At 55.0% G+C, this 103,958-nt stretch overlaps 2 protein-coding genes across 2 annotated transcripts; both read left to right on the top strand.

Moving 5' to 3' along the window:
• The first annotated feature begins 11,589 nt into the window (after positions 1-11,589).
• LOC119110470 (co-chaperone protein daf-41) lies at positions 11,590-21,409 on the top strand. The gene is made up of 4 exons (XM_037234307.1): positions 11,590-11,749; positions 18,337-18,523; positions 19,656-19,847; positions 20,382-21,409. The coding sequence occupies exons 1-4, from the start codon at positions 11,721-11,723 to the stop codon at positions 20,502-20,504; spliced, it is 531 nt and encodes a 176-aa protein (XP_037090202.1). The 5' UTR covers positions 11,590-11,720; the 3' UTR covers positions 20,505-21,409.
• A 6,803-nt stretch (positions 21,410-28,212) lies between these two features.
• LOC119109761 (uncharacterized) lies at positions 28,213-102,515 on the top strand. The gene is made up of 17 exons (XM_037233512.1): positions 28,213-28,257; positions 38,071-38,123; positions 49,669-50,065; positions 50,615-50,853; positions 51,034-51,484; positions 51,656-51,742; positions 86,779-86,864; positions 90,155-90,298; positions 93,380-93,635; positions 93,877-93,965; positions 94,610-94,745; positions 97,865-98,029; positions 98,656-98,808; positions 99,220-99,372; positions 99,720-99,834; positions 100,888-101,115; positions 101,714-102,515. The coding sequence occupies exons 1-17, from the start codon at positions 28,213-28,215 to the stop codon at positions 101,818-101,820; spliced, it is 2,904 nt and encodes a 967-aa protein (XP_037089407.1). The 3' UTR covers positions 101,821-102,515.
• Positions 102,516-103,958: the final 1,443 nt, after the last annotated feature.

The following is a 103,958-nucleotide window of genomic DNA, read 5'->3' as shown; positions in this document are numbered from 1 at the left end:
TAGTCGTGTAATATACTTGGAAATAATTGTAATCGAACAATATTCCAGCAAATCACATGCTGCTTGATTGCTTGCAACATTGCACACTGCATTTCATTTCACGTTGAGTGGTCCAGTTCATGTGTTCAGTAAAAAGGTTTCACATGCTGAGCGGCCAAATGGATTGTGAACCATGGCGCTGTGTCTTGTTTGGCAACCATAGGTTTCAACTGCTATTGCTCTCATTTCTGGTTGTGTATCATGAATGAAATTATCCTCTGTAAAACATGTGGAATGCTTGCCATGCTAGCGAGTCAAATGAATACATTGAGTAGATATTTGTGGGACATATGCTTGCTTGTGTGTCTTTCAGAGCTCTTAGCATGGAGATCTGCTCTGAAGCAGTCCACCAAGTCATGGTATGCTGCACACAGAGCAAAAGTAGTGTGGACAATGCATGCATTTGTAGCAGGTGGATGCCATGTGCTGGGGCTTATATTGATGTGTGCAGACAAGTTAATGATGATGTGGGGCTAATAGAGACTATTAACTATCTGCTATGAAATTGCCTATGTTGTAGTTTGTATTTCCTCTGAATGATGTTCACAGTGAGATCATGCTTGTACTTTATCAAAAACCCTGCCCACTTTCCTTCCCTGGTTCCCATAAACATGTTCTGTTCTTTGTTTCCATAATCTCAGCATATGGTTATTGGACTATGTCCTATGGGAGGTAAGCAGTTTTTACCTGTGTATGCACCTCAGAAACTTAGGAAACCAGGATTACATCTATAAGCTAAATTAACCTTTTTGCACCTTTTCAACACAGCCTTTATTTTGAGCACAGATCTTCAAGTAGCAGAGGAGTGTATTAATCTCTTATTGCACAAAGTATGTGTTTTGGGGTTGTGATTCATTGTAGGACAATACTATGGTCACCTGAACACATTTGGCATGCTACAATGCTTGTCATGGAAGCTGCTGGTGAAATGGAAAGAACATTCAATTGTTTTGTTTTGAGCAGTTCATCCCTGGTACCCAGACATATATAACACATTTTTGTAAAATCTTTGCAAGTTTGTGATGCAGCCTCCATTGCTCCATGAGGAAGGTGGGTTTGATTCCCACCCCTGGCATTAATGATGCCAATGTTGCTTGGTATCTTGGTGCTGGTGAGAAAGGGCAGATTTCCAGGTGGCCCGCCTCATAGCATTGTAACCTAATGTCAGTTGTAGAGGGACATCAACGTGTTAGTTATAATGTGCTGCTCCCCAGATTAGAAACCTGAGGCTGCCTCATTTGTAACTGTATCAAGTAGTCAAGGAGTTGGATCCCAGAATACCATCCACTTGACTGGTCATCATGCAAGATAATGTGCACAAATGGCATCACCACTTCAGGTAGTCTTTGTCCATCTGTAACATTTGTGAGAGTGACGTCAGATGGATTAAGCTGCAGTGTTTGCTCATGTTGAACAACCAAATGAGGCTAAGCCACCAGTGAGTGGCAAGAACACCTGTGTTATTGCATTTGTAAGTCAATACATACACAGGTGTATGTCTGAAATCATATTTCAATATTAAAATTTTCCCCGCAGGGGTACCGGCTTCGGTCGGTGTAGGGGACTAGCGCCCCCTCGGGTCTCAGCTCCGGTTACGGGTGGACAGCGCAAGCTGTTCCCCTTACGGCGTAGCGGCCCTGCCGGTATGTGAGCTCCTGCTCCTTGTCCCGCCCGCTGCTTTCCCACCACCCGCTTTCCTGTATCCGGCCTTATCACCGCTCCTCATCCTCGTTTTATCGGGGTCGCCATGCCCCCTCGCCGCGTCCCCGGGTTGATCGGATCCTGGTAGCTGAGGGGCGCGTCGTGCGGGTTAGTCACGGCGCGTCCCAACACTCCACTTTGGCCAGGATATCCGGGAGCGTGGGGGGCCCGTGGGGCCCCACACGGGTCTAGCGGCCTGTCGCTCGCGTTGCAGTTGGGTGCTCCTTGCGGGTCTCCGCTTGGGGCGCCTGGCCGCGCGCAGCGGCTTAAGGGGTCAAGGGGCGGCGGCGCTGAACCACGATCAGGACGGGGAGGGGTCTCCCCGGTTACACCTGGCCGTGTGGGAGGCGTCGTTCACCCCGTATAGCACCGGGGTAGCCCTGGCGGCGACCACCTCCCGACGGAGTGTTGGACCGTCCCCCATTTGGGCTCCGAGGTGGGTGGGAGCCCCGGTGCCGAATGCTTACTAGAAATCACATGGCTTCTCAAAATTCAAGAAACACCCGACCCCGAAAGGAGGTTGGACAACGCTGAGGCCCGGGTGCGAGGGGGATTCGGACCCCCTTGCCCTCGGATTCTGATGATCTCCAGCGGAGATGTAAATCTTTCCACCCTGTCGCCGTTCCAACGACACAACGGCTGTGGCAAGTTTGGAGTTATCACGAGATGTGACAAGCTGAGGGATGGCAACATCGGGGTAGAGATCGCTAGTAGTATGGAGGCTAAGCGTGCATTGGAAGCAAAGGAGTTCATTTATAACATTCGTGATAAGAACGGGAAACATGACAAAACCGTGGCTTTGACAATAACACCATACAACTAAAAAAACTCATCTAGAGGCGTCGTAAATTGTTTTGACCTTCGTGATGTAAGTGAGAGCGAAATCGTCGAGGAGATTTCGAAGTTCGGCGCAGCCGCCGCGCGTAGAGTCCTGGTCAGGAGAGGAGGAGAACTTAATGCTACCAACAACATCATTCTCACTTTCAATCGTCCAGATTTACCATCGGACATCCGTGTGGGCTATGCCCGCGCGAAAGTCCGTCCTTTTGTTCGCAACCCAATGCGCTGTTTCCAATGTCAACGGTTCGGCCATACGAAACCCCATTGTCGCCATAATCCAGTGTGCAGCAAGTGTTCGTCCACCACCCACCTGAGTGACAACTGCACCGCTGACCAGCCTTATTGCGTCAACTGTGGTAAGGACCAAACACCACACACTGTGTTTGACCACACATGTCCAGCGTTCGTGAGAGAAAAGGAGGTACTTTTGCTAAAAACGTCCAAAAACATATTTCCGAGAGGCCAGAGCGAGCATGACGCGAGTCATCCTAATCTCTCGTATGCATCGAAAGTGAAAACTGCTTTGCCGCACAACAACGTCATCGAAGCAGATGACTGTCATTCAGTTCGTGGGACTCTTGAGATCGTTTGGTCTCACTCTTGTACCATCAGCGCGTACACCGGACTCCCAGTCAGCAGTCCGGACTCCCTTCTCGCCGGCCGACCAAATTGTGGCGGATGTTGGCGTCCGGGCTAAGCCCCCTGCTCCATCCCGGCGCTTGGCCGGTCGGCACCCTGCATGTTGCCGACTCCCCGGCTCCACGGTCTCCTGCCGGAGAGGAGGGCTGGACGGTGGTCCGGCATGGCCGTGGCCCGCGGGCTCCACCGGCCTCCGCATCGGTTTCCTCGCCACCCTCGTCCGCCTCCGCTTCGTGTGCTCCGCTGCCTTTATCACCTTCGACACCACTAGCGAACGCATGCAGGCTGGCGATATAAACGTTGGAGCGGCACGAGGCGGACAGGCACGCCTGGCCGAACAAGAACGGGCAAAGGCGGCGAACCGTATGCCTGGGGCGGGCAAGAAGTCCGTCCCCCGCAGCGGCGCTCCATCGCCCAGAAAACCAGTGGAGCCTCCCGCTGGTCCTCAAATGTGTGGCACGGCCCCATCCATGGGTCTTCCCCCTCCACCACCCAGGAGTGGGCACGCTGGCACAAAGCGCCCCCCAGCCGGTCCTCCGTCTTCATCCGACGGAGGAAGCCCAAGGATTCGGCCCAGAGTGGAGCACCGCCCTACGGAATTGAGCCGTAACTCTCAGACCGAGATTTCCGGTCCTGCAACAGGCGCAGCCCAGTTCTTTTGAACCGTTTCGTGTCTTAAATTGTAATTTTGACCCCTTTTTTAGTACGCCCCCTTGCAGGCGTATTGACTGTGATATTCTGCGCGCTGTGCTGGTGAGCTAGGTGTGTAATGGCCGCCCTCACTTCTTCGCTTTGTGAGAAGTATCTTACAGTGGAACTGCAGGGGCGTGAGAACTAGTCTACACAATCTCAGAGTCATTCTGAATCAGCACTGTCCGGCCATGGCCCGCTCGCAGGAGACCAAACTGGTACCTGGCTCTCATTTTAGTATCCCGAGCTACGCCGTAATGCGTCGAGATATGCCAGCTGATCCAACTGCACACGGCGGAGTTCTTTTGGCTGTCCACCACAGTGTCTCCGTCCAACGCGTTGTCTTACACTCGGACCTGCAAGCTGTTGCAGCTAAGGTGTTTTTCGGGCGTCGTGCAATAACCGTCCACTCGCTTTACTTACCTCCTGGTACTCCATTTCCGACGACAGAAATGAGATTTCTGGTGGCCGAGCTTCCCCCGCCTATTCTTTTGGTGAGTGACTTCAGTGCTCACCACACATCTTGGGGTTGCGCCCAGACCAACACTCGGGCTTTGCGATTTTTTTACATGATGAATCTGTCTTTTAAATACCGGGACCCGAACTCACATGACGCTACCGTCAGGTCAGACATCGGCGCTGGACCCGAGTTTCGCAAGCCCCCAACTGGCGGTACACCTGGCATGGTCTGTTGACAACGACTCTTGGTAGTGACCACTACCCCATCTGGTTGCGCTACCAGAACGGAGCAGCTCTCGGTTCCAGGCCACAACGGTGGAATCTTAGAAAGGCTAACTGGGATGAATTTCAGGCACGGGTGGAAACCAGGTTGGCTTCCGTTTCGGCGGATGTGCCCGCATCGATAGAGGAACTTACCTCCACAATCTTACGATCGGCAGAAGAAAGCGTACCACGTACATCCGGTGCCCCACGTCGGCCCCCTGTTCCGTGGTGGACGGATCAGTGTCGCGACGCTATACGTGCGCGTAAAAAAGCCCTGCGAGACTTCGATCAGCACAGCACTACGGACAACTTAATCGCTTTTCGACGAGCTCGGGCGGACGTACGTCGTACTATCGTATGTACCGACGTACTATCTTGGAAGCCAAGCGTACCGCTCAGCGTTTATATGTGGGCCAGCTAAATTGCCAAACGCCGGCTTCGGTGGTTCGGGCGCGGGTGAAGCGTTTAGCAGGCCAACACTCCTCAGTGCCGCACCCCGTGCTTCATAGGGATGGCCACGTACTGGACCCATCTAAGGTGGCGAACGATATGGCTCGTGCGTTCGCGAAGCGTTGTGGGCGGACAACTGCCGCTCCTGATTTCATACGCCATCGTGCTCTTTGCAAAGCAGCCCAGATAAACTTTCATACAGCCGAAGAGTTTTCATATAACGAACCTTTCACAATGTTTGAACTGATGGCTGCCATTAACTCTGCGCAGCGTGGCGGAAGGCCCGGATTCCATTCATAATGATATGCTCCGGCGACTTCCACCAACAGCAACACAAGCTATGTTGGTGGCATTCAACCATTTGTGGGAGACAGGAGAGTTCCCCACGTCTTGGCGGGAGTCGCTAATAGTTGCGTTGCTGAAGCCTGGTAAGAATGGGAAGCATCCATCGGACCACCGTCCAACTGCGCTGACCTCTATGTGCAAACTCGTGGAACGGATGGTTCAGACACGATTGGCTTGGTTTTTAGAAAGCAACGATATGTTCTCGAACGCGCAGTGTCGTTTCAGGAAAAACCGTAGCACCATTGATCATCTTTTAGCCTTGGACTCAACTGTGCGCGTTTCTTTTAGGGAAAGGCAACACGTAGGAGCGGTGTTCTTCGATATTGAAAGGGTTTACGACAACACCTGGCGATATGGCATCTTAAGAAACCTGTTCCAGTATGGCATACGCGGAGCTAGGGGTACTTTTCTTGCGAACTTTCTTGCTGACCGTTTCTTCTGCGTCCGTGTTGGTTCCGTATGCTCTAAAAGATACACCCAAGAGAACGGAATACCCAGGGCAGTGTTCTAAGCGTTGCGTTGTTTGCCGTCATGATAGATGATGTTGGGGACAGTCTTCCCGAGGCGATGGGCCGCTCGCTTTTTGTTGATGACCTCGCCATCTGGTGCAGCTCTGCCACGGCAGCGTCCATGTCGCGCCAGTTGCAGTTGGCTGTGGCTCGCTTAAAAAGATGGAGCATGCTCAACGGGTTACGGTTTTCGACCTCGAAGGCGGTCCCCGTCCACTTTCGTCGACGCCGGCACCAGTGTCCCGACATGGTACTTAAGCTTTTTGGACAGTCGATCCTCCGCAATACGGCGGCACGGTTTTTGAAATTACATTTTGATAAGCGTTTGACCTACAAGGAACATCTTATCATTCTGCGTGACAAGTGTTTTAAGACCCTGAACATGTCGAAATGCGTGGCACGAACATTCTACGGAGCAGATCGGAAAACTCTTATTGTTATGCCGTTCACTGATACGCTCCAAGCTGGACTCTGCGTGTTTTGTATATGATGGCGCCTCTGAGCCCGTAAAATGTACATTGAATGCGGTCCCGTATCACATGTTAAGTTCTGCACTTTATATACACCTGCCTGAATAGTCCCATACCGCGTGTAGGAAGTTTTTAGGTTGCCAAAAATTTCGTATCAAGATGTTATTATGGGTTCACGTATTCGCACATCAATGATGACGCGTTTCTGTCACAATTCAGCGGTTTTCATTTCTAATACATATTTTTTAGCCATTTACCGTTGTAGGAAATCATTTTGCTGTTATGGGCGCAAAATGACCACAGTAGTCGGCGCGCCCTAAAACTCCAATCAACAACAACAAACAACAATATTACATTTTTGATCTGTTTTAAGCTTGCTTTAGATGTGTCCAATTGTGCTGCACTAGCAATGATTTCGCCACGTTTGTAGCTCACCAAGGTCTGGTCCGCATGCATCAAGCAGGGACAACGTCATTTCAAAACTCAAGGGTCGTGCTGTTCTAGCGGTGATTTGCACATCTCACGTGAGGGTGAAGAACGGCGATCACTGGGGCATCTCAATGAAATTCAGCAGCAGGCGCTACAAGCATTTCACCCGCCGAGACCACCTACGCGTGCCACCAGCATTTCAAATGGAGTTGACGGGTAAAGCATCTGTGTGTTGATGTATTCTATGTCGTGTATATGCGTATGTCGGTGTGTGTGTGTGTGTGTGTGTGCGTGCGTGCGCACGCGCGTGTGCGCGTGCACGTGTGGTTGCACGCAATCCTCCGGCGCTCGTCAGCGGCCAATTACCAGAAGTAAGACTGATAGAGCGGACGGCATACCTAATGCATAGCATGAGTATACTTCAGTGATAGAGTGATATATGAGTGTTGAAGAAAATGTCACGTAATGCATGTCCTATGTATAATTACTGGAATCTCTGTTGTAAATCCGACCGACAAGATTGGACTCCAAGGTTTGCAAAACTGCCTCACGCGGTTGATGGCCATGGTTGAAACCCTATCTGGCACCGACATCAAGGAGTGGAAAGCTCATCTTGGTATCCTCGAGATGTCAAGGGTGCATTCCCCACAGCCCCGACCGCAGGGCTGAACCAATGACCGTCAGCCCAACTTCCCTGTTTTAAAAAGCTCGCGAAGAAAATGCAGACGGGGAAAATCCACGATCGCTGATGCAATGGAACAACAAAACGTTGGCCGGCTAGAAATGATGACGGACCTGCTAGAAGGCAGCCACCTACAATCATGAAAGTGGGTCACGGAACAATACTGCCCCGTAAGACAGTGTAACGATATGCTCAAAAGTATAAATCCTTGAAATGGCTTTAGCCTGATACTAGTGGGTTCCTCTTATGGCATGGCTCTAACTCAACCCAGGTGCTAAACGGACGCCAGCTTTTTCGGACGCTACGGTTAACACAGGACAACCATGGCGGGAATAGATTTTTTTTTCCAACGTATCGGCCACGTAAACAGGTTGGATCAGTGTTCAAAGGAGCCAAAACGTAAGCGTGACGTAATCTATTGGTGGCCATTGAGGTATTGACTGGGAGCAACGCGCAGACCTACCTATTCAAGGCAACTCCACACCCAGAGACTAAAATCACGTCCAGTGCATGTGTACATCTGTAATTGGTCTGGAAATACGAACACCCAGCCTCTGCGTTGTTCTATTCCAGCCATCTTGATACACATACGCTTGGAGGAGGTAATCCACGGAGGTGCCGTTATGGTAGTGGTTAACGCGTCTGCGTCAACCGCTGCGCGTCTGGGAAAACAGAGATACGGGTTTCGATTCCCCGCGGTGCCCGCCCTCCCACCCAGGGTGAGCGGCAGGCGGCGCCATGTAGCCTCAGCAGCTGAGTGCGTCGTAAAGCCTCAATTACATGACGGGTTCTGCGCGATGCGGACCCCAGCCGTCTGATCGCTGCGGATGATCTGAACGTTAGCTTGGTGGACGTCATTCTTTCCCCGTGCTTGAAGCTTGCGAGCACCAATTCGCTCTGCTCATTGCGCATCATTATGACCAGGGAGGCACACCTGAAGCTGGAATCGTTCAGTAAGACACAGCTGATACGAAAAGGCATAGGTATGGCATGCCACTTCACTTACGTCTGCGAGTTTTTGCCCCAGCCAGACCAGTATGACACTTGCAAGAGCACGTGTGTTAAGCTTGAACTTTACCCATGTTGAGCGAGGCCAACCCGCCGGAATGCCCCTGAACAAAAAGGTAGATGAGAATAAAAAGTCAAGAATGGGTGCTTCCTACCGGGCTACGTCAAACACTTTGGATGGCCATGTTGGGCTCTCACTGTTCAAGAGACGCAATTATTCGCGTATGGCATACCCATAGGACTAGCTGGTAAGGTCCAACCGTCTTCAGTCAATGTCACCGAATTGAAGCCCTCCGCCTGAGCCAGTTGCAATGATCCCATGTTTGCCGATAGCACGCAGTGCTTCATCACTGGGAATACGCGGTCTGCCAGAAAGTCTGTGAGGCACGAGTGATCGGGTGCGATGGGTGCAGCACATGGCTACATTACATTTGCGCTGATATCAAAGTCACACTATGTGAGTCCTCTCTCTCTCTCTCTCTCCCCCCCCCCCCCCTCTTTACCTCCCTCCCCCTCTATCCCCCTCGCTCAGGTTCTTCGACTCTTGCTCTCGTTCTCCATCCGTATCTTGATCTCGCTGCTGCGAATATGTGTGTATTGTGCACGCATATGCGTATGCGCGCATGGTTAGTGCTGTTTTGTCACAGCTTCCATGTATGTGCCGCAATTTACCAGCGTAACAAAAAGAACGCACAAATCGTGGACAATTGGCATTCCCTTTGCTAGTGTGCTAATCAACTGAATCAATTACCGACGCATTTTGCTAAAAATGTGAGGCGTCACCATCACAACAACGTTGATGCGCAATGATAGATGCCCTCGAGCATTTCAGAGCCAAATTTCGCTTTAACCAGAAGATGAAATGTTGTATACCACCACTGGCGTGTCCAGAGGAAAGTATGTAAGGTTTCGGGCCATAGAGTTGTTTTGTAACTTTGTCCTTTATACTATGAGTATAGTTAAGTATCCAACGCTAAACGGTGGTTTGTACTCTGTGCCTACTTCGTTCTCCTATCTAACACGATCAGGGCGAACCGGTATCTGGATGACTGAGCCTCGACTGCTACAAGCTCTTATGCGTGCTGGAGTGTTGGCCATCCATGCTTTTTGTCACACGAGGAAACATTGAGAAGGGATAGAATAATGAAAATGAAATGGCTCTTGTGTCCGTGAAAGTCATTTGCCATGAAAACCCAAAATTAATGTTATGTTACTATCCTTGCTCCATATGCCCGTATCTGGCTGCGTAACAGCTGCCCGTCGTTGACCTAGCCGCGATGTTCACCGCAGTACGGTGCGGGCCTGTCTTGCAGCGTTGTTAGCGAGGACGCAGTCTCGCGACCGAGCTGCCGCACGGCAGGCTGGCGTTGGGCCTGACTGGCAACGTGAACACATATGCTTATATTAGGTTAGTAAGTATTGGTAGGTGCCGGACCCGGATTACCAGCGTGACGGCTTGCCCGCGGAGCTGTTCAGTGTGTTTACTTTCCTTATGCTACAACGTCGATTGTATATTACATGAGTGACAATTGGCATCCACGGCGCCGGACACCGGCCTTGTGTGTGTTTGATAGGGCTGCCGCGTTGTCGACGTATATTTTGGTTTGGGCCGGCGTGATCGTCGTTGCGAAGCTCACGGCAGCCAGTTACGCGTAGTGAATAGGTAGGTAGCTAGTCAGTTTCTGAGACAATCGACCAGATGGGTTGGCGCAGTCTAGGGCATACGATGTTGCGCCTGAAACGATCCACTGCGTATGCTTCCTGAACCCGTCATGGTATAGCGAGTGGTCTATAAACCATGGCATCATGCACCATGGCCCGATTCGTTGTAGCCCAGTCACCTTTCAATATTTATCATAAGATCTGGAGTGGGAGTCCGACCCCTGATCTTATAAAGTTAACATATCCAGCCAATCTTTGGCGGAGGTTCAGCGACTTATAGGAGGATTTCATTATGGTACGAAGCGCACGTGATTGTTGGTCCGGGGGGACATGGATGACGCCGCTAGCGAAATTTGCGTGCAGACCTGAAGATTTTGTTGCTGTCGAGGGTGTCGGCACGCCTTTGAGATAGTTAATATTGATACCCCAGGACTGAAGCAAGGCCAGTATTGGTAGAAGCGATGCAGGCTCTTTAACCACGAACAGAAAATCATCTACGTACACCCTGGCTGTGACGGTCGGGTGACTGCGGGTGACTAATCGTGCGACTGCTTTCATAACCGATAGCTGATAGCTGATAGCAAGATTGCTATCCAAGGCGTCCTCTTTACAAACAGCAATTGCGATATTAGCACCATCTCAACAACCACCTTTGGCCAATGTATCATTGGAAATTCGGGGGCCCCTGGTCGTACACATACGGGTAAAATATATCTACGAACACTTGAGCGCGATAAGCCTGATTTTAAGGTTTATTACGATTACTTATATCCAACATCTATGGAGACAAAGATCCCTCTAAAATGCCTGGAACTCAGTCATTCTGGTCTCCTGGGCTCCTGTGTCGCAAATTAACGTCGTTGGACGACAATGCGAAAGCGCCGTTTTGCGTTTAGTTGCGTCGTTCACAAGTACTACACTCGAGCCATTAGATCCAGATACTCACTTAACTATGACGCTTCACACCATCAATTTTGCTTTTATATATATTATTGTGAGAGAAAATAGTATATGACGGCGCTTTGTCACAACTTTCAAGGTAACAGAGTTTTACTGCAGTACAATTCTTTTGCCGAACTGGCATAATATCCAGATCTTTAAGAATAGAGTTAGACTCTTTCGGAGAGGTTACGGCCCTTCCAAAGTCAAGATCGCCAAGGCAGGATGTATCGAAGCTGTTTCGTTATTGTTATTCCTCAGCAGCAAACACCATATTGTTGATCCTGGAATCTCCCAACTCTCAGCTTGGAACTGTCGCTGTTTCTTATCTCTACGTACTATACTCCGCAGATTTTAAAACAAATCGGTACTAAACACCATACCCCTCTTAGTATAAATTCGTACTAAATATTCTCGAGGACGCGCTCAACGCGCAGAGAACATTCTAGAGGGCATTACCGGCATTACATCCCGCCGCGTGGGATATCGCGGGGCAACGTTTGGTTCGCGCGGTGATCGTCGCCGGGCTGTAGAATATCCGCGTGACGAATTGGGGTTTTCGGCTGCACTGCGAAGCGTCACTGGCCGCGTGTTATGGTTACCGCGGAAATGGCAAGCACAGGGTGAGTAAGATTGTGTGCTTAAGCGAATGTAGTGGGAGAGCAAGGATGGGCCTGTTTGGCGGATAAGGTGATAGGTATAGACCAAATTGAAGTGGAACTTCATTTTAGTTATAACTTAATGGGTGTGAGTGTGCTGTTGTCACGATTCTCTGCTGATCATTACCTTGGTATTCGTCATAAGGTACATTCAAGAAATACTTTGCATTGTATTGGGTATCTTCTGTGACAGATCTACTAGTAGCTATGGTGGCAAAGTCTTGCAAGTAAAAGGAATGCTGTGCTGGATGTTTGCTTTTGACATTTACCATGTAGAAAAATATATGCTGCATTCAGCAATGTGATGTCAAGCCAAATTAGTTTGGATTTTCAAATTATTTCTGCTTGAAAAATTTGGAGAGTATTTTTGCCTTAAACTGCTTAGGATCAAAGCTTCTCAAAACCTTGGATGTTTTTGCACTGAAATTGGTCATGATTATTCCATATTATGGGTTATTAAATATACCCTGCATGCACCATCACCATTGCTGGGATGTCACTGCTGTGTTGGACATGTTCAGCATAACTGCTCATGGTGCTCACTGGATTGTCAAGCATGCATTTTTTACTCAGTTGATGACAAGAGGCAGGTGGCATCATGGGAAAAAGCAGCATATATGATCATGCCAGACATACATATCTGATCATGGTCCAATTAGGATCCAAGCCTGCTTGTTTGTCCTGATGCATGCCTAAGGTTTGCTTGAAAGTTCTTGCTGAAATATTCTAACTATATGGATACACAAGAAAGCTGTGATTTATGACTACTACTACTACTTTTCATCAACAAAAGGGAAAAAGTAACTTGTGTTGTCCAGCATAGACATGGGAAAGAAGGTAAATTATGTCACTGTCCCATGTGATGAAAAGTCCATGTAGTATCAAAAGCAAACTGACAGGTGGGATAGTGTTCTCAATGGACATCACACAATTCCCATAGCTCCCTGAGAGTGAGGCTGGAATACTCATTTTTACACAGCATATAATTGACTGCATTTCCCTTGCATTGGGCCTTTGGTTTCCTTTGTATTAGCTATGTTTTTTTGCCTGAGTTGGCAATCATAGAGCTAGATGGAAAATTTATCAAATGTAATCCATGTGGCTATTAAAGTAACAGGCTATACTAGTTGTTTGTAACTTGTGTTTTATATGTGGTTTTCTAGTGTGAGAAGTGTGTATTTGTAAGCTCTGGTGGATGCAATAGTGTTGTATAGCTGTGCACTGAGCCATCAACATAAAGTACCCATTGATTATTAATGGGATGCATAGTATGGTATCTATGTGAGATCCTGCCAGTATGGCCAGATTACTCTCTTGGTTTGCAATCACAGGGTACTTGCATCAGATAACCTTGGAAAGCTTTGGGCACATAATTTATTTGGTGGAAACAAGTCAACAAGTGATATGACAGTGGGGAATTACCTATCCTGGATGAAAATTCTTAGAATAGAGTTTACAGGACTTGAGGAGCTATGGAGACCAAACTATGTGTATGTTTAGCAAATATTCTCCTTAATACTTCATTGTGTCATTATACTTCCCACAACATTCATTAGGAGCCAATTGATGGCTGTTATATCTGGAAATTGTGCTCACAAATGCCAGATATAGACAACTCATCAATTATCTTTTTCTTGGTGAATAGAATGTGGCCAGTAGAATGGCAGCATCTTAATGATTATATGGCACCATGGATGCCATGATGACATTGAAAAAGTCTCCTATTATTAGTCTGGATGCCTCCACATGTGTGTGTAGCTCAGAAACTACAGGGGCTTAGGTGCTCAGAAGGACAAGGCTGGGACCTGTACTGAATAATCTTCAGAATGGTCATTTCAGTTCAAAACTCAGAAATGTGAATGCCCCCTGTAAGAAGCAAACATCTAGGATAAAAATGTGACCAACTTACCTCAACAAAGAGGTTATAATTTGAGCCTGAACCAAATGATGAAAGATATTTTGGCTACAGTAAGAACTAAGTTTTCACAGCAGATGCTGAAAATTTGCTACTTAAGGTCATATAAATTTCAGTGTGGAGTCAAAATGATCCAGAAAATAGATAAGCGAGTAGCATTAGCCTTATCTGGAAAAACCAGGAGAATGGAGATATAGTTGGTTGATTTTTTTGCCAACATGCCTTTCTCAAAACAATAGCAGAATATTACCTAAAGATAAGAAGTATAACTTTCTCAAAATGATAGCAACCAATCTTCTGCTATTGTTTTCAGAAAGGCATGTTGCCTGAAATATCAACCTAACTATATTTCCATTCTCCTGGTTTTTCTGAGGAATAAGGCTAATGCTACCATCTTATCTATGTGTCTAATGTTCCTCGCTAATGCACTGAGCAACTTATGTTATCCAGCGAATGTTTAGGAAGGGCTCAGCAAATTTTGAGGAAGGACCCAACAGCTGTTTGAGATGGTATCTGAGGCATCACTGGAACAGCTCCTCAAGTCTTCCCTTCTAAGTCACCTGAGACCTCCCACATGACAGCCTGTCAGACCCTGCCCGACGAATTGAGCCACCAAGATATTCTCCTTGGCTGTGGTCCCTTAGCTTTTTTCTGGAACAGGTTTGAACTATCTTGGTATGATGAAGCTTTTGTTATGCACATTACTGTATTGTTATTTAATTTTAACTGTGAGTTCTGAAGTCCTCATTTGTATGGCTCACAGCTACAGCCGTCTTGTTGAGCTAATGTCAAGTTCATTTGGGTTCAGGCATGGTTTCATTTCATGTTGAATATGCACTCGACGCCACTTGCTCCCACATAATGTAACTTGGAGCAGGTGTCCCCCCTAGGCCACGTCATGTTCACTGGTGGGCCATTCCAGGACAAAACAGCAAAAAATTCCGAATTTTGCACCCCCTCAATGTTTAAAAAAAGATGAAACTTCGTTAATGGGTAGTCTGAGGCTCTGAAGAGGACTGTACCAATATTATATCTCGCCAAACAACGGTCACTGAGTTGTAGCCTCGGGCAGTTTTTGAGAAGTCTTGCTGCAAACCCTTCTTTGATGGCCCATAACTTGCAGCGGAATGGCTTAAATCCCATAAACGTATGCATGAGTGAACTTGCAATGATGCGACAAAACTTGGGGCAATCTCGAAATGCTTGATTCTTGAGATTTCTTGTTTGTGATGTAGTGACCCTTTCTTACGTGAAATATCTTGGCTTTGGCACGGAAAGATATTTATTTATCTGGACGTCAAATACACTTCTATCCATAACCTTGCCATAAATATATCAATAATGACTTACCTATGAAGTGCTTTTTTGAGCCTCGCAAAAGTGTGTATAGGTGGCGCTTCGAACACTATCTCCGCATTGAATGAAGGTATCGATGTGCTGTCAGTGTCAGTCGATTGTTTACATTATTCTAAGCGATAAATGTAATAATAAGCAGTGTATGCTCCTCTCGATATCTCTGAACTGTGTGGAGAAAGGTATCGAGATGCGGTTAATGACAATTTATTGGATAAGTGATTCTGAGCAAGCATCTAGGCATGCTTAGATTCTAGTTCAAGATCAAGATCATTGGTAAGATCGTGTACACAGATTGAGTAGTTCTACCGAAGGGGAGCGCTTAGCGGCATTATCCTGCTGTGCTTTATGAATGTTTCTGACGCATCGGAAACAGTCAGTGCAAGGCCGGACTCATAAGATGACCGAGGATGGGGTCATCTCACTTAATGTGAAGCAGAAGCTGCTGTCACTGTTCCAGTTGCTGCACGCTCATGTCGGCACAAAATGAAAGTTGGTCACGAGGAATGTATTTCACACACCAGGATGCACCTCCCCTGGACTACAGCGCTGTTGACTGTTGCAACAATGCAACAATACAGTACAATATAGGTAACTGTTGTGTTTTACGATGCTCAAATCAAACATCGACATGTGCACAGTGCAGCGTGTTTCTAGAGACCAGTGACCGCCGACTTCCGTAGTGAGGGGATTCGGCGACAGAGCCCAGCCAAATGCCTGCAGTCGCTACATGCTCACTAGTAATTTTTACTTCCCTTCCGCCGTGGTCTGTAGACAACTCGCGAACGAGTGTAGTCTGAAGGATTCATGGGCGAGAGTCGGCGAAATTGCGTGTGCCTCTCACAGTAACGGTCCTGTCAGACCGACCACTCAGGGTCAATGGTAGCTTTCGTCATCGCTTCAGGTCAGCGTTGAGCGTCTGTTGCAGCTTCCTCTTCAGAGAGATGTTTGATGTTTGAGCTTTCTGACCCGTGCCGCCCGTTTTTGTCCCGGGTTCACCCTTTTGTAAATAGAAATCGGTGGTGTTGATGCTTTCATATGCAGATAAAACTAGGCACGTCTGCATATTTAGTGCACTTTGACAAAACTGCTCCTGCAGATACATTTGTAGAAGGTATTGACAAACCGTATTCCGCGGATAATCGAATTTTCTACTTTCGGTGCAGCAGTTAGCGCCGTCCTTTCACATTGGGTCAGATTTTCAAGTAATAATCAGCAACTAATAACTGCGCGGAGACGCGAAAACAAACACATACGAGGACATTTAAGGCGCAAAGGTCGAACGCTATATAAGATTAGCACTACATTTCTTGCCCCTTAAGGTTATGATGCGAGGCCGATGTTTACGATCACGTTAAACTCGCTACACGTTTATCATTTAGATAATAGGCATTTAGGCGTTGTCTCATAACATATCAAACCGCTTTGAAACCAGTTGCTGGAAAAAGACGACATTGAACGCTTGCTTTGGCCGGTGGCGACATCTAGAAACAGCGTCACTGACTCGGTGTCTTGCCGGCTGACACTAGCTTCCAAAGACGAGCCGACCCATCCAGTTGATTCGGCATCACCTTTGCTTGAATCGCTTGATTGAAGCATGACAGAAATTGAGCCGCTTCCTGTTAGTGCTGGCGGGCTGTTCGGGCCCTATGTTAGCATTATCCGACGATTTATGCGTATCACGTCATAAGCTGTAAGTCTTGGGTCATTATACTCTGGATGAGTTGATCGGATGGTTTTACCAATTCTTTCGCTGTTTTGCTCTTGTGCCACAAGTAAGAGTCGCAGCAAAAATGTGATTGGCGCGGTATCTCGCAAATTCAAAGCACTGCTCTTTGCCCGTTGCTCCAACACTTCACAGTCTGGTCGCCAACTGACCACGGCTGCGCATTTCCCTTTGTTCGAGAACGACTGCGTTATGTCTTCGACGCGACGGTCGGTGTCCCACATTCGCTCCCCTTGACCATTTTGCCATTTTGCGGAACGTGGCTAAAGACGGGCGTCGCGAGGCAGACCCCATGCCCACTTCCCAAGCACCGTGGCGGCATCGGTACGCGAATGGGATGCTTCTGCTCACATTTTCTGCCCTATGAAGCCATCGAACAGCTTTGCTAATGTACCTAAACAAAACGCAAGCAAAAACAATTTATTGATGTTTGGCCCGGAATATGCCTTTGGCATTGGCCTCCGGTTATGCAGTCGTACTAAATTTATTGCCAAGAGTCAAGTATAGAATCGACTGGCGTTGACCGCATGTCGATATCTCTTTTCAGTTAAGAGATATGTGAATATAGCGTTCTAAGCGCCACTTATGCGCACATTTGTGGGTCTGCCCCATTGCAAGCTCATCGATGTATAGTTGAATGGGTTATGAATCGCTCCACTGCAAGTTATGGGCCATCAAAGAAGAGTGCAGCAAAACCTCTTAAAACTGCCCGAGGCTCTACCTCAGCGACCGTTACTCGGATGAGTCATAAGATTTGCGCAGACGTCTTCAGGGTGTCAGATAGCAGTTCAGAAGACCACCTGCACTTATTCTGAAACCTGAGGGTGTGCGGCCGTGGTTGCATTGCCCTGGAATCCCCCAGGTACCAAGTGAATTCAGTGATAGTGAATTATCATGACCACTATGAGAGACTTTACATATGACAGATGTCATCAACATCTCGTGCCAGTGTCTCAGGTGAAAAATAAAAGGAACACTGTTTTTAATATTCTATCTTCTCCTTCTTCAAAATGTGCCATATACAGGATTTTGTCCAACAGACGCTTAAATCGTGTGATTACACAGCGTCCACGTTCGAAAGATGTTTGTAATGGACTGGGCATGCCACGCATGACAGCCTTTTCTTGGTCGTACATTTTTAAGTACAAATTTATATATATATATATATATATATATATATACATATAAATGTGTATTTATATTGGTATGTATATATTAAAATTAGCTGCAAAAACTGTCAGTGTCATTCTCAGAATGGCTCAGAAGTTTTCAAAGACACAACTGGGTCCAGTGTCCCAACTAGCTTTTCAAATTCATCTGTTAGAAATGTTGGCAAAGTGCTCAGATTGGTGTCAAAGATATTCAACATGAAATCGAGATTTCAGATCCCAGACAGCTGTGGCTTTTTACGTGCGTCCTCTGAGGCCCCTGGCTGCTGGGGTTTAAGGTGCACCTGACCTTTGTCCGAGCTGGGCAGATCTGAAGACATGTGCGTCAGTGGTACGCGGGCTCCCGCCCTGCACGTTACTGTCGCGTTCATTGCTGTCTCTGTTTCAGAATCATCCATCCACCAGTGACTTGGGCGCAAAGAAACAATCTTATCTTCCTTACGATAAATGTGGAAGATGTCAAGGACGCAGATATCAAGGTGGAAGAAAGCCGTTTGCACTTCAAGGGAACAGGGGGTTCTGACAAGAAGACCTATGAAGCGGACATGGAGTTTTATGGATCAATAGACTCTGAAGTAAGTTACAACGCTGTTGGCGTCATGGTGATCTCAGCCTTAGTTGTGACTGGTAAGAACGTCTTTGCATCGTGTTTAACTGAAAAACCAGGGAAAGTGTTGTTTATTGTTTCATAGCTATATAGTAGCTCTTTTACACGCTTTTATTCGGAGAAGGCGTTCTATTAGGCATTACATTATTGAAGCTGTAGCTCATTGATAATCTTTGTCTGCTGCTTAAAACAAAGTCTGAAGAAACGGGCAACGTTAGCGATCTTTTGCCATCTGCAATTTAGCAATATAACAGTATAACATGTTTTTATGATCTGGTGTGGTATTTACCATACTTAATCCCAGTGACTTTTTTCCCGTGGTCCGAAACGGGGCAAATAACTGTTGTGTTTTCATATTTTGAAGTTAATTTTCGGACTAGTTTCAATCATTTCTTTCACACTGTTTCATCGCTATTCGATTTCACCAAAATACTTTGCTTGCCGGATTCTTTGCACTGCGTGGTATCTGTCCTGTTTCGTTATCCGGTATTTGCGTTTGGATATACATTGCAGTCAGCTGCGTTATCGGTATTTGCAGCCGTTCCAATTTGTTGCTTGTTCCAGGCAGCCCGGTATCTAGTGATAAGCTTTTATTTCTGCTTTGCTATCTGCCGCTGCTTCGGTCTGGGGTCGCCATTTGGGCTTATTTTGTGAGCAGGTATTGCTTCACGAAATCGTCCCAGTGTGGACAAAGCCAAACTCGAACTGTCCGGGAAATATCCCTACCTCACAACCTGTCCGGAATACTCGTGCCACAACACTCGGAGCGTCGCACCGGGCAGTCATCAAAGTTCGGTGTGCCATCGGCCTAGGAATTTTCAACTTTTGATATAAAGCCGCCCGCCTCTGTTCTCTGCGAAGACAAGCCGTCGTGTTATGGTTCAGGTTTCGAGGGGTTTCGCACGGTTTGTTGCAATTCGCAGTATTTGGAGGAGATATTACATTTGGCACATCAGCAAAGTTTGGCTACGTACGTGGCTGGCAGTGATGTAAATGTAAGAGCCGACACCGAGCGTTCAGTAGTGTTTGTTGAGTGGTGCGATGCGCACCGGATGTTGGTCGAGCGCCCGAGTCGTCACCTGTTCTCTATGTCGCTACAGACCTCTAAGCAGCAGATCTCGGACCGAAACATCCAGCTGGTGCTGATGAAGAAGGAGGAGGGGCCGTACTGGCCGCGTCTGCTCAAGGCGACTTCCAAGATGCATTGGCTCAAGGTTGACTTCGGCAAATGGAAGGACGAGGACGACAGTGAGGACGAGGATGGCGCCGGGAGCGAGATGAACCTGGAAGCGGTGAGTGGTGTGGTGCGGTTCTCACGTCCCGCCGAAAACGAGATGAACCTGCAGGCGGTGAGTGGTGTGGTGCGGTTCTCATGTCACACCGAGAACGAGATGAACCTGGAGGCGATGAGTGGTGTGGTGCGGTTCCCATGTCACACCGAGAACGAGATGAACCTGGAGGCGGTGAGTGGTGTGTTGCGGTTCCCATGTCACTGACTTTGTACACACCTTGTGGTTGTTCGGATTGGCGGTCCATTCAGCCTGCCCCTTGCAATTTGTGTACAGTAACGGTAGTGTACAACAACGGTGGGTGATCGCGGTCCCTTAGAATATTTCTGTTTGCTGGCGCTCGACCACGTTCGGCGAAGGCAGTCGCTGACACATGCACGCCTGTGCTGGAACTGCGACCCTTGTACCATTGGGACACTGCCTCGAGTTCACAGCGCCTGTCACCGGCTGTTACACGAGCTGAGCACACACCGCCCATCTCCGGCACTGCCACGCTGCTCAGTCGTCTCGTAACCGCCCACTGTTGCCCTGCCGCAGATGATGAAGCAGATGGGAGGGCTGGGCGGAGCCGGCGCCGGCGGTGACGGCGCCAAGCCCAGCATGGACGATCTCAGCGACTCGGACTCGGACACGGGGGAGCTGCCGGACCTCGAGGAATGACCGGGACCCGGCTAGTGTCTGTCCTGCGTGGATGTCGGTACGAGCGGCGGCGGACCACCGGTGGCGGCTAGACCAAGCCAGCCACACATATTTTGCTTTTGTCATTAATCTCCTGGACCCTCGACGGCGTTTCGTCAAAGTTGATCTCGCGCTTATGTAATGAAGACGTCTCATTCAGCTTGCGTTCATATTGTTTGTTCGGGACGAATGACTTTGTAATGTAAGACTATTCTGTCGTCTGTTGTTCTGTGGCTATCGCTATTGCCGGTGTCTTTTGCTAATCAGGCGCAAGGAAGTAGAGCAAGAGAGCCAACGATCTCTGGCCCGTCTATTAACCATCGCTTCATGGGCGGTGTCAACGAACTAAATTGTCAGTTGAGATTCATGCCGCGAGATGGCACCTGAACTAGTCACGTGCGGTGGCTTAATACAGTGCCGAGTTGATTACTAAGGCAGGCAGGCTTTTCACGAATGCGATGTCATCGCTTTACGTGAGAGGCTACGTCATTGTTCTCCGGAACTACAGCGTGGTGGGCGGGACTTCTCTGACAACTTCCGTCCTCCTGGGATCACCATCACGTTCGTCACGGCATGTTACCCTTGCCCGTGCCCCCGCAGGTGCCACCGCGGCGCCGCCGCCGCCGCCGCGGCTGCCCTCCCGACGTCGGCGGCGCGCGATAACTGCCGGCGGCCGGCCGGCCGGCCGTGATGGCGTCCGCGGCTGGCTGCCGGCGCGTCCGTTGTGATAGGTGTCCCCAGTTCGCTTGTGTTGGCGGCTGTGTTGGCAGTGCCGCGTGGCCCAGGAGGATGCACTGTGCCGTGCTCGGGTAACTCATACACGGTCCAACTGTACTTGCGCCCACAAGCAGTCTTTTTTATTTGAATAAAATGTGTATGCCTTCGCCTTTGCGTGTTTACAGTGTGCCTGGTGATGTGGAAGTGAGACGAGTGACCTAACTGCGGCTGTGTTCAAGGCCCATGGTATGGGGAGAGGCCCTGGGCTCCAGTTACAGAGGCAATGAAGGTTTGTGGCGGGTGCGTCGGAGTTCATTGGAATCGCTGGCCGCTGGGCGAAGCGGCGGGGTGAAGCTGTCAGCTAATAGGTCCGGGGTCTGAACTAATGAACTCTGGGCAGGGCAGGTGCCGCGCGCCCGGAGTGATAAAGGCGAGCAAAGGTGTCTTGAGACAGTCTGTTCCAGTACACGATTATTTTCATTTGGGAACGCGTTGGCTACTTGGGCCATGTTACTAGATCTAGCTGGATCCTGGAACAGTAAAAGCGATGTCTGGATGTGGTTTTTGGCTTGAATTACTGGACTGCTGATCTGCTCGGAGCAGGAACCTCAAACTTGTGGGGTTCAAGTGTGTGCCGTCAGTCTAGCCTTTGAACGGTGGGAATTCATTGTTGGAGGCTTCCAGAGCCATTATTTCACGATGCCCGTCCTCATTGGCGCGTCATCATCCGCCGCCCAATATCAGCTGCAAGGACTGACGCCGCTCAGCTCGGTAGAAACTGCAACACCGGGCCTGGAAATTCTTGCTCGCAAAGATCCCGAGCGCATACGCTCAGGCCAGCCATAAATTATGTTTCGCATCTTCAAGTATTTTCAACCCACCCTACCTCCGGTTACGCTCTGGTTACGCTGGATAAACCCCCATCCCCTTGGTTACTCTGTGTTAAACGTAACATCCCGAGAAGCAAGATCTGAGTACATCCCGAGAAGCAAGTCTGACGCGTAATTAAGCTGGGGGTGCGATGTAAATAACGAGCGTGTTCCTTGCCATCAGTGAAAGTGGTCCTAGCGGTAGGGGGCGTAGGCGGTAAACGGTATCTAGGTTTTAAATATTTGTAAGTTTGTATTTGGTTTACACGGATCGACATGATTCGGAACCACACCTGAACGAGACGTTACGTTGTTTGAAGGGCCCCAACCAAAGCAAGAGGCCCTCTAGCATTCAGGGTGGGCCCTTTGTTGATACAGGACAATCGGGTAAGCACTGTGGGCACCTGATTGACACAGGATTGACCTGATTGCATTGTTGCAGGGGTCACCTCTCCTCTCCGTCCCTCCATACATAACAGTTTGTGGACAGACTCTCAAAACTGCTTCATCTTGTTTTGTTCACAAGTCGATTCGGTAAGCGGATGAACGTCCTCAAGCAAACTTGTGTTGCAGTTTTTGGCCCTGTGCCGATCCATCCTGGTGAACACTCAAGAGATCGCCTAGCTTTCCCAGTCAGGGGCTCAAGGGCCGGGTAGATTAGGTATCTCCCGGCTGCGACTTTGACGGCACGTGCGCCGGGGACTCCTGGACGATCCGGTGGCCCTCATTGGGACACATTATGCATCGTCCCCTCCCCCTGACGCGGAGACCCCTTTCTGGAGCAGTTTGACCCGAATCGACACAGGAGCCCTCACGAAAGTACTCCTTAGCTGGGATCCAATGACTGGCACAGTGACTCCAGTTCGGCTTCAGCGGGCCCCTCGCTGAACTGTGTTGGAATACGCTTTTGGTGCTGGGGGCTCTGAGCAGTGGCACAGACAGTGGGCGCGGGAGGCACGTGCCCCTTCCCTCTCCCCGCCTTAAGTCCTGTGGGGTCCTTCGGGCCCCTCGAGACACAATAGGGTTTAAGAGGCCGGCCCAAGGTCGCATTCAGGGGTTTCGGCCCGCTGGGCCTTCCCCAAGCAGGGTTCTGAAGGTTCTGAGGTTCTGAAGGGCTGGCTGTAGGTCACACAGAGGACTCCGGTCCGTAGGCTCGTGACCTGAAGTATCAGTCATTCAGCTCACGAGCCTACGGATCAACAGCTGGTTCCGTGTCGGTCTGAACCCTGAGAGCTCATCTCCCAAGCAGAAGCAAGGCCGCGGCCCACGATTTGCATTGGTCGGTGTCCCTGAAACAGTGATCGAGCTGCTGTGCCGGCCAGAGGCCCACAGTGCCTAAACAGGGGTCGTGCGTCAGCAAGTGGCCGTAAGTCCGTCACGAGCTTTGTTTGAGGAGGCCCGAAGAGGGACCGAAGGACCCCTGGGGAGCAAAGACGAAGGGCCCGATTGGACGGCTGGAGGGGCCGAGAGGCCAGAAGGAATGGGCATAGGTCACAATAAGCATGGCCTCCTGCCCGTAAGGCCGCTGTCTCAAATGCCATTCAGAGCGCCGCTTACATTGATTGGGAACCCGTGGGACAGTGCGGGCCTCTATTTCGGCCAGAGACAGCCAACACCGAACTGTCGGCTTCGTGTCGGTCTGACCCTTGAGGGTCCGTTTCCCAAGCACAAGCAAGGCTGTGCTTTGCATTGGTCGCGTTCCTGAAACAATGGGGCTATGTATCGGCCACGGCACCCACAGTGGTCCTGTGTCGGCAAGTGACCCGAGTTTCCAGGATCCGCGTTTGAGGGGACTCGAAGGGGGCCTGAAGAGCCCCCCGGAACCAAAGATCAAGGGCCTGATTGAAAGGCTGAGGGGCCCGAATGGTTGGCTGTAGGCCACATTGGGAACCCCCGCCCGAAGAGGTATGAGCTCAAATGTCAGTTAAAGGGCCCCTTGCACCGATCGGGGACCTCTCAGACAGTGCGTTCCTCTGTTTCGGCTAGAGATCGCCAAAACCGAACACCCAGCTCCGTTTCGGTCTAAGCTCTGGGGGCCCATTTCCCAAGCAGAGACAAGGCCGGGTCCGCTATTCGCATTAGTCGGAGCCTCTGCAACAATGCAGGGCTCCTGTGTCAATCAGGCGCCCACAGTGCCTAATCGAGTGTCCTATATCAACAAGGGGCCTATCCCGATTGCTAGAGGGCCTCTTGCTTTGGTTGGTGGCCTCTAACAATGAAAGGAAACATGAGAACATGCGATGAGTCTTCATTGAGGCAATGGAAGAGTCCTGTGTTAGTCAGGGCCCCTCAGTGCCGAAAGGTGGGCCCTCCAACCCAATGCCGACATGGACCCGCTTCTGTCTTACTGGTAGGGGCCCGTTAAGCCGAACTGGGAGCTATGTGCCAATTATTGGACCACCTGCGGCGATCAGGACTCTTGTTGCGTCAATGTGGGTTCCTGCGTCTATCCGGCATCAAGTGCACAGGTCAGAAGCCTTTTGCGTCCGGGAGTGGACCAATGTGATATCATGCACCTTTCTAAGGGGCTCCGGGTCGATCAGGGGACCCCAGCCCCTGTATCGTCAGAATGACAACCGGAAGGCACCCCGCGCTGGGACGGAATGGCCCTTCAACCCATGGACGGGGTGATAATGTGCCCTGCATGGTTCTACTCAAGGAGAGCTTTCGCCTGCATAAAGTAAGAAACTTAATTGGTGTTGAATAGGGTGGGTTCAAATAATTTAAAAAAGTCAACCCATGTTTGCCTAGCGGTGTTCATTCCTTTGCAGAATAGAGTTGTGCAACAAATCCCAAAGAGAAAATTCCGAGCCTGTGCAATCTCGGGAGCAAAAACAGCGATGGCCGCTGTTGCAGTTTTCGCAAAGCACAACGGCGTTGACCATCGTTAGTTAGACCAGGCAGTGGGTGCCGTGTACACCAGATCGACCGTCTTGAAACGATGCTTCCAAAAGTCTCAAGGCAAGTCCGCACTCCTAAAAATTAGACTGGGGCATATCTTTTTACAATTTTGTGGTTATAACCAGACAGATGAATGGTTAAAACAACGCGAAAAAATAGAGGCATTTTACCTTTAGTCTGCCAATTCCACCACCATATTTTCGGCATCCATTAACAACGCCTAGTATTAGCTACAGGGCAGAAACCGAACAGCCTACTGCGACTGCAACGCCGGGCGTCAAGGTTTTTGTCGCCAAGATTTTCGAGCGTGCATACTCAAAAACACTCTACACTTCTTCTCACAAATGTATTCTGAATGAAAGCTGAAAATTGCTGGGCAAAAACATGTGTTGGCCATGTTAATGCAAGTTATTGGCCCATTTCAATCTATAATATACGTTCACGGCTTCCTCAACTGCTCTGCGGAGTCGCGACCGAAGTTCCGGCAAAGCTCCTGCGTTCTTTCGGTTTAGAAGTAGTCGATGAATCATTGTGAAATGAAGAGCGCCGGTGGTTGATTTGTTCCATGCTGGCGCTTACCGCACGATTTATTCAGCTCGGGCCGCTGTGATCACCGACGGCTGACTGTCGGGCCGCTGTGATAACCGACAGCTGACTGTCGGGCCGCTGCGATCACCGACGACTGACTGCCGGACCGCTGTGATCACCGGCGGCTGACTGTCGGACTGCTGCGGTCACCAACGGCTGACTGTCGGACCGCTGTGATCACCGACGGCTGACTGTCGGACCGCTGCGGTCACCAACGGCCGACTGTTGGACCGCTGTGATCATCAACGGCTGACTGTCGGACCGCTGCGGTCACCAACGGCCGGCTGTCGGACCGCTGTGATCACCGAAGGCTGACTGTCGGACTGCTGCGGTCACCTACAACTGATTGTCGGGCCGCTGCGGTCACCAACGACCGGCTATCGGACCGCTGTGATCACCGACAGCTGACGTCGGGCCGTCGCGCTCACCTACAACTGACTGTCGGGCCGCTGCGGTCACCAACGGCCGACTGTCGGACCGCTGTGATCATCGACAGCAGACGTCGGACCGTCGCGCTCACCTACAACTGACTGTCGGGCCGCTGCGCGTTCGCAGTTGAAAGGAATACCGCTTTCTGCCCCGCGCGACACAAGGTGGCGGTAGACAGGGAGGACCGAGAAGACTGGGAGGACTTGATGAAACGGCAAGACCGGGAAGACTAGGCAGACCGGGTGGACCAGGAGGATCGCGGAGACCAGAAGGACCCGAACGACCGGGAGGACCGAGCGGACCGGATGGACTGAGAGGGCCAGCCGAACCGGATGGACCGAGCGGACCGGGAAGACGGGGTGGGATGGGGGGGGGGACCTCTCGGACCAGTGAGCCGGGAGGACCCAGTCTAGGACTGCACGTCCAGCACCAATCAGGCGCCGGCGCTTGACCGGTCTCGTAGCTGCGCCGCTGAAGCCCGCGGTCACTGCGCCGGCGCACGGCCGCGGCGGCGGCTAGGGCACGCTCCCACCGACAGCGGACGGCGTACCAAATGGAAGCCCGTAAGAGGTTCCCACGGACCTCGGCTCTTGCACCCGAGGGTTCCCCTCCCCGAGGGCAGGTCCCATGGCCAGAGGCAGGCTTGGATTAGGTTACCACTAGAGCCGTTAATATGTTTTATGGGAAAGGGAAGAGTGGGGCAACACTGGTGCCAGCAATTGTCCCGCTATGTTTGTGGTGGTCAAGTACACCAAAAGGTGTTACAGTAAAGTACACCAATTAAAGATAGGGAGTACACCAAATATATTTTCACATCTTCCCCTTAATCGTAGAATGCTGAAAGATCCCAAATAGTAAATGATTGGCACGGATCGATATGATTTAGTATGAGAGCATTCGCAAATTAGGTGTGTTCATCTGTGAAATCACCTGCCGCTTCACCCGGATCCATCGAAGGATAATCAGCCGATATGATATGGTGTGACTTGGGTAGGCGATGGCACAGTATTTCCACTCCATGACTTCACGCTGCTCTTTTACCGTTGCGATTTGTCCCAACTTGCTTTTCCATCGTGCGATATAGTCCTTTATTCCATGCAAACCGTCCAAGTTATTGTAATAGACCGGACTGAGTAAGCAACAGTCCAGTCCGGCCGCTCGGCCTGGAGGTCCCGCAGCGCGTCCTCCGCCCACCCGGCCGCCGCGCCGGACGTGATCACGTCTGGCACGGGGTCACTGCTATTGACCCTGCCGGTTCTCCTTCGTTTCTCCAGCGTTCGTCCCACTTAAGCGCGTCCGGCGGCCGGCTCGCCCGCCGCCATGAGCGCGCCAATAGTGGGTCAGTAAACCGAGCAACAGCGCCACGACGGCGCGGCGGCCGCCGGCTGAACTAGTGCACCGCCAAGCTCCGATTCACGTGTAGTGGAGCGCCGGACGCACAGGAGGTGGCACGCGGGGTCCTCGCGTATGGAGAGCGGTGACTTGGCAGTGACTTGTAGGCGCTGGACTCCGATGAAACTCACGGGGAGGCTTCAGACCGCTGAGCTGAGATGGTAGTTGTTCGTGACCTGTGACACCAGGCCCAGGACCCGTCCTCCGCCGAAACATCCGTGCTGCTGCCCGGTCGAGCGGACACCACGCACTGGCCGCCCCCGCCGCGCCGCGCCGGCAGCAACGCACACGTCCGTGCCTGAGCGCTTGCACAGCGCCTCGGCGATGCAGCCTGAGGAGCCACGGTGCCTCCGTGACGCAGTTTGAGGAGCCGCGGTGCCTCCGTGACGCAGTTTGAGGAGCCGCGGTGCCTCAGTGACGCAGTTTGAGGAGCCGCGGTGCCTCCGTGACGCAGTCTGAAGAGCCGCGGTGCGACTGACGGGGAACCGGCCGTGGCGAGGCTGCCGCGGGCGGACCTGGATTGTGGCGGGTCAGTGACGCAGACCTGGAGTGTGCCGGGTCAGGTGACGCAGACCCGGAGTGTGACGGGTCAGGTGACGCGGAGTGTGCCGGGTCGCAGTTAGCGAGACGGTGACGTGGGAGTCGGGAGTGCAGTAGAACCGGAGTGTGGTGGGAAGAGTGCGGAGGCGCCGAGTGTACCTGCAGGTGGAGCAGCGCGCGCCAAGCGCGTCCGGGGTATGGGCCGACACAGACGGGACTGCTGCGGCGGAACACGGCAGTGACCCATGGCAAATATGACGGAGCTCATCGACCCGGCACGCTTCGCCGACAGCTTCGGGGTGAGTCTCAATCCAGCCACTGCCACCAGGTGGAGGTGACCTCTAATTGTTCGCGGCGGCCAGGGCGCGTCTTTGTCACTGCGTTACGGTGCTTCGGCTGAAGGGGACGATGAAGTTGATTGAGGCGTCGTAGACGGACAATTACAAAGCAATCAAAGGGATCAATGGCCGTTTATTTCTCGCTCTACGACACTTTAATCAATGTGATCATTTTGTTTTGTAATCTACATCCGGGGTTCAAATTACCTTGACCCGACGCATCAGCATGTCGTGACGGGACGGCACGTTAGAGGAGGGTCAGAGGGCGTCGGTGACCCGACACATCGGCGTGCCGTGATGAGACAGCACGTTAGAGGAGGGTCAGGGGGCGCCGGTGACCCGACGCATCGGCGTGCCGTGACGGGACGGCACGTTAGAGGAGGGTCGGAGGGCGTCGGTGACCCGACGCATCGGCGTGCCGTGATGGGACAGCACGTTAGAGGAGGGTCAGGGGGCGTCGGTGACCCGACGCATCGGCGTGCCGTGATGGGACAGCACGTTAGAGGAGGATCAGGGGGCGTCGGTGATCCGACGCATCGGCGTGCCGTGATGGGACAGCAGGTTAGAGGAGGGTCGGAGGGCGTCGGTGACCCGACGCATCGGCGTGCCGTGACGGGACGGCACGTTAGAGGAGGGTCGGAGGGCGTCGGTGACCCGACGCATCGGCGTGCCGTGATGGGACAGCACGTTAGAGGAGGGTCGGAGGGCGTCGGTGACCCGATGCATCGGCGTGCCGTGATGGGACAGCATGTTAGAGGAGGGTCGGAGGGCGTCGGTGACCCGACGCATCGGCGTGCCGTGATGGGACAGCACGTTAGAGGAGGGTCGGAGGGCGTCGGTGACCCGACGCATCGGCGTGCCGTGACGGGACGGCACGTTAGAGGGGGGTCGGAGGGCGTCGGTGACCCGACGCATCGGCGTGCCGTGACGGGACAGCACGTTAGAGGAGGGTCAGGGGGCGTCGGTGACCCGACGCATCGGCGTGCCGTGACGGGACGGCACGTTAGAGGAGGGTCGAAGGGCGTCGGTGACCTGTACTCTGCGCGTGACCTTGGAGCAGGCATCACGGCCACAGTGCCTCGCCGTATTTGGCGCATCGGATGGCGACTTTGGTGTGATGCCTCGGGCGGAACCGGGCCGCGCGCACCTGTCTATCGCGGCTCATCTATGCATTCCACCTGCGACTGAAGGAGCACCGTAGCCACCTCAATTACCAACAACGCCAGCATTTCCGTGGTATTCAAAACACTTTTCTGCAACTAATTTACCGATAAAAGACCACAAACCTCTGAAATGTGTCTCTAAAGACTACATTTGTTTACCCTGTGTCGGTGAGCGCCATGTCCGCGCCAGCCGAGTTCAAGGGAGCTGGAGCCACCCGCTGGGCGGCCTCTGGCTCCCAGATGGTGCGGCTGGCAGCGCTGCCGGCACCGGCGCGGCGGCCGCTGACCTCGCCTCTGCCGCCGGTGTGCCGCCGACCCTCGGCTCGCTGCCGCTGCCCACCCCAGCCGGCCGCGGCACAGGCCAAGGCAGGGCACCGCCGCACGCCTGTCGTTCCGAGCTCCACCCTCCCCTCCCCGCCACGGACCGCCGCCGCCGCTGAATCCCGCTTCCGGTCTGGTCGTGAGCAGTGGGACGCTTGTCCCGCACGAGTGTGTAATATGCATACAGTATGGCACGTTGTTGTGTTCGGCCGGTGGTGAGGGGCAGAGTCAGGGCGGGACCCCTGAGCGGCACCGGGTCTTTCAGAGCGGGACCGGGCTGGTCAGAGCGGGACCGGGTCTGTCAGAGAGGGACCGGGTCTTTCAGAACGGGACCGGGCTGGTCAGAGCGGGACCGGGTCTGTCAGAGAGGGACCGGGTCTGTCAGAGCAGGACCGGGTCTGTCAGAGCGGCACCGGGTCTGTCAGAGCGGGACCGGGTCTGTCAGAGCGGGACCGGGCCGGTCAGAGTGGCGAGGAGCACTGCTTGGGAGCCGGGGCCGTACCTGTGGCTTGGAGCCCAGAGACAGCGCAGCGTTTAGGCTGGTCGGACTGGAAGATCAACCTGAGCCCGTGTCGGTGCCTACTGACCTACCCCACGCCGGAAACAAACGTTTCAATGATGCCTCTGAGCCGCCGGTTGCTGACATGCTAATTTGGCCTACTTGGTCCCGTACTCCTTTCAAATATTGCTTCCCGTCTGCTTTTGAGTATTTTTGATTCTCCGATAAGACGATCACAAAGGAAAAAACCAAACCAGCGATATCTTTGTTGGTGCTGAAATAGCACTGATGTTCCACATTGTTCCTGTTCTGCCAGCTGCGCCACGAATTGGTACTGGTTAGCACACGTGTTAAGGCTGACCTAGCTACAAGGTCAGGCGCGCCATCACAACCGCCGGGCAATGTCGACGATCCCGCTCCAGGCAGGCCGTCTTGCGGCGCGCCTGCCGTTCCCGCCTGCTAACCACATGTAGCGGTATGTGGACCAGTCGCTGCAGCAAACACGCTGTCCGGCACCGCTGGGCTGCGGTGAAACCCGGTCGCACTACTGCGCCGTCAGCTGACCGAGACGGGACGGTCGGCATGGGCCGTGTGGGGTGGCGTCTCTAACGCAACGCAAGCCAGCAACGCCTAGGCATTCTTGCAACGGGCTTTGCTTGTGTTCTTAACAAGCACAGCCCAGAAAGGAGGCGCTTACCGTGCAAGATCAAGAATACATCCCGGAGGATACCAAGCAACGAACCGCATATTTCAACGGCCAATATATATATATATATATATATATATATATATATGACAAAAATTTTGTAACAGAAGGAAACAGCAGCAGGCCCATGTAGCATAGGAACCAGGCAATTTACTCATGTCCAATTATTTTGTGGGTTAAGAGCGAACCTCACTAACCTCCACCACCCCACCCGCTCACCAGACATACCGATCCAAAGAAGTTCCTTAAACGTTAACCTTAGCCTGGCCCTCACTTTTTAAAGCGTTCCTACCCCTAAAAGTGAAGTAAACGCCTAAATCCCAATGGTAAACGCATTCCAACGCAGGGGGCGTACGCTTGCAGTAACCGCCAGGGACAAATTCTGCCAAGCTGGGCTCTCTGCCAGGCGTCGGTCCGCACCAGCCGGGGACGCGACCGCGTCACACCGTGACACGTGCCATCTGCGGCGCTCACGCCCAGCCGCCGCGTCATCTCCTGTCCCCGATTCGGGTCTGCCGTCTCTATGGACCGCGGTCCCCATTTCTGGGCTCGAATGCGCGTTGAGCAGACCCGCTTCGTCGCCGCGTCATCACGCGCCACGGTCGGCGGCCGCCATCACCATCAGCGTCGGGCCACGTAATGCGTGGAGACCCTGCGGGCCGGTCACATGCGCCGCAGTCAGTAGCGGCGACGATCAGCCCGATCGTCATCCGGGCTCATGCACCTCCTCAGACTGCCGAGACATGCTGTGGCTTCACGCGCAGGTGCGGTGAGCGTGGCGGTGAGCGCCAGCCAGGCAACGAGGTGGCCATGTGTTGGCTGTTTTTGTCGATTGGAACGGGACTGTGCGCGCAGAGGAACGGCGCTGGAGGAGGTGGTCACGCACGATCGGACCCACTCGACGTGAAAGGGGAGAGACGCGACTGACTTTCACTTCCCACCACCGCTTTCGATGTTCCGCGAAGAGAAGATCCCGACCGGTTTTTTTTTGGTTGACGTGTCTGTGTCACACATGGACAAGCAACGTGTGAAGGCTGACGGTGTGGCTGAGAGGTGCGCTGCTCCCACCAGGCAGCGTCATTGGTACCAAGCGGCAGCTGCCGGCGTGGTGTCGCTTGGTTGACCGGCTAAACCACATCTGTTCTTGAAACCGCGCCCGTTGGTGAAATTGCGCCCACCATTGGAAAGATGACATCTGCAGCCGACATCAGCCTAGAGCGGCGCCGTGGGCTCAGTCGCACTCACGGCCGGGCAAACGCTTGGCAAATCTTCTGAACCACATGGCGCCTACCGTCGCCCAGCTGCAGCGGTATGGGCCGCTGTTAGCGGCGTGTCAAGTGTGTCATGTGTCAAAGGACTGCTGGGTCCAGACAGCGGCAGGTGGTGGCCTGGATCGGACCTGTCCCAGTGGTCAGGCGGCAGCCACCGCCCGGTGGCGAGGCCCCGGTGGCGAGGCCCCGGTGGTGAGACCCCGGTGATGAGGCCACGGTGGCGAGGCCCCGGTGATGAGGCCCCAGTAATGAGGCCCCGGTGATGAGACCCCGGTGATGAGGCCCCGGTGATGGGGCCCCGGTGGTGAGGCCCCGGTGGTGAGACCTTGGTGATGAGGCCACGGTAGCAAGGCCCCGGTGATGAGGCCCCAGTAATGAGGCCCCGGTGATGAGACCCCGGTGATGAGGCCCCGGTGATGGGGCCCCGGTGGTGAGGCCCCGGTGGTGAGACCCTGGTGATGAGGCCACGGTGGCAAGGCCCCGGTGATGAGGCCCCGGTGGCGAGGCCCCGGTAGTGAGGCCCGGTGGTGAGGCCCCGGTGGTGAGACCCTGGTGATGAGGCCACGGTAGCAAGGCCCCGGTGATGAGGCCCCGGTGGCGAGGCCCCGGTAGTGAGGCCCGGTGGTGAGGCCCCGGTGGTGAGCCGCCAGTGGACGCCGTGCCTCACCGCCGGCCTGACGCCGACGCTCGCAGAGAAGTCACGTCAGCATGGTACTGGCTGTGGCTGTCTGCCGGCTCGTTTATCGCCGTGTAAGAGGGCCGTGTGAGACCGGATGTTGCATGCCGAACAACGGTGTGAGCTTCTGTTTATGGGTGCCTGATGGATACCTAGTTGTCTGTTGCGTGTTTGCTGCTGTTGCGACTTATGTCGAACCCAGGAGAGCTTAATAGGGAAGTGAGGAGAACGCGTGAGAAACGGATTTGGCAAAGGCATTGATAAAGCTTGTTCAGGCCAATAGACTAGATGAAGCAGTTAAACGTTCACCATTCTAATGGTTTTTGGATTTTTTTGCGTTTTGAGACGCTGGACGTAGAACCGGGGACCGGCCGGTGGTTAAGCGAACAGACACCTGAATTTATGTTCTTACAATGATAATTCAAGGGTTTGTTTAGCGGGTCACGGTGACCGGGCAGTGGTAAATAAATGTCACAGGCTATTGCGGTCATGCGCCATGTAAGGTAACAAGTCGTCGGTAACAGTGACCATGTTGCTCATACCTCATCGAAAACGTAAGCAGGTAATGTCTATTTTCGTTGGCCAGGGTCATGTATGCAGGGGAAGGCAGAAATAACAGCAGTGGCCGCCATATGACGCGAATAACGCTGTGTCAGCCAGCGCCTGCGACGGTGGGTTCACAGGCATGTGGCGGGTAATCAATTGTTGTTGTTTATTATCTTACCCTAGCAGGTCATGAGTGAACGTCGTGCGTCTTTATTTGCCGTCTCAGGGTTCAGTGTGTCCGACAGGCTCCAGATTATCTTTATAGGCGGGATATCAGCTGGATATTAGGCTCTGTTCCAGGACTAAAACTTTGGCTCGTTGGCCCATTTTGGGGACACGGCCTCGCCTTTAGTCACACAAACTGGTCCTCTGTTCACCAAATCCTGCACATCGATATAGGTGCACTGCATGCGTGCTTTCTACGGCGGGGATTCTAAACGAAAGAAAATGTCCGAAACTACCCCGCATGAGAGAAAAATGAACATCTCTGTGTACACCGTTCGTAGTGCACATACTTGGATCCTAGCAATAGAGCGCGGGATGTGAACAGCTGGATAACAGCTGTTCTGAGACCCGAAACAAATTTTGAGGGTGTACCCGAAGGATATCTCAGGTTTTGCACCATTTCGGAGTTTTGCCGAAAGATGTTTGAGGATCCAAAGCGTTTTTGATAGTTTTGTTGCAGGCAATACCGGAATTTCTGACCAAGCTTGATACGCCAGCCCGTGCTGGGACGGAATGACCCTTCATCAGCCCTTTGCCGGGAACGATAATATGCCCCGAGTGTGTTGCCCACGGAACCCCTTGCCCGCAAAAGGTGAGGGCACGGACGTCGGTTTGCATTCTTCTGGGCTGGCCACTTACCCTGTCCATGCCCATTTTACCCCTCCCCCACGGTAAGTTTGGCCTCCCAACCTTCTGGTGCCTTAGTAAAGCAGGGCAAGGCAAATGGGGTATCGAAGCAATATCAGCTGTACAGAAGGTTCTTATTATTTCAGAGGGAAAAGGAACAAAGAACATGAAATTGCCATATCATATTCAATGACTAACTTTCTGTTTTTCCTGCGTGGCTACACACCAAAGAATCCCGCAGATGAGTACCCGCTCCAGTTATCAACGCCGACCTTTCCCACACGGTTCACCAGCGCACGCACGTCAGAGCGTCTGGTCAACTCACCGGCTGATTCACACGAGGCAGAGCTGGAACGGTGCGTCCCAGCCGGCGGCGACGTTACCGGCCTGCTGTTAACGGCTGTCTCGCCGCCTGTGCCGTTTCAGTGCAATTTCAGCTGCAAAAACGATGTTCGGCGCACAGGTGCGCCGTGCTTGTCACGACAAACCGCGTCCAGTTCGATGACCTGCCTACGGGTTAGCGAGATACAACGGAGAGGTGTGTTGGGGTGCGCCTGTGCGGGGCCCGACTGGTCAGTGATCCTGGCAGGAGCAGCTCCTACTGAGCCCCGATCGTCGCCTGCTGCGGTGGCTTGCTGTCTTATGGGGTGTGTCTGTGCGGGACCCGGCTGGTCAGCTATCCTGGGAGGAGTAGCTCCTACTGAGCCCCGGTCGTCGCCTGCTGCGGTGGCTTGCTGTCTTATGGGGTGTGTCTGTGCGGGGCCCGGCTGGTCAGCTATCCTGGGAGGAGCACCTCCTACTGAGCCCCGATCGTCGCCTGCTGCGGTGGCTTGCTGTCTTATGGGGTGTGTCTGTGCGGGGCCCGGCTGGTCAGCTATCCTGGGAGGAGTAGCTCCTACTGAGCCCCGATCGTCGCCTGCTGCGGTAGCTTGCTGTCTTATGGGGTGTGTCTGTGCGGGGCCCGGCTAGTCAGCTATCCAGGGAGGAGTAGCTCCTACTGAACCCCGGTCGCCGTCTGGTGCGGTGGCGTGCATGCTTGTGTTGTGAATGTAAGCCGAACGGTACGCGGCCGACCTAATGCAGCATGGAGCATGGAGCAATGCAGCATTCTCTTTATGAACAGTACAAATCATAGATGGAAAAGATGCGCGAGGAAATTCCATGAAGCTTTAAGTGCTGAAAGTATTTTGCACCAGCATAAGTAATGACACTTTTGCATGTCCGTCACGGGCTACTCGGGACACCGCCACTCGGTGTTACGATCTTTAATAGCACAGCACCCCAAATAAGGTCAAAGGAAGAGATGTCTTCTGTTGCTCAATAAGAACACTAAAAGATGTAGCCTATCGTCATAAGTGCCATTTATTTTAAAACACAATTTCCGTGCAAAAAGGCGCATGAAGCAATCAAGTAGCTCTACTATGGAGACGATGGTGCGTCAGGCAGTGTTTGCACATAACTTACATGCCATATCGTATCAGCGAGCCTTCTTTTAGCTGGAACCTCGTGCAGTGATACTGATATGAGTTGAAATTGTCGCCAAATGTTTTGCTCAGCGCAGATTCAGCTGACGCCATCTATGTAGGTGGCGCCAGCTGAAACTCCGCTCTGCTTGGTCGCTTGGTCACTTGCTCTCTGTGAGCGGCGCCGCTCGCGACCACTGTACTGTGCTGCCACCTATCAGCGGATGTGACATTAAGATGGTCGCAGAGAACCTTTCAGGCTGTTTGAAAACTGACTTTGGAAGTATTGCGTTCGCGTGAGTAAGAAGAGAGGCTTTCCAAATGACCACCACTGCCATGTTTCTCGAAAACATTGACGAAAACATTGCTACGTTTTGTGTCCTACGTAGGTCTGCGTGTGGTGCACACGCAGACACCAACACGAACACCGCCCCACGTCAGGTCTGCGTGTGGTGCACACGCGGACACGAACACGAACACCGCCCCACGTCAAGTCTGCGTGTAGTGCACACGCAGACACGAACACGAACACCGCCCCACGTCATGTCTGCGTGTGGCGCTGAATTCAGAAGTGGCCCTATCGGGTACATGCCCCCCACGTTACCACTGTAGCTGTTTTGGGAGATGACCATACGACCCCACCGAGTCATCTGTCATGTCATCTGAGCTCCGGCCTCTGTACTCAGACGCCCATTGTCTGCTACGAGAACGACTTGCGATGGTCGGTCATCAGGTGTCAGGACGTGGCGGCAGTCCTCCTGCCGTTGCTCAGCAGAATTCCGACACACACACACACACACACACACACACACACACACACACACACACACACACACACACACACACACACACACACACACACACACACACACACACGCACACACACACACACACACACACACACACACACACGGACACACACGCACACACACACACACACACACGGACACACACAAACATACGGACACACACACACACACACACACGCGCGCGCGCGCGCGCCCCCGCACGCACTCAAATATCAGTCAGATGGCTCTTGCTTTGGTCGGTCGGAATACTGGAGTAGGAACAGGAACAACATGTTCATGAGATGAGCACAGGGACGGATAGATATGCATAACCCATGCATCACGCTGATCAGCTGTCATGAAAGAGTTGCCACCTTTTCATGTGGTTTGGGATTGGGATGGGGTGGGGTGGGGTGGGAGAGGGTGTCTAACACTCAAATGTCTGCCACCTTGACGGGTCTTCCAAAATGGCTTAAAGATTCCGGTGATCCATTCACGCCGTGATAGGACGCGGAACGCACCGTTTTTGGTTGAGCTCCTGCCCGGGCCGTCAGCTAACAGTACCACAATGACTTGGAGCATCCCTCACATTCATGCTGGCCGGCGCGTTCGGCTGCTGCGCGTGGGATGGGCCCAATTTGTGCCGGTCCGACGGCCAGCCACCGAGACGGCCATTAACTCGCCGGTACGACCCGTTTTCGGTACGGCCCGCTGTCGGTACGGCCCGCTGCCGGTACGGCCTGCTGTCGGTATGGCCCGCTGCCGGTACGGCCTGCTGTCGGTACGGCCTGCTGTCGGTACGGCCCGCTACCGGTACGGCTGCTGTCGGTACGGCCTGTTGTCGGTACGGCCTGCTGTCGGTACGTCCCGCTGCCGGCACGGCTGCTGTCGGTACAGCCTGCCGTCGGTACGGCTGCTGTCGGTACGGCCTGCTGTCGGTACGGCCTGCTCCCGGTGCGGCCTGTTCCCAGTACAGCTTGCTGCCGGTACAGCGGCCCGGCCCTGACCAACAGCGGCAGCGCCATAGCGGTGTCACGGTACGCTGCACCTACCTGCCCATTCCGTGGTGTGCTGTGTTTAACGGTGCAGTATTGGCATTCTGTGCCGCGGCGTGACTACGGTTTGTCGCGGGGATGTTCTTCGGTCGAGCACCAGCTGTTGTATCACTTTTCAGGATATGTTCCTCACCTTCTATCATATGACGTCTTCTTGCGCTGTGATTCACTGTTCGCCCCTCCTTGTCCAGTCATGTTCGATACCGTTTCTTGTCTTATCTTGTCCTCTCCTGTCCTCTGCTATCCTCTCCCGCTCTACGCAGACTTATATTCTCATCCTCTGTCCGATCCTGTCGCCATGTCCTCTCTTCCCTGCCCTGCCCTGCCCTGCCCTGCCCTGCCCTGCCTCACCCTGTCCTGTGCTGTCCTGTCCTGTCCTGTGCTGTCTTGTCCCGTGCTGTCCTGTCACGTCCCGTCCTCTGTTGTCCCCTCAGGAGGCGCCCGTCGCGCTCTTCTCGCTCGATCTGTCGGCCATCTGGCAGCCGAGGTACGGCAGCCCGCGGGGCGAGCAGCGGCGTAGTTGTCCGCGCCGCGCCGTCACGGATGTGTGCACCGCACCCGCCGCCGAGCGCCGGTCAGGTGCGGCGCGCGCGCGGGAGAGGTCAACGCTCACCGAGGCGGCGGCGGTGGGATCAGACCGGCGCGCGCCAAGAGCGCGCCGCTCGGGGCGGCTGGGGCCGCCAGCGAGACCGAAACGCCTGTCTGGGAGTCATCAGGAGCCATGCCTGACACTGGAGCCGTGCTTGGCACTCGGGCCGTGTCTGACACTAGGGCCATGCCTGGAAGTGTGACCGTGCCTGGTACTGGAGCCTAACTTAGCACTGGGACAGGCACGGCTCCCGTGTCTGACACCGGGATCGTGCTTGGCACTGGAGTGGTGCCTGGCACCGGAGCCATGCCTGGCACTATAGCCGCGCCTGGCACTGGAGCCGTGTTCGGAACTGGAGTCGTGTCTGGCACTTGGCAGCGGGAGGCAGCACTTCCAGAAGGCCTCCGTGGCCAAATGTGTCTTCTCGTAGGAGGCCCCCGGCCAGTGTCTTATTGAAGGGAAGGGACACCCAGGGTATGCGCGTCATTATCAAATGGTTACATGCATCCTATCCAAGTAAATCAATGCTGACATTGAAAACATTTCAGAATGAGACCCTTCTGATTCCCTAGCAAAGGGTCTCGCTGTCCCAAAACAGGGCCACCTATTCTAGAAAAGGGCCGCATGATGGATGGACCTCCTAGTCCAGAATAGCATGCTATTGATTCAAAAAGGAGGCCCCAAGTTCTGGCCAGGGCCCTCGCTATCACAAAACAGGGCACCCTGATCCGGTCCCGCGGCCGTTTGATACATGAAGAGGCCTCCTGTTACAAAACTGAGCCTTCTGATTATAGAGGGTGCCTCGTAAACAAGAACAAGGGCCTCCTAGTTCATAACGGGGGGCGGGGGGGGGGGGGCTCTAGGGCCAGAAAAGAAGCCTCATTAGCACAGCATTGAGCATACTAACCTGGAGCATTCGCTACGTTGTTCATAAAAGGTGACCTCATGATCCAGAAATGTGACCCCATGATGTAGGAATGTCCTCCGATGAAAAAGGTCAATGCTATAGCTCAGTTAAAGAATGGTCAAGGGTCTTCTGATTAAAGAGTTCAATACTATAGTTCAGATGTGGAGGCCTCCTTGATCCGAACTTCGGTAACATGCGAGCTGCCGCAGTGCCTTCAGTTTGGAATACGGCCTGCACAAAAGGTCTGAGGGGAAAAAACATGCGCCTCCCCGCCTGTCGGCAGAGGGGAAACTGCTCCCCTGTCTCCCCTGCTGCGCCGCCCCTGGGTGGAGTGCATTACTGAGGCGATGTAAACAACGCTGGCAACATGCATTTGATAGCGGCCATGCCATGGTTTGACGGTATGAAGGCAGTCAAGCGCGTGTGCGAGGCCGGTGTTATGCCACAGGTCACGGATAAGGCCGGTGTTATGCCACAGGTCACGGATAAGGCCGGTGTTATGCCACAGGTCATGGATAAGGCCGGTGTTATGCCACAGGTCATGGATAAGGCCGGTGTTATGCCACAGGTCACGGATAAGGCCGGTGTTATGCCACAGGTCATGGATAAGGCCGGTGTTATGCCACAGGTCATGGATAAGGCCGGTGTTATGCCACAGGTCATGGATAAGGCCGGTGTTATGCCACAGGTCATGGATAAGGCCGGTGTTATGCCACAGGTCACGGATAAGGCCGGTGTTATGCCACAGGTCATGGATAAGGCCGGTGTTATGCCACAGGTCATGGATAAGGCCGGTGTTATGCCACAGGTCACGGATAAGGCCGGTGTTATGCCACAGGTCATGGATAAGGCCGGTGTTATGCCACAGGTCATGGATAAGGCCGGTGTTATGCCACAGGTCATGGATAAGGCCGGTGTTATGCCACAGGTCAGGTCACGGATAAGCTTTCACGGTTGTCCTGTTAAGGTCAGAACGTTTTTTGATGTGATTGTGTTCTTGTGAGTAAATGTTTTCTTTTTCGTGGGGGAGGGGGGATGGGGATGTAGCCAGTTTGGTCATTGAAAAACGTTCGCTATAAAGCAAGATGTGTTGTGGAGACATTTACTGCGCGTAAAACGCTTGAGACTTCCGTTTTCTAAAGCTGGCACGTAATGATACGTACGTTCCTAGTTCTGAGTTGAATTATAACTCATCTACAGCTCTCATTTAATATCTAGTCAGAGTCACGATGTTCTCATCCAATGCATTGGAAGTCGTCACTTGCAACCTCTTACCGGACACCCCCGGTCCAGCTCGCCACCGCACCCGTGGACCGACGCTGACCGGACGTCCTCTAACGGGACACTCCCGGTCCGGTCCAGCTCGCCACCGCACCCGTGGACCGGCGCTGACCGGACGTCCTCTGACCGGACACTCCCGGTCCGGCTCGCCACCGCACTCGTGGACCGGCGCTGACCGGACGTCCTCTGACCGGACACTCCCGGTCCGGCTCGCCACCGCACTCGTGGACCGGCGCTGACCGGACGTCCTCTAACGGGACACTCCCGGTCCGGTCCGGCTCGCCACCGCACCCGTGGACCGGCGCTGACCGGACGTCCTCTGACCGGACACCCCCGGTCCGGTCCGGCTCGCCACCGCACCCGTGGACCGGCGCTGACCGGACGTCCTCTGACCGGACACCCCCGGTCCGGTCCGGCTCGCCACCGCACCCGTGCCGTCGGCACTGACCGGACGTCGTAACACGGTCTAACTGTGATGAGAGGCTTCGGGCACCGTTACAGGCGCGCTGGCCGCGCCGGGTTCGCATCGGTGCAGCCCCTGGCCGCGGCGCCGCCGGCCTGGCCTGGGCCGCCACGCCGCTGCAGCACGCCTGGGAACGCTGATCCATCGACGCCAAACAGACGCGGCGAATCGCAATTTGGCCCAATGCGGTGGGAGTTTTGGAGGCTCGTGGGTGCTGCTGGCGTCATTTGCACGGCTTGACTGCGTTGCAGAATGGTTATCAGGTAGCACCTCAGGAATGTTTATGGTCGTGGAGGAGAACGTACCTGCTTGGCTATCCGTCGCCCACAGGCAATCATTGGTTGACTTGATGTGCTTCCACGTGTATGTGCACGTAATTCCATTGCCTGCGCCCTCTTTGGTGACGTGATATGTGAAGAACCAAAACGATGTATGCAATATGGATGCCCTTTGCTCGGGAGGGGGTCAACTTAACCCCCAAGAGATCTCGAGAACTAAGAAAGCTAGAGGGACCAAATTTACAGGGTGTATTGACCTATATGTGAACTTACTTAAGTCAAAGTTTTAGGTTCCTAGGTCACGAAATTCGGGTCAAATAAGGTGAAACAATGTCACATTTCAGGCTCGTCTTCGAAGTGCCCCTAGAACCTAAATAACTGTTTCTAAGCAAAAGATCACATGCTCATCTAAGGTCAGTGACCTTTTTTGACCTTTTGAAGGTCAAGGTGACCAAATTCCTACAAAAATGCTCTGAGTTTTGCAGTTGTGTAACCGACAAAGATTACGCTAGGCAGCATGTTCCAAAAGCAAAATGCTGCCCTGGGTCATTTCTGATTAATGACCTATTTTGACCCCAAAGAAGTCCATGAAATATGTATAATGCGGTTCCTGCTATCCATAAATTCGAAATGAGCACCAGAATCTATCCCGTACAGAAAACACTAGAGTAATAAAACGGGCTGGTTTTGACCTTGGTCTGACCTTTATATATGACTTTAGGTCAACGTAATTTGCTTTTTCAATATTTGTGTTGCCTAAGAAAGCATCTCAGAGATGTATGGCTTCGTCTAACACTCCGTTGTTGCATCAGATTGAGCGATTCCCTAGAAATTGGCTTTGCTGAAACCATGACCTGACTTGACCTACCATAGGTCGACGACCTTAGAAGGTACATCCAAATTTTAGATACCAAACGATCCGCTATTGAATTGTCTACAGCCATGCAAAATTTGGCGCCGCTACGCCGCGCCGTTCGGAACCTATTCTGGAAAAACCTGGGGGGGGGGGGGGTCAATTCGCCCCCAACCCGAGCGCGTGTTAAGAGTAGAGTTTTCATGTTGACAAATATTGATCTTCAATATAATGGGAGGTACTGGGTAATCGACGTTATTAAGCAAAAATTGGTTACATTGTCAACACTCGTCGTTTTAAGTTGTGCCTATGATCACAACCTATCGTGATCACAACCACAGCTCAAACGTCGAGCTATCATACATTGCTGTACAATGGAGTCAATATTACTACAATGGAGCCAATGTTGGCTTGATAATGAAAGCGGGGAATCGTGCCATGTTTTCGCCAAATAACAAATACATGTTTCTTGCATTAGCAGCAATATAGGCAAACTAGTGACTATCACGATATGAGCAATGGAGGCAAATCAGCGGCCCAGCGGTCCCTGTGGCGCTGTCATCAGGACTGTGGACCGGCGCTCTCCTGGTTCAGTCAGCAGTCCCTATGGTGCTGTCATCAGGACTGTGGACCGGCGCTCTCCTGATTCGGACAGCGGCCCCTGTGGCGCTGTCATCAGGACTGCGGACTGGCGCTCCCCTGATTTAGTCAGCGGTCCCTGTGGCGCTGTCATCCGGACTGCGGACCGGCGCTCTCTTGATTCGGCCAGCGGTCGCTGTCACGCTGTCGTCAGGACTGCGGACCGGCGCTCTCCTGATTCGGCCAGCGGTCTCTGTGGCACTGTCGTCACGACTGTGGACCGGCGCTCTCCTGATTCGGCCAGCGATCCCTGTGGTAGTTTCGTCTTTGTGACCACAGCGCCGGCCCTCTCCTGATCTGGACCAGCGGCCTCAGTGGCGGTCCTGTCATCGGCGCCGCGGTACCAGCGCTCCTCCTCCGGCCCCGGTCAGACCGCACCAGCCGGGCTGGGCGGTGTAGAGACGGCGAGCCGGACGGGGCAGCGTAGGTACAGCCCCACCAGCCAGGCGGGCGGTGTTGGGACGGCCCGAGCCAGCCGGGCGGGGTGGTGTAGGTACAGCCCCACCAGCCAGGCAGGAGGAGTAGGGACGGCCCGAGCCAGCCGGGCGGGGCAGCGTAGGAACAGCCCCACCAGCCAGGCAGGAGGTGTAGGGACGGCCCGAGCCAGCCGGACGGGGCAGCGTAGGTACAGCCCCATCAGCCAGGCAGGAGGTGTTGGGACGGCCCGAGCCAGCCGGGCGGGGTGGTGTAGGTACAGCCCCACCAGCCAGGCAGGAGGTGTAGGGACGGCCCGAGCCAGCCGGGCGGGGCAGCGTAGGAACAGCCCCACCAGCCGGGCGGGCGGTGTTGGGACGGCCCAAGCCTGCCGGGCGGGGCAGCGTAGGAACAGCCCCACCAGCCAGGCGGGCGGTGTTGGGACGGCCCGAGCCAGCGGGACGGGGTGGTGTAGGTACAGCCCCACCAGCCAGGCGGGCGGTGTTGGGACGGCCCGAGCCAGCGGGGCGGGGTGGTGTAGGTACAGCCCCACCAGCCAGGCGGGCGGTGTTGGGACGGCCCGAGCCAGCGGGGCGGGGCGGCGTAAGGACGGGCCGCGCTGCCCTCCACCGACGCCGCGCGGTCAGGGCTCACCAGCTCAGACGTTCGTCGTCGCCGCTGCGGTCACGCGGAAAACCGGCGCCAGCGCGCCTTGGAAGCGTGACGGCGCGGCAAATCAAGTCATTAGGACGCGTTACCCGCAGGTCGTGCCGCCTACCGGCGTACTACCGTCAGGGCTCATTAAGCAGGCAGGTCACGCTTCGGCGAGTGCGCCGTTTGTTGCAGGCTTGGGACCGTGTCAAACCGCCCCCATCGGAGTCGGACGCACCGCCCCTCCATGCCACGCAGCGGGCAGGCCTGGGACCGGGTCAAACTGCCCCCGTCGGAGTCGGACGCACCGCCCCTCCATGCCACGCTGCGGGCAGGTCGAGGTCGAACGGCATGTGCCAGTGACCTGACATGGTGCGCTGCGGGCCGCACCGATAACACCTCGGGGCTCGGGCGATCGCCTGGGCATCTACACCGCCGCTGTCAGTATATGACACGGTGCACGCCGGTCTGGGGTGGCCAGATCGCGGTCACACGTGGACGTTGACCTCACATTGCCTGAGGCGTTAAGTCCAGCGCTCTCCCCAGAGCTGGCGCGGCTGACAGGATGTCAGCAGCCCCCCGGGAGCCATAGGCCCTCGCTGCTCCTGACTGCGCCGTCCCTTAGTCCGTCAGATCGCCCGGGCAGCGGCACAGGGGCCTGGCTGCTTCTCCCGCTGGCGCCAGGCAGCACACTGCGCCGTCCCTTAGTCCGTCAGATCGCCCGGGCAGCGGTACGGGGGCCTGGCCACTTCTCCCGTTGACGCCAGGCAGCACAACGCGGCGGCTTCAGCTGCTTAGAGCGGCCGCTCGGTCGGTCAGCTACCTTTCGTTTTTTTAGGCTTTCGATGGAGTGCAACTGTCTTGCAGATCGCTTTGTGTACGTGGCTTACCTGGCAGTAAAACTTGAGAGTGCCGGATGCAGTACAGGTACATCGTTAACATGCATTCAAAAAGCCTGGGTGCTTCTGGATTTATGACGAATGCTAATCATGTCTGATAGATATGTAGTCGCTAAATCGTGCCGTCTCAAAGAACGAGATCGCACACGAATCCTACCCTACGGAGCACTTGAAGCATATCGTCATGTCTTCCCGGCCTGACCAGCCCCCCACGCGACGGTCCAGCAAAGGTCCGCGCCCTCCCACCGCGTCCGTGCCAGCCGGCTGGTGTGCGCGGCGCGCCGGCCGGCTGTGGACGGGCCGTCGCCGGCCGGGGCCGACAGCTGGGCCCATCACCGACGTGTGAGAGACGTCGCGCACATACTCACCCTCCGTCCGCGCGTGAGGCGCCGGCCGGCCGCCGGCGCCGTCCCACGAGCGCCGTCCCCGAGAGCCGAGAACCAGCGCCATGGCGAGCGGAGCGTCAGGACTGCTGCCTCTGAGTCAGATGGCCAGGTGATCGTACAGAGACCGTGCGGAGACCGTGAGAGGCGATTACGCGCTGTTTGGTGTTAAGTGTGACGGCACCGTGGGATGTGATGAATCTCGCCAGTGTCTCTCAGTTGGCGGATGTTTCCCGGGAGGCTCCGTTTGCCGTGCTCGCTCCCGTGACTGGGCCCGTGCGGTGGGAGCGCTCGCTCCTCGAGATGCGCTGGCAATGGTCGGCGTCGCTGGCCCCGGGCCCACGCTGGTGACCGCCGAACACTGGACCACCGCGGGGGGACCTCTGCGAAGTGGTCCCTCTGTTGGTACCTGTCCGGCGCGAGCGAGCGCGGTCGGCGGCGCGGCCATCTGTTGGCCGTCGGCACTCGTGCGATACCGGACGGGCATCGCTGCCCGGCCGCCAAGTAGGCGTCATTTCACAGTGGGGCGGCCGCAGCTGATGGATGGTGGCCAGCGGGGCGCAGCCGGCCGCAGCGGCTGGCCTGCTTCCCGGCTGTCCTCCCACGGCATGCCGCTTGGTCCTCCCACGGCACGTGCGTCCACCGTCCGGCGGCACACACCGCCGTCTCCACGGAATACAGCTGGGTCGGCATCACAGGTCTTGATACCCGCCCCTCCGGCAACCTACATGCAACTTATGTGACGCGGTATGTGTCCGTCCGCTGGCAGATACCAACGCCAAGGACATATCACGGGGTATGTGTCCGTCCGCTCGCAGCAGATACCGCCATCAATATCATGCCGGGGCAGGTACCTTCGCCATCCGCGCAACGTGTCGGTCTTTTCTCACGATAGATGATTTCGTCCCCGCAATGAGCGTGATTAGTTCGATCTCTCCCTCCTCTCTCTCTCTCCCTCTCCCTCTCCCCCTCTCTCCTTCCCTCTCTCTCTCGTTTTCTCTCTCTCTCTCTCCCTCTCCCCTCTCTCTTTCTCTCTCTCCCCCTCTCTCCTTCTCTCTCTCTCTTGCTCTCTTGCCCCCTCCCCCTCTCTCTCCCTCTCCCTATCTGTCTCCCTCTGTCAGTATCCATCTACCCTGCGCTGCACGTTTCTCTGATCATCCACGACACATTCGTCCATGCTTCGTTCCACCCGCTACACATGCTTGCGTTCCTCCCGTGGCACGCGCTGACACGCCCCCCACGGCAGGTGGCAGCGGACTCTACTCCCCTGCCGATGCAGATCACAGTCGTCTAATAAAATCACGTAAAGGCGATGGAGCTAAGCCTGCAAGTTATGTGGATACATTCTGGATTTTCACATAGGCTGGATGAAAAAAGAACACCGCTGTCGTGAATGCAATGCAAGCATGATATTTTCCTTACACATTTGCGAATGATTAGATGGAGAGGTTCCCACACGCCCACATTACCGAGAAGGCAGACAAACATGTGGACAATTGACTAAAGGAGTTGAGGTTTTCGCCCAGCACAGCGGCTGGGTGGTAGTTGATCAGGGAAATTGAACTGTTGTTTGGCACAGTGGCTGCTCACCCTTCCGTCGAAAACAATCCGGTTGGTGCCAACTGAACCCGAACGGGCCACACAGCTTGTGTTCAGATCCACTGACTCAGCGCGAGTCAGTGGATCTGCCTCAGCCTCACGACCGAGGCGAGCTGAAGTGACGGCCGGTCCCACACACACAATCGCCGGATCAGTGCGGGCGCTCGTGCGCTGCGACTCCGGCGCTGGCTGGCGCCGTTGACTGGATCACAATGGATGGCGGGTTGTCTCGGCGGCCCAGCGCGCTCTTGCTGCAGAGTCTCGCCGAGCTGAGCTCATCAGACGAGTGTTGCCATTCTCATTCTCTTCTATGCCTGACGATGACCGCACAGCCGCGGACCAGGCGCCTGGAAAACAGAGAGCTCCGGTGGGCGGGGCAGACAAGTAGCGCAGGAAAACAGGGAGCTGTGGTGGGCGGGGCAGGCAAGAAGCGGCGGCCCAGCTCCCGTAAAATCTACCATTTGCAGTTCCAATTCTAGAAATGACGTAAGGATTATCCGCGTACAGATGTCTGATGAAAATATATACAAATTGCATTTTGGCCTCGACTTTTCGTGAGTCTCCGCGTGCCTACGCCAGACCTAGGTCACAGCCACGGCATCCGTGACATTATCGCCCTCCCATCCCCCCTCCCTCCCCTACTGGTGGCCGGCCCGACCCCGGCCTCACGGCAGGCAGCCGCTGGTGTGGCCCGGCGCCACACTGTGGGCGGGAGCTGCGCCACACCGCGGCCGGCTGCGCTGCGGCCTCCTTTGTGACGCGCAGCCGTGCCGGAGGCAGATGGCCGGCCTCCGCTGCCGTGCGTCCCGTCCCGTTCCGTCCCGTGTCGGACGGGCGGCCCAGCCGGGCAGGGCGACGCACCGAGATGCGGCGGTGGGACCGCCTGCAGACCTCCACGGCCTGCTCGGCTGGGAGGGATGGGTCCTCCCCGACCTGCACCGGCTCTCACACACAAGTTAGTCCAGCTTCCCGCATCCTGTGGTATTAGCAACACACAGTCACGTGACACGCTCTAGTGCGGTAAACGCGGCCTGACAACCAATGGACTTCATCGACGAGATATCCCTTCAGGCATAAAAACTATGCGATATGACAGCACGATATTTTGCCATTCATAGATAAAGCGGGTGTATGGGCGTGGATTCGAAGGACCGTCATTAAAAATCCTGGCAAGCTGTTGCTCCCATAAACAACACTTACATTCCTGGGTGTCTATCCATAGGCACAGCTACTCTACTGTCAACTGCAGCTGTACCGAATGCCAATGCAAACTCAGATCTGCTGCTACAGATTCGTTCAGCACGTTGTAAACGGCAGTCATGCATGGTATCTGACAGTAAATCACTCATCATCTCGAGTGGCGAAGAGTGTGAACCTTTCCTGTGCTTCCACATATGGCATTTTTTTCTGAAGCAATGCCCACGTCAGGAACTAGCAGGCTAGCTGTGTGTTTTCTGTACACTTCCCTGACCTGTGATATGAGGGTGAGTGCGGGAAATCTCACCAGCTTGTGCTTGCTTGCGATTTGGCAATCTCTTGTGAACAGAGCATAAGGCGCTCTCCGTCTCTGTGAAAAAACTATCACGGCAGCTAACGGGCCTACCATACAGCTTCGCCACCTGAGTAGACTCCCCGTGTTTGGTGACCATGACATCCAAGCAATTCGCGTTCTTTGGCTGTAAATGTCCCGTAATCGTAATCAGCTAACAACGCGGTGGCGCCTGTGCGCCAGCGTGGCTGGTGGCGCGCGGGTGCGCCTGCTGCGACCCTCCAGCGCGCTACCCCTGACCGGTGCGGGGCCGCGTCACGGCCCGCGGACGCAGTGACCCGTGCCGTTGCATTCTCCGCTGCCTGTTCCGGGCGCCGCCGAGCCACACGGCCGTCCTCCGCCGGCGCTCATTCATCCGCGACGAAGCGCCGCCGGCAGTGGCGATTGGCCAGGCGGCGCTGCCGCGGCTGGCCATTGGCCGCCCTCGGCGCGTACGGTCGTCGGCACGTCCGCCTGACGCGGTCGGGCACGTCAGTTGTCTGCGCGGCGCGTCGGTGCGGACAGGCGACGGCTGACGGACTGGCGGAGGAGATCCTACGTCTTCTCGACTCCGGCAAGCTTGCGCCACTACTCGGAGTGTTGAGTGTACTAGCCGTCGGAGAGCGGGTTGCCAGCCGAGCGGCCTGGTCGGATCAGCGCTAAGCTCCAGGACGTGGCCCCGGCGTGTTTCTCACAGCGATCATCCAGCAATGCGGAACACAGCCGGCCGCGCGCCATAAGTGTGACTCTTTTTAGCTGCAGCTTCCCACCGGAGACCGGAGTGCAAGGCGGGCGGCTCACCGCGGCCGGCCATTACGGGAGGTTGTCGGCAGCCGTGCGCGGCCAGCAGAACACTCTGCCGCCGGCGGCGGCAGGCTCCGTCAGCGCCACAGTCGGCGGCTGGGAGCCATCGGCGGCCGCGCGCAGCCGGCGCCGGACCCGGCGATCTCCCGGGGAGCCTGTGCGCAGGCCTGGTGAGGCGGGCTGCGCTGTCCCAGTGCTAGTGGTCTGGTCCGGTGTGGTCCGCAGCCGGCGCCGGACCCGGTGGTCTCCCGGGGAGCCTGTGCGCAGGCCTGGTGAGGCGGGCTGCGCTGTCCGACCCAGTGCTAGTGGTCTGGTCCGGTGTGGTCCGCAGCCGTCGCCACCTCTGGGAGCGGACAGCGTGAGCGGCAGAGGTGACGTTAGAGGTCAGGCGGAGCCGCGCTGACCGTCGGCAAGAGCCTGCCGGGTCGGCGACGTCGGCGAGCGACGGCTGTCGACAACTCGGTGACGTGAAGAGGGGTGTGTGAGCGCGTCTGCGTGAACCTGCGACCAGCGTCGGTGACGATCGGGACCGGTTCACATGAGGAGCTCCGAGACACGAACTGATATCTATCCAGGCTCGGCGACTGGCGCCGTGTGACCGCCGTCTCTCGAGCCGCGCAACGGCGGCAAGACGATCAACATCAGCGCTTGCAAGGCAGGATAACTGCGCGCAGACGTCATGGGATCGCTGCGAAACCTCTTCAAGAACAAGCTGCCGTCGCTGGCGTCGCTCTGGCCGGAGAGCGCCGACCGCGACCTCGAGCAGCCCGATGGCGCCGACGAGCTGTACAGTCGCGTGCAGAAGCGCGAGAGCACCTACGAGATGATGCGCGAGTGCCCCGAGATCATCGAGGAGGTGGTCGAGATGCGCTACAACACAGGCACCATTGTGAAGCCGCACCTGCGTCGCGGCCCAGAGCGGGTCTCGGCGCAAGAGCTGTTCGACATCCCACTGGACGACGCGCCCGACGCCAAGGAGGCTGGCAGCGACAGTGGCGTGTCGTCCAAGACGAGCGAGAACGGTGACGTGTACGCCGTGCCGCGGCGGAAGACGAGGCACGCCCCACAGCCACCGGCGACCGGCCTCTATGAGAACCCACAGGCGGTGACCATGTCAGGGGTGTATGAGAACCCGGCTATGGTAAGGGCATCAGGGATGCATGAGGGCCCGGTTGCGTTTGGGGCGTCGGGGGTTTATGAGAACCCGGCTGTGGTAGGGGCGTCGGGAGTGTTTGAGAACCCACTTATAGCTGCAGAGAACAATGTTGAGAAGACGGGACAAGCTGGCGATAAGGAGCGTCAGGCCACCAAGCGAAGCCATAAGGAGGTCGACGGTGTTGGAAGCACATGGAAGCGCTCCAGGAAGAAACCCATGCCATCTCCAAAACCAGAGTCACTCAAATCGAAGCCTGCAGGGGGCGTTCAGAGCAGGCCGTCATCTCTCAAAGCCACCTCGCTACGAAGCGTCCCCAAGACTGTCGCATTTGAAACATCAGAAGAACGAGATGCCACGAGACATAAGACGCGTAGCCTGCAGAATCTGCAACAGTGCTTTGCTGAAATCGAAATCCCGAAGCCGAAGATAAAGACCAAAAAGAGCTTCCGATTACACCCAAAGCCAAAGTCAGAGATGTCTCCCGAGGAACTGGCGACAGCGAACAGCCAGACCATGCCGTCCGTGCCTCTCCAGCAGTCCATCAACGACAACTTCGTGCTGATGGCGTCACAGAGCTTTCAGACGCGCCAAACTTCCTTCAAACCACCGTACGGTGACCGCAGAGACATCCTCAACGACTCCATAGAAGTCGATGGCGCCAGCGACGAGGGATCCGACTACGACGACCAGGACGACATCGAGAACGACGAGCTGGAGATCGACGCGGCCATCGATGAAGCCCTGGACGCCGAGTCGCTGGACGGATCTGTAGCGCGGGCTAGCGTGCCGCGACGCAGCGCCAGCGCCGACGGTCAGGCCGCCTTGTTGCCGCTGGAACCACTCTATGTCAACGGGCAGGACGTGCGCCAGGGTCTGATCGATGGCCTGCGCTTGCGACACGCCGAGCTGGAGCTGGCGGGCGACGCCGAGGACGCGGTCAGTGTCGCCGGCAGCACCGCCAACAGTGACCTCTTCCGCGCCGTGCCTATTGAGATCACCAGCATGGACACGCTGCCCAAGCCGGAGGCGCGGCGCGAACATGCGGACGCAGCTGGGGATGAGCCTTCCGGGGACGAGAGCGCGGACTGCGCCGCCGCGCAGCCTCCCGGCCAAGAGGAGGCAGAGGCGTCGGAGCCCACCGCAGCGCCGCCGCCCGACCCGCCGCAGACGTACATCACGCTCAACCTGAAGGATCACCGAGCGCCGCGCGCCGGCGCGCCGCCGCCATCCGCCTATCGGCGCGCCAAGATGCGCAAGTCGAGCTCGATGAGCGACCTCCTGCCGAGCGTGTTCGGCAGCCGCGGCGAACGCGCCGCGCCGCGCCTGCCGCCCACCATGTCGCTGGACACGGCCACGCGGCTGGAGGCGGCGCATCGCAGCCTGCGCGATCACGCGCGCCAAACGGTGCGCCAGTCACGGCCGCCGTCGGCCGCCTCCTCGGCTTACCTGTCCGCCTGGCTGACGGTGGCAGCCGCCTGCGCCACGCTGCGGCGCTGGGCGGGCGCGGCCGGCGGCGCCGTCGGCGGCGCGCTCGGCCGAGCCACCGCGCCGCTGCTCGACTGGGTGGGCATCAAGTACATGGGCTTCCACCGCAACCACCCGTGGCTGCCCGACCTCGTGTCACAGCCCGACCTCGACTACTGGGTCCGTCGCACCAAGAAGGTGAGCCTGGCTGGCGGCTGACGCTGCGGCCTCGGGCACGGGCTGACGGCGCGGTGTCTGGCAGTGGCAGCACCAGACCGCCTTACAAACACCAGCCGCTCCACGATATGCGCCGACAACATCCCCAGATACAGTATTTATATATTTATTTATTTATTACACGTCATAAGGTCACTCCACCCAGAATGTGGCTATTACAGACCTCGTATCATGGAAATAAAACACTGTAGGTCAGGGAGGCTCGCGTAAACACGTCCACACGCAGACACACATACGCAGAACGCACTCTCACATTAGCTAAATTCATTTGAAGCAGGCGTCGCTATCCGTTATTGATCTGCTGCTGCAGGATATAGCTACGCAACTCGCGTTTGAATTGTGGAAGGCTCAGCTCGCGGATATTCTGCGGTAGTGCGTTGTAGGCGGTCACGGCGGAGTAAACAAAACGCCGCCTTCCCGATTCGGATCTGATCACCGGCACATGTAACATATCATCCTGCCTCGTAACATATCGTAACATATCGACCGTGAACATGACGTCTATGGATAAGGTGATCAGTAGAAGTGGTACGGATCTAAAAAACTCAGTTACATACCACACAAACATTTCTTTACGCGCCGGCTTGTTACGCGCCGGCTCTCTTGGCCTGCCCAGACCAGGGCCCGGCTCATCCCGAGCCCGATCCGGCTCTGCACAGCCGCGCCGGCTATCTCGGCCCTCACCGAGCTCCGCCGCCAACCCAGACCAGGGCTCGGCTCATCCCGAGCCCGATCCGGCTCCGTACAGCCGCGCCGGCTATCTCGGCCCTCACCGAGCTCCGCCGCCAACCCAGACCAGGGCTCGGCTCATCCCGGGCCCGATCCGGCTCCGTACAGCCGCGCCGGCCATCTCGGCCCTCACCGAGCTCCGCCGCCAACCCAGACCAGGGCTCGGCTCAACCCGGGCCCGATCCGGCTCCGTACAACCACGCCGGCCCTCTCGGCCTTGTGCGGCTCTCGGGTAGCCCCCATGGGCCGAAAGCGGGGTAATGAACGCTGCCAGAGCGGCGGCGGTGGCGGCGCGGTGGGAAGCGACAGTGGTGGCGCACCTGTCGGCGCTCCACGGACGCACAGATGGTCAGCTCGTTAGCGGCCGGCCCGACCACCGACCGGCCGACGGCGGACGGCGGACGGCGGACAGCGGACGACCCTCTGTAGTCCTGCGCCGGCGGACGGCCGACCCTCTGTAGTCCTGCGCCGGCGGACGGCCGACGCTCTGTAGTCCTATACCGGCGGACGGCGGACAGCGGACGACCCTCTGTAGTCCTGCGCGGACCGACGGCCGACCCTCTGTAGTCCTGCGCCGGCGGACGGCCGACGCTCTGTAGTCCTATACCGGCGGACGACCCTCTGTAGTCCTGCGCGGACCGACGGCCGACCCTCTGTAGTCCTGCGCCGGCGGACGGCCGACGCTCTGTAGTCCTATACCGGCGGACGACCCTCTGTAGTCCTGCACCGGCCGACGGCCGACCCTCTGTAGTTCTGCCCAAGCGGACGGCCGACCCTCTGTAGTTCCGCGCTGGCCGACGGCCGACCCTCTGTGGTCCTACACCGGCGGACGACCCTCTGTCGTCCTGCGCCGGCCGACGGCCGACCCTCTGTGGTCCTGCGCCGGCGGACGGCTGACCCTCTGTAGTCCCGCCCAAGCGGACGGCCGACCCTCTGTAGTTCCGCGACGGCGGACGGCCGACCCTCTGTAGCCATGCCCAAGCGGACGGCCGACCCTCTGTAGTCCTGCGCCGGCGGACGGCCGACCTCCCTACGCCGGCGGATAGCTGGAGCCCCGGGCCTGTGCCAGCGGACGGCTGGAGCCCTGGGCCTGTGCCAGCGGACGGCTGGAGCTCTGGTCTTGGTCTGGTAGACAGGTGGAGCTCGAGCCTTGGTACAACAAATGGCCTCAGAGTCAAAATATTTGTGTGTGTAGGATCTGCACTAAATGTCTAGAAATTTATGGATATAGCGACGGGAAACATTTATGCCATATGCCACATTTGTTGCATGCATTTCCATCTGACATGTGGCCGGCAGTTGGCGCTGGAGGTCTTGCGCGTGCACACGGCTTATCACTACACGATGCGAATATATATAAATGAGGCAACTATAAACACACTCGTGCTGTAAAAAGCACGAGGTGGGCGACGCAAAATTTTGACGACACAACAAGCTGTTCGAATTCATCAGGTCTGTATCAAGCGACTCGAAATACGACCGACCCGATCTACACTGCTCACTGGTCTGGCTTCTGCACGAATGTGCCGAGCTCACGCCATTCGGCTCACGAGCGTTACATAGTTCAGGGACATCGCACGACTGTGCCGAGCTCACGCCAGTCGGCTCGCGGGCGTGACATGATTCAGAGACATCGCACGAATGACGCCGGTGGAAGATCGTGAGAATGATCAATGACCGGGCTGCGCTGCGGGCTCGGCACATATGGATATTACGGACCACAGCCAGTGATCAGTGCTATGGTGGCCTACATCTCCGAATCTCCGACAGACGGTCGGGACAGACGGGCGCTTCAGCCCGGTGCTACAGCCACTGGAGGCATTGATGTCACGCAGGCGGCTCGCGCATGAGCTGTGTCGGTAACGACGATTTACAGCGTGGCCATTGGAATGCTGGTGCTTCCCAATGGCTTTTTGCCTAACAACTTTGTGCACGGTTCTGTCAAAGTGTGGTGTGGTCAGCAGGCTGCACTTTACACGCAAGGTATCAACAGCGGCTGGGTGGCTCAAACTGCGTACATGCTATTTCCCACTTTATTCGTTCTATATGTTCTGGCGCCAAGTGCGGCGGAAATGGGGAAAGGCTTGAGAGGGCAGGACTGCGAAACTCCTCTCCCCTGATCGGGAGAGGAGGAATGAACGTTAACGTTAGAGTGTGGCGTGAAAAAAACAAGGCGGAGATTGCACTTGCCTCTCCCCCTCAACCACTCAGAGGACGTGCCGCCAGCGCGTAATGGCCCCCAATCGGAGCCCGTGACTCAGTGACGTCACCGACCGGTGCTGATCGCCCGCTGAGCAGAGGGCCTCCGGGCGGTGACGTCACCGACCGGTGCTGATCGCCCGCTGAGCAGAGGGCCTCCGGGCCGACCTCGGGGCATGCCCTGCCGCCGCCGGCGACCGGCCAGCAGCGCGGCGTCACAGGGTCCGTCACAGGGTCCGTCACGCTCCGTCACGCCCCGGGAAGTGGTGACCCTCGATAACGCCGCTGACGGGTGCCGAATGCGAGGCTGACCCTCTGACCCTCTGACCGTCGGCGGCTGAGCGTCGCTCGCTGGGCGGGCTCGACTCTGCAGCAGAGGAGATCGTTACGGCTGCCGGCTACTGAGCGTCGCTCACTGGGCGGGTTCGACTCTGCAGCAGAGGAGATCGTTACTGCTGCCGGCTGCTGAGCGCCGCTCGCTGGGCGGGCTCGACTCTGCAGCAGAGGAGATCGTTACTGCTGCCGGCTGCTTCGGACCAGCTGAGCAGCCGCACGGCATTGCATGTTCTCCGATAATCATCCGAAATTCTCTGACGACCTGGGGTGCCACCTATTATGCAGTAAGAAACCTTCCACATCTGTGACTTGTATGTTCCCATGGACAGAAAGGGGCACTGATGACCTCTGGGACCCGTCAAATACCTCAGACGATGCAGAACATCCCCTAACTCGTCGCAATACGCAAACCAACTTCGCACGACTACAAACTTGTTTTTGCCAACGACGAATAGCTGTCTATATGCCGCGGAGCGTCGGAGCACTGCCGCCGCGTCGGACGATATTCAACATTGGCGAGACCGCTCCACAACCTTCCACGGCCCGAGGGCGTGCGCGAGCACCTTGAACAATCCTTGTCATCTCTTCCAATTGGGACATGTAACCACTCAGCGTAACGTCGACTGTCGTCTGATGGTGCTTCGGTGGCCCGTCTGATGATGCTTCGGTGGCCCATCTGATGGTGCTTCGGTGGCCCGTCTGATGGTGCTTCGGTGGCCCATTCGTCAGCGGTTAACTAGCACTGCTTGCTGGTAGAGCCACCAGTGAGAGCTCTCTTCGTTTCTTAGTTTTGATATTTTCGTTACCAGCGTTACGGTAGCCATACGTGTGCGATCAAACCTGTGCTGCATTTGATTCAAGTCGTAACGATAGTTTTATTTCTGCTACGTGGCTCATTTGAAAGGAATGCCTTGCCCGTATCTTTTGTGTGCTGCGTTAAGATAGTGCTTCGTAGTCACCAAAACGTGTCAATGTTGACCTCTCGAGACATTGCTGCTTTAATGGCACTCAAATTTTCCTGTCCTTACAAGTCGCAAAATGCTCTATCTCTCGGCGGGTGTCCAAACTTCCACCCTGGACCCCCCTGCTTTAATGTAGTCCAGCTGTACAGGCTAAGCAGTGAACATGTATCCTGCATGCTTTCTGTGCATACGAGCCCGCACGAACCCGTGCCGCATTCCTGTACGTAGATAATCCCCGCTCCGTGGATGAGCGTGAACCGCTTCGACCCGCTCGGTCCGTGTCGTCTGACGCCGCGTTCCTGGCATACCTCCGAGCCGGAGCGGTCAACCGAGGCGCGCGACCCCCAATTACGGACCACACGGCGGCAGTTAGCCGCTTGTGACGCAGGAGTGGGCCAGCTGACCGACTCAGACCACGCTCAACAATGAAGCGGCTAAGGATCTCCAGATAAGCCGGCATATTTCGGTCAGCACGGCCCGATCATGGCGCCGGGTGGCGCGGCCGTAATGACGCTCCGTTCGGGAGCTGGCACGGTTTGAACAGGCTTCGTCCTCAGACAGGTCAGCTGGAAAGGGGACAGAGGCTCGGATGCTAACGCCAGCAGATGGTGGTGTTACCCCGGCAGTTTGTTGGTTCAAAAACTTGCTCAAATCACCACACGTTCCAGTAAAAGCGTAAGACCCACGGCTGCCCAACGAACCCATTTGCCAGCATTGCACGCGCGGAGAACACCTCCCGATGATTGTCATTGGCCTTGAAAACTTGCGAGCGTGACCAAATGTGCACGATCAGTTCGGCGCGCGAGAAGACAGCATTCAAAGGTGGCGCGGCTCGGCGTGGAGGACAACACCTAGGATGGTGTGGCCGGCATGCAAGACACCGTAAGATGGTATGGCTGGGCATGCAGGGTAAATCCAAGGACCGTTTGGCTTATTATGGAAAGCGACACCCTAGGACGGCGCGGCTCGGTACGGAGCGCAACACCCTGTGATGGTGTGGCTCGGCATGAAAGGTAACACCCTGAGATGGCGTGGTTCGGAATGAAAGGCAACACTCAAAGATGGTGTGGCCCGGCATGGCAGGCAACACCTTGGGACGGTGTGACTCGTTATGCGTGAGCGTCTAGGTGTTTATCATGCAATGGATGTATTTTTTTAACGACGCTTCGGACCAGTAGTGCGGAACTATATTTAAATATTTCTAGTACATATGCAAAAAAGCTCTAAATGGTTTGATGTTTAAAAACTTCAGTGCCTAAAATCCCTGGTGAAAAGCAAAAGGCATGCGTTTTATAGTAACCTGAGCACGGACTCATATAAAAAGCATATATATATATATATATATATATATATATATATATATATATATATATATATGTGTGTGTGTGTGTGTGTGTGTGTGTGTGTGTGTGTGTGTGTGTGTGTGTGTGTGTGTGTGTGTGTACTTGTCTTTGCGGCGAAGTCGGGACAAACGCCCGCTAAACGTACGCCAAGTGGGGACCGTTCCGAAGTCGGGACCGAAAAATCGGTCCCCACTTTGTTGACCATTGGGTGATGCTTCTCAACTCATCAGACGACGCTCCTATCAATCTCAGACCGGTCCCCAGGAAGTGGGGTTTAATCAACTTGTGTTTATCCGCTGGTCACGTGACCACCCCTCCCTTTACACAAATCCGCCGGCCGCTACGGGAAGATTCCCGCGGAAATGTGCGACGTCATTGTGTGGCGCGCGCTAATTGGCTGAACGCAGTAGTATCAACCAATCAGGAGCCGTAATCATGTGATGGACAAAGCAATGTTTGGTTATGTTGTAAGTATCATTTGTAAAGATGGCATACTTCGATTTTTTCATAGTAATTTAAATTAAGATCGAAGGAACTTTATTTAGAAGATAATATTTTGTTCCTTGGTTGTTAAAAAACCATTCGCTGGCCGGTGCTGCTATCAGACAGATTATGTAAGTACCAGATCAGTTACCTTACCTGGTGCCGTTCCTTCAAGGCCATCCCTATTCCCACGAACCGACTTCCGCGTTATCGTGACCGGTACAGGAAGGAAGTGCGATTAAGAAATAGCAATCCGTGCAGTGAGGAATCGGTTGACAAACTCTAGGTGAGTATGAATTCATATTTGTTGTAAGAAACGAGGCTCGCACAGTTTATATAATAGAAGAGGTGGCTCTTTTGTAGGTTATGTGGCGAGCCAGCAGTTTGATTGTGAGGCGATTAGTCGCAGCTTCTGTCGTCATTGCAATTCAATAGGCATAGATTATAGTAAGCTCATTGAATCCATGCACAGGCAGATCCAAAAGTTTGTTTATGGGTTATCAGCAGTCTGGGGGACAGTGTATAAATACCGCATGGTTTTTGAAACTCAGATTTTGGTGATTATGCCTCTCCAGCCAAGTTAAAATGGTATTGGTATAGATGTGTACCTTTTTCTGATTTATCTTTAACTTTAATATGTTACTCATGTTATTCTGTCATGCTTAACATTACTATGATGATCACTTTGATTGCAAACCAATTATTAAGTTATTTTCCCATACCCCATCTGATATGAGAAACCAGTGCTATGTTGTGCCATGTTTGGTTAGATTGTGTATTGTTTGGTTTGAGTTGTTAGATGAGGTTAGGTTAGAAATGCCCGAAGTAATTGTCAAACCCACTTTTCTTTGAAAATGGAGAAGGGTGTGGGGTATTCTCCAGGACTTTTGCCGCTAATGCAAACACTGAAAGTTTCTTAAATTTTCTCCGATTTATAAACGTGTGCCAATTTTGCACCAATTTCAGTCATTTTTCTAAAGCACAGACTGTCCCCCTTGGGGTCCACAAGTGGGTATTTTAAATGGAATATGGCTGTGTCTTTGAAAATACACATGTTATTAAATAAAGACTCATGTTTATCACTTCAGGGGTTGACAGAATCACCTCCTCCCCCTTGCATGCACCAGTTTCCCATTATCAAACCAACTAAATGGTGTCTGTGTCAGTACCGAAAATTAGCTGCACCTTTGTGGCCCCTTGTCTGTGTAATTCATAATCATTAACAATCATTGTGGATATTACTTGCTATTGCAGCATCAAGTCTGTGACAGGTTAAAGTGTCCATATACAGTGTGATTTCATATTCCTATTGAGCCAGTAAGAAAGCTTGAAGAAATTAATTAACCTTCAACATGGGGAATAGAACTGAGATAGTCACTTTGTAGACAGTGTTAGCCCCCCACCCTGCTGCTCTGGTTGAAAGCACTTTCCAGCCAAAGAGCTTTGAACTTCAGAAATTGAAATGAGGTTCACATGGAAGAGTGCAGGGAAATTGTGCTTATAGGCCCATCAGCAGACACTACATAATTAGCCAATCCTGGGCAGAATAACAGCCTATTAGCTCATCAGCCAATCAAATTGATGCTTCTCCACCACTTTCAGCATTGATTGGATGAGCAACAGTGTTGGAGCTTGGATCATTTTCTGTTCTCTAAGAGGACCAAAAGATTTTGCTCGCTTCAAAAAATTGCCTTTTTTGGTGAAGTTAAAATATGTGTTAAGAATATTTCTTAGGGTGAGCTATTTCCTTTTAAGGGAACAAAGTTGCCTGATTTGTTAGCAAGATTTATCTAACATGTGCACACATGTCTGACATTTTATTGTGAAAATCAGTCCCTGCGAGGTCGTGTTTCTTTTTTTAAACCTCTGAAATGGGGTATTTTGTTTTTGCATTTTAGTTGTTCTGGTGCTGCTTTAAAAACACTTCTTCAGAAATGAAAGGAACTATATCATATTACCCATTAAGATAATTGTATATGAATATGGAACCATATAGGAGTGACTGAAATGCTTGTTCAATTTTCACTGCTAAATATGCTGCAACTGTGGGATCGTAATGGATCTTGGATCTGTAGGATGTGTATTGCCTTGGGATTCTGTGAATGTATTTGCATGAGATCCTGTGCATCTTGTGGAACAGGCGGTGGAACAAGGTTGAAAAATTGCCAAAACATGACGATGTACTGCTCCTGCAACTGGAAATAGACGGTGCCATGGAGAAAGTGAGGGATAGCTTGCAAGAAACAACCAGTCTGGTCAACTACGGCAAGCTGGCTCAAGCTGCGCTCACTTCGCTGATCTTGTTTAATCGGCGGAGGCCTGGTGAAACAGAACGACTGACGGTGGATGATTATCGGGCGAAAACCTACGAAGTTAATAAGGATATTACTGATGATTTGTCTGTGCTCGAACGCGAATTATGTACAACCCTAGGTCACGTAAAGATACGCAGAAAGCGAGGAAGAGAGGTCCCAATGCTCCTGAAAGGCAGGATAACCGAGGTCCTTGACCTTCTGGTTGCCTCCAGAGAGGCTTCTGGCATTCATGAAAGCAGCCTGTACGTGTTCACTGGTGATGCAGCCAAGGACGCCCGGCCACTGAGTGGGAACAAGTGTATTTCTCAGTTTGCTGAGCGTGCAGAAGTTGTAAATGTGACAGCTACATCTATGCGAGAGCATATCGCAACAATGAAACAACTTTTGCATTTGAGCGAAACGGAACTGGACGTTGTCGCGAGGTTCATGGGTCATGACATCAGGGCTCATCGGGAATATTACCGCTTGCCCGAGCGGACGGTGTATGGCGCTTAAGTCAGCGAGCTGCTCCTGGCAATGAACAAGCCTGGCAGTGCATACGTTGGTAAGGCGTTGGAAGAACTCGACCCCTGCACAAGTGATGAAGACAAGAGCGTGGTTGAAGACCTGGGTGAGAGCTACGACAATAAGGCGAAAAGACCAAAACGACAAGTGGAAGAAAGTGAAGAGGAAAAAGGAAAACGTATACGGCAGAAGACAGAATGTGATGTGATGCCTGAAAGTGGTGGACGTGATGATCAGGGCTCACCTTCCACTAGACATTCCACTAACCGCCTTCCTGTCCCCGAGAGAAAGATACGAAAGATCTCATGGACCGTTCGTGAAATGCAAGCAATTGAGTCAGATGTCCAGGTCTATGAGTGACTTGACCTGTCCCGGTATGGCCGATTGCATCGCCGCTTTGCACGCCGAGCCAGATTTGTGTCGTCGCTCCTGGACCGACGTGAAGTACTGTACATATAACCTCGTCGTAAAACATAGGCGTAGCCTGAATCTGTGAGGCTAGTTTCACCATGCTGCAGTAGTATGCAAACAGTCAAGGGCGGCCACCCGTTGAGGCCGTTCTTTGACCTGTGCTCAAGGTTTTACCAGCTGCATTGTTCAGATCAGACTAGACCAACTTAAGCGTTGGTGGCATGTGGAAAAGTTCTTGACATAAGCTGTCTTGTGTTGGTGAACTCGAGAGCCGCTACGTAATATACCAGTATATTACCAGTATGCTCACGTTTTTCTCGATACCTGGGGCCACACGGATTTGTGCTTCAATGTGAATAATGGAAGTGAGCGCAGCACGGGCCAATATAACTATAACATTCAAATAACAATTTAAATTTGCACTGCGCTAGTTTCGAAGCGAAGTTCGAAGCTAGTTTCGTAGTTTGCGTTGGTTATGCTGTTTTCTCAATGCCTTCTGCAGCACCATGAAATGTGAAACATAATATTGGATCATCTGGCTATAAATGAAGCAGCGCTCATTTTTGGTGTTCATGGATATTCACTGAAAACTAGATATCCAAATACATTTAAGTTAGTAGAACTTTAATGTTGAATGACAGAGTAAAGAGAGTTCATTGCATTATTCTGCGGCACGCGATGTGAAAGAGCAAACGCCCCGCGCATGTAACATCGTTTTAAAATAGTAGTACGGACATTTAAAATGTCTGTTTGAATACCATAGTTGTCTGTACCCATTGTAAACATGACCATGTCGTGTATACCTTCATCTTCTCTGGAGCAAGCGTATTGTGAAGTATGCGTCGTTTAACGCGCTCACCGATACTGGAAAATACATGTTTCGCTGTCTGACATTTTTGAATGTATAATTTTTTCTGGACACTGCAACAGAAAAATGACCCTGGGCGCGGCGTACGATACTACATTATTGTGCTCCGTTTATCGTAATAAAGAACGGAATTAAAGTGCTGCCAACGATTTTGCACGTTTTTTTGCGCGTGGGTCATTATTCGAGTGTGCTGTAGCCCAAAAATTACCGGTGTCATGACCGGCGTCATTTTGGTGTTGCGGTAATGTTTTACGCGGTGAAAAGTTTTTATATTGTTTTACTTGTATATTTCATTGTCTTTTTATATCTTTGATATGTTTTAGTACCTACTTACCAATGAATGAAAAATCTAATCTAGCGTCTGGAAGGATTCTTGGGGCACAAAGCAGGGAAATTGTTTATAATGTGTATCAACATTTTGTCGAAGACTGGGACATGAAGTTGAAGGCGGGAGACGACGACGCCGTCCGGGAGAGTCCATTATTAAGAACTGCAGCTGTAACGGGCGTTGGGAAGACTACGGTCTACCGCATACAACGTGAAGCCCAGAATGGTGCCAGACTGAGATCTCCAAGCCGATCCCGACCAGCTGCAGCAAGACCAAGGGTGGATCTAGATCCGTTCGATGTTTGCGCGATGATGAGAATGGTGCACCAGATGTACATCGATGGAAAACATGTTACTCTGGACACCATCACGGATGCTCTTCACGAACAGCTCGGCGTCACCATGTCTAGATCCACCGCAAGAAAACACCTACTCGCGAACGGATTTAAGTACGGAAGGATCGACAAGTGCGAGATCCTGATCGAGAAACCTCATATTGCAGCAACGAGATGCCAGTTCTTGCGGGAGATGAGGAGGCTGCGTAGAGAAGTTCCCGATAGCAAAATCATTTATACCGACGAGACATGGTATAATCGGTACGATATGGAGGACTTGGCGTGGCTGGACGGCAATCAAATTAACGGACGGAAGAACGCCATTGGAAAAGGAAAACGTTTTATCATAGTCCATGCCGGCTCTTCAGAAGGATTTATACCGGGCGCACTTCTCCACCTCAGGACCGAAGGCAAGAACGCCAACTATCATACGTCGATGCACGCCGACTGCTACGCTACGAGAACTGCTACGGGAAGTGGTTCACCGAGTGCCTGCTTCCGAACGTGCCCGAGCACTCTGTGATCATCACAGATAATGCCTGATGTCACTCCCGTTTGTGCCCAAAAGTGCCAACTTCTAGCTGGCGTAAAGCGGAAATCCAGGAGTGGTTGCAGCAGGCAGGTGTGACCATCCACGAAGAGATGCGGAAGGTGGAGCTACTGGAGCTAGTCAAGTCCCAGAACCGGAAGAAGGAATATCTTCTGGACAACCTTGCTAGAGATCATGGTCATCGGATCGTTCGCCTGCCGCCGTATCACTGCGACTTGAACCCCATGGAGTTAGTGTGGGCACAGATGAAGCGCGTGATAAGACGGGGGACTTAACGGGGCGGATGGAGGAGGTGGAACGGCTGGTGGAGGCAGGTGTTGCAGCTGTCTCTCCAGAGGACTGGAGTAAGTGCTGTGGGCACGTCAAAAGGCTGGAGCAGCAGTACTGGACGAATGACGGGCTGCTAGAAGATCTCCCTCCGGTTGTCGTAACAACCGATGATAGCAGCGACTCCGGCACCGACTCTGGCAGCGACAACGATGAATGAGAACAGTATGACACATCGATCATGACAAGTGTCTCCGTTTCATTCTTTTCAACTGACTTCGTAGCGTTTACGTGGATGTGGCATGTAGTTACGTGTGGGGTGTTTTAGCTGGATGTATTGTACATATATCTGCAGCCGAATACTCAGCGTTTTGTGGAATACCTTCAATAAAACTGGGCGAATTAATTTTCTGTGTTTGGGATTTTCCCATGTTATTCATGTAACAGCACCAGTTTGGAGCAATTACCGAATGAAAGTATAGCATAACTTGCTTCAAAGGTAGGCAATGATTTTAGAACGTAAAAATAATTGCCAACGAAAAGAACCTCAGTGCCAATATATATATATATATATATATATATATATATATATATATATATATAAATCGATTAACCATATGAACATGAAGTTGCCGCAAACAATGCAAACATCCAAAACTGCTATTGCTTCGAGAGATCCGCAGTGCTGTCCCGCAGGCCTTCCGACCAATTTTGAGTTTGAAAAAAATTCAGCGTGATGCTCGTGACGAATTGATTGACCAGCTTTAATTCCGTACTTTCTTACGATAAGCAGAGCATGGTGGTGCTCCCAGGGCCTCGTTTGTCTTCTCCCAATGCTTGTCAGTTTTGGTTTGGATTAATAACAAAAGCTGGGTGGTTCAATGCTATGAATGTATAACTCAGATTCGGAAACCCCCAGAGAGAATCGCGACGACGGTGTAACTGGCTGAGTACCCCAGCGCGGCACGGGGTGCAAGGTTAAGCCATCGATATATATAACACCGCTAAATGATAAAAACTATAAGATGTCGGATACACCAAGCAAAATAGGAGCCGGTCCCTACATTGCGGTTTGTGTAAACCGTGACGTCATTGTGACGTCATGCCAATCGGTCCCTACTTCACTGCATTACACGGGTTCGTTTCCGTCGTGCGCAGCCCTTTAATATGTTTGCCATCGCAACCTACTCGTCTCCCGGGTATCAATGAACTTATTCCCATCGTCCTGCGACCAATGTAAAGGGGCGTCGAACCGGTCCTCGCTTCGCCGCATTTCGATGAGGTCCCGACTTCGCCCCGCAAACCCGTATAGGTGTGTGTGTGTGTGTGTGTGTGTGTGTGTGTGTGTGTGTGTGTGTGTGTGTGTGTGTGTGTGTGTGTGTGTGTGTGTGTGTGTGTGTGTGTGTGTGTGTGTGTGTGTGTGTGTGTGTGTGTGTGTGTGTGTGTGTGTGTGTGTGTGTGTGTGTGTGTGTGTGTGTGTGTGTGTGTGTGTGTGTGTGTGTGTGTGTGTGTGTGTGTGTATGTGTGTGTGTGTGTGTGTGTGTGTGTGTGCACTGTGGCAAGTACTTCAACTGGTTCTATATGCGGGCAGACAAGAACACCACGCACAGATAAAAACGTAGCATACCAAAACCTAAAACGTCGCATTCAGCATTGGGCTTCGGCGTCCGGTCAAGCAGGAGTGTGACCGGCCGGCGCCCAGCCCTGTGTTTGACCGGTGGCCAGCCGCTGCCTGGCCAGATGGGACGGGCCCGGCCCGTGACGTCACTGGTAACGGTACCGTCCTCTGGCCTGGCCACCGACCGCCCGCCGTGCGCAGTCAGGCGGCAAACGCTGCCGGCACGGAGGGGAGGCGAGAGTGGCGCAGGACGGAGAGGGGAGCGGGCCGGGCGGGGTGGTGCGGCAAACTCCATCCCGACGTTCAGAGGTCAACCCGGGCACGCGGGTCAGGCCAGGGCGGGGCACGTCCGCCTACATCATAATCAGAGTCTCTCATCCGACTAAGCTACTGCGAGAACTGACTTGACGCCGCGTCCGTCCCCCGCGCTCCATCAGCGAGAGCTGACTTGACGCCGTCTCCGTCCCCCGCGCTCCATCAGCGAGAGCTGACTTGACGCCGCTGCCGTCCCCCGCGCTACATCAGCGAGAGCTGACTTGACGCCGCTGCCGTCCCCCGCGCTCCATCAGCGAGAGCTGACTTGACGCCACTGCCGCCGCCCGCGCTCCATCAGCGAGAGCTGACTCGACGCCGCCTCCGTCCACCGCGCTCCATCAGCGAGAACTGACTTGACGCCGCTGCCGTCCCCCGCGCTCCATCAACGAGAGCTGACTTGACGCCGCCTCCGTCCCCCGCGCTCCATCAGCGAGAGCTGACTTGACGCCGCCTCCGTCCCCCGCGCTCCATCAGCGAGAGCTGACTTGACGCCGCTGCCGTCCCCCGCGCTCCATCAGCGAGAGCTGACTTGACGCCGCCTCCGTCCCCCGCGCTCCATCAGCGAGAGCTGACTTGACGCCGCTGCCGTCCCCCGCGCTCCATCAGCGAGAGCTGACTTGACGCCGCCTCCGTCCGCCGGAGAACGTCCAGTTTCATACCTAGAAGAGTTGGGCTGGTCATTATATTTGACCCGATGTACACAATCGTTACTGTCCACCGCCATCTCCCGCACTGTAGTGATGGCCGTCGAAGGAATACTTCATTCGAAGCCCGGCACGAAGGATGAAATCTGCATTCCAACGTACAGTACACATCTACGTATAAAGTTTTGCATACGTGCTATTGTCAAACAAGCTTCATCCCTGACGAAGGTTTTGCGTACAAACTTTGTGCACTTACATCGGATATCGAAATATGAATATTTGGTCATATGCTTTTGTCAAAGGGAACGCTATTTTTGACAACAGTTGCGCCGGAACATTTGCGTACAAGTCATTGGTCACGATCTTTTTCCACGTAAACTTTTGAGTGCACGAACATCTTTTAACGAATTTTTCCCCAACTAACATTTTGCCATGCAATCTTCATCTATACGCACTTTTCAATTACAAACTCTTTCCGTTACGAACTTTGTACCCTACGCAAAGTTGTGTCAAAACAGGGAAAGGACCGTTCAAAGAAAATAACCCAAAACTGGGATGAGAAAATGAGATGTTATCATGGCTGACGAAGTAGAAATATTATAGATAAATATATAATATGTAAAATAATCGATGGGATTTAGACATGGCAGTTAATGTAGAAACTTTTCTCGTTATGCGAGCTACAGATAGCTGACAGCAAAATCACAACCACTTCAGTATTTATATAATCAGTGCTTTATTAATCATCAACGTAGGGTTCGTCGGCTTTCAATAATTCCAAACGACAGCAACTGTTTGACCAGAAATGTTACCAATCACATTTTATCGACGACGTACGTGAAAAAGGCTCGTCCGCGTTCGAAAAACAAACTTGGACATGAACTAGCATGTTTACCCGGCGGCACCTGCTATCAATCATTCCAACGTTGAACCACCACTTTGCGGAGTTATGACCCAGTTTCTGTTGAGAGGACCCGAGCACATGCTGCCAAAATGACATTGAATGAATGCAAACTACGCAAGACAAGTCATCACGTTTTCTCATTTGGATGCCAGAAAATTATCCACCGCCCAGTGCCCACATTGGCATGCGAGCCCGGTTTCACGCTGCGCAAACTCAAGTGCTCGCCGTCCTCACTCAGTTGGCAAATCGGCGCATCCGCTGCGACCTTTGCGCTGCTTCAAGCTGGCTCCACATGGGGACCGATGCAGCGCGCCGGCTGACTCCACATGGGCACCGGTGCGGCGCGCCGGCTGACTCTACATGGGGACCGGTGCGGCGCGCCGGCTGACTCCACATGGGGACCAGTGCGGCGCAGCGTCTATTCACGCCAGAGTCCACCACCACCGTCGTCAGCAGGCGCTAATCTCCAGCTGTCGGATCGGTTAATCTCTGGCCCGCAGCCGACACCACGAGCCGGCAACACTAAACAGCAGCTGGTGGCTCCGGGAAGGCCGGCTCGCCGACGGTCCAGTTACTCTGGATCACCTCGCCGGCCTGGAATGGGCGCTGAACGCATATGGCAGCGCGATAATGACAAGTTGGCAGCTCGGCATCGGCGTGGCGCACCGCCGCTCCGTCAGTGGCACAGGCGCCGCCTCCCGACGGCTGACGGCTTTCGGCGGCGGTTATTGGTACGTCGCGGCGATGGATTGGAGAGCCAGAACGCGGCGAATGCCTTCCGGGGACGCCCATTCGCATATGGTGTCGAGGCATAGCCGTCATAGCTTAGCTGTGTGAGGTTGTCGGGTTTTAGAGCGCTAACTGTCACGCTACGCATTGCACTATGCAGTTGGACTGACACGTGTAAGGACGAAACGAATGCGATCTGGTATGCAAAACTCGCGGGCAAATGGCTGGAGAGCTAGTGTTATATATACATACATACATACATACATACATATATATATATATATATATATATATATATATATATATATATATATGACTTTTTTCTGAAGTTATCATGTAATATCAAGTGCACACGATCCATGACAGCACACAAATGCTGTCATGCACACAGGCACACAAGTGTTGCTGGGGACAAACGTTCTTTTCTCTCCTGCTGTTATTTTTCATATCCCCTTTTGAAGACAGCATCCCGCCTTTTCCATGTAGTCAAGTAGATTTATTTTCACGTTTCATCTTACAATGTCGTAGTCGTATTTAATGTTTGTTGCATGGCTGCTGATCAACCACGAAAAAAATCATGCTAACGTCTACTAAGTGAGACCATAAACTTTTAAGGCGCTGCGGCGGTGAAGCCGTCCCCTGTGCCGGCGCACAACCGGTGTCCAGGGGACACGGCAGGCCGGGGGACTGGCAGCTCCCGAAGTACCGCACCCTGACGCCCCACCCCGGATGACCGCACCCCGCCAAGCCCTCGGAGGACCACGCCCTAACGCCCCGCCCCCGGAGGACCGCATCCTGACGCACTTTTCCCCCTCATTTAACGCGAACAGCGCACGAAGCATACAAACTTCATGTTTTTAGGAGATTGTTGGCAGACGAGGCAATAAAGCGAACTATTGGTAGGTCCTTTAGTCGCTAGATGGCAGCTGCCGGCAGAGCCCGCCACACGGCATCCAAGCCTGGACGCGGCACGCGTCGGCGGTATGGCCGGAGGCGAACCGGTTGTATTCAACTGTCAGCTCCTGGTAGCAACGATTACGCCCCAACAGTGAAGAATGCTGTCGTGAAAGTGGAAGTATTTGTGACAAGGGAGTCATGGTGCAGGTAGGAAAAGGTGGTGGGCCTTCTCAGTGCTTCCGGACTTCACTACGCTAATGAGCTCAACACCAATTATGCATATCAGCATCTGCAATCTTGCCATGTTACAGATGGCCCACAGATAGTCAGTGCAGTGGCGTGGCCGCAGTGACATTAAACTGGAGATGCTCGCCCAAACCTACCTCCCAGCGCTTCCAAGCTGACAGTGAACGCTCCGAACCTTAGGGATATTGCCACTGGTGTAACCAAGGGTGCAGCCACCGCGGAGAACAGCGCTGCCGATCCTCTGTGACCTGGGTTTGTTTTATGAGTACCTCTCAGCCCGCTGAACCCCCATGCCAGCGGTGCCGCCAGCAGGGTCTGCTGTGCCCCAACCTCTTTTTCACCCATCTCTCAGAACTCCTGCAATAATTATTCTGAGTCGAGTTGCTTGCGCATAAAACAGCTAACGTCAAGAGCGTCTGAGTCTCGTTTTACAGCTCAGCCTAGAAGGTCAGTGCAGGACCTGGCAGCCCCGGTGGCGGAGCTACACGCGAGGGCGCTGACCACTCAGGCGTAGGCCGCTTCAGATATGTGTCGCGGTGGAGGTCCCTGGGCTCCCTGAGCAGTTAGGGGTTCCGAGTTCTGGCCTGCTCCAAAAAATGTGACAAATGTCAGCGCTATGTCAAAAAGGCGCTTTACCTCGCCTGGGGGTCTGACGCAGCCTTATCCTGTTGCATAATGCTGTTTTGGGTGGACATGCACGAATAACTCCGACAGTTGGCTCGCCCTCAAGCCCTGCCTTGCATTTTTGATGCAACTCCTTCGATCTGTCTGCTTCCTTCGTCCCCACATAACCCTAAGGAGTACTTTAAAAAAGAAAGCACAAAGTTTGGCTTTTATTTTCACCTAACAGCAAACTGAATGAACCTGGTCAAATCCGGAGAGAAATGAATATGTTGGAGTGCTATAAGTTGGCCGCCCGGGCCAAGCTGACGAACTGATCTTGTAGAGCTACACCCCCGGGTCAGTGTTAACCACCCCGGGCCAAGCTGACGAACTGATCTTGTAGAGCTACACCCCCGGGTCAGTGTTAACCACCCCGGGGGCCAAGCTGACGAACTGATCTTGTAGAGCTACACCCCCGGGTCAGTGTTAACCACCCCGGGCCAAGCTGACGAACTGATCTTGTAGAGCTACACCCCCGGGTCAGTGTTAACCACCCCGGGGGCCAAGCTGACGAACTGATCTTGTAGAGCTACACCCCCGGGTCAGTGTTAACCACCCCGGGCCAAGCTGACGAACTGATCTTGTAGAGCTACACCCCCGGGTCAGTGTTAACCACCCCGGGCCAAGCTGACGAACTGATCTTGTAGAGCTACACCCCCGGGTCAGTGTTAACCACCCCGGGCCAAGCAGAAGAACTGATCTTGTAGAGCTACACCCCCGGGTCAGTGTTAACCACCCCGGGCCAAGCAGAAGAACTGATCTTGTAGAGCTACACCCCCGGGTCAGTGTTAACCACCCCGGGCCAAGCTGACGAACTGATCTTGTAGAGCTACACCCCCGGGTCAGTGTTAACCACCCCGGGCCAAGCTGACGAACTGATCTTGTAGAGCTACACCCCCGGGTCAGTGTTAACCACCCCGGGCCAAGCTGACGAACTGATCTTGTAGAGCTACACCCCCGGGTCAGTGTTAACCACCCCGGGCCAAGCTGACGAACTGATCTTGTAGAGCTACACCCCCGGGTCAGTGTTAACCACCCCGGGGGCCAAGCTGACGAACTGATCTTGTAGAGCTACACCCCCGGGTCAGTGCTAACCACCCCGGGCCAAGCTGACGAACTGATCTTGTAGAGCTACACCCCCGGGTCAGTGCACGTTACCATTGATTCACACCTGAGCGTGCCACCTTCAGAGCATCATTACGCTAGGTAGCCGGTGTCTGGAATCTGAGGCCCAATTTTCATTATTTAGGCAAACGTATACGGCCAACCTGTAATTGGGTTGATTTTAATGGGCAACGAAACTTACGCATAATTTACGCATTGATTAACATATTTTCTTCCTGACAGTGTCTTAGTTTGATCGCGACCTCATTGGCCATTACTATCGAAGAAGCCAACACCAAAGTTGCCCAGGTCATGATTACAAAATCGTGCAGATCGACGCATATTCTTAGAATGCAACATGACATCGTATTTTACCTACATAGCTCATACTTTGGGACACGCTTTTTATGTATTTCTCTGCAGGAGGACTCGCCATTGTATCTCCAGGACACTGTATTGACTAGTGAGATGTGCGACGCCAGGCCGATGCAGCCCATCGCATCACATTCGACATCCATGCACAGCACATCGCCACGTCGCACTGAACTGCACTGGGATAGCCTGCATGACTATGCACACGATTAAGCCTTCCCCCGCGGTTAAACCATTCAAAGGCGTGTTACGTCACGGTAGAATTGGCAAAAAGTAGACATTCTGTCATTTCCCTGAGCGCAGATACTACCGGATGCAAGCGAGGAGGAGGGACGCATGGGCGCCATCGCATGTGGCGCGCCTCATTTAAGCTACTCTTATGTAATAATCTCTCAGGATCCTGTCTAGTACCGGTTCCCTCAGCCAAGCCCTGTCATGCAGTAAGAGTCGATCTCGTGCCACTGTGCTGCGGCTGGCTAACTTCTGAATAGTCGCGCCCAGTGCACTCTTCTGCCTTACCAAAAAGGGCGTCGTGACAGAATGATTAGTTCTTTCTGCTGCTGCCATGATTAAAACCAGATTGTACAACGCCAAGCTTGCAAGGAACTCGGGTGTAAGGAGCCCTGAATTCTGTGAACACATATCGAACCCTGAAGCTTACGGTCATTTCGCGCGGCAGGCCCTGTGCTGCTTATTTCCGGTGAGCACAACTTTTTTCTTGATCGCGTCTTCCACGCGACGCGTACATACTCAGGGTCGTTTTTCAGAGCTGGTGACCTTGCATGAAAGTGCGTGGGCTTGCCCACAATGGCCGGTTTCCCGAGGCAAAACTACGGCTTAATCCGTTTGAAAATCACATCGTATTAACACGTGGGGCGGTGATAGGTACATAGTACGCAATAATTGTGTTTTTACTCTTTTGAAGATTCGGAAGAGGTAGTGAAAATGATTTATCCTCCATATGGTCATGCCACGGAAATAGCCAACCGGCTTCAGCTGAAATTTCTCTTCCAGAAACTGGGCGTAATAATGTCACTGTTCACAGAACCAATGTTATGGACGGCTGGCACTCACGCCATATTGACGGGCGACTTGTACATAACATGCCAGTGCCATTAATACACGTCATATAGAGCAACGGCAGTCTGCCCCATGATTGGCTCGATGGCTCGCGCTAAGTTGTCGCCAACCGGTCATCAAGGGGGGAGGGGTTATTTAGTCTTTTGCGACAATATTTTGATACAAATAAGTTTGTGTTTCCACCAGGAGCGTATGACGTGCATTAATATGCACATCACTCAATGTTAAATGCTCACAATTCCAGGCAGACACGCAAAAAATAACAAGGTCGAGAACATTTGACTTTACTATACGCAAAAACTTGCGCTCTACGGCGCGCCAAACTCGGTCTTCAGTGAAATCTGGTGTTTATGCTCCTATTATGAAATCCTGCAATACACCCCTGATTCACAGGACATCTGAAATGTACGCTCACCTTTTGGAAAATTGCAGTGATAAAACTTACGTGGTCAGATTACTCAATGCAGGTCATCAAACGGCGCTGGTCACCCCAGCTGATTCGTTGAACAACATGATAACCATCCGTAGAGGAAATGTTTCACATTTGAAAATATTGAAGCAAGCATCATATATAATGAAACAGGCTCACCTGAAACTATTGGTATGCTCTTTAGGTGGAAAAGACTGCTCCAGACAGCACAATTCTCTGTTTAATAAATATGCTTCTCAACGCGTCACGGTTTGATTTCGTCATAGTACATTGCCCAAGATTGATTGAGAGTCAATTGGCGGCCGTTATATCTAGAAATCGCGCTCACGAACGCCCAATACAAATGCTTCAACAATTTTATTATTCTCGGCATTGATCGCCGCATGGCTTATGGAATAGCAGGATTTGAATGACGTTATTATGACGTCAAAAACTCCAAGGTGACTTTGAAATCCGGTATATCTTTCCTTATTTTCGCGGGCATGCAGCTCAGAAACTAGAGAGGCTTGGGTCTTAAGAATGGCGGGGTTGTGAACAGCACCGAAAGACCTTCAAGATGGCTATTTCAGTTCAAAACCTCCTGAAAATGTGGAAGACTTCTCTTAGATTATCACAGCACGGTTTGGGCGAGTAGCAGTAAAATTTTACCGTCCGTAAATCCACCTCTGAAACTTCACTGCCTGGAGGACAGTGACCTGTTTTCAGGCATGAAACCATCAGGTCAACGGTTAAGAAACAGGTCGGGGCATGCAAGGCAAAGTATAGTGGAGAAAGCCGTGATGGACCCCACCTAACGGTGCTGTTTGCGTTATAGCAGTTACTTTCCTCGTGGCTTGCAAAGCAAGTTCGCCCTGAACTATTGCTGAGAAAAACATGCGGGTGTTAGATGCATGCGAGTACGAGTAAAGACATGCACGATATGCGAATAATGGAAATAACCACTCCATCTGGGTACATCATAAGGATTAACTGTGCATCTGGCAGCAATGGTTATACTATCGAAACCTGCGTACGCGGCGTATTCAGTCTTGCCTACCTCAGTGGAAAGGCACTTTCTCCATCGCTGAGAGATTATGGCGGCGCGGCTCCGTTTCGGACGGTATCTCGGCTCGCCTTGCAGCAATCCATTGACGCGCAATGAGCGATGATAGTCAGGTATGGGCCGAAGCAAACGAGGCGACAATAGCAAAAGTCTAAAGATTTGATTAAATCTTTCAAATCCTAAAGATTTGATTAAAGAGCGTTGCGTGCGTTTACCACTGGCCTCACGCCGGGCGGTAGGTTTGCTCCTGGTTCCTGGATTTCTCCCTGGCTCCTGGATTTGTCCCTAGTTCCTGGATTTCTCTCTGGTTCCGGGACTTCCCCCTGGTTCTCGAATTTCTCTCTGGTCTCTGGATTTCGCATTCTTTGCGCCGATCGCTGCCCGCTTTTTTGGCGTACAATAGACGAGTGAGCCAACTAGATGAGATGGCGAACTCTGATTAACGTTAAGAGACACGGTAACGAAAGAAATAGGTAGGCGTCACGCAGGGCGTGATAACTGTCAAGGTGCGGATATCGAGAAACGCTATATGCTACCATCGGAAGCAGCGTTTTGTTCGCGTTGAACTCTGGTATGCGCACAGTTCATCACACCACATAAGTAGCCGTTATAGAGGCCGTCCGTGCAATGTGGCCTTGGCCCTCTAACCCGGTCCTCTCCCACCGCACTCTCCTACTCCTCTGACTGGGCTTGCGAGGGCACTGAAGCGTGCCACTCGTTGGCCCGCAGAGCCCGCACGTCCAGCCCTAGCCCCCTCCCCTCCCCCCTCCGCCGCCCCCGCCGCCCGGCCGCCGGTCGGCCGGCGTCCACGCGGTCCGTCCGGCCAGTGAGCGGCCGGTGGCGGCGGGTGTAGGGGCGGCCGCGGCGGCTCTGTTGGAGAGCGCCCGGGAGTCCGCGTCTCTGTGTTTGTGTGTGTGCCGGTGAGATACGCCTGAGGGCGCCGTGCCGTGCTAGGGGGCTGGGAGGGGCAAGGGCATGCAGCGAGGCAGAGGTGACAGAGTGGCCACCACGCGGTGAGCGGGCGGAACAGCCACGGCAGTGATGCCGATCCTGGAGCGACGATCGACGAGCAGGGCCAACCTCTTACGGTCAATCAGCCAGGTAACGTGGACGGGAAGGAAAGGCTGGCGGCACCTGGTGCTTCATGGAATCTGCGCGTGGATGGTGTGCTTTCCTTGCGATTCGATGGACGGATAAGTGGTGGTCCGTGGTCAGCGGGTGCCATGGCACGCTCAATTCTGACAATGCTCAACATTGATGACATAGTGACGCATACATGCACTACAGCGTAGGCGCAGGCGTATGGGAGGAAGGCCCCCATCCCCTAGACTGCCATTTTTCTTTTCTAGCCCCATTGACGAGTGCTGCCAGAAAGTTAAACGCCTGTGTCATGAGTGGCCACTGAGCTCCGACGTCACCCTCCCTACCACGCTCCCAGCTGCGGGCCTGCGTTTCAGTGTGATTTGTACCGTCTCGAGCGTGACGGGAGCTGGAATGTTGCTGTTCGTGCGTTGGGGGGAAAACCTATGCAGGAAATTGCCTTCTTGCGTCGAGTAATGGGCGAGGGTGCAGTCCAAAAGAAAGCACGTGGTTCTTTCTCATTGTGTTGCCACTGTCGTGGACCACAAAACCTATATTGTCGTTGGGAACGGCGTGAAACAAAATACCCTCGCATTCATCGTTCTGCAACGTTTGAATTTCTACTACTCGGGTTACATGACCCGCCAACGGGCAGTGCCAAATCGCGGACCGGCTGCTGGCTAGCGGTCGGGGATCTAAATTGACGGGAATTGGGCGACATCAGCATATCTGTGGCTCTCGAACCGCCGACGCCCACCGTTTCCACCGGCCGCCGTTTGAATGCTGTGTCCGTCGGCGACGGTTGGCCGGTCCCCATCATAGCCAATCATCTGGGGCGCGGCGCCAGAGCCGAGAGCCGGCGCCAGAACCGCGGCCGCTCGGCCGGCCCGTGCAGGCCGTTTTTGTGTCCGTGCGTGTCTCGCGGGGGTGTCCCCTCCTGTACGCAGGTACACAAGGTCACCCCTCCGCGGGGTGTCAGGGAGAGGGGGGGGGGGGGGAGCAGCTGACGGCGGGGACGCCTCCCGCCGCAGGTGCCGGCGAACAGATGCCAGCCGTGGTCGAGACTGGTCAGGTGCTGCGGCGCTTGGGCAGCATCAGTCACTCAAGGGGCATGGGAGAGCGCCGTCTCGGTATCGATGACAGCTGCTCAACCCTCCAACCTTCTGAAAAAGTAGCATTGGCCTCATGGACAGTGCCTGGAAACAAATAACCAAAAATGGTTATGTCCTCCCGGCCCTCGCCGCAACTTTTGAGTCTCCATGGCCCGTGAGGTGCTGCGTCGCGTTTTCTCCCCCACCCGGCCCTCAGGACGCGGAGTGACGGGTTGAGTCGAACCGTGTCAGGGTGCGGTAATGACCGGGGGGGGGGGGGGGGGGCAAAGAATAGCGAGCTAGAGGGCTGAGCATGGTCTTTTGAACATGTTACGCGCGGGGAAATGCCCTCGCACTCGGCCAACTCCCCCTCACTGCCCTTCCAGCTTGATTGTAACTCCATCATAACACAGCCAATTTCCTATAGCTTTTCCATCGTTTGCCATCGGAACTCAAAACTAAAGTAGCTCTAATCCCAGGAGAAACCAGGATTTAGAGATAGCATCGGTGAATCCATATTCGGGATGTGTCGTTTGATCGGAACGTCCACACCACCCAAAACTCCTTACAAAAGGCCCTCGGGCTGAGCCTCTTAATTGCCTGCGGTTCAACGTTGGCCTCATCGGCGTCGCTTGGAAAGGAATAATAAAGAATGGGTACGGACCTTCCCCCCCCCCCCCCTCCAACTTGGCAGAACTTGCGCTGATCCTGTCCCGGAGAGACCCCTGGCGGAGATTTAGGCGACGACAGCGGGCCCGGGGTACCCGGCGGGTTTTTTGACCAGCTTGCTCACCTCCTCACGGCACCTCTCCCAAACCGGCTATCGCGTGCCCTATCTCCGCGGCTCGGCCCACGCTGCCCCTGCCGGGCCCGGGCCCTTTCAGCCAACAGCTCTGGGCCAGCAGCTGACAGCGAGCTGCGCCGCAGCCGCGCGGGTTGCCGTGACAGTGACGCCGACGGCGACGGAGTGTGATGGGATTCACGGCAGTGACGTGGCAGTGACGCCGACGGCGACGGAGTGTGATGGGATTCACGGCAGTGACGTGGCAGTGACGCCGACGGCGACGGAGTGTGATGGGATTCACGGCAGTGACGTGGCAGTGACGCCGACGGCGGCGGAGCGTGATGGGATTCACGGCAGTGACGTGGCAGTGACGCCGACGGCGACGGAGTGTGATGGGATTCACGGCAGTGACGTGGCAGTGACGCCGACGGCGGCGGAGCGTGATGGGATTCACGGCAGTGACGTGGCGCAGTTTCCGGTGCGGTGTGCGCAGGACGGCCTGCTTATCCGCAGATGAGTCAGCGGGGCCGGAGCCGAGGGCGGCCGGTGTTCGGACCCGAGGCCACCGCCGACGGACTCCGTCCTGTTAGCGTCCGTCCTGCGTCCGTCCTGCGTCCGTCCCGTTCCCGAGCGGCTATCGCGCTCGGAACCCTCGGCAAACGGACAGTTGAAGACAACCCACGGCACATCGAACACACCGGCGCTGCTTCAGCGCTTCCCACTACCCGAGCACAGCGTGCTCCTCCTGCTGTCACACACATGAGCCCACTCCTGATCGCTGATCCTGATCCTGAGCCCGCTCCTGATCGCCTGGCGGGTCTGTCGTGCTGTTTCTCAATGGCCCGGTGCGGCTTTTTCACACAGGTTCCGTCGGACTGGGTCGTGGCAGCTGACAGCTACTAACCGCATACCACCATGGGATGATCCGATCTGCGTTGGGAAAGTGCAACGTGCGGCAGCGCCGCACTTTCGCGCGCGACTTTGCTGCTTGCATGCCATTCAGGCACGCCACCCGCTTTCTCCCTCTCTGTTTTGCGGGGTGCCAGCTGTATCGCCAGGTCCGTCGGGCCGCCTGAAGGGGCTTAATCCGTCTAGATCCGCGGACCCCACTCGTGCACCGGTTTGTGACGCCTGCTGACGTCTCGTGCAGTGGATGCGAGAGGGCCATTCAGGGTCAGTCGAACAAACCGTGGAAAAGAACACTGGGACAACCTGCAATGATACGGAGGGGGGGGGGGGGCTTCGGAGATACTCCCGGTGTCTACACATTGCGGTCGTAACCACGGCAGCGACATACTCGTGACCTGTCGCAGTGGTGACCCCCTCAGGAGCGGCTGTTGTCGGCGCAGGTCATGGTCACGTGCCGTGTGTCGTGCGGTGCGGTAGTCAGCGTCGAACAAGTGCGAGTTTTGCAAGAGGGTGCTCAGTCAGGCTACATCGCCACAACGCCGGTCAGGCTTTGCCTTGGCTGCCCGGTCCTGGAGACAACGCGGCCTCCTGGCCTGGGAGTCTGCGGTGGAAATACACCGCCGCCCGGGGCATATCCTTGGCCGACCCCATGAGGCTGACTCATGGACCGAGCCTTTGGTCAGTTTCTTGGCTCCCGCGTCGGCTCCTGGCCGAGCTCGTGAGGTCGTGAGGCGGGGCACTTCTAACGACGGGCCGCTGCGGCCGGTCAGTCGCTCGCTTCCGTCGGCATTCACCTCTGTCCTAACCATTGGGACAGACCAGTGACCAATCTCTTGAGACGGCTGAAATGCTAGTTTCATGGGACGGACCGCTGGCCAGTGCCATGAAACTCTCTCCTGACCGGTGCCCCGGAACAGACCTCTGGTCCGTCCCGCCACAGGCGCCGCGTTCTCCGCGGGGTTTCGCCACCACTTGTGACCCCAGGTCGTCTCCACTTGACCTCTTGTTCGATGACTGGCCGCGCGGCTCGCCACTACGCGAACCGCTGGCGAAACGCACAGTCAGCCTCCTGTTCCCATACTGTACATCTAGTCCATATGTGGTCCACGCCTGGTTCACGCCTGGTGCTTAGTCTTAAACCAAACGCGACCAGGGATGGTCAAACTTTGCTGCAATCAGGAGCGATCGATTTAAAATATAAAATAGCAACAAAGCGACACCGAGGTTGGCAATCCGCTTTCTCCTGGCGGCTATGCACTGTTCCAAGCGGTAGCTGTTCCCGGGACAGGAGCCTTGGTCGGGCTCAGCACTCTGGTCTCTGCGGCCGCTATCCCCCGTCAGCCGTGGTCGGCCGTGTCCGTGGGCCGTGGTCGGGCCGGGCCCCCGCCTCACACCTGGCCGTGGTCGGGCCGGGTCCCCGCCTCACACCCAGCCGTGGTCGGGCCGGGTCCCCGCCTCACACCTGGCCGTGGTCGGGGCGGGTCCCCGCCTCACGCCTGGCCGTGGTCGGGCCGGGTCCCCGCCTCACACCCAGCCGTGGTCGGGCCGGGTCCCCGCCTCACACCTGGCCGTGGTCGGGCCGGGTCCCCGCCTCACACCTGGCCGTGGTCGGGCCGGGTCCCCGCCTCACACCTGGCCGTGGTCGGGCCGGGTCCCCGCCTCACACCTGGCCGTGGTCGGGCCGGGTCCCCGCCTCACGCCTGGCCGTGGTCGGGCCGGGTCCCCGCCTCACGCCTGGCCGTGGTCGGGGCGGGTCCCCGCCTCACACCTGGCCGTGGTCGGGCCGGGTCCCCGCCTCACGCCTGGCCGTGGTCGGGCCGGGTTCCCGCCTCACACCTGGCCGTGGTCGGCCCGGGTCCCCGCCTCACACCCAGCTGTGGTCGGGCCGGGTCCCCGCCTCACACCTGGCCGTGGTCGGCCCGGGTCCCCGCCTCACACCTGGTCCGACACCAGGAGGCGACGGGCTTCGGCGGCTCCAAAACAAACAGCGGCCACTGAGCCGGCCGGCTGCCGGGCGGGTCGCCGCCGAGATGCTATTTTCACGCCGGCTCCCGCAGAGGTGACGAGCGCGCCGGGGGACGGTAATTGGAGGAGAGCGTGCAGCGGAAGAGCGGATCGGAGACCGCTGACGACAGAGCAAACAACCAGCGGCGGGAAGCGCTCGAAAGGAAGGAGCGAAAGGGAGGCGAAATTGGTACATTGGTGGAGATAGTCGCAAAGAAACATCGTGTGATGTGTACTTGCTGATTAATCACAAGCCAGTGCACGTTCAGGCCGCGTAATCATTGAAAAAATAGAATAGTTCCGTTGCGCAAACGGCATACACACGACACAATCTGGCAGTCTCGAAATAGGCTCGCCCCACATCGGGTATCGGACGTGCGAGCGGCGCCTTTCACGCACGCGTTCGCAACCGCGCCGCATTTTGACGTCATATGCGCTGTGAATCCGGTAATGGCCGGAGGGGGCGGCGCGGCGGAGGTCCGCTCGTCGGCCGGTTCCGGTCGGGCAGGCAGCGTTCCCGCCTGCCGGTCCGGTGTTAGCACATCGTGCCGGGCTGCCGCCGCTCGCACGCTGGGAATTTGGGCGACATCAGACATGTACCGACGGTCAGCTGTGATGACAAGGTGTCGCTAGCTACCTCATGTGGGCACGCGTTTGCCGCCAAGTATGGCATCATTGGCGAGTGCTAGTGCTGCTCATAACAGTTCGTGTGGTGGTCTTACGTGATTGTATGGGAACTGACAAGGGGACGTGCGAATGTTTGCGCAATACGGGACTCGGTTTTCATAATTCACATGCTATGCAAGCTTTCCTGTGCCGACAAATGACAATCATACCTGGCTGGCGCCGACGGCCAACAGAGCTGACGTGGGGCAGCGGGCGATAAACTGCGCTGTGCACAATCACGCAGCATTTGCAAACGCAGCTGCGGCATGGGCCGTGGCCTGGTGTGACCCTTTGGTCAGATGAGCCCATGTCTTAGCGATGGTGGCTGCCATGTCTCAATCCGCTTCACGCTCTGGACAGCGTGCGTCCCCGGATCAGCAGACCATCGGCGCTGTCGACAGACAGCCCGGTCACGCTGCTCTGCCTGGTCAAGAGCCCGGCCACACCAGCACGGCGCCGACCATCGTCCAGCAGCACGGGCTGACCGCCGCCGGCTGCGGCGCGCACCACAGCTGGGCCTATGGAGCGGTGCTTCAGCTGTTTTTGTCCCGGCGGCAGATGGGGTGCGGCCGCAGGCGGACTCCGCCGGGACCGCTGACCCGTGACCACGCTCCGAGCACCGCTTACAGGTCCAGGGCTCTGCCGGGACCGCTGACCCGTGACCACGCTCCGAACACCACCCAGAGGTCCAGGGCTCTGCCGGGACCGCTGACCCGTAACCGCGCTCCGAGCACCGCTTACAGGTCCAGGGCTCTGCCGGGACCTCTGATCCATGACCACCCTCCGAGCACCGCTCCCAGGTCCACCTCACCGCAGGGCGTCGGGCGGCCCAGAGCTCACTGAGTGGTGGCGAGCCATATCTCGCCGGCGGATGTCACCCAGTATAATATCTGTTCGGCCGGGAACTGGGGCGAGCCCAAGACGTAACGGACAGGCTTATTGTCCCCCCGCCTCGGCTTTTAAAGCGTGTTGATCGATAAAACAATAAACCCTTCCTGTGTCACTTCAAAAAACTCCGTCGCCAAATCGACGGCCTCAGCTACGCGCCTCCCCACGGTCGATCTCCACACACACACTCAGGTCCACATCTAGATCAGTGGTGCATTTCCAAACCCCGGCTCGCATTCAACGTCGGTTTTGGTGTGGAGGCTACCAGAGCAAGTTGGCAGCAATCGCCACGAGGCTTACCACATCCCTCTGCACAGTGAACAAATGTTCAAAGGAATGCTGCTATTGCGACAAACTCCCCATTCGAAATCACGCTAATTTCGAAAACTTAACAACAATATGCAAACTGAGACATAGTCGTAGCAGCGCAAGGTTAGAGCAATGCATATGAAACTACATGTTGCGGAAACAGGAACTTCGACAACAACGCATCAGAAACCAGAGGAAACACTCGACACAACAGGTCATCCACGTTTCATTCCCGTGATGTCCCCAGGCGGTAAAATTTACTGAGGGGACGTCGAGCGTGCCTGCCACGCAAGAAGATCACAGCGGCTCGAAGGTGCCATCGGGACCTCACAGAAGTAAGGAGACACGAACCAGCTGCCACCGACCTCGCGGCCCCTCGCTATGTACCAACACGACTTCATCCAAGCTGGGTAGACGGCAGGGCCATCCCTGGGCGAAGTACTCCAGCTCCATAGCGTAGCGGTCTGAAGAAGTGCACGCTGACTTTGGTAAATAGACGACATAGCTCAGTCCTGAAACTAGGCAGGGCACCTCTAGTGCCCAGCAATGCAGCGATGCTGCTATTACGACAACCTGGACCAATTACCAATACACCATCTGCTCTCTGAGCAGTACTTCCGCTTCGTTTCATTTTGGTTCGCGTGCGGAGCTCTGGCAATGGCTGGTCTCCCATGACCACGCGCGTCCGGGTGCTGAGATGACCGCGCTCTGCCACACCTGACGTCAAACCCCCTCAGATGACCGCGCTCTGCCACACCTAACGTCAAACCCCCTCAGGTGACCGCGCTCTGGCACACCTGACGTCAAACCCCCTCAGATGACCGCGCTCTGGCACACCCTGACGTCAAACCCCCTCAGGTGACCGCGCTCTGGCACACCTGACGTCAAACCCCCTCAGATGACCGCGCTCTGCCACACCTGACGTCAACCCCCCTCAGGTGACCGCGCTCTGGCACACCTGATGTCAAACCCCCTCAGATGACGGCGCTCTGGCACACCTGACGTCAAACCCCCTCAGATGACCGCGCTCTGCCACACCTGACGTCAAACCCCCTCAGATGACCGCACTCTGGCACACCTGGTGTCAAACCCTCTCAGATGACCGCGCTCTGGCACACCTGACGTCAAACCCCCTCAGATGACCGCGCTCTGGCACACCTGACGTCAAACCCCCTCAGGTGACCGCGCTCTGGCACACCTGATGTCAAACCCTCTCAGATGACCGCGCTCTGGCACACCTGACGTCAAACCCTCTCAGATGACCGCGCTCTGGCACACCTGACGTCAACCCCCTCAGGTGACCGCGCTCTGGCACACCTGATGTCAAACCCCCTCAGATGACCGCGCTCTGGCACACCTGACGTCAAACCCCCTCAGATGACCGCGCTCTGGCACACCTGACGTCAAACCCCCTCAGGTGACCGCGCTCTGGCACACCTGATGTCAAACCCTCTCAGATGACCGCGCTCTGGCACACCTGACGTCAAACCCTCTCAGATGACCGCGCTCTGGCACACCTGACGTCAAACCCCCTCAGGTGACCGCGCTCTGGCACACCTGATGTCAAACCCCCTCAGATGACCGCGCTCTGCCACACCTGACGTCAACCCCCCTCAGGTGACCGCGCTCTGGCACACCTGATGTCAAACCCCCTCAGATGACGGCGCTCTGGCACACCTGACGTCAAACCCCCTCAGATGACCGCGCTCTGCCACACCTGACGTCAAACCCCCTCAGGTGACCGCACTCTGGCACACCTGGTGTCAAACCCCCTCAGGTGACCGCACTCTGCCACACCTGACGTCAAACCCCCTCAGATGACCGCGCTCTGGCACACCTGACGTCAAACCCTCGGTCAGCCCGTCTCAGTCCCTGCGACGGAGTCCCTCCTAACGGCCTGAAACACAAACCACAGCCAGGCGCCTGAAACAGTCACAAACACCTCGCGCCTGATGACACCTGATTAGGTGACAATACATATGCTCGTTCTCTGGGTGGGCTGCAGTCTGCGGCTAGCTAGGTCCGCGGAGAGCCCGCAGTTACCGCCGGCTGGCGGCTTTTTATGTCGTCCAAGGCGAATTGTTCGCGGCCGCTGGAGTGTAGCGGGCAGCACTAATGAAGGTCCGCACATGGTTCTACTCTGCTGACTTTACGCAGTCCATTCCTCCCACGAGTGCATACAAAGGCAGGCCAGTTGTGTTTCCGTTCAATGGAATTCCGACATACACCCAGCCGGCTGAGGCACCTGATGGTTTATGTGCAATGCGCTTGATGGCTCGTCTGCATGGCTGGCCTTGTCACGGCTCGCATTATCAATGCTTCAAGTGCAGCATTCGTCCTTATCTGTTAACCTTGTCGTTTGTTAGCCACCACTTGTTAATGCACGAGTAACCACCCTGCCCCCGTGCAATAGCACGTACTCCCTTTGCATGGTATTCGTTTGGCCATGATGGTTTGAAAGCATGCCCGAAGGCTGCTGATAGAACTTCAATTCTCGAGATTTGTATGGCCGCACAGCTGAACTGTTCAGAGGTCCAGCTTCTCACGCTAGGAGGAGATCACTGCGGACTGAGCTGAACCAAACCGAACTACGAACTGGACCTAACTGGGCCAATACACTGTCTGATAGATCCGATCGAACCACCAAACCAAGATGGGACCATGGGGACAGACCAGGCCAGCCACGGAGCCGAAACGACGCCACCGGACCATGCTGGGTCATGGGACGGCACCAGGGCGGGGTAGCCTCCACCAGACCCCAGACACCGGACCGCTCGGACCATGCTGGGTCATACAGCGGGGCAGCCTCCACCAGACCAGCCCCAGACACCGGGCCCTTTGGCGCCAGCACTCCCGGCAACAACACGCAACGGAAGCGTGCCGGCTGGCCCCCGGCGCCACCGGGCGAGCCCCGCCGACCGGGCGGCGTCCGCCCGCTGGAAAAGGTCCGCGGTCAGCGAGCGCCCGGCCGCACCGGGAGCGCCTGACCAACCATTGGAAGGCGAAAACGGCGCTGCCGTGCTGCACGGCGGAGTGATGTGACAGAGATAGCGGGGGAAGCCGTGACGCCGCAGACCTTGAGAGGCCTCTGCCAGCCATCGAGCCGAGATCGGTCCTGCCGCCGGGCCCGTCACACTGCCCCGCCAGTGCAGCCGGCCTGCCAACTGGCGCTCCCCGGACGCGGTCCGACTGAAGACAGAGGCGTCATCAGGACAGCCGGACGGAGAGGCAGACTAGACAACCGCATACATGACAAGCAACCGTATGCCGTATGAGAAAAAAATCGCGCACATGTATCCCATTGCGAAGGTACAAGTCGCATTGGAAGCGCGTGGCTCCGCGCTGCCGATGACCTGTCTCCGCCCGTGGTGATGTGATTTGCTGGACCGTGGCTGATGCGAGGCGGCGACGGATGGGCGGGCCTCATCTGGTGCGCCGGGCCAGGCAGTCACAGGGCTACACAACCTGCAAAATGCTCTGCCAGTGTGTGGCGCTGCGGGCGTACGTCAATCCCGGCGTATACTGAGGCCAGTACCGGCGCCATGTCGGCCGCTGCGGGCGCGCGTCAATCCCGGCTCATACCGACGCCAGAACCGGCGCCATGTCGGCCGCTGCGGGCGGGCGTCAATCCCGGCTCATACCGACGCCAGAACCGGCGCCATGTCGGCCGCAGCAGGCGTGCGTCAATCCCAGCGCGTGCTGGCGCCCGCACCGGCGCCATGTCAACGGCTGCGTGACGCGCTGCGGTGCGGACGGGCAGGGCGGCGTCACACCGTCCTCCGCACACCGTGACACCTCACCATAGGCAGGTGGGGCAGCGCGGGCTATGATCAGGAGTGCGTCGACATCAAGTCAGCATCCATCAGGAGTGCGTCGACATCAAGTCAGCATCCATCAGGAGTGCGTCGACATCAAGTCAGCATCCATCAGGAGTGCGTCGACATCAAGTCAGCATCCATCAGGAGTGCGTCGACATCAAGTCAGCATCCATCAGCAATGTCCATCGACGTTCAGATGTCTGAGATAATCCGATTGCATGAGAGGAGAAGACGATTGCATGAGAGGAGAAGACGCCGGCGCAGGCTTCGTGCCTTGCACGATTCCCGCTCTGTCATCGTATATTTGAAGTCGGGACCGGGTGCAGCATCATGCAAAAAGCTGCATCTGCAAAGCCAGCCAACGTGTCGCACTTGGCCAACCAGTTTCATGTTTAGCATGAAAAAGCCTCTCAATGATACATGAAGGCCCGGCCCCGTTAAACGCCAAGGTTTTCCCGAACTTTGCTGCGTTTGTTTCTCGCTTTCGACGTGAACTTCTAACGATAAAAGCCACAACAAAACGAAAAGATAAAGGCTAAAATACGTCACAGCAGGGTCGGGACGGTCGCAGCAGGGCCGAGGCGGCCGCGGCAGAGACGAGACGGTCGCCTAACACCTCCGAGACAGACACCTGCTGACGTGAGGCTTTGTCGGCAGCTGTCCGCACCCGCCAAAGAAAACGGCGCAGACGGCAGACGTGAAATCCACTCATTTAGCATGCACTTGGTCAAAAACGCAGAAAGTGCCCGAGCAGTCCACTTGTGCAGGAAATTGGCCCCAACGTGAGCACGACAGCTCCATAAACAAATACCCAATCAGCGAGGGAACCATAACTCTCGTGACCAAATCCATGGGTGGTGGATGCGCCCATGCTCACGAGGCCCCCCACTCCCCGGACCACTCCTTCCGCGGCCGGCGCGTCCGACCTTGCCAGGAGGCCGCGGTCAGGCCGGTACGGGGGCGAGCGCCCCGGCTTGGTCGGGACGGGTTTGTGACGGTGCAGACGGGCGGCCTCCTCCGCAGCCCGCGCCTTGTTTGGAGTCTGACCGTCAGCGGGAACAGTGCACCGCCAGGCGGAAGGGCAGGTCGAGCGCGGCGGTCAACGCGCCGCTGAGGTGTACCGCACGTCGAGCGCGGCGGTCAACGCGCCGCTGAGGTGTACCGCACGTCGAGCGCGGCGGTCAACGCGCCGCTGAGGTGTACCGCACGTCGAGCGCGGCGATCAACGCGCCGCTCAGGTGTACAGCACGTCGAGCGCGGCGGTCAACGCGCCGCTCAGGTGTACAGCACGTCGAGCGCGGCGGTCAACGCACCGCTGAGGTGTACCGCACGTCGAGCGCGGCGGTCAACGCGCCGCTCAGGTGTACAGCACGTCGAGCGCGGCGGTCAACGCGCCGCTCAGGTGTGCCGCACGTCCCCGCGTTCTCCCGATTAGTTAACGCGATCATGTTTGGTTAAGTAGTGTGTCCGGCTTCTCCAGGCGAGGCCAGGTTGCGGATGACTTGCACGCGCCGGGTGCGCCTCAGTGGGGGCGGTAGCGGGACGCGCAGCTGTCAGGGTAATTGGTCGTAATCGGTCCCTCCAAGCCACCGGGGATGGTGACGGACCATATAGCAGTGCACTGCCTGCAACTTACCAGCAGGTGGAGGGTTATCACGTGCCATCTGGTCCAACTGAGGGAGGCGGCCATACGAAGGTGGCTGGGCCTTCAGTGATGTGTACACTGTGGCCTTATGTATGCCAAAATACTGACCGGGATTTGTTGGTGTTTGCAGGGTAGCAATGGCTTCGAGGAACTGCGAAAGTATATCAAGCATGGCGGCGACTTCTGCAAAGAGCTGGCGTCAATCCTGCAGGAGAGGTGAGTGTCGGAGTGCCAATCCTGAATGCTGGAGAGAGTGAGAGTAAGAGTAAGAGTGAGTGAGAGTGACAGTCCTGATAACAGGCGACCGCGCTCGGCGTACCTGAGTTCTAACCACAGCACGGTGAGTTCTGACCATAGCGGGAAGATACACCCGAAACTAGAGAGGATCCAGCAAAGAATCGATGTCGCTTTGCGAAGGATCATGTTTCAACAGACCAAGCAGCGGTAAGCATCGTCGCAGGCCAACGGCAGCCACGTCTTGTGCAGAGCCGCAGCTCAGCTTAGGCCTGCCGTTAGGGGCGCTGCCTGTGCCAGCCGCGGTAGCAGCACATCCGGCGGCAATCAGCGGTCGGCTCGGCCGCCAGCGTCGGCAGAGCGGTGCGTGCGCGTTAGTCAAGCAGCACGCCGGACACGGACACTAGAGCGTGGAGGGCCACCTCAGACACCGTCTGCAGAAACACCAGCTGGTGGCGTGCCGGACACGAGCACTAGAGTGAGGAGGACCGCCCGCTGACACCGTCTGTAGAGACATCAGTGATGGCGTGCCGGACACGAGCACTAGAGTGAGGAGGGCCACCCCTGACACCGTCTGTAGAGACATCAGTGGAGGCGTTCCAGACAAGGGCACTAGAGCGAGGAGGCCACCCCTGACGCCGTCTGTAGAGACATCAGCACCGTCGAGCCAAGATGTTTGAGAATCTCACTCACGGATTACAGATGTGATCACAGATCACAAATTTCACTCACAGATGAATCACTTGGTGGGAGCGCTGGTGCCCTTGTCCCGTTTATCATCAGTTTTACTGACCCCTTTGGCTCCCTGATGAACTTGGGTTGATTATTTACGCATTGTAAGCGGTTTGTGTTTGAACGCTGCCCCAGTTACTGGTCTAACAAGAATAACATTGCACGCATAATGTTAAAATGTGCCAGTTACGCGCTCTCAGTCAGTAGGTATCCAAGCGCATGACGTCAGACGTAGTCGAACGCGTGACGTCAGGCACGAGTCATTTAAAACACGGCTTCTGTTCTCATGGAGTTATAAGATGTGAGAGCCATACGCGGCGTGCAGGACGTCAGTCATGTCACCAGATCAATGCTGTCAGTCACGAAGTCATCGGTTCCGTGACCTCATTCATCAGGTCATCAGCTGTGTCAAATCAGTCACGAGGCTATCGTTTCACGCCCTCATATCCCGTGGTTCCATCAGCCATCCGTGGCCGCCAAACGGCAGCTGCACTGATAGCTGACCGTCATCCAGCAGGGAAACTCGGGCTCCAAATGCCGCAGCCGCGCCACAAACGGACCGCCCTGAACCCCAAAAAGAGCCGTCACCGGTCCGGCCAGGCAAAAACGACGCGGCTAAGAGGCCGTCTGTCGCAAGAGCGGCAGCTCGGGACCCAAGCTGTGCACTGTGGCGCATGCGATGCGGTGATTGGACGGCCACTGCGGCTGTAAAGTGGCTGATTGGCCTATCTATTCCACCCGAACAACGGGCTGGTAGCCAACGCGACAGAGGTACAACTTTGATTACCCCATTGTTCACATTCGGTTCTCAGCAATAAGCTAGATGAATCGTGCGTCGGTTCAGAGACATGACTTCGGTGGGTGGACAAAGCCTAAGAACTGACATGGATTAACGTTTTTGCGTACGCTAGCTGCGTTCCATGGACCTAGTGCGACACTGGAACTTCGAAGTGGTCATGATCATGATCAAGTGATCATGCATATGGAGGAAGTGGAACCGTACTTCCAACCACCATATGATCAATATCGTGATCCTATCGGCACATGTACGGAATTAAAGCATGCAAGGCCTAGAGCACGGGAATGAAAGGGTAATGAGCAAGAGAGTCCGCGGGCCGAACGACGAAGGAGCCCGATACCTATATTTCCCAGTATCCACCGCACGACCACGCCCTGCATGCCGTCGGCTGACCAACGCGGCTGTTGGTTAGCCAACGTGAGTCTTAATTGTGAGTCTTAATCTCTTCTCAACCGGCACCAACTGCGTTTGCACAGCCAGAACAAGACGGCACGCAGGCTTACACGGTCGTAAACGGACTACACGGTCAGGCAAACAGCCGTGTGGCGACGGCGGAGGTCGGCTCAGTGGCGGTGCTCGGGCTGGAGCAGTCCGAGCGACCCTCCCCTCCGGTACACTGTCGGCCGGGGTGGCCACGGCCGCTCCAGCGGCGGCCTCGCGCCGTGGCAGAACAGAGCGCACAGTCTGTAGGCCTGCTGCCGGGAGGTACGCGTGCCAGAAGCGGACCGGCGGAGGGAACACCTGCCGACCACCGGGCAGGGGCGGGGGAGGGGGAAGGGGGGGGGGGGGCAGAGGGACGGAACGATCACGATTGCGTCGACGCTGGGGTGGGCTGCAGCTTCCAGAGAGCCCCATATCGCTTGCAGGAGCCAGCTGAGACGATGCCAGCGAGTCATCTTACATGTCCTGTCGCGGTAGGGGGGGGGGGGGGGAGGGGGAGGGGGGAGGGGGAGGGGGAGGGGGAGGGGACGGTCTGCGAATCGGTTCCAGGTCAGCAGCAGCTCGCTGTCAGCAGCAGCTCGCCGTCAGCAGCAGTTCACTGTCGACAGCAGTGGACTGCTGGATCAGTTCCGCTCCCACTCAGCGGTATCTGGCGGCTCAGCTCCGAGCCGGGACGAATGTTGCGATGACCAGTGACGCCGTTGTAACCACCGGGAAACTCACAACCTGGGCATGCTCCAGAGCCAAGCATGTTACTGACGGTACACCGACCGCTCCCCTGCTAAGACACGAGCTAAACTGCGACTTCGTGTCTAGTCCCTGAGAACGGCTGGTGTGGCTGGATGAGCATCACCAGTGCACGGTATCGCCCATGTAACGCTGTTTGAATACACTTCTTGGCATTGGACTTGTGACGCGATCTAGCGATATCAGGAAAAGGCCACGTCGCCTGACGGCCTGACCTTAACTTGGCTGAACTCTGCTGCAGAGTGGTCACGTGTTTCGTGGGCACGTTGCCCATCGTGGGATAGGAAAAAATACCGATATGCCTGTGATTTCTGCCCCGGATTTAGTGCCGTGACTCAAGCCACGCTGCATGACCTCACACGTTATTCCGCTAGCTAGAAGCTTTAGCTTGCTTTTATGGAAGGTGCACGCGATGAAATCCGTCATTGTTCATCAGAAAAGGTGAAGTGAGACCAAACTGGATAGCTTGCAACGATATCGATGGAGCAGCGTGTCGGCCCGCTTTGCTTAGCATCGATGTTGCTACGGATTCATGGCATGGTTTTCCCTGCAGATCTGACCTCGAGGTCAGCTACGCCAAAAGCCTGCAGAAGCTGTCTGCCAAACTGCTGAAGGCGTCGAAGGAGGGCCTGGGGAGCGTGAACCAGGCCTGGCAGATGGTGGGCGCCGAAATGGAGTACGAGGCCGACGTGCACAAGTAAGGTCACGTGCTGTTGTAGACCTCTTGCTGCTGTTCCTCTGCTGTCTGCTGCCATGATGAACACCCTACGGAGACGCTTGGTACTTTTCCCACTGATGGTGTCTCCAGTGACCTGATTCCGTGTCCTTTCTCACAGACTTACACCCGGTGACCTGATGATTCCGTGCGACCCCATGTTACATTTCACCATTCATCTGGGGGGGGGGGGGACAAAGGGCATCGGTCCCGGCCATTGGAAATGACCCTTTTCTGGAGAATGTAGTCAGCGGGCCCAAACTGAATAAAACGTATACATTTACTCTTTACTCAGACCTGACCTGAGCCTTGGCGCTCGGTTCGCGAACGGTTGACCACAAAATGCGACTAAAGCGAAATGGGTACCACACCGAGCACAAACGTGCCTCTTAATTTCCCGAGAGAAACATAAATTAGATTCCAAGTGCCATGCACCAATACGACATGGTTTTAGACACTTCATAAAGGTCACTTCGAACGTCTAGGCGCACGGCAGGGATGAGCGTGGGACTGGTTGGGATTTCACGCTAATACCGCTAGCTGGGTCAATGGGGTATGCAAAAAGAAATTGATCAAGATCAGTTACAACAAGATCAGTCTGTTGCGAAATATCTGTCATCTCAACAGCCAGTGTCTTGCCGGCCGCCACGGCTGCTTAAGCTCGTCTGAACTCGGCAAGCCCCGTCCTGCATCCCAGCAAAGCTCCAGCTCGGCTCTTAGGTGGCTTTGCATGATCGTGTCTCCTGATCGTGTCTCCTAATCGTGTCTTCTGATCGTATCTCCTGATTTCCGCGCCAAGAGCCGCATCGGTGTGGCGTGCTGGCGGTGTTTGGTGCGCCGGCCGGGGCGTGTGCTCGTCAAACGTGGGTGTGGGCGCTCCTGCAACATAGGACGCGTGCTACGGGAGCGTGCAGGCACACCAGCAGCGGGGCGGGTATCAGGGCGGACGGACGGTCAGGGCCCGGGGCGACGCAGGCTGTTCGCCGGCTAGGTTTGTCAGTCGTTCATCAACGGTGTACGCCTTGAGTCTGGTGCGTATCAGCACCATCAAATACCGATAAACACCGATGAACACCGGTAAACATGACAACCTCGTTGAGCTGCCATTACGGCACGCAGCTCAGAAATGCACCAGCGGATAGTTGTGAAGTGGGGCAGGTCTGATCAAAGCGGTTGTTTGAACACGGATCAGGCTACACGAGCCGCATTCCTCCGTTATAGCTACGCGCTGTTGGCAGGCCGATCGGTTCGTGGTGGAAGTCAGGCCGTCCGTCTGACTGCGCTGATCCGCGGTCCTGTGTTGGAGGTGGTCCAGACGGACCTCTCTCCTGGCCAGAGCGGCCAAGTCTTGGCCAGAACGGCCAAGTCTTGGCCAGAACGGCCAAGTCTTGGCCACGACCGGGACAGTTGCGTATCATGTTGTCTTGTGGACGCCGAAAACAATGAAATAGGTGGAGGGGATGGGGCTTGAGCTGTGAGCTTGAGTGAATATCACAAGTGTTTGACATTGCGCGGCAGAGGCTAATGCAGCAGAAAACATGGAACACAACATCTGCGATATTCCCGAACTGATCCAAAGAAATGGTGGGTACTACAGGAACTAAAAGGACGTTGTAATATTTGCATTAGGAATGGCCTTATTTTGGTTATGCCTTTGAGACACTGGATGCATTTGGGCAGCAAAGGGGGCTCTTGGGCCAAACAAATCGTCGGGATAAAAGCAGGACCCTTTTTGCAATGCAGAGGGGCCTCTTTTGTTAAAAAGGGCCCTCTGTGACCGCCCTTGGCCCCGTTCAGGGCGGCATCGTGGCTACGCCACCCACTGGATGCGAGTGTTAGCAAAAAGAGATTAAGAGCGATATCGAACGAGGTCCACTTGTTGGCTGCTTCGGCGTGATCATTGTGATCAGCGCGTTCTGGCCGCCCCTTGGGCCGTCTGCGCATGTCTGGGCTTCGCGGGCGCTGTGCCTGGCCATACGGACAGCGGTCGGATGCAGCCGATGACGTCAGCGGTCCCGGTCGGCCAAAGCCTGCGCACCAGGCTGGCATCACTGTCGCCACCAGAGGGGGGGGGGGGGGGGGGGGGCAGACTGCCATTCATCACGACTGCAGAGCCGACACACTGCCGGCTGCCGTTAGATGGACGCTGTCGGCCTCTGGCCCTCCCGATTCCAGGCGGGGGCCCAGCCAGCCGGACCGGGCCGCGGGCGCGTGAAGACGCCAGGGGCACGTGGCAGCCGCTAGTGTTTAACAGCGCGCAATCCTTTCCCTGATCTCTGACGGACCGAGCGGTGTCGAGGCATTCTGTACGTGGGGTGAAGCCGGGCCCGGATGTAAGTCCGCCCCGTGGACAGCTGATCACGCCCGTCTGTGCCGAGTATGGCGTGCTCAAGCTCAGCTCGTTCCCCGGAGAACAGCTGCCAAATATGACCGTTGGTGCTGTTTAAGAAAGCTGGTCTGTCGGCTGGAGTTTTCAGGGAGCCGGGCAGGGATAGCGTTGTGAGACGATGCGTCGTCTCTGCTGTCGCAGATTACCTCCTCAGTTCGGGCGCCCCGCGACCAAATCGGTCGCCCCGCGACAAAACTGAGGATGGCTAAGGAAATGGAAAAACGCGTATGGAAAGGCTCGTGGTATCAGGCCTGTGTGGAGAAAGAATCGCAAGGTCCGAGCTAAGCTAGATCCTTATCCAGCCACCTTATCGTTATCTTTATCCTGTGAAGTAAGACAGGGATCGCCGGGCAAAGATTCGTAGTGATTGTCATGCATGTCACATCCATGCCCCGAAACACTGCAGCCGCGCTTCTGCGTAATCCTGCGCTTATATCCCATGTACTCATTAAGTGAGCATTTGGGTCCTTGGGAGCACTAGTAAGCGCTCAAGTGAAGTGCTCATCAAACTGGTATCTCTCGATACAATCCAACTTAACGCTCGCTCTCCCTATGGGCTGTTATGTGGACGCATTACAATGCATGACGGTTCATGCCGAACACCGGCGTTACTCAGCCACCCCTATCGACGCCTCCCCTCTGCCTGGCATCACCTCCCGCACCGTCTGGCGCAGGACAATGGCGGTGACGTTCACTGAGGAGCTGGTTAAGCCGCTGAAGGGCTTGATCGACACGCAGCATAAGGTGCGCAAGTCGGTGGAAGGCATGGTGGACAAGACCGCCAAGAACCTGGCCGAGTGGCGCTCGGCGGAAGCGAAGGCCAAGAAGATGTCGTACCAGTGCGCCCGGGAGAACGAGAAGGCGGAGGAGCTGGCGCTGGATGTGCGACTGGGCCGCGGCAAACAGCTCACCGAGAAGGAGACCAATAAAGTAAGCAGCATGCTGGGCTGAGACGGACAGGATGCTTACTGTGGGACACCACTGTCGTATGGAGGTGCGGGGCTCATCCCTGTGCCCTGAGTATGGCAACTGGGTAAACAACGGGCCCCCCATCACCACCCGATATTTATTTGAACCGGCGCGCACGGCTCCGCCATCAGCTCATATCTTAACACCAATAGCTTGGCTCGGTGCGCCTCTGCGCCACCAGTGACGAGGTCCTCTCCCGCAGGTGCAGTCCCGGAGACAGAAGACGGGCAACGCCATGAGCAAGGCCGACTCCGACTACTACACATTCTGCCTACGAGGCGAGCGGGCGCGGTAAGAACGGCGCTGCAGGCACGCCACGGATCTGCTACACGGAAATCGCCCACTTTGCGATGCCTTTTTAGATTTAAGTTTTAGTTGTTGGTAAACTCGCATTTTCAGGCGCTCTACCGCGCCTGAACATCTTGATGGGTCTCCTCCTCTTCTTGAAAATCTCTTGATCTTAAATGTTCGTTGAAGTGAGGTTATTGCCTGTTGGTTTTGCCAGTTCTGCTCCCCTCCAGATCGAGCCTGTTCGTCCGAGGTTAAGCCCACCCGTCCAACCGCATTGGCCGCACTTGACCGCGTATGACCTGGCACCCAAACCACGAGCGAGCCGGCCACCGTTAACCGCTGTACTTCTTGCCACGCCCGCCTGCCGACTGCAGCCGGACACGCTGGGTGGTCAGCTGTTATTGGACAGCGTGATTTGGCGTGGTGCTGACTGTGCGTTGGACGCCATGTGAGCAGACCACGGCGGCTGGCCGGTGTGGTGCTGACTGTGCGTTGGACGCCATGTGAGCAGACCACAGCGGCTGGCCGGTGTGACCGACAGCCAAGTTTGACCGACAGCGGCCTGACCAGCCGACGTGACCGACAGCCAGCGGACGTGGTCGCCGGCCGTCGCCCTGACGCGCCCCGCGCACATCCTCCGGCAGGCTGGAGTGGGAGACGGCCGTCAACAAGGGCAGCCAGTGTTTCCAGGCGCTGGAGGAAGAGCGGCTGGTGCGGCTACGCTCCGCCCTGCACGCCTACCACCAGAACATGCGCTCACTCGGGCCCAAGATGATGCAGGTGCGGATTTCCCTCACGTAATGCCACTTTGCCAGCAAGGGCACGGCGCAGCAACTGCGCAGGGTTGCCGCTTAATGAATAGGCGTAAGGCGAAATACGCAATGAATGTGTGTTTTGGTGTAAGAATAGCACCTAACACATATACCCGGACGATTTTTTTATCACGACCTACTACAAAACTCGGAGCGGCGGATGTGCCTTGCGGATCACTAATGTTCCTTTGCATCCATAGACCCAACCATGATTTCATAGGCCATTGCCGCGCATGAATCGTATCTGCAAGGAGCCACACTAAAACAAGATGCTCACCAACGGTCTGAAAGGCACCCCAATGACCGTCATCTGGCAGGTCGTCGGTCATTTGCCTGTCAGCTGGGCAGACGGGCGCCGCACCATTGTTTACGCCGCGCCCGCTGGAGTGTGTGAGCGGCGGTTACCGCCGGAGTGGGCCAGCGGCCCGGCCGAGCGGAGCCGTGTTTACACGGACGCGCAGCGCCGAGACGCCGGCCTGTCGTGCGCCAGGCGGCGGCAGATGTCGGCCGGCCGGCCACCGGAGCACGCAGAGGGCGCGGCCGCCGAGCCGAGCCGAGCTGGTGACGTCAGAGGGCGGCTGTCTCTGAGCTGAGCTGCACGGTCCAGCGCTAGCTCTCAATGATCGCTCCTGGCGGTGCGGGTGGTGTGTTAGCTCACATTTTGGGTGATGGTGACAAGCTGTGTATTGGATCAAGTAGCTTGTCGGTCTCATCCGCCCTTCTTTCCTCGGGTACCTCTCGACACAGAATGCCTGAGCCAAGTCTAGCCGATCCTCGCTTGTCCGTGGCGAGTTGCACGCATCAGCCCCGAGCGGGCTGGCGGCGCCCGCTGGCGAGGGACCCAACCGAACGCCCGCACAAACCGGCTGGCGGAAGCCCCTACCAAGCGCCCGCACAAACCCCCTGGCGGGAGGCCCTACCGAGCGCCCTTACAAACCCCCTGGCGAGAGGCCCTACCGAGCGCCGGCACAAACCCCTGGCGGGAGGCCCTACCGAGGGCCCGCACAAACCCCTGGCGGGAGGCCCTATCGAGCGCCGGCACAAACCCCCTGGCGGGAGGCCCTACCGACCGCCCGCACAAACCCCTGGCGGGAGGCCCTACCGAGCGCCGGCACAAACCCCCTGGCGGGAGGCCCTACCGAGCGCCGGCACAAACCCCCTGGTGGGAGGCCCTGCCGAGCGCCCGCACAAACCCCGCAAAGGGTGCCCATGCACGGTAACTTTTGTAATCTCATTAGCTGCCCGCGTGATTCGACCACACTTTTATCTATTTGATACTTCATCTAACACTTTTATCCGGTGTTAGCAGAATAGGGTTTCTGAAGGGCAGAGATGACGTTTGGGGAAAATAGTGATGAAGATGAAAATGGGATTTTCAATTATCAAATTCCAGACAAAATGCTGCATGTTCAGAGGCTGCATTCGCTTCACTACACGAATGTCCTGAGGTAAGCATATCCCATCACTCGAGAGTGCGCATTCCCGAGTGGCACAGCGTAGAGCCCGCCGTGTCTCATGTGTAGTCTTACAGATGATCTGAAGCACTTCTGTTGCGAGTGCGCAAGCATAAAACTGACATGGAGCTCTGACTTGATGCGGATGAAGGATCTCTAAAGTGCCGGACAATTTCAGCCTACTTTGAACAGTTTTGCTTAGGTGCATCAATGCTCCACTTCTTGTTTACCGTATTCTTTTTGGAAGTTGTCAAGGAAGTGATAAAGACATGCACTATCAAACAGAACGTGCTATTGCGAAGGACACTGTCAAAGTGGATAAAGTCGATAAAAGTAGGAAGTTATGATGGATACAGATGTAACATTAAAGCTGTAGAAGGCGTGACAACGTGTCAGGCTGTCTCCGGGCGTGCGCATTACGAGTGCGCGCACGGTTTACAGGCATGAAATCAAAACAAACAGTAGTTTAGGACTGGGGCAATGGGGATGAACAGAAGCACATGACAAGTATAACTAGACTGTGTAGATGATGCACATGGCCCAGCCCATCATTCTTCAAACTCATGTATCCTATCATCCTGAAGTGGTCATTACTGACCGAAAGTGCCCTGACCCAAATCGAAATAAAACATGCTGGCCTCGTGGCGAAACTAGATTGAAGGAACTCGCGCGCAAACCTTAAAATGAGTATATCATGCACTTTTCAGATCCTACGCCTGGGTACCAGACCCTTCTTTTGGCAGCTGTTTTTCATCATATACCATATTTTTCAACATGTGCTGATAATGTAGTAAAACTACAGCACTTGTGTACATTATTTACGTTCAGAATGATTCATACTACAATATGATCCGATGACCTAAATGGACTTGTGGAACTTGTGAGACTTCAAGACATCTTCTCATAATCATGCGGTTTTGACTCAAAGAGAGTGTTCCACATTGGTGAGGGGTTTTGGACCGAAAAAGCTGTCTTGAAAATTATTTGATTCAGCTCACACCCCTTAACTTCTTAGGACCCGAACCTCTCTAGTTTCTGAACTACACGTCCGCGAAGATATACAGACTATTTCGGATAGACTATTTCAAGGTCACCAGGCGAATATGACGCCATAGTAAGGTCTTTTAAATCCAGCCATTCCATTAGCCATGCGGTGATAAAATGCCCAAAAAATATTGTGGAATTGTTCATATCTGGCGTTCGTAAGCACAATTTACAAATATAACGGCCGTCAATTGGCTCTCAATCAATGTTTTGCAAGCTACGATGACGTAACCCAACAATGACGTTTTGAGGAGCATATGTACTCAACAGAGTAATTGTGGTGCCTGTAGAAGTCTTGTCCATGTAAAGGTATACCAATAATTATAAGTAAGCTTATTTCATCATATCTGATGCTTGTTTCAATATATTGTAATGTGAAACATTCCGTTAAAAGACTCAATCAAGTGAAGAAATCAAATCAAGTTTGCTTCCCAGATACACCCGGTAAGGCGCCAGTTAGCGTTGTAACATTTGCTGAGATCTCTGGGATGACATTACTGGGATGCAATGATCAGCACGTCATGTGACCCCAGAGCCGTGCCGTCCTTGCCCGGTGTCTGCGACGGTGGCGTGCTGTGCTGTCCGCCAGAGCGCCGACCGTCTCTCAGAGCCACTGGCCTGCGCCGACGTCACGCGGGACGTCCAGACGGTCATCAACGTCAAAGGCTCCGGTCACAACATCCCCGAACAGCTGCTGCCCGACTTCTACGCCGAGGACATGACGAACGTGATGAACCGCGAGCGACGGAAGAAGGTAGGGCAGCGGGCGATCTGAGCAATGGGAGGACGGGAGGGCACTGGTGTGTCTACACCGAGGACGGTAGCCCTGCGGGGACGGGAGGATACTGGTATGTCTACACCGAGGCCGGCAGCCCTGGGGGGGAGTATGGGAAGGTACGGGTATATCCACAAGGGAGACAGGAGCGCTGTGGGACGGGAGGTTACCGGTGTGTCTGAACCGAGGACGGCAGTACAGTTGGGATGGGAGGGTTCGGGCGTGTCTAACGTGGGACGGCAACACTAGTGGGACGGGAGGGAGGAACGGGGCGGGCGGGGTGGTGTGCAACAGCAAACGCTTCTCTGATAGTTGGTCACGATGGTTGGGAAGCATTCACTGACAAGCCTGTCACTGGTGCGACGCGTGGTGAAAATGGTATTGCGATCCTGAGAATGCCGATGACTTGGACCACAATGCGTGTTGCCGGTATTGCTATGTTTTGTATTTATGTTTATTTATCTTTTTCTGTTTATGTATGCTTATGATTTGACTTACTACCGAGTTTATTCGGCCCTCTCATGCAAACACTGCAAACGGTGGGATAAACGTGACACAAAATAACTGCACGCGGCCACGTTTAACGGCGATGTGTTGCTTTGCAGGCTCTGGAGCAGTTCCTCCATCTCATCCGCCAAGGTGTGGAACGGGAAAGGAGAGGAAAGCATGGGGTCGAGAACCTCGCCAAGGCGATTCAAGAGACGCCTCACTTCGGTAGCGAAGGTTCCAAGAAGGACGTCCACGAAAAACTGCAGCACGTATGTCGCCATCGACAACGTACATCGCGACTGCATCTGCCGCTGCGGTGTGGTCGTCAGCCTCAATGGACGGTTGTCACCAGTCGTGGACAGTGCCACGAGATGCGTTTTTCGAAAGACTTTTCGTCGTAGTCATTCGTTAGAACCCAAGCTGGACGCGTGCAGAAGTAGTCCTCTTTGTATTCGTTTGAAGCTGCCATTCTCACGCCAACGTGCTGTGACCCGGATTCGTGGGCACCACTGACGTCTGGTTGTGAGCATGCCAAAATCGGAGAAGATTCCCAGCACACCTACGAGCCATTGTGAGCTATACTGAGCTGGGTCGGTGTCGAACCCCCACTGTGAGCCTTGCAGACCGACCTGTGTTGGGTCAATGATCTGTGCTGAGCCCTGCTTCTCCGATGCCGGCAGATGCGCGCGCTGCTGGCTTACCTGGAGGCCAGTCGGTACAAGATCCAGGTGGCACTGGCGGAGCTGGAGGGCCAGCCGCGACCCCAGCACCCCCTCCGCAAACACATCGAGTATCACAAGGACCGCCAGGGCATGACGCAGAGCATACTAAAGGTACACGCACCATTCCACAGAGCACAAAGATGTGCCGGAGAGACAGCGGCTACCGAACAGCGTGCTTCCACACCTACCGGCCACCATATTGCTGGCCACACACAGCTGACTCGGATGTAGGCGGTCACGAACGTGATATTTTAAAAATCGTTTGTGGTGCTCATATCTTGGTCCCGCCTAACACACGGTTTTGTTGGCTTTGCCGTCGCCTCATCATGCACCAGCCTTGGTGGTGACCTGTTCTCGCCGGCCAGCTGGTGGCCTTGGTCATGACCTCCGGAGTACCCTCCCTGCCACGCCAGGCGCCGGCCTGGGTCATGACCCTCCGCGTTCCATCTCTCCCCCAGGTACCGGGCTGGGTGGCCCTGGACCCTCTGGACCTGTCGCCGGATATTTCGCCCACATGGGCCGCGGACCGGGGGAAGGCGGACGGCACCTCCCACCAGCCGGACTCTGACTTCGGTATGAGTGTAGTGACATCGGGCCTCACTGGGCCCCCAGCACACGGCCAGCCATTGCAAAGGGGAAACGGGCTCTTGAATGACAAGGTTCTCACATGTCAGGTAGCGCTGATATCAGGAATTTCAGTTGCCCTGGGTACTGTAGCATATCCTTTTCAAAATTCACCGCTATAATCAAATGATAAGGCTGTAAGACTTTCTTTTTAAGCATTCCGAAGCTTTTGGGGGGGGGGGGGGAGGGAGACGAAACGGGAAACCAGCGGAAATATTTCCCCAAAGTGCAGAATACTCCGAAGAAGCCTACATTGCCATGTTTGAAACCATTTTTGTATGCCCTCATTCATTTGTCGTCTTGACGGGCGCCGCCTGAACCCAGTCCACCGTGACGAGCGCCGCCTGAACCCAGCCCACTGTGACGAGCGCCGCCTGACCCCAGTCCACTGTGACTATCGCCGCCTGACCCCAGTCCACTGTGACGAGCGCCGCCTGACCCCAGCCCACTGTGACGAGCGCCGCCTGAACCCAGTCCACCGTGACGAGCGCCGCCTGACCCCAGCCCACTGTGACGAGCGCCGCCTGACCCCAGCCCACTGTGACGAGCGCCGCCTGAACCCAGTCCACCGTGACGAGCGCCGCCTGACCCCAGCCCACTGTGACGAGCGCCGCCTGAACCCAGTCCACCGTGACGAGCGCCGCCTGACCCCAGTCCACCGTGACGAGCGCCGCCTGAACCCAGCCCACTGTGACGAGCGCCGCCTGACCCCAGCCCACTGTGACGAGCGCCGCCTGAACCCAGTCCACCGTGACGAGCGCCGCCTGACCCCAGCCCACTGTGACGAGCGCCGCCTGACCCCAGCCCACTGTGACGAGCGCCTCCTGACCCCAGTCCACTGTGACGAGCGCCGCCTGACCCCAGTCCACCGTGGCGAGCGCCGCCTGACCCCAGTCCACCGTGACGAGCGCCGCCCGACCCCAGTCCACCGTGACGAGCGCCGCCTGACCCCAGTCCACCGTGATGAGCGCCGCCCAACGCCAGCCCACCGCGCTCCGCCAGATGAGTTCAGCAGCCAGGGGGACGAGCGTGAGTACCAGTGTGCGGTGTCTGGCGCGCCGGCGCCGGCTGCCGCCTCGCCGCCAGCCGACAGCGGCAGCGGCACCGGCAGTGACCAGCTCACCACGTCGCCGTCACCGGTGGACGGCCGCGCCGTGCCGTCCATTGGACGCTGCAAGGTCCTCTACGACTACACGGCCAACATGTATGACGAGCTCACCATCAAGGCCGGTAGGTGCCCGGGACGGTCGGGTGGTCGGCTGGCGCGGGACACTGTTGGAAGTTTGGGAGTTATCGGTGTGCGTCCACTGGCCTGTTGTGATGATCTGATGCGCACACTGCGCTAAAAGGTCTAAAACAAACTTGGTCATGTGCTCTGTGGTTTGATCAAGCCCTTTGATTTGTATCTGATTCCAGTCAGTTATTCTCGGGGATCTGGGGCTATATTTTGTGCCTTAGGTTTGGGAATTGAAATGGATAACGATACGCTCTGTATCTTATGGTTATGGTATGGTTTATAAGTACACAACTTAGGAATGATAATTATGGACAGAGGTTAAATTAAAGACTGCCCCATTCGGTGAAAATTCACAACAGTTGTTTAGAAGTAGAATAATTCAGCATGACAATTACATATATAAGAAGTTAAGCCAAGTACGGCTGTAGTAAATAAACAGCGGCATGCACAATGCGGCTAAGTAATGCACATCAACATTTTCAAAGAACCGATTCAGTCCACGACTTGCGATTATTTTGGACTCGCCTACAATTTCTCAGGCACGATCTGAAATATGTTTCATGTCTTCACCCGGGCACGGTGTCTTCCCAGGCGACACCATCAATGTGCACGACAAGCAGGACGACGGCTGGTGGCTGGGCGAACTGAACGGCACTGTCGGCATCTTTCCCGCCACCTACGTCCTCGAGCTCACGTGATCCCGCCGCCGTCGGCATCGTCCGATCTACCACACACCGCACGTGCGTCCTCCAGCTGGCGTTGTCCGTGGACGTGTCGTATGACGTGCTCACGTGAGCCAGCGCAGACGTGCCGCGCTGGCCACAGGACGCGAGGACGCGAGCCGCCGCGTTCGGCTGGCTGCTCCTCCGGTCAGGAGGCGGTCGTGTGATCCGGCCGGTTTGTGGCGAGCGCGCAGGGATCCCGTGTGCGTGACGAACGCGCAGCGCGCACGTGACGGCCGTAGGCCAGGGGGGCAGTGAGAGTGTACGACAGCCCATCGGTCCGCTCCTTGAAAGGGAGAGGCACCTGGTTCGTGGCGAAGTTTCATGGAGGCTTCGGAGGGCCCGCAGCATCGCTGGCACTTCGGAGGGCCCGCAGCATCGCTGGCACTTCGGGGGGCCCGCAGCATCGCCCGCAGCATCGCTGGCACCATCTATCGTATGAACTTGGAACGTGACGTTTATGTTGATGTTGCTGCGGGACGCAGACGGCCTGTTTTAAGTAGTGATATATCTGGCCCTGCGGGCTCGAGGCAACGTCTAAACCAATGCTATGCTGCACTGTTGTAATGAAACTGCCTCGACTAATCGTTTTGCTTCATCAAATGTTGCAGTGACCATATGCGTATCCTAAAATGCGTTTTGTACATGCAATACAGGTATATTTGAGAAGTTTTGAAGCCTGTGGAGGGTCTCTGACATGATTTCAGACATTTCAGTAACAGTTAAGACCATCGAACAAATGCCAACAATTATGCTGACTTTTAACACACAAGACAGAAATGCAAGCTTTGACAACTATCAACCTAAGCCTTTTCCATAAAGGCAATCAATTAAACATTTGTATTGTAGTTTGTAATTTGCGGAGGTATTTGAAGAAAATGTGTCTCACAGAGCAGAAACCAACAAACAACGACAAAGGACAATTCTGCAAATCTATACGCAAATTTATGAATCTTTGGATAATTTTGACAAATATACCTTAATGCATATCATAAAAGCCAATGATTTTCCAGTCGCGGCGCATTTGTCAACCAAATCAACTTAACCAAATCATCTAAATCAACCGAACTGTGCTTTACGGCAACTTCAGTGAATGCAGTTTTGCATTTCTCCATGTTCATGTACGTAGTTTGAGTCCTCTCTGTGATACATCACGAAGTTAATGTCGTAACCAGTTACGATGTTATCTGACGGGAGACTTTCCAGCACAGCACCAATTGGCTCAAAAAACGTGGGTTCATCCTCGTTTGGGCCATATATGCTAACAAAAATTAAAACATTAGAGTTCATCTTACAACCACTGATACCAACGTTTCTGTGGTGGAGACTTAACGACCGTAACACGTGACGGGTTCGCCACCAGGTTACTGCAGCGTCAGGTCTGAAATTCAGGGTGTATTTCCCAAGCAAAGACAAGGCCAGGGCCCGATATTTACATCGGTCGGGGCCCCTGAGCGTTCGATGGGCCATATAGGGACATTTCATCAAGTGCCTGATTGCAAGGTATGAAGAGCAGGCTACAGATCACATCAAGGACGTCAATCTGCAGGGCCGGGCCCTCAAATGCCATTCGGAGAGTCTCTTGCACCGACTGGAGGGACCCTGGAACAACACGGGCCTCTATTTTGGTCAGAGGCAAACAGCAACGAACAGTCGGCTCCGTGTCGGCCTAAGCCCTGGGAGCCATTTCACAAACAAGAACAAGGTCGTGACCTGCGATTTGCATTGGTCGGGACCCCTGAAGCAAGGGCCTCTCTGTCGGTCAAATGTCCACATTGCCTAACGTTTTGCGTTAGGCAATGTGGCCCCGTGCGTTTTCGCAAGGGGCCTTGAGTCGGCCAGGGTAACATTTGCTGAGCATGGAAAGAGACTACCCAGAATGCTAGAGCCTTTTGCGTTTGTCGGGAACCTATGACAACGCAAGTGAACATGATCATTTACGACGAGAGTCCACAATGAGACAGTGGAAAGTCACGTGCCAGTCAGGGGTTCCCTTACAGAACAGGGGGCTCTCCATTCCATTCAGCCCGGGGTCCGTTATGCTGAACTGAAGTCTCATGGATGAAAAAATGGGAAAAAGGCCAACACAAAGGAAAACGCCCATCCAGGGTGTC

The sequence above is a fragment of the Pollicipes pollicipes genome, unplaced genomic scaffold (assembly GCF_011947565.3).
Source record: "Pollicipes pollicipes isolate AB1234 unplaced genomic scaffold, Ppol_2.1 Scaffold_7231;HRSCAF=8579_pilon_pilon_pilon, whole genome shotgun sequence".
Classification (NCBI taxonomy): domain Eukaryota; kingdom Metazoa; phylum Arthropoda; class Thecostraca; order Pollicipedomorpha; family Pollicipedidae; genus Pollicipes; species Pollicipes pollicipes.
This window is presented reverse-complemented; position numbering and strand designations above follow the sequence as displayed.

What these genes read in the sequence shown, in the direction of transcription:
- LOC119110470 (XM_037234307.1), top strand. Translation starts at nt 11,721, where the DNA reads ATGGTTACCGCGGAAATGGCAAGCACAGG. An exon ending in GCGGAAATGGCAAGCACAGG is followed by an intron (nt 11,750 to 18,336) that starts GTGAGTAAGATT and finishes TCTCTGTTTCAG; the next exon opens with AATCATCCATCCACCAGTGA. An exon ending in ATGGATCAATAGACTCTGAA is followed by an intron (nt 18,524 to 19,655) that starts GTAAGTTACAAC and finishes ATGTCGCTACAG; the next exon opens with ACCTCTAAGCAGCAGATCTC.
- LOC119109761 (XM_037233512.1), top strand. Translation starts at nt 28,213, where the DNA reads ATGACGGAGCTCATCGACCCGGCACGCTTCGCCGACAGCTTCGGG. An exon ending in TGTATGAGAACCCGGCTATG is followed by an intron (nt 50,066 to 50,614) that starts GTAAGGGCATCA and finishes GTGCCTCTCCAG; the next exon opens with CAGTCCATCAACGACAACTT. An exon ending in TACGAGGCCGACGTGCACAA is followed by an intron (nt 90,299 to 93,379) that starts GTAAGGTCACGT and finishes CGTCTGGCGCAG; the next exon opens with GACAATGGCGGTGACGTTCA.